The sequence below is a fragment of the Lissotriton helveticus genome, chromosome 5_1 (assembly GCF_964261635.1).
Source record: "Lissotriton helveticus chromosome 5_1, aLisHel1.1, whole genome shotgun sequence".
Lineage (NCBI taxonomy): Eukaryota > Metazoa > Chordata > Amphibia > Caudata > Salamandridae > Lissotriton > Lissotriton helveticus.
The window spans coordinates 1,598,853,853-1,598,998,031 of NC_136065.1; the positions used below are offsets into that span (position 1 = coordinate 1,598,853,853).

General features: G+C 45.4%; 1 protein-coding gene across 2 annotated transcripts; it reads right to left on the reverse strand.

Annotated features, from left to right (window-relative positions):
- Positions 1-38,828: 38,828 nt before the first annotated feature.
- LAMTOR5 (late endosomal/lysosomal adaptor, MAPK and MTOR activator 5) lies at positions 38,829-95,622 on the reverse strand. Of its 2 annotated transcripts, none has more exons than XM_078644797.1 (4): positions 95,490-95,622; positions 92,548-92,609; positions 90,028-90,145; positions 38,829-39,089 (listed from the first exon to the last, which is right to left on the reverse strand). In XM_078644797.1, the coding sequence occupies exons 1-4, from the start codon at positions 95,522-95,524 to the stop codon at positions 39,029-39,031; spliced, it is 276 nt and encodes a 91-aa protein (XP_078500923.1). In that variant the 5' UTR covers positions 95,525-95,622; the 3' UTR covers positions 38,829-39,028. The 2 variants fall into 2 exon arrangements, with proteins under 2 accessions (XP_078500923.1, XP_078500924.1); XM_078644798.1 differs by lacking the exon at positions 95,490-95,622 and adding an exon at positions 95,211-95,343.
- Between the last annotated feature and the right edge of the window lie 48,557 nt (positions 95,623-144,179).

Genomic DNA, 144,179 nt, shown 5'->3' on the forward strand with positions numbered 1-144,179 from the left:
TGTGCTGCGCCATTTTGGATCTTGCTGCTTGATCGCGCAAGAGTTTTTCAAACGCAATTACATCATCGCGGCTCGTGGCTTGCCATCTTGCACAGCAAGAGTTTGCCAACGCGAGTACGTCATAAGGGCCCGCGATTACGCATTGCGGGAGTAAACAATGCCGAACACGTAGATGACATTTGGCTGCACTTTTTGGTGCAAGGAGTCCATTTTGGGGCGGGGGGTGGGAGGAAGGAAGTGCCCCAGAGTCTCCAACTTCCTGTTCCTGTCCAGCAGGCTCCTCCTAGTGCTTTGTCCATGTCCTGGTCACTTTTGATTTGGATCTGGAGCTGGAAGGATTACTTTTTGTGGCTGCTGCTGGATATTTGTATTTGAGGACTTTTTGGACTTTGGAGTTTGGATCACTTTTGGACTTGAGATTTTACAGGTAAGTTGGTGTTGTTTGTTTGGGGCATTGCAGTTGCTGCAACTACCGTTTTAAAACTTTTTTCACAAGTTTAAAACAATATATATTGTGGGTAGCCACAATATTCAGTATTCCCAGGGTTAGTCATGGGTGCATGATACAACTGTTTCTGTGATTTGTTTTTTAACTTAATTCTCATTTATGTCATGGAATTTTAGCTCACTGTTATATGTTGATTTTTTTAAAAATTTTGGGATGCCTGTAAAGCCTCACTAGCCTGTAGGCCCAGGGGTAGTGAGTGGTGCATGGACCAAGTCTTTCTGTGGGGTGTCTTGAATTTAAACATCATTGAGGGCATGGATGGCATTGGATTGTGGTGATTTATTTGTGTTTTTCGACTTTATGAGGTGATGTTGGGGCCTGGCCATGTGGGTGGGGGCCATTTTGAGGCCTGGTACAGGCAGGGCCTGGCCATGTGGTGGGGGTCAAGGGGCCATTTTGAAGCCAGGCAGTGTGCTCAGGCCTGCACTAATTTGCCTTGCTTTCTTCCATTAGGCCCAAGGGTAGTGAGTGGTGCATGGACCAAGTCTTTTTGTGGGGTGTTTTGAATTTAAACATCATTGAGGGTATGGATGGCATTGGATTGTGGTGATTGTTGTGTGTTGTTCGACTTTTTGGGGTGTTGTTGGGGCCTGGCCATGTGGGTGGGGGCCAAGGGGCCATTTTGAAGCCAGGCAGTGTGCTCAGCCCTGCACCCAGTTTGCCTTGCTTTCAACCATTATGCCAAGGGGTAGTCAGTGGTGCATGGACCTAGTCTTTCTGTGGGGTGTCTTAAATTTAAACATCATTGAGGGCATGGATGGCATTGGATTGTGGTGATTTTCGTGTGTTTTTCGACTTTTTGGGGTGGTGTTGGAGCCTGGCCATGTGGGTGGGGGCCATTTTGAGGCCTGGTACAGGCAGGGCCTGGCCATGTGGTGGGGGTCAAGGGGCCATTTTGAAGCCAGGCAGTGTGCTCAGCCCTGCACCCAGTTTGCCTTGCTTTCAACCATTATGCCCAGGGGTAGTCAGTGGTGCATGGACCTAGTCTTTCTGTTGGGTGTCTTGAATTTAAACATCATTGAGGGCATGGATGGCATTGGATTGTGGTGATTTGTGTGTGTTTTTCGACTTTTTGGGGTGTTGTTGGGGCCTGGCCATGTGGGTGGGGGCCATTTTGAGGCCTGGTCCAGGCAGGGCCTGACCATGTAGCTGGGGGTCAAGGGGCCGTTTTGAAGCCAGGCAGTGTGCTCAGGCCTGCACCGAGTTTGCCTTGCTTTCTTCCATTAGGCCCAGGGATAGTGAGTGGTGCATGGACCAAGTCTTTCTGTGGGGTGTCTTGAATTTAAACATCATTGAGGCCATGGATGGCATTGGATTGTGGTGATTTTTGTGTGTTTTTCGACTTTTTGGGGTGGTGTTGGAGCCTGGCCATGTGGGTGGGGGCCATTTTGAGGCCTGGTACAGGCAGGGCCTGGCCATGTGGTGGGGGTCAAGGGGCCATTTTGAAGCCAGGCAGTGTGCTCAGGCCTGCACCCAGTTTGCCTTGCTTTCTTCCATTAGGCCCAGGGATAGTGAGTGGTGCATGGACCAAGTCTTTCTGTGGGGTGTCTTGAATTTAAACATCATTGAGGGCATGGATGGCATTGGATTGTGGTGATTTTTGTGTGTTTTTCGACTTTTTGGGGTGGTTTTGGGGCCTGGCCATGTGGGTGGGGGCCATTTTAAGGCCTGGTCCAGGCAGGGCCTGGCCATGTGGTGGGGGTCAAGGGGCCATTTTGAAGCCAGGCAGTGTGCTCAGCCCTGCACCCAGTTTGCCTTGCTTTCAACCATTATGCCCAGGGGTAGTCAGTGGTGCATGGACCTAGTCTTTCTGTGGGGTGTCTTGAATTTAAACATCATTGAGGGCATGGATGGCATTGGATTGTGGTGATTTTAGTGTGTTTTTCGACTTTTTGGGGTGTTGTTGGGGCCTGGCCATGTGGGTGGGGGCCATTTTGAGTCCTGGTCCAGGCAGGGCCTGGCCATGCGGTGGGGGTCAAGGGGCCATTATGAAGCCAGGCAGTGTGCTCAGCCCTGCACCCAGTATGCCTTGCTTTTAACCATTATGCCCAGGGGTAGTCAGTGGTGCATGGGCCTAGTCTTTCTGTGGGGTGTCTTGAATTTAAACATCATTGAGGGCATGGATGGCATTGGATTGTGGTGATTTTTGTGTGTTTTTCGACTTTTTGGGGTGGTGTTGGGACCTGGCCATGTGGTGGGGGCCATTTTGAGGCCTGGTACAGGCAGGGCCTGGCCATGTGGTGGGAGTCAAGGGGTCATTTTGAAGCCAGGCAGTGTGCTCAGGCCTGCACCCAGTTTGTCTTGCTTTCTTCCATTAGGCCCAGCGGTAGTGAGTGGTGCATGGACCAAGTCTTTCTGTGGGGTGTCTTGAATTTAAGCATCATTGAGGGCATGGATGGCATTGGATTGTGGTGATTTTTGTTTGTTTTTCGACTTTTTGGGGTGTTTAACTGATGTTCCTCTGGCTTCCATTGCTTTTAGGTGCACAAGAGAACCACCAGTGCCAGGAAGAAGTCCTGCTGTGGTGTGTGCAGCACAACGTCACATGACGTCACGTGTGGCCACAGACAAGACAACTCTGCAACTCGTGCAACTGCGGCCTGCTGTTCTGACATCTGAAGAAGATGGCCCCAAAGAAAGGTGGCCGTAGCGCCTCAGCGAAAAAAGTTGCCAGTGCCACTGCCAGTAAGAAGGAGCAGAAGAAGCAAGTGGCACCAGCTACCAAGGAGACTGGTGTGCCACCGACACCTTTTTTGGGAAAAAAGAACTACGCCTGCAGCAGCAGCGATGTCCGCCGGGGACCAAGCTGGAAGCAGCACCTCCGCTTCATTGGGCTCAGTACCACCACGCCAAGTTAGGTCCAAGACCATGAGTGCTGCTGCGGCAGCCACATTGGTTGTTCAATCACCATCGACCAGTGAGGTTGGCTCATCACAAGAAAGTACCATCCAATCAACTCAGCTGATGAGTGTTCAACAACCACAACCGCAACGACAACCACAGGTGCAACTAGTACAAGCGCAAGTTCAAGGAGAGGCGCAAGGAGAGGCGCAAGGAGAGGCACATGGAGAGGCACATGGAGAGGCGCATGGAGAGGTGCATGGAGAGGTGTAACTAGAGGTTCATGGAGCGGCACAACTGCCTACAACGCTTGTTCCTCTACGAGTAGGGGCACATCAGGAAATTGATATTCAAGTGGAGGTATCATCCGAGGAAGCCACTTCTCCTGAGGATTATCCATTGTCTTCCAGATCCCCAGCAAGAAAAAGGTCAAGGAGGGCTACTACTACTACAAGTTCTTCTTCAAGCCCCCTTCATTCTGATTACCTTGATCCTGATTGGAACCCACAAATGCAGTCTGAGAGTGAGGCACGCCATGAGCCGACAAAGGTAGCTGAGCCTAAAAGGAAGGTTCCGGCAAAGCTTCGACTTATGTGTGATGACGATGAACAAGAAGTGGTGCTTTCTGCTGCTGATGAGCAGTATGACGACAGCCCAGTCATCACAGACGTCACTCCAGCCCCAGCGGGCATGCAGCAGACAGACATTTTGACCCTATCCCGAATGGCTGCTGAGTGGGATGTGGGCGGCGTGCACTGGTACCACCACCAACGCAGTTAACTACAACACCAACACGACCTACAGCTTCCATATTTTTTAGTCAGAAGGGCCGGCAGGGACCTCCATCCAGCTCGACCTCAATTACCTCAAGTAGTGGTGCTGTAAGTGAACAACAGAAACGAATTCAGCCACACCCATCCTCCACTTTATCTGGCATTGAAAGTCAAAGTAGCACCTCCACCACTGTAGTGTAGTTCCTATCTTCCCAATAGGCTCTGCGCATTGGAATAGTACCTACAGCAGTAAAGGCCTAGGCCAGACGTTAACTAGGTCTACTACTGTCGATACTAGACTTAATTTTTGGGTTTGCCAGCTAAGCTCAGAGTTCGCTAGAAACTTTCTCGAATGTTCAGGAAAGAATTACCTCCCCTGATTAGACAAGAAGGGATTTAGTTTCTGACAACCATAGAACATGACAACTTTGCTCTCCCCTAATCAAGAGTCAATCTCGAGAGTCGTGTGAGCATAAGGCAATTATTTTACTCAGTCAGTACGTGCATTCTTAGTCTCATCAGAATGTAGAGAAAAGGAAGAGACGGGCGTGTTCAATAAAAAGGTGTTATTTATTGATCAGTCTCTTTTCTCATACATGAGAAATGGATCGATATTATTGCAATACTTATAGTTAAGTAAAGTGCATACATTAAAAGCAATAGTATAAAATAATACTGTAAAAACATTGATATGGTTTCTGAGCCATATGATGTTTAAAATGATTAAAATATATTTACATACACATATACATTTGACTAAACGTACTCAACTGGTGTTTCTAAATACGCCTACCCCATGTACCTGACCTAAGTCTAATGCGTGGGCGGGAATAGAAAGTTACAGTTTAAGTTAAGTTTGTTTTTGCCAAGTGAATAACTAAAGAATTCTCTGTGAGGGGTTATTCAGTTCTGTACCTGGAATTTAGGATGAATGAGGAATGGTATCTCTTTCTCTGCTCTCGATATTCCAGGCTGCCTGCGAGGGCTGCCCGAAAGCGCCGGTGCTGGGTCTCTCGGCTTGAGATAGCAGCGCGTCTCTCAGCGCGTCAGGAAGGCGGGGCTGCTGCCAGCGGGGTCTGCTTCTGCTCTCGGCTTCGGCAAGTGTGGCTGCTCCGTCTTGTCACCACGCGTGTGTTTGCATAGGGCAAGGTCGGCAATATTTATACCTTAAAGGTGCCGAGATTGACGTAAGGATGGACATAGGTACGTCAATAAAGATGTCATACGACTTGCTCGTTAGCACATTCTTTTGCAAAAGTTCTCTGTGAAATCAAAACAATGGCCGCACGGATTATCCAGGTTGTCATAGGTTTGATTTGTTATGAGAACGTCGTATGCCTTATCAGGGGCTGGAGGAATGTCGCTTGTCTAATTAGATCTCAAGCGTTATGACCTAATCAGATAACACGTTCCTGTGCCGTAGTGTGACTGCGTCAGATAACGGTATCTGCATCATGGGGGCTGTTCTTGCCTCATGGGCTGACTGTTAGTTAACTAGCTAGTTAGTTTAACCAGAATAGGGTCAGGAATAGGGGGATCGATTCAGAACCTATAGAAATACACGACACCCACTCCACGCTAACTATGGTCATATTTACTAATCTATGCATAGTATAACATAGTACAACATACTATAGAGTATAGTGTATACCTTACCACCCCAAAATACATAAATGCATTTTGAAATTTTCAAATATACTGAAAAATTGCAGTCATATATATTGTATGCACTTAAGCTATGAATTAAATGCAAAAGTAAACACGCATTTTTATGCATTATTGCTTATTGGTATATGAGAAATACACATGAAATGGCTCTTAATATGGCTATACAGAAAGGAAGTCCGAGACCATTTCATCACATAATAAAATATTTGTGAACATACCAGCGGGCAGCTAAAGTCTATAAAGTATCTAAAAATAGAAATTTTAGTTCTCTAGGAATAGTTCCTTACTTTAAGCAGAAGATCAGTGTCCCGGAAAAAAAATATATAGAAAAATATTTTAAGGGCTCGCTGAAAAAATTGCTGTCCGTGAGCTGGAGTGAAATTGTTCATGCGACTTTATTTTTAAAGTTGAAGGCCGAATTCAGGGAACGCCGTGTGCGAGTTTACTCAAAAGTCTCTATTTCTGTTCTGGAGAGAACATCATATCATTCAGGCTTTCGAAAAAACTGTCAACAGCTTCATGGGAAAGTTCCACTAAGTCGGAAATAGGTGTAACCATGCATTCGTGCGCATGATTGTCTGCATTGACATTCTGATTCGCATTGCTGACAGAAGGTCGTACCTGTTCGATGCTGCTTTCATCTTGAACTTCACTACTCTTCAATCGCAGTGGTGAAGATTCCAGGAATGCCGTCATCAGGATTGGCAGCCTTTGAGGGCAGCACAAAGCGTGAACCTTGGTAGGAACCAACAGTGTATCTGCATCCACTGGCGCATCCGATTGTAGCGTCAGACAGGTGTCTAACACGCATTCTTCTCCGCATAGCAGACACCTTAGTACAGGTAAAACACACCTTTGCCACATTGGTCGAAATGATAGAAACCAAGTCATGTTTAGGTCTCTAAGCCGGGAGAGTCCCAGGATTTTTGATATCCGGTCCCGGTATCCAATGGCTAGGATCGTATCTTCCATTGTCGCGAGAGTTCGATCTGTGACATGGGTTGCCATAACGAAAAATAAGGACTAAGAATAGGATTCCTGCAATTAGTCCCAGAATCAGGGGAAGTCCGCCAAAAATTGAATGGACGAAATCTGGAAAAATACCCAGTATGGCTTTGAATGGTGTTAATGCCATCGAAAATACTGTCTTAAATACCCCTGAGATCCCATTGGTATCAGAAATATTTAAGATTTCGCTCAGGATTTCCGCGAAATGTACGGGGGAATTAGTTGATAATAATGTATGTATCTCTGCAGGCGTCCTTGCGACTTGTAGATCATACGTTTCTTTTGATGACGTGAGCCTTGTAGGCGTCTGAAGAAGCACTGTTTTCATTCTGCTTAAAGTATCTATTCGAATAGAAGTAATTTTCAAATTGGGCCATGCCCTTGCCTCCCTGTCTGGAAAGGAGCTGGGGAAAAAAGAACGTCCACAGCACTTGACCTTCGCCGTTGTAGTGACTAGATAAGGAGTCCCGGGCATAAGACTACAACATCTGCGGTCTACAATAAGAATGTAACTCCCATTATAGAGTCTTTGAAAGAATGGTTCTATTTCAGTTGCAGGTGCGCCTTGCTGGTGACATGAAAGGTTGTATGAATTCCCTTCACAGGCTCCGTGCAAACTAATTCCGTTACACAGAAGCGTGCCGCTTAGTGACATAGCACAATTGTTGCCACTAAGAAACACTTTCTGTCCTTTATTACTGACACATGCATGTGAATAGGGCAGGTTCCAAGTTGTTTTAAGGTACCCCTTTCCCAATTTCTCGTACATGCCAGCCTGTATATATTTTTGGCAGTATTGAAACCTGAAGGTTGCGATTGGAATATTTATGATTCCGTGGATTATCCATTCACTGACAGGTCGTTCTGACATTGTCATTGGTAATCTTTCTAGTTTTTCAATGCTCAAGATTGTATAATCAGCACCCTTTTGCGCCATACCGATTTGTCTATCAGTAAGGTTAAAGATTTGGAATAGTGACGTTGTGTTGATTAAACGCCAAGGCACATAGCCTGAACGCAGATTTTGTAACGTCCAGCCAAGCTGTACAATAGAACACAATTGTGACTGACCATGTTGTAATAACAGTAAGTCTTGCGATAATATATCGATTGCTGAAGACACAATGCTGTCCAATGAAAAAATTCTGGAGGACAGAGTCATTAACCCATTGTCCACTACAGATAGTGATTTTTCCAAATTAATACGGTCAATTTCCCGTATTCTTTCTGCTGTTTCAATTTGAGTAACCTTCCAGGCCTCATTGTATGCTGCATATACAGAGGCTGCTATGAAACGCTTTTGACGCTGTTTGCGTGGTCCCAGTATGAAATCACGCAAGTCAGCACCATCAGTAAGTAAAGTTAGGTGTTGCTTAATTTCAGGCAGTGTGGAAGTCTGTAGCCATTGAAGGCATAATTTGCCCACACTGTAGGTTGTAATTATCCCTGGGTGATGTCTTTGGGGATATCTTGGGTCTGGCCTGGTCATTTTGAAACCCTGTGTTTTATTCAGGAATCTATCTTCACAGTAATTTGTATCTGTGGGCCAGATCAACCATTGTTTCCAATCAGGATGTGTTCTGTTTTGGTTTAATATATGGTTTACGTCTATCTCTTCATCTGTATTAGAGCTATTGCTAAACATTGTTGGCTTTGGAATAGACGGATTATTTAAATCTTTGATTTTGGCTAAGCCAAGACAGGTGGTTTGTTGAACAGTGTCATTTAAAAATATCATTTGTTCTGGGATCATGCAGGCTCTAAACAAAGCTTCTAAACCCTGTACTTGCCATTCTTTTGTACCCCAAACACTTTTCAAATCAACATTTTTGTCCCAATAATCAAATCCAAAAGTATTCATTTTTTCAAAGAATGAATCTGAATATATCAATTTTGTGTTGGTTATCATGGTTTTCATCCCTGTCTTGTTTGACAATTTAAAATAAAATGTTTCAGCATTACTTATGTTAAAACCTGAAAAATATGAATATTTGTCATACACGGTTCTAGAGCTTCCTTTTGGAGGTGTAGCACAATGTTCCCATTGATTATAACTTAAAACATTTCTAGGTTGTGCAGATTTATGTAAAAAATGGTTACCATAATGGTTATAGCAATACATACTATCATAATTTGTAGAACCTTGCAAATAATCATGTTTTGTAAATTTAGCAGACATTACTAAGTCAGACATCATGTTGTTAATACTTTCGAAGTCCCAATCATCAGCAAATGAGTTTGGTTTTGCAAAGTCACTCAAGGAGATCTTGATTTGGTGTGGATATTTCAGGATCTCGACCGGACCATAAATTTCATAGTCAGTGTTGTCCCAGGCTACCCCACCAGGTATCGGATTGGCTGTGAAGTTGGCTGAAGAAAGTTCTGGAGAGAGTTCTCTTTTCTCGACGTGTGAAGATGTGTGTGGTTTGAGGACCAAGTTGATGTTCTGACTTGCTGTGTCCATTTTAGCATATTTTCCCTCAATGAAGCGTCCCAAAGTAAATACCATGATGAGCCAAAGTATGAGGATAAATGCACCAAAACCCACCCAAAATTCAATCCATGGAGAAACCAGATATGTTTCTTTCAGTTGTTTCAAAAGTTCCTTAGCTTTGTCTTTAAAGGATTTTGATGATGGCTGTGTCTTTGATTCACTGAAGCCGTCAGAGGAATCATCGAAGTTGATGAAGTAACCGGATGCAGTTCTGTCAATTGTTCCAATTGGTTCAGGATTTTTGTTTTTTGCATTTTCACTTGGTACTTCAGTATAGATTGGTGTGTCTCTGCTAAATGTCTTTATTTGGGTTTTAAGAGGTCTGAGTTCTATTGCATTGTTGCATAGTCCTTCTTGTTCTTCTGTAGGCGTTTCGAATGTGATGAGCCTCTTTGTTAGGACCTCTGTACTGGTAGCAAACCTTGGTGTTCTGCTACTTATTGGGAGTCCACTTGGCCTACTGTTTGTTATCGGCCACATGTTGTGGTTTTACCAGGTCGATGGATACAACTCGGTTCTCCTTTTTTCCAGCAAGTGGCGGTAGTACAACTGATCTTGTCCCGTTGACAGACAAGACAGGAACTGCTTTTCAGTAAGAAGGCCCAAATTCCTTCTTTACCGCGATCTTCTCCCTGACTAGATCCCCGACTTTTGGAATCCAGACAGGTCTTGCTGGGACAGGTGGTGATTCTTCAGTGGTTGTTGGCTGTTGTTTCAACTGTATGTTGCTCAGGTCTTTTCTTGTTTTGTTTAAGTCCTGTAAAATAGCCAAACGGTCTTTGACATCAAAGGTTTTTTCTATTACCACTGAAGTCTGACTATCAAGGTCAGAGATCAACATCCTAGTTCCGAATAATAATTCGTACGGACTGAATCCCTTCAGAGAATTTCTTGGCAAGTTATTTAGACTACGTTGGACACTTATTAGATGTTTGACCCACCCAGCTCCCGAACCTAATATCCTTTCTATTATAGATTGCTTTCTGCCTTGGTTTTTTCTTTACACCATCCCGTACCCTCAGGAAGGAAGTGAGAAGATTCCCGCTGGGCTGTGCTCATTTGGCCATGTTTCCCCCCAGGCTGGTTTGCCTGAGTGAAAACAATGGTCAAACGTAACATGCTCTTAGCGTATATGCCAATTAGACTCGCAAATCTTGTATAATAGTCCGGACGTCAGCCGAGTGCTGGTGATCTACATTATAAGTGGAAACTAGCCTGTATATGTTAATCGCAAGCCATTCTTTTTGCTGGTAATATTATCTGCCTTGATACGACGAGGTATTAAACTGCTTCTCTCCCCACTGCGATCTCTGTTGCAGTTTGGGCAGTTTTTTACAAACATGGTGTAGTGCAGGCTCATGCCTGGCCACCAGTACCGTGATTGTAATTCTTCCAGAGAATCTTTTAATTTAAGGTGTCTGAGACCCTCGCCCATGTGTGCGTCTGCGATTAACAAGTTTCTCCTGTCCATGTTTGGAATCACTCTATCCCCCACTCCAGGGATTCGAGCAAAAGGGACGGAGTTTGCATCGATTATGTATGTATAATTGAGTGGATAGTTGATCGGTAGTGCTGAGCAGTCGCCGTTTGATGACGTTTTCACCGCCAGCAATGTTTCACCGTCAATGTATTTTAATGTACGCTTTTTTCGATCTACGGGAGCCGGTTTAGTGGCTGCCGCTGCGGCTGCTTCAGCCAATGAATTCCCCACAACGCGAACGCCATCACGTTGATGACTCAGTGAGTGAGTCACGTGAGTCTTTGGTAGTTCTTTTTTCAAAAGAGCTACTTGTTCCCAGAGCAGTTTCTGCTTTATTGGTGCATCTGTGTCATCTTTGTAACCGTTCTGAATCCATGTCTGCAAATCCTTGTTATATGCTTTGACGCAGTAATATGAATCTGACACTATAAGTGTCGGGAATTCGCGATCCGCATTATCCAGCGCCATTTTTAATGCTATTATTTCAGTTTGTAGTTCTGAATTAGTTTCTACTGAGTGTGATTTTGTTAATAGAGGTCTTAGTTTACCTCCGCGCCACACTTCTTTTGTAATCTCACATGTGGGATTGTATGCATGTTCTCCCCAAACGGAGGGTTGAGCATGTCCGTCTGTATAGGTTACACAGGCGTAATGTCGTAGAGGCAGAATGTCGGTTGGCAGAGGATACGTCTTTTCATATTTTAGATTTTTTAATTCTTATAGTTCTTAGAAAATTGTCAACCAGGCTATACTTGATAATTCCTATCCTACGTACAAGACTGTCAGATGGGCAATTCTGGATTTTTTAAAGTTGAATTTGTAACCCTCTGCAGCGAACCCAAGTATTATGGTGTTCACCCTTTTCAAGTGAGTCTCCAAGTCATCATCTGTTAAGTAAATGTCATCGACATAAGATAATGCTTCATCATCATATAGTTGTAGTAATTCTGTTACTCTCGCTGAGAATACCCCCGGGCTGTTCTTGTACCCCTGGGCTAACCGACAGAATTGTTTTTGAGTGCCATTTACTGAGAATGCAGTTAAATATCTGCTCTCTGGTGCTATGTTTTGACAAAAGAATCCATTGGAGATGTCCAGGGTTGTTTTGTATTTTTTGCGCACTATGTTATTCATTAGTGCAGCACTGTGTGAGTTTTGCACTGCAAAGGTTTTGCAACATGTGTTAAGGTGTCGGTAATCCAAAACTAGACGATATGAATTGTCTGGTTTGGAGACCGGAAACAAAGGATTGTTCATTTGTGAGGTGCAAGTTTCAATCACCCCCTGGTATTCTAGCTGATCTAGTATTTCATTTACTTGTTTTTTAGCTTCTTGCTTAATTGGGTACTGCCTTTGTGCAGTAGGTTGTGATTTTAACTGGATTTTGTGAGGAGGAGAATCCTCATCCCATCCTACGTGATTTTTATATAAAGCAGGTGCTAAGGCCACTGCCCACTTTCTAGCAAGTGTATATTTTTTATGAATCGGGATTTGATTCGAGAAGGCAGGCATAATTACTTCTTCGCCATGAGGGCACTCCCTGACAAACTCTGGTGGCCAGTCTTTTTCAGCTAGAAGGATGTCATAGCCTTTGGATAGATTATCCCAAAATAGTCCCCTTATTTTCCTAGTCTTATCTCCCTCTATACGTAATGTTATCTCGTATATCTTGTGGGGCTTGCTAACTCTGGTGTCTGCAGTTTCCACTTGAAGATATTCATTCGTGTCCACTGTCTCCAGATGATTCATAAGGACTTTGCGAGCTATGCTCACCTCTGCTGCGCTGTCTAGCATTGTCTGAGCCCACTCTCCGTTTTTCAGTTGTGTCCTCAGTATTCTCGGCATTGTTAACTACCTTGATACTGGCTACCTTCTTTTTTGGAAATTGTAATTTCTTTTTTAGCTGAGCAGGTTCCTTGTCTTTGGACTTGGCGTGCTCTTCTGATCGTCCTCTTCTTTCCGATTTCTGCGAGGAAGTCTGAAAAGATTGAGAGGGACGTGTATCAATGTCTTGATATCTATCAGGTTTTTTAATATTATCCCTATTTCTAAGGTTATATCTATTCCCAGAGGGGTCACTCTGTGGTGACCTCTGTCTTTGGTTTGGAGATTTCTCTCTTCGCCTGGGAGACCTTCCTCTGGACTGGAAATTCTTTTCTTTAGGATTGGATTGTTTGTTTCCATCCCAGTTCTTTTTTGGTGAATTATTATTATTAAAAAATATTTTTTCTGGACTTGTAGTCAGTTGCGGTTTTACTGGTATTCCACCTAGACTATCTCTGCCTAGTTCTTCATAGGATTTTTCTATGATTCTGGCAATTTCAGCTGGTTGGTCTGCTATATCTGTCTCTTTTAACCTCTGGCGGATCGCCACGTTTGCTGCTTCACCTTTTATGTTGGCTAGTAATATAGCCGAGACCTGCTTGAAGTCTTTCAGTAATTTCATACCAAGAGTTAAAGCAGGTTCTGGACCGTATTCATCTTGAATTTGTTTTAGCACATCTGGTATTACCGAAATGGATGGAACACAGTGCGTTTTTGTGTAGATGGAAGCAAAGACTGTACCCCAAGTGTCACAGTCCTCAATGTGTGGTGCGATTCCCATTGGGAGACATATAGTCAGAATCCTGTGTTTTTCTAATGGGGTGGTGTCAGGAAACACCGCCTCTATTTGGGTGATTTTCTGTGCCAACCAGAATGGTATTTGTTCCCGTTTAGCTGGAACTTTACCTAGGCAGGATTGGATGTTCTGTGGTGTAATTTTGTTTGTGTTCCCCTGGTGAGGGGTCAGCTGTGGAAGTTTAATCGCTGGCTGAATTGTTGAAGTCCGCATTACATACTGAACTAATTGTCTATGAATTTTTAGTAGTTGTTTTAGCTGTATTAACAGCTCTGCTGCAGGCATTCTTTCGATGTCTGGATGTGGTGTGTATCCGGCTAAGACCGGCCACGTTGCTCCTGGTCTTCCTAAAGGACCGAGCCTTGTAATGTGATTATTATGTTTTAGGGCGCCATCAAATAAGAGCAAATGCTCTTGGAATTTGAGTGGTACTTCCACCTCCTCGAAAGGAGTGTACGTTTCAGGAGGTTCCTCTACTTTGTAATAGTGGAAGTACTTTGTTACAGCATTTGCTGCCGGAAAATGTATCCATGAATAGTATACCTCTGTCTGCCGATATTCGTGTGCCTCAATTACGAATATGACTGTGCCACCTCTAGGTGTCAGTCCATTTTCTATAAGTTTTAGAGTTATAGATCTCCTTTTGATGACCGGAATGAGTATTATATCCGCGTCTGCTGCTTGCATGGTAGCATCAGCATCTGCGAGTTCAGTTGCTAATCTAACTGCCTCTCTTTCATCATCACTCTCTGCCATTTTACAGACAGGATGGTATTATGTTTGTTTGCAGATCAGGTTTCTTTATGGAACAAAGATTAGATGCACAATATTTTGGAACTGTTTATCCTTCAACGTTGACTAGACCAAGAACCATACATAGGAGTTCCCTCCTGCGAGGTTTTGGAGGATATAACCTTTCACCCACTCCAGACGTCTTTGGAGTATTTGGGAAAAGGGGTCTGAGTGAGAAAGCACGACTGAGTTACTCTAAATGTCTTACGCTAGTTTTATCGCCCTTTCCAAACGCGTTGGGCGCCATGTAGTGTAGTTCCTATCTTCCCAATAGGCTCTGCGCATTGGAATAGTACCTACAGCAGTAAAGGCCTAGGCCAGACGTTAACTAGGTCTACTACTGTCGATACTAGACTTAATTTTTGGGTTTGCCAGCTAAGCTCAGAGTTCGCTAGAAACTTTCTCGAATGTTCAGGAAAGAATTACCTCCCCTGATTAGACAAGAAGGGATTTAGTTTCTGACAACCATAGAACATGACAACTTTGCTCTCCCCTAATCAAGAGTCAATCTCGAGAGTCGTGTGAGCATAAGGCAATTATTTTACTCAGTCAGTACGTGCATTCTTAGTCTCATCAGAATGTAGAGAAAAGGAAGAGACGGGCGTGTTCAATAAAAAGGTGTTATTTATTGATCAGTCTCTTTTCTCATACATGAGAAATGGATCGATATTATTGCAATACTTATAGTTAAGTAAAGTGCATACATTAAAAGCAATAGTATAAAATAATACTGTAAAAACATTGATATGGTTTCTGAGCCATATGATGTTTAAAATGATTAAAATATATTTACATACACATATACATTTGACTAAACGTACTCAACTGGTGTTTCTAAATACGCCTACCCCGTGTACCTGACCTAAGTCTAATGCGTGGGCGGGAATAGAAAGTTACAGTTTAAGTTAAGTTTGTTTTTGCCAAGTGAATAACTAAAGAATTCTCTGTGAGGGGTTATTCAGTTCTGTACCTGGAATTTAGGATGAATGAGGAATGGTATCTCTTTCTCTGCTCTCGATATTCCAGGCTGCCTGCGAGGGCTGCCCGAAAGCGCCGGTGCTGGGTCTCTCGGCTTGAGATAGCAGCGCGTCTCTCAGCGCGTCAGGAAGGCGGGGCTGCTGCCAGCGGGGTCTGCTTCTGCTCTCGGCTTCGGCAAGTGTGGCTGCTCCGTCTTGTCACCACGCGTGTGTTTGCATAGGGCAAGGTCGGCAATATTTATACCTTAAAGGTGCCGAGATTGACGTAAGGATGGACATAGGTACGTCAATAAAGATGTCATACGACTTGCTCGTTAGCACATTCTTTTGCAAAAGTTCTCTGTGAAATCAAAACAATGGCCGCACGGATTATCCAGGTTGTCATAGGTTTGATTTGTTATGAGAACGTCGTATGCCTTATCAGGGGCTGGAGGAATGTCGCTTGTCTAATTAGATCTCAAGCGTTATGACCTAATCAGATAACACGTTCCTGTGCCGTAGTGTGACTGCGTCAGATAACGGTATCTGCATCATGGGGGCTGTTCTTGCCTCATGGGCTGACTGTTAGTTAACTAGCTAGTTAGTTTAACCAGAATAGGGTCAGGAATAGGGGGATCGATTCAGAACCTATAGAAATACACGACACCACCAGCAGACATTTCCAGTCCCCAGTTTGGGACTTGTTTACTGTTAGCCAAAGGGCAGAAAACATGGTCGTTTGTTCGATTTGTAAAGTATTAGTTAGTCAGGGTAAGCTTGGTACCAACTATGGTACCGGAGGCTAGAGAGGTCATCTCCAAAGGAAGATCCGGGAAAACCAAAGTAGAACTGATCCAAATGTATCCATTCACATTGCATCTGATGCTGACGAGGGGCTGATTGTGCAGGGGGGAAGTCAAGAACCGACCGACATTTTTTCTGGTACACCCAGTACCCCTGGCAGCAGCATTGCAGTGGTAGCGCCCACACCCTCTACCCCTGCCACATGTATGAGTCACACTAAGAGTTTGGGAGAGACACCAATGCGAAAAACTACATCAATGAGCCTAACTGGTTTGAAGTCTGCATCATCATCATCATCACGTAAAACGGCCCAGCCCACCATTAGCAGCATGTTTTGGTCGGATGCGCCATTTGAACGCAACCACCCAATAACCACCCATAACGCAAAGCTGGCTAAAATGCTAGCGCTGGACCTTCTCCCTTTCTCTTTCGTGGAAGGGGTTGGTTTTCTTGAATTTGTGGCAACAGTCTGCCCTAAATGGAAGGTTCCTAGCCGGTCCTATTTTGCCACGGTTGCTGTTCCAGCACTACATCAAGACGTGCTGGAGGTGATTGGCGCAGCTATTCTGAAGAGTGCTGTTCACACTATCCACATGACAACAGACATGTGGACCAGTTGCCAAGCCCTTGATTACATGTGCATCACTGCACACTGGGTCTCTTTTGCAGGGGTCAAAGAGCAGTTAAAACAAGCAGGTATTGACACGGACACAGTTTTTCAAGCTACTCGCAAACATGCAACAGTAGGCATGTTTGCCATGGTGAAATCTCACACTGCACCTAACCTTTTGGAGGAGTTTAACAGGAAGGTCAATGAATTGCTGCATCCAAGAAATCGCATAGTTGGTTATGTTTCCACGGATAATGGCAGTAATATAGTTAGGGCCATGTCTGATGGTGAATATTTCAGAGTGCCGTGTTTGGCGCACAGTATTAACATCGTGGTGAAAGAATTCTTGAAAAAAGAAGACAGTCATCAAATTACTGACCATCTGCCAAAGAATCTGCACACATTTCAGCCATTCTTTTAAGGCCCGGAAGCAGCTGAGGAGCATTCAACATGTACGTAAACTGCCAGTCAAAGGACTAATCCAGGAGGTGGCAACACGTTGGAACTCAACCTTTTACATGCTTGAGTGTCTGTCCCAGCAGTGGGAGGTAATAAATGAGTATGTCTATAAACTGGGTTCTACTCGGAAAGACATGAGGCTAGGGTTGGAGGAATGGAAGCTAATTGCAAGCCTGACAGACATGCTTTGTCCTTTTGAGATCTTCACACGTGCAGTCAGCAGGGAGGACTGTTCTTTGGGCAAAGCTATCCCATTGTTGGTCATGCTAGAGCACTAACTGAAGGACGTGTCTTCAACGTTCAGAGATGATGCTGAAAAGCGAGAAGCATATGATTTGGCAGAGAAGTTATTAAGGCGCCTACTTCACAATGAAAGGCTTAAAAACATACATACACAACAACATTACATTTGTGCCACTATTCTGGATCCACAGTACAAAAAGGCAGTGGCCAGCAAAGCATTCATTCCTTTTGATGAAGCAGATGTTTCAAAGTACAATCATTGGCTAGCTGTGTCAGCCACTCGGTTAGAAAAAGAGCGGCAGAAAGTTCAAGAAGGCAGCACAAGTACAACTGAATCAGCAGGCCATCCGGCGTCAAGTTCCACTTCTGAATCCGTGGCCGAAGGGAGTCACTTTCCCTCAGAGCCGTTAATGACACCAGCAACCATGTCATCATCCTCACTTGCACCAGGCCCCAAAAATATTTTTGTCGGAAGCGGATTGGCCAACTCAGCAAGGGGTTGCTCGGTCCACTGCTGCAAAGGCCACAGATGGTACGGAAAGTGGAGCAAACCTGGAGAACCTTGAGTCGATGGTGCAGGCCTATCTGGATGACCCAACAGAGGTCTGTCTTAATGAGAACCCATTGCTGTATTGGTATAGGAAAAGGCCTGTATGGCGACTGATTACCAACCTAGCTCTAAATTATTTGTCTTGCCCACTCGCAAGCGTGTCTTCTGAACGTGTTTTCAGTACTGCTGGTGCCATTGTAACTTCAAAAAGGACCCGCCTCTTGCCCAAAAATGTGGAGAGGTTAACAATAATCAAGATGAATCAGCACTTCATACCACCCAATTACAAAATACGTGAATGCACGCAGGAAGAAGAGGACACCGACTTAGGTGACGCCGACGGAAGTTCTTCTCTGTTACCTGACCTAATCCAGTCTCAATTCACAGACTTTGAGGACGAGCTCTACTTCCCTGACACCGAGGCCTGAAAATTACTTCCTTTTTTTTCGTCCTTATTCACTTTTGTTCGTGTGTCTTTCTTTGTTTTGCAACTTTTACCACAACAAAACTCTAGTCACCTAATCACAAGTCCATCATCAGCACTGTCTTCATCTTATTTTCCTTATTGATTTGAAGGTGCCGCAGTCTGCATTCCTGAGGTTCACAAGTTCCCAACTCAATCATGCTCCTCTATCCTCCTCCTCCAATCTCCCCCTATCCATTTCCCTCAAGGCAGATGGCCGGATTATGGAGAATAAAGAAACTTTGTCTTCGTAGACGAGTCCCCTCAAGTGGGACTGAAATTACTGACTGACTACATGCTTGCTGATTGTTGACAGACTTACTTCTGAAATTGACGGGAGAGGTTGCCCTGTGGGCCCTTACTTTCCGAAGATGCAGCAGACAAAAAGTAGAACAGGTAATGAATAATGAGAAGATGGCATGCAGTGGACAGCAATGGCTGTCTGTCTCTGTTGAAACCAATTGCTGTTTGTTTTTTGTGAACAGCGCAACTTGCCATGTTTTGAATATACCAGTATTGCAGGTTTTTGGGGGCTCTTTGGGAGTGTTCTAGATTTGCAGTGCTGGGTCGGGGGTCTTGGAGCACTGCTGGGAAGGTCTAATTTTGATTGCAAGTGGTTTGAAGAAAATCCATGGTGGAACAGGGGGGTTATGTCCTAGCTGCAGAGCACGTTTGGACAGAATTGAAGGAAGGCCGAAATTTTTCTAAGTATGAGTTTTTGCATTTTTGCTTTTTGCCTGTTTGGGGGGTTCTGCTTTTTTGCGGGTGGGTTGGCGGGTCTGGGGGCATTGCTGGGAAGGTCTAATATCGGGCGCAAGTGGTTTGGAAAAAATCCATGGTGAAAATGTTTTTCAGTTTTTGCTCACTTGCCTGTTTTTGGGGGGCTGTTTGGGGGGGGTTCTAGGTTTTTGGGGGTGGGTTTTGGGGTCTGGGAGCACTGCTGACACAGTCTAATTTTGATTGCATTTGCTTTTAAGGAAATACATGGTGGAAAAGGGGAGTTATGGCCTAGCTGCAGAGCGCGTTTGGACAGAATTGAAGGAAGGCCGAAAATGTTCTAAGTGTGAGATTATGCATTTTTGCTTTTTGCCTGTTTGGGGGGGGTTCTGCTTTTTTGCCGGTGGGTTGGCGGCTCTTGGGGCATTGCTGCGAAGGTCGAATATCGGAATCAAGTGGTTTGGACAAAATCCATGGTGAAAAAGCTTTTCACTTTTCAGACTTTTCGCTCACTTTCGTGCTTTCGGGGGCTGTTTGGGGGGGTTCCTGGTGTTTGGGGAGGGGGTTGGGGGGTCTTTGAGCAATGCTGGGCATGCCTAATTTTGGTTGCAAGTGGTTTGAAGAAAATCCATGGTTGGAAAGGGGCATCAGGGCATAGCTGCAGAGCGCGCATGGAGTGATTTGGGAACTAGGCCTAAATTTTGCTAAGTATGAGTTTTTGCATTTTTGCTTTTTGCCTGTTTGGGGGGGTTCTGCTTTTTTGCAGGTGGGTTGGCGGGTCTTGGGGCATTGCTGGGAAGGTCTAATATCGGAATCAAGTGTTTGGACAAAATCCATGGTGAAAAAGTTTTTCCGTTTTCGCTCACTTGCCTGTTTTTGGGGGGCTGTTTTGGGGGGGTTCTAGGTTTTTGGGGGTGGGTTTTGGGGTCTGGGAGCACTGCTGGCACAGTCTAATTTTGATTGCATTTGTTTTTAAGGAAATCCATGGTGGAAAAGGGGAGTTATGGCCTAGCTGCAGAGCACGTTAGAACATTTTCGGCCTTCCTTCAATTCTGTCCAAAGTGTGAGATTATGCATTTTTGCTTTTTTGCCTGTTTGGGGGTGTTCTGCTTTTTTGCGGGTGGGTTGGCGGCTCTTGGGGCATTGCTGGGAAGGTCTAATATCGGAATCAAGTGGTTTGCACAAAATCCATGGTCAAAACGTTTTTCACTTTTCAGACTTTCCGCTCACTTTTGTGTTTTCGGGGGGCTATTTGGGGGGGTTACTGGTGTTTGGGGGGTGGGGGGTCTTTGAGCAATGCTGGGCATGCCTAACTTTGGTTGCAAGTGGTTTGAAGAAAATCCATGGTTGGAAAGGGGAGTTAGGGCCTAGCTGCAGAACGGGCATGGAGTGATTTGGGAACTAGGCCTAAATTTTGCTAAGTATGAGATTTTGCATTTTTCCTTTTTGCCTGTTGGGGGGGGTTCTGCTTTTTTGCGGGTGGGTTGGCGGCTCTTGGGGCATTGCTGGGAAGGTCTAATATCGGAATCAAGTGGTTTGGACAAAATCCATGGTGAAAAAGGTTTTCACTTTTCAGACTTTTCGCTCACTTTTGTGTTTTCGGGGGGCTGTTCCTGGTGTTCGGGGGAGGTTGGGGAGTCTTGGAGCAATGCTGGGCATGCCTAATTTTGGTTGCAAGTGGTTTGAAGAAAATCCATGGTTGGAAAGGGGAGTTAGGGCCTAGCTGCAGAGCGCGCATGGAGTGATTTGGGATCTAGGCCTAAATTTTGCTATGAGTTTTTGAATTTTGCTTTTTGCCTGTTTGGGGGGGTTCTGCTTTTTTGCGGGTGGGTTGGCGGCTCTTGGGGTATTGCTGGGAAGGTCTAATATCGGAATCAAGTGGTTTGGACAAAATCCATGGTGAAAAAGTTTTTCACTTTTTAGACTTTTCGCTCACTTTCGTGTTTTTGGGGAGCTGTTTAGGGGGTTCCTGGTGTTAGGGGGGCCTTGGGGGGTCTTTGAGCAATGCTGGGCATGCCTAATTTTGGTTGCAAGTGGTTTGAAGAAAATCAATGGTTGGAAAGGGGAGTTAATGCCTAGCTGCAGAGCGCGCATGGAGTGATTTGGGAACTAGGCCTAAATTTTGCTAAGTATTAGTTTTTGCATTTTTGCTTTTTGCCTGTTTGGGGTGTTCTGCTTTTTTGTAGGTGGGTTGGCGGGTCTTGGGGCATTGCTGGGAAGGTCTAATATCAGAATCAAGTGGTTTGGACAAAATCCATGGTGAAAAAGTTTTTCCGCTTTTGCTTACTTGCCTGTTTTTGGGGGGCTGTTTGGGGGAGTTCTAGGTTTTTGGGGGTGGGTTTTGGGGTCTGGGAGCACTGCTGGCAAAGTCTAATTTTGATTGCATTTGTTTTTAAGGAAATCCATGGTGGAAAAGGGGAGTTATTGCCTAGCTGCAATCCGCGTTTGAACTGAATCTAGGGAAGGCCGAAAATATTTTAAGTGTGAGATTTTGCATTTTTGCTTTTTGCCTGTTTGGGGGGGGTTCTACTTTTTTGCGGGTGGGTTGGCAGGTCTGGGGGCATTGCTGGGAAGGTCTAATATCGGGCGCAAGTGGTTTGGACAAAATCCATGGTGAAAAAGGGGGGTTAGGGCCTAGGGTTAGAGTTAGGGTAGGGTTAGGGTTAGGGTTCTGAAATCACTGTTTACACTTTACACATAGCTTGAGGGGAAAGATCCGCAAATTTTGCCCACAATTATTTATCCTTGAAAAGGAGACTCAAAATGCAGCTTGTATGTTTCGTAATACTGTCGACTCTGAAACTGAAAGTGTTATTTTTGCACTACACAGCGTACCTTATATTTCTTTCTCCGTGGTGTTTTAATATCACTTCCTGTTTTTCCATCAACAATTACAGGCCGGCTTTTACCCTGTGCAATGACAAAAAGGATGACCTCAGGCTTAGCGACCCGCAATTCAGCATCCGCCAGGCAGGCAGTGGACAAGGTGTCTTCTGGTCCCCAACATTGATCGGCGGAGCGTCAGATGGAATGGAGGAGTACTGCGAAAGAGGAATGGCTGGATGCATGCAACTTTCCAAATTCAACAGGACAACTACAACAACATACAGTTACAGTTTCCATCTTCATTTCGACTTATCTTTTAAGTAATGTTATTGCTGTGAACTTCTGTGAGTGTGACACTGTGCATTTGTTTGCTCTCTGCTTCAATTCATCCCTCCAGCCATTGTATACTTTTGTCTTTGCTATTTTTTAAACTAATTTAATGTACTAAGTGGTTCTTCTCTCTGAGGGCAGCTAGGCAAGTGAAATTGCATAATTACTGCAGCTCTGTACTGTCACATTGTTGTTTCTTCATAGTACATTGTAGAAAGTACTACTTACTTTACAGAAACCTATCCATTTAGCAAACAACTTCATGCATGCAGTAGTGCATGCACTTCCTTTATGTCCCTTAAATGATTTATGAATAGCTTCGTATTCAAAGATTTGTTTATCTTCATTTGTTGTTTGTCCATGCTGTGTTTTTTTTTTCCTCTCTCCACAAAACTTTACCCACAAACCCCATTCCATCCAAGTTTCAAACCCTAACCCTCTTCCCCCGGGCTGTGTGGTTTTCATTGAGGTGTGAGTAAATTACAACAATAATTCCACTCACTTGCTGGGGAGGATAAGGTGTAAGCAACCTCCTCAACTCAAGTTTAAGGCAGCTAGATGAATCCTAGGATATTGTAATTCTGGGTAAAAAAACAACAATGAGTATTTTAAAATAAATTCTGAATTTCATGCCCACCATCGATTGGATCTATCGTCAACATCATCCTCCGACATGTCAAGAAGACTTGTTGTGTTACGCTGCTGTGTCACTGTTCTTGTTGTAGCCATAATCATCCATGCAATTCTTTTTTCCCCATACTTATCTTCAGCATTGCTTAGGCTACTGTTCCTTCTAATACTCCTCTCAGGCCACTCAATGTCTCATGTTTTACTTTGTTTTTCATATGCTGCTAGTGTGGTACCACTCCTACTAACACCACAACAACGGAATTTCGGTCCGGGATGGTGTAATCGCCATTTGCCATGTAGCCAGCGCGGTGCCAAGCTCTATTCTCAAACACGAATCACAGGTAAGATAAGCATTTTGGGGAGGTAGAAAGATGGGCTAGGATGCGGAGGAGAGACTGATAGTAGTACAAGTAAAGTACTAGTAGGCCAATTGAATTCACTAACTGTTAGTGGCACTTTTGAAATTTTTTGGACGTTTTAGATAATTCATGCTGGTAAGTTTGAGGAAAACCAAACGTGCCGTAACTCCCGCCCACCACCCCACAAAATAATATCAAAGCGTACACTATGTTGAAGTATGTAAAATGAATAATGATGTATTTCCCCTAACAAAAATAAACTAGTCCCAACTCTCCCTAACCCAAACAATTGTCCATTTCAAGTAGTCCAAAAATAAATAATCACCAACTCCCGATTCCTACCCCCCCCAACAGTCTTTACAAAAGGGGCAAGGGACACAGTCACTTCCGGCGGTGTTTGGGCAGGCGGTCCTTGCAGAGGTCCTGGAGCTTTTTTTCTAGGTCGTCCACCTTGCGCTCCAGGAAGTCCACTCGTAAGGTTAGGCGGCGCATGCGTGCCTTCCAGGCTCTGAGGGGGCCAGCTGCTGATGGTCTTGCAGCTGAGCGGCGGCGGGGGGCTGTCCGAGCACGGCGCTGGGATGGAGGCTGCTGGCTGGTGGACACGGTGGCAGTGCTGGAGGAGGTTGTTGATGTTCCCTCCTCGTTTTCCCGAGCCCACAGCCGGCAATATTCAACCCGAATGGCCTTCATCTTCCGGGCCCTGGCCCGGACAGCCATCTCCCCTCTGGTGAGCTTTTTTGGAGCATCTATATGAAGAAAGAAAGAAAAATAATGTAACCAATACTCTTTAACAATAACGCAAAATAATTCAACAGAAAGTTGTCTTACAGTAACACTAGCAATTTGCAAGCACAGTATAACATTTTGGCATGTATCTTTCCACCGTCTTTGTAGGCCTGTAACAGTGGGAGTTTCAGAAATTCTACTACCAGGCAGCATTATGGACTCAATACATAGTCAGAGAGTACACCAGTATTCATCTTTTTTTCTCTACTTTTGCAAAATAAATTGCTTGTACGTGAACTTGTGGTAGCCGGCATAATGCCAGCTCAGTCAGCTTGCACAAAAAGACAAAGAAAAAGAGACACAAGCCATGATGACGCAGACTTGCATGCATTACTTTAAGCAGTATATGCAGGTGGGGATAGGGAAGCTCTTACTTTTGTATAGGGGTGGCACTGGCCATACTCGGTTACATCAAGGGCTACTGCTCAATGTAATTTATATTTCGCACTGCCCCCCCCGGGCCTTCAGTACTACAAAAGGAAAATGAAGATTATTCATTTCTGATCATGTCTCCAGCTAATCACATGATCTCTTTGCTTATGTGATGCATGACTTTAGGTGCTTTATTCGGATAGATTGAGTGAACAACAGCGATAGTCCACCCATGATTAACACAGCAGAAAGAAAATTATGAACATAGGGAGTGAGTGTGGTAACCATAATTGCCGGAGAAAGGGACTTGACTTGATATAATTGTCAACTATACAATACATACACAATATATGCTGTGCTTGCAAAGTAAACTACTGTACTGTTACTTTAGGCAAGGGAGAGTTTCAGAACAATCACAACTTGTAGTATTTGGATTTCCTCTGCTTTGCTACTCTGGCACGGACATGCTGTTCGAACAAAGTAACACTCTTCATGCACTGAGCGTTTGCTCTACATACAGCTCTGCTATGTATGAGGAAGAAAATACCATCCAGGCTTCCAAAGTAAACGTCTATCATTCTTCTTAATGTCTCAACTGTAACAGCTTTACTTTTTCTCAACAACCAAATAACACCCTTTTCATTTTATTTGTTAAACCACCGTCTTGACTTGCATTTGAGTTTCACCCAAATGATATATTGCAATGCACACCACACATGAATTTTCTGATTGACCCACACAGGCAGTCATTTTTTCTTTCTCCTCCAACCATCCTTGCTTCAAGCAGCCATGCATCTGATTCCTTCCTATCAGCCACCTCTGCCTGCATTCAAAAACACATATCATTCTTTAGTCATAAATGTTACGACTTGCTCGTCCTTCCATTGACCCTAAGTTCTTTCCCTTTTCGTTCATCACATCCCTCAAGTTCATCAGATATGATTGGCTTCACGATAAAAGTTTCCCAGCTGATTTGAAGTCAAATAGAGGGGGCCATTGCTTACTCGAGAACTACCGCCGCTAATGCTATTGCTAAGTCAGGGGTGACTGTCTTCTCCGTGATTGGCTAAAAAAAAATTTAGTTCTAAATCAGTAACTGTTCTTAACAGTACAGTGTACTTATAGTAGTGTACTTTCTACTGTACAGTACATCATACACTCCTTTGCGAGCCTACTCTAAAATGTCAATAAGTAAGGAGTATAATAATAACTTACCACCGTCCGCCGCAGCTGAGCCATCCCCCTCAGCTCCTCCTGGTGGCGCCGCTGCTTGAGTGGACCTCTCTGCGCTGCTGGCCCCGGCACAGGTGGTGGCAAGTGCTGCATCAGATGTTGTGACGCCTAGAAAAAACATGTAACATTTTTAGATGCCATACACCCCCCCCTACTTCGTCTCGTAATGGAAGAGAAAATGTTAAACAATTTTTAATTATTGCGAGTGAAAATAAGTCACGGTTTTGGGGAGGGTGTTAACTTATATGCTTAGCCATAACATGCAACTCTTTTTGGCACAACTGATGAATGCTTGCTCGTTAATGTGCAACATTTTTATAATTACAGACAGAACCAACTACTCCTCATCACCACCAGGAGGACTTGAAGTTCCAACAAGGTGAGGGCTCCCGAGTCCCGCACCGTTACTTCTGACTGAGGTATGTGGAAAGTCGAACTGCACCTATCATCAACAATGTCCTGTTCCTCTTGTCTATACTTCTGTATGTGCAGAATAGTCCCTGAAACACTAGCGGTATGGTATGTGCTACTATCAAATCAAAAAGACAACTACTAGCTTATTCTTGGTGGACATTGCCATTTTGTTGTTGGAAATTGTCAAAGCACTAACATTAAGAAGACTGGAATAGACAGCAAGGGCAACCCAGAGGACTGCACGGAGTGCCTCTAGAGCTATTGCTGGATCAGAGTTTTGTTTAACACCATTTGCCGACCAGGCAAGCTTAGCTACCTACACAGACCGACTCATAAATAATAGTAAATAGTAGTAGCACAGAGAGTGATGGTAGAGAGGCAGGATAAGAATGTAGAAACAGTCTACAAGAAGATCAAAGACTATTTTGTAAAAAATAGAGTTAGGGAAGTATAATTATATTAACCCCTTCCATGCTCATGACAAGGTCAGCTCGTCATGCAGTACACTGGAGCTGTGCTAATGACGAGCTGACCTTGTCATGAACAATGGGAATCCAGAAGGGTCAGCACCTCAGTCTCTGGTGGAGAAGTGCGGCTCACTGGTTAGAGGAGGCAGACCTGGAAGCAGAGGTAAGCCCGGGACCAGGGTTCAATTCCCGGCTCGGCGGGGTCTTGAGTCCTAAAATGTCCATGGACTCGACAAATCTTGCTCCGGTGCCTACTCGATTCACGGGTTCACACTCTGCGACTCTGGGCAATAGCTTGCTTAATCTCCACAACGGCCCCTCGCGGCGGGATGCCTGGCTATCACCTTGCGGATACCCTGCCGGGATTATCTCACAGGGGAATACCAGGACGGGTTCCCTAAGCAAGCGCTTAGAAACCGCTTGGTGATTTGCGCTATATAAATTCCTGTACATTTACATTTACCCAGCGGGAATTGCCTTAGCACCAATGTGGTTAACAACAGAACTACTTACTGGGGCCACCAGAAGAGCCTGCAGTGGACCGTTCGTCCTGCCCACTCTGTTCCGCCGGACTCTGGGGTGGTGCTGTCCTCTTTCCCATGGGAGGTGCTGATTGATTTCTTTGACCACAATCCTAAATTATCTCGGGGAAACAAATTAGCAAGAATTGCACTACATGTATTGACCTATCTGATCTGCTCAAATAGGAGGATACTAGTACAGTATTGCTGGATTCGCAGACCGTCTACTTGGAAAGTTATGTAAATCACTAACTAAACCAACAACAAAAAGGTTCTACTACGACTGCCAGCACTAGCAGCACGCGACGTGACAGACACAGTCCGTCATCATGATTGCAGAGCACTAAAAAATGTCCTACTACTACTACTAATAACAAGTCATAATATACTCAACCTGAACCTATCAATCCATCACTATCTCATCTTCTTAGTGGCAGCAGGAGTACAAAGGAAGCACTAGACTTGAGTCTCTAGTCTCTCTAGCATTACTCAGTTCTGTGAAGTACTACACTCATACATATTCAGGCCAAATGAGCACAAAGTTGTAAACAAGTAAGCATAGTAGCAACGCCACTGAGCAGGCAAGCACCTGCAATCACAGAAGCTATTCAAACGTTAATTTACCTGCAATGTAATCGAATTGGCAGCATTCTTGCTCTTCGGGAAAAAAACAAGCAATATAGCAATATAACACAGAGCAGAAGAAAACAAAGTAGTTATTAAATAGCTACTCACCAAGACCAGGGATCTCCACACCGAGCAGGTAGAGCAGGTCCTGCTTGCGGTCAAGGAGGTCCGACCACCGGTGCGTCGCTTGCTGGTAGGTGCGCCAGAACCCGACTCCCTCTGAATGGCCCGGCACACCTGTCCCCACAGCTGGCGATGCTCGCGGCGGCCATACCCTGACGCGAGCCTGCCCCCTGCTGCCACGGTCTTGGGGAGGTGGCGCTGCACATAAAAGATCTCTGCGGCCACCTCCACCGCTCTGAATATCTCCCTGGCAATCACTTCCTCCCCTCGTAACCGCCCGCAAGGGAGCCGGGTACGGGGTGCGGGACCCTTCCCCTTCTCGGCTCCCTTTGCCATGGTCCTGTACAGCAGAAAAAAAAAAAAAGGAAAGAATAGGGAAAAAGTAAAGGAAAAAAAAAAGTTTAAAAAAGTAGCTTTAAAAGTAACAAAAAGTTGAAAAAAACACAAAATATAGATCTAGAAAAAAGAGGGATGGATATAGAGTAGAAAAGATTTTAAAAAGTCCAAAGAAACAAAGGAATTCACAGATGAAAGGAGGATTAGAAAGCATGCACAGAACCATAGCAATGAATGAAAAACAAGATGGCCGCGCCCATTGAGGACCGCATGGGTAAGTTTGCGCGATATTTCCCCCTCGAGCACGCGAAAAAGCCTGCGTAAACGTAATCGTGCGCCACATACGACGCGAGCATGCAACTAGCGCCCGGAAACGGAAACACGTCACGCAAACAAGACGGCCGCGCCCATACACGACCGCATGGGTAACCTCGGCTTGCAAGCTGCCCGCGAACACGCAAAAAGCCCCGCGAACACGCAGAAAACCAAAAATCCGCAAATTCGCACAAATTCACAGATTTTGCGGTTTGCGAATTCCATTTCGCGCGAATTTGCAAATTTCGCCCATACTTAATATATTCTTGTTAATGCTCCGGGGTCCCCGCAGGTGGGCGGGACTATTCAGCGATTAGGACTTTGATGAGTATACCCCAGAAGAGAACTAGGATTACTGGTAAGTGAATTATCCTTATGGCCAACTCCGTCTATTGGTGGACCCAGCTTTGGAATATTTCCATTGGTTTCTCCTTTCTCGTCTCACCAGCACCACACATAATCACTACCGATCCCTCCCTGAAGGGTTGGGGAGCTTTCCTGCAAGACCTCCAGGTCAGTGACTGTTGCCAGCAGCAACAACAGCATCTTCACACTGATTAATGCTCCAGGGTCCCCGCAGGTGGGCGGGACTATTCAGTGATTATGACTTTGATGAGTATACCCCAGAAGAGAACTAGGATTACTGGTAAGTAAATTATCCTTATGGGCAACTCAGTCTATTGGTGGACCCAGCTTTGGAATATTTCCATTGGTTTCTCCTTTCTCGTCTCACCAGCACCACACATAATCACTACCGATCCCTCCCTGAAGGGTTGGGGAGTTTTCCTGCAAGACCTCCAGGACAGTGGCTGTTGCCAGCAGCAACAACAGCATCTTCACACTGATTTGCTGGAGCTGAGGGCAGTGCAATTGCATTGTAGGCTTTCCTGCCAAAGATAAAGAACACTGCGGTGTTTGTCAGAATGGACAACACAATGGCAATGCATTATCTCAACAGGCAAGGCGGCACCAGATCCCACCTCCTCTCTCAGGAGGCTTAATACATCTGGAAGTGGGCAATCCAGAACAGAATCTCTCTGTAGGCAGAACATCTTCTGGGCGATCAGAACACATCAACAGACACACTGAGCAGGCTCAAATCGTCCTGCCACGAATGGGAGATCGATCAAGAGACGCTCAACAGCCTTTTTCTCAAATGGAGCAGGCCAACGGTGGACCTCTTTGCGACGTTGCAGACCACGAAATGCTGGTACTGCGCAAGCTGGCGTACGCATCCGGGATTCTGGGGGAATGCATTTTTGACTGCATGTTCAGGCATCTTTTCCTATGCTTTTCCGCCGAGTCTCTCCTGCCACGACTACTTATGAAGATCAAGGCGGAACCCTGCAGGGTGATCCTAATAGCTCCGTCAACATTGGTTCACAAAACTTCTTCTTTAGGAGAGACAACCTAATCTTCTGTGTCCCATTCCATCTCTTCTGATGATGTCCCAGGGACAAGTGCTACATCCACTTACCAAATCGCTTCGATTAGCGGCATGGCTCCTGGACACCATGAATTGGAGCATCTAGAAATCTCATCTGAGTGTAAAGATATTCTTTCCACAACCAGGGCACAAAGCACCAACAGAGCATACAGAATGAAATGGAAATGATTCTGTGTATGTTGTCCAGAACATCCATCCTGTGCTGTCCTCACCCCAGGAGATCCTTCCGTACATCCTGCGGTTAGCAAAACCTGGATTAGCACACACCTCAATTAATGTCCATCTAGCAGCTATATCCCAATTTAGGAGGACATCTTTAGGACCATCAGAATGGTCAGCAAGGATCATTAAGCCATTTGAGAGTTCTATTCTGCACCTTTCCACCTGTCAAGCCTCTGTCACCTCTCTGGCATCTTAATATAGCATTGTTTCAACTCATGAAACATCCTTTTGAACCATTACAATAAGCAGACCTTAAGTTCCTCTCATGGAAAGTTGTGTTTCTTCTGGCGTTGACATCGTCCAGGAGAGTTAGTGAAATTCAGGTTCTGACAATACAGGAACCGTTTTTGCAATTTAGGGATGATCAAGTAGTCCTTTGTACTAATCCAAAGTTTATCCCCAAAGTTCCATCAGACATTCATTTGAACGAGTGTCTCATCTTCAGAAAATTCTTTCCACAACCTTGTCAACCTTAGACTGAAGCAGCTTGTCACCACCCCCACCCACAAGGCCGGAAACATTCTCGACCCCATCTTCGCAGAAGGGACTAACATCAACTTCAGCCACACTTCACAGTCCCTCTGGACAGACCACCACTGCATACACAATTCTTCAGCACCACAACGCACACAAGCCACCCAGCAACAAAGGAACTGGAGCAAGGTCACAGAAGAGGACCTCAATTCTACCCTAGTCCACGCCCCCCCACAACCACGAGCAACGCCAACTCTGCAGCCATGAAACTACACAGATGGATCAGCAGCTGTGCAGACAAGCTTGCACCCCTCCATCGCTCCGACAGACAACACCCTCTGAAGGCTGCCTGGTTCACCACCGATCTCCAAGAAGCTAGACGCTCATCCAGACGGCTCGAGAAACGATAGAGAAACAGCAAAACAACCGAAGACCAGTCCATCTACAAGCATGCCTTGACAGAATACCACCAACTCATAAGTACCACCAAGATGACCTTCATCAGGAACAAAATCCTCACCAATACCAGCAACTCAAAGGAACTCTTCAACATCATGTTGTGTAGTTCTTATAAAACCCACACAGGATCTGTGCGTTAGGACAACATACACTGTAGGGCTGGTGTCAGACTGATTCTAAACACCCCCATCGGGTATGCTGGCCTTCTGTATCAGCTAGCTCACAGTGCCACAAGAATAATTACCAAGGAGAGAATAGCTCTTGGCATCCATCCAACATGACAACCCTGATCCCTCATGACCATGGAAACAGTGTACTACTTTTCACTCAGTCACTCGTGCTCGCTTAGTCTTATAGAGATACATGGAATAAACAGGCTGGATGTTTTTCAATAAGCATTTATTGAACAGTTATTGTAGTGTAAAATAGATGAGCTGCAACACCTATTAAACAGTAACAGATATAAATGATTAGAAGCACTATGAAAGTAAAAGGATGATAGAGTTCTACCATCTTGCAAGAATCATGAATACATACGAGTACATAAAATACATGATAATATCAAGTACGTACTCCTACGATGCCTCCCTAACAAGATGTACCTACATGTACCTAGCATGTGTTAAGCCAAGAATCTCTCTCGGATAAATTCAACCCCATTACCTGGATTGAGAGACTGTGGAACCCTGTTTTGGTCTCAACTTGAACACTCCGCAAGGGATGTTAGACCTCTGCATGCAGTAACCTCAGCATCTTTGGTCAGTCTGTCGGCCGGGAAGTCCTGGTCTCCTCTGCCTGTCTTACCAAGATATGATGTTTATATATCGAAAGGTCTCCCCGTGGATTCTACCTTGCTATGTCACTCCGTCGGACTTAGGATGACGTCGGGAATGAACTTCGTACATAGATATTATACAGGAGATGCAAGTCCTGCTGTGCTTCAAAGAATCCTCATGCATAATGTATGAGTCTTTTACCAGGGACAATCCTGAGCTCTGAATGCAGTGTTGTATATAGGTAAAAGGTCAGTCTCTAAGAACTGTTAGGTATGTAGTATAGGGAAGAAAATAGGTGAAAGGTTATGATGTTACCTAAGCCTATATTAGGGTACCTATATGAAATATAATCGACAAACAGAAAATAATCAGAATTGGGCAGTGGCTCATTGACAATGTCAGTATGTAGTTTGGTAAATAGCTCAATGACTTTGAGAACGTCATGGTCTTCACGTTCTTCCCCCTCTTAATTTGGAAAAGGTAACAAGGTAGCAGAGTTTAACACAGAACAGCATTTCAGTGTGATGTTGTTAGCCACCAAAATGATCTGCTCATATTTGGTTGCCCGATTGTTGTTGAATGCTTTGTTTTTGTTTACCAAATTTCCATTGAATGGGGAACATATACAGTTAATGGGTGACCCATCATGATGCTTTCACACCGTTCAATACGGACACCTGTTACAGCAATGGATTTCAGACATTCGGGCAACCTGATGTTACAGGATCTAAGAGAGCAGAGAAATAGGCAACTGGTCTACGGGCACTTCCGTGCAACTGTAACCCTCCTGTTCATGGCAGAATAGCGAAAACGCTTTGTTGTAATCAGGGATTCCTAAGGCTGGAGCATGACACAAACCCTCACTCAGCTCCAGGAAAGCAAGCAAGCAATTGTTATCCCATGCCTCCGGATCCAAGAGATCTTTGTGTGTCAATGTCTGCAAGGGTTTGGCCATCAGAGAATAATTTGGGATCTATTGTCCACAGTTGTCCACCATTCCCAGAAACATATTGACCTCTTTTTGAGTGTGCGGCAAGTTAATTTGCATGATCGTGACACTCTTTTTGTTGACACCTTTCTTGATTCAATGTCCTAAGTACTGTACCTCATGCAGATAGTACTGACGTTAACTCAGGGACATGTTATGTCGATTGTTGGCTAAATGGTTCAGCAAAGCAATGGTATCATCTCTGCAAGCCTCTCTTGTGTTTGATGCAATCTAAAGGTCATCGATGTATTAGACCAGGACCAAGTTGTGAGGCAAGACTAGGGAATCAAGGTTCTTCTTCAAGATCGGATTAAAGATAAATAGACTTTCAGTATACCCCTGCAGGATATGACACCATGTTAAGACACGATATCACAGGTGGAAAGCTAATGAAAATAGGATCTCCTTATGTAGTGGGATTGAGAATGAGGCCTGGTAGAGGTCAATAACTGTAAACCACGTGGCTTCACATCGGATTTGGAGCACTATCACTATTGGATTCGGTACTACAGGCCAAGAAGGAACCACAATGTTATTAATCCTTCAGAGATCCTGAACAATACAGTACTTGCTGCTGGGCTTCTGGAAGCCCATAATAGGAGAATTTACATGGACTCCCTAGGATCTCTTTCAGTATGTCCTGTTTGATCATAAGAGTTGATCACAGGTGTAATAACCGTTACAGTTTCAGGGGTCAGAATATACTGCAGGGTTCTTGGAAATTTGGCATTTGTCTTAACCTGTATGCAAACTGGTTCAACGCCCTTAATGAGTCCTATTTCTTCACATGGGAAGTCCCACACCACCCTTGAGACAGTGTCCCTAAGGTCTATAGGCATATCCTCTCCACTGTTAGCATAGGAAACATCGAGACATAGAAATTCTGGTTTGCCAACTTGAAGGCGATATCTTCATCATTCGTTTGCAATTCTATTGCCTTCGGGGTACAATTATGGTACAATTCAATTTACCCAGCAAGTCGCGACCCAATAGGCATATAGGACATTATTCACACACCGCAAACTGGTGTCGATCTTCAAAGACCTGATCTTCGCAGGTATCTCTTCAATCTGGGGGTTAGACATCCTCCTATTTGCAACACCTACAACTTGGATTGATTTTCCTGAGAGGGGTGGGTTTCTCGCTGGTCTACCTCCAAGACTGCACCAAGAATACAGCGTTCCTCTCCCCTCAAGCAGCGCATAATAAGGGCAGGTCCAAACTGAAGTCGTCAACAGACTCCATTAGGGGCATATGATGGTACTTTTGATTTCCGTGTGATATCTTTGGGGTTGAGGTACTGTCATTACATAACCCTGAGGTCCCCCAATGTTCTATGATCTCTGTCTAATCTTGGTCTGTATCTGTGCCTCATCATTCTGTCCCTGGCTGACTCCCCCTCCCATTTGATCTTGATTTTCAGGAGTGAGACCAAACTCACGCTTCCTATGCCCGTCCTGATTACAAAAATGGCACATCGTGGACTTCTTCAAAGTTGCAGCATCTATGCCCATCCTAGGGTCTGTAGGGCCCCCTCTACTTCTTCCTTGTCCTGTAATGCCTCCAGTTGTCTGCGTCCGAACCTGCAAGGTTTGTTTCTTGCACACAAGGAGCTTTTCCATCAGGTACCTGTGCCTCCCCTCCCCTTTGTGCATTTCGCATCTGTACCAAAATCAGCTTTTCCTTCAGTTTCTTATGCTTGGAGTCAACCTTGTCACTACAGTATCTAGCATAACGCAGAACTTCATCCACAGTCTTATATGGCCAGCAAATCAAGTGTTGTGTAATGAGGCTGATTTCAGGGTGCAAACCAGTTATGAACTTGGATACAAATTGTCCCATGTCCTTGGGGTCAAGAGTAACTAACCCAATGTACTCTTTGAAGGCCTGCAACAGTCTTTCCCACTAATCATGAACAGTTTTTTTGGGCTCTCGAGTCATCCGATCAATTTTGACCCAACCAATATCCTGCGGGGCTCTCTTGGATTGCAACCACATGATCACCTGACCATATTTCTTCATTACCATCAGGGACAGACCATGAGTCCCTATCGAGTTCCTTTTCAGGCCACTCTTTGGATCTCTTACATGCAGACCACAAGTCACAGTGGACCACAATCTCAAACAATGTGTTCAAATCAATTACAGTACCTTTGAAATATTCACAAACCGATCAACCTGTTTGTACAATTCAGCAGGTTTCTCCCTCAACTTCGTAAATTCATTGGTAAAGGCAACAAGATCACCTCAACTCCAGGGAACATGCACATAACCCCCACTAGGCACCTCTAGTAACAGGTATGCCCCTACCCCTGCTTTCCCTCCACCTGGAGAAGGGGCTCTCTTGATACCTTGTTTGCGTTTCTCTTCTTATCCACTTCTCTTCCCATTTGTCTAACATACTCCATGCCCTCACATTCCCATCACCAATTCCCGAGTGTGTGTTCTCAAGCCGTGCCCTCTCTTTTCCTCTATCTCTTGATCACTGTAGATAAGCCTGTGATTCCCTAGCAGCATCTTTGTTCAGGTCAAATCTACATTATACTTCTGAGCAATTTTGGTCAATTTCTCTGTTTTGCCAGATTTCCATGAATTATTTCATCCAATTCAGCCCTCATCTTTACTACATCCACCAGTTTATCCTTCACTGTAGACCTTATGGTACTCTGACTCGCTTGCGTGTTCTTATTCTCCTTGGTGCTACTGCGATCTCTAAGCCATGACTCTAAATCCGATACATCAAATATGTGCCAACTGCTATATGTTCCCTGTCGCCCACCTTCTTCTCGAGGTGTGCAACTTTGTACTCTAGGAAGGGTTCACCACTCTGTCAGGTCTGACTCCGTGTTTCTCACAGGTAGGGGCCTCATAACATGAGAATTGCGTTGGTCTACCGAAGGTTCTGCCGTTGCTCCATAAGGAATACTTGAATTTACAGGAGCCAACGGCATAAAACCCAGTTCCGGATATTATTCAGTCGTCTATCTTGTACACGGAGAACAAGCAGCAATTACTTCACTTAACATACTATGGTAAGATTACACAGTTCTTTTTCCATGTAAAACTCACAATAAGTTTGTCTCTAGTGGAAGTTTGCAGCAGTTGCAAATTGTTGAGACAGGAAAATTATCATTTGCCAAGGTGTTTTATACTGTGTTTTTGCTGTATTTATTGTTACTGTGTTTTAAGCCAGTTCTGCTGTCTCTTATATAAACACGTACATGTATAATGTCTGTTTGCATATAATAATGGTTGTCTATGTCTTTTTATCTGACTGATTTGTGTATGTTTTTTTTTTTTATGTTTGCAGCCCTGAAGAAGCCCATGTTTGGGCAAAATGTGTTGGTTGCATACGTCTGTCTATCAAGAAACAGCATTAAAGGATGTATGCAGCAACTAAATTAATTGCCATGTAGGCGCTACATACGGTGAGATGACTGCTACACTACTATCCTGTCTATTTGAGCGTGGATGAAAAAGAGCGCCCCCCTGAGCCGACACACTATATATGCTATAGGAGCAGCTGTCCAGGACCCCCTGGAGTGACAGAGGTCTAGCGACCCCTACAGTTGGCGCAGCACTATATCAGGACAGGTCAGCGGCGCAGAGTTCCGTGGACGTCCAACTGTGAGCTCTGGGGACGGTTGACCTCCGCGGCGCAGCAGCCCTGGCAGAGTGACGGTTGACCCCACCTCTCACCTCACGTGTCCACAGCTCGCGAGGGACTCTCCTCACAGGTAAACAGACCTCTGCATGGCCGTGTTATTTGTAGATATGTAGTATCATCTTCACCACATTTTGGACAGGCAGAGGATCTGAAGGTGTAGATTCTCTTCAATTGTAATAGAGTGTAATAAGTGCGAAGCAAATATTGAATGTGAATCAACTAAACTTGCCATCACTAGGAATATTTTATACCATGGAGCAGATTTTCTCAATTTCTTTTTCTGAAATGTGTACTTAAAAATCCTCAGTCCACACCCCCCGCCCCCCTCGCTATGGGAATGCAACATCAGCAACCATCTGTCCTATCCCAGAGTGCAGTATATTTGAAGGACCATATGTCGACCAGGGTTCTCCTCCACTATAACTTATAATTTTTTTGATGGGCTAGGTGCAGCTTGTTTAAATGGGAGGGGGATTTTTATAGTGTTGTGTTTTTGACTTTTTAAATATTTTGATGCTTCTAAATCCTTTTCACGTTTTCTTAAGTTAAGCCTGTCTGCTCTGTGCCATAGCTACTAGAGGCTGAGCTCAGGTTTAAATTACTGAAACCTTTATTGAACCTAACAGAAATAGTGACGTAAATTGTGGTGGACTACCATCCACCCCAACTAATAATCCACTTTCTCACACAGTATATTCAATGCACAAAAACCTGGTGGTGGATGAACCAGACAAATTCAGCACAGTTGAAATCTGCTGGTGGAAACATTGTAACAGTCTGGCCCCAAAGGTGACTTGAAGAAGAGCAAGTCCTGGAAATCCTTGTTGGTGATGCCAGTCTTAGTTGTCTAATGAAACAGGATAAAAGTGAAAACGTGGTAGGCCTGCAGTTGGGAAATGACTGACCTAACTAAATGTAAGGGGAATAGCTGTATCTTCAGTGATTCAAACAAAGAAAAAAAGGAGGGACTCGTGTTCCAAATTAGCTCGTGTTGAGATGGTTGGGCTGTTAACAGACTCTAAATGGCAGATCAGAGGCTTCTGGTTGGTAAGTTTGGGAAAGTGCGGTTAAGAAAAGTAGGTCAATGAGCGACTGTGAAGCATCTTGTGGACGGGTTTTAAAACATGAACAATCCCTGCATGGTGTACAGTCATGTTGTCCTGTCCAGAGTGCCTGACAGAGTATTTGGAATACTGGTTTTTGATTTAATTTCAGCCTTGGCAATCCAGTGTGCATGTGAGGTCACAGGTTATAAAGTCCACTGATCCACTTGTTATTCAAGTTCAAAGTTATGTAGCATTAAGGAAGGGAGTGCTCCACAGAGTACTCCGAGGACTCCTGTGCAACCAGAGCTAGTGTCAAGCGGAAAGCCAGGTTTACAGACGTTAGGGGTCAGCACCCCTACCCCTTGCTGCAAGAGCTGAACACCTGCTCTGAAGTGCCTAGAAGCCAGTCTGGCTGCCTCCTGAGAGAGAAGGAACAAGTGACTGTCCAGTAGGTTCAGCACGACCCCAGTATAGTGGGTCTTCAGAAATGGAGGACTATGGAAAGCGAACTGTGTGCCCTCCAATCCAGTCCAAAATATCTAGGGTATGGCTGCACTGCACATCACTGGAAAAAAGTAGTAAGCCAGATCACTCCCAAATTGCCATTGACAAGCACGAAGAGGGCCTTGATTGTCTACCGGCTCACGCTCAGCCCAGAAGAGGAGGAGAGGCTGAGCTGAGAAAGAATAGGGCTCTCACTGAGATGCCAGCCCGAACCACAAACTCAAAGATTTGTTGGGTGACAAAAAGTGACTAAACTCATAGACGAAGTGCTATTGCAAGAGAGTTGGGGGCAATCTAGAGCCTAATCTCGCTACGTATTGCCCAAAAGAAGGAATCCACCTGAATTCGAAGGGGCCAACCAGGGGCAACAGCGGAGAGAGGCAACAGTGCACTCTAGTGCTGAGACACCATAACTGCATTGTGTGCATATGGGTGTGTAGCATTGTACGCGTTAAGTTTCTTTTCTTTTTTAAATTCAAGCCCTGGGCTGGACAATCATGTATTATCCTGATGTGTGCTTGTTAAATGCAAAGTTCAACAACACGAACATTACCACCCTTAGATTCCTGTGACTACTCACCATTGGTACCACAGAGTGTTGTGCTCTGAGTGTTGTACTGAAACAAGGCAATGGAGGGAGTGCGTGAATTAACCTCAGCCACTTGCACTCATTTGATCTGCTGATACTGCTCCTCATGGGAACAGACTGTACTGCCTGTACTTGACCCAGTTTGCTCAGCCATAGTAGGACAGACTCCAGGGCATCTGAGGCAAAAAACCTTAAACCTATGGCTGAGGTGCAGTAGTCCCTCCTTGGACTGTGCTCCCATGAATGGGACCTGATCAGTGTTCTTCACACGTGTGAACAGAAGAATGGCGTGGGCCCTTGCAAAACAAAAGATTTTAGACACAGATTAATATTCAAGTTATATACAATTTATTCCAGTTTCCAAAGGAAAGCTCATTCTGAGGAGAGACTATTGTGTCTTAAAATTATCTGGTGTTTCAAAAACCAAGAAAAAGTTAATGCTTGGACATATGAACATTGATCAAATCATTTTAATTCACCAAAACCAATGTAAACAGCTGAGAAATGGAGGACGTGAGGAAGGTGGTCGCTTCAGGATGCCACTTTGTGAACTGCCACTGTGATGCTGTCATGTCTCTGGATCATGATGTTTCTGAAAGAAAATAAAGGAAGAGGTGTCACACTTTAAAGTTTCGATAATTTTAGTATGTACTATTTTTTATTTTATTCCATTGACGTACTTACAATATTGGAAAACCATCATCAGCATCTACAATGTCCCTTAATTCGCTAGGACTGTTACATTTATAGACCAATTGGTAAACTTTATTCTGATGGTTATTCATGAGATGAAAACAAAGAGATACCCTTTAGAACTGTCCTAGTAATTATAATATATAGCATAGAGCCTTGGAAGTTTTTGATGGACTCTGTACTCAGCTGTGGAATGTAATAAAGGGTCTTCTGAAAATAGTATGACTACTTCTGTATGACAGTGAAGAAGCAGGATGATTTCTCCAGTTGAGAACACTCTCGATCCCAGAGTTTTTTGTTAGGTAGCTATGTTTTAGTGGGAAGACCAAGGGGAAAGCAACTTTACAGCTAGCTCAAAAACCCTGGCCGCTGAGATGGGAGGAGTCCTGGTGAACACATTTAAGGCTGTTGTTGTCCTGTGGGAGCTCCACTGAAGAGTTCAGGAGCAAATTTGAAGTAATTCACCTTGCCATGCTCGCTCACAGAGCTGAATGTAAGCGACCTCAGGTGAATTCACAAATGGAAGATGCTAGATTGCCATTAGAAAAAGTTCTAATATTTCACAAGAGGCCTTCTTGAAGCGAAATGTAAACCCTAAACAGAGTACCTGGGGTGTAAGCAATCTGTTTGCTTGGGATATGGATCACCCCCAAGAAGAGGTCAGTGTCCAGGAAGGAGGTTACGATCTTTTCTTTTTTTTAATATTTCTTTTTATTGAAACTTAACACAGTAAACAGTCAGCGCTAATATACAGTGTATGATTACATTTTCAGACATAGAGGAGGAGTTCATACAGTTACAGATTACGAAGCAGGGCTGCAAGTTACATTTCCGAAAAAGTTAATATGTACTGATTAATTTAGTTCCTGATCATCAAGGTCGCTGCTGCGGGGTGAACTAAAAATGTCGCCGCAGTATGTGTTCCAGGCCCCCCAAATTAACGACCACTTCTTCGGGCACCCCCTCGCTATGTAGACAGTCTTTTCCCTAAACATGCACCAGTCCATGTTTTTCTCCCACTTTGCCAGCCCAGGAAGCTGGGTGGCACCCCAGTGTTGGTCTATGTTTCTTTTCGCAATCATCAGTCCCAATGTTACCTAGATCTTGCCCATTCTTCCCACATCCGTAGGCTACCATACGTTCAGTAGACTTCATTTCGCCTCTAGGCGCAATTCTAGTTGTAATACTTCACTCATCACCGCATGAACTTGACGCCAGTAGCACTGAATGAGGTCACACTCCCATATTATGTGCTAGAATGTTCCCTCTAATCCACACTGACGCCTACACACGCTCTCCTCAGTTCTCCCCATACGAACCAGGAAGGGCCCTGTGATATACATGTGATGGAGTATTTTGAGCCGGACAAGTCGCAGTCTGGCAGATATGGCTACTTCCCTTGGGGAGAAGCGGGCCTCCTTCCACTCCTTGTCGTCCAGTTTAAGTCCGTCTCTTTCCCACTTTGCCCTAAGATCTTGTAACGGCTCGGCTACGTTATTAACCAATTTGCTATAAGTAAGGGATATGGTCTTTTCAGGTAGGTAACAGTTTAACAATCTGTTTTCGAGTGGAGTATATTCCGGGACAGAGGAGCCCGATGGTATGTGTGCCTGCAATGCGTGGCGGACCTGCAGAAATCGGAAGTACTCTGTGTGTGAGAGTTTGTATTTCTGCTGCAGTTCAGGAAATGTTATCACTGCCTCCCTAACTCATAAGTCGCCAATTTTCGAGATCCCGATAAGGTCCCACCTATCGAAACCCTTTGTCTTCCAAAGATACCCTAGAATCGCAGAGTCGCAAAGAGGTGTAGCTGCAGTTAATTTCCTCTCCTAAACTAGACTCTTAGTGGCCGTGTGCCAGACTTGTGCTGAGTGTTTCGTCGGTCCAGTCAGGGGAAAGCGTTTCGGTTTGGAGTAAAGTGCCCTGTAATAATTCCCTCCCGGGACTATCCAGCGGTCCATTGCATAACCGGGATCATCTACTCTACGGTAGGTGCAGTGATTGATCGCCGCTAGGTGGGCCGCCCAATAGTATTTTCTAAGATCAGGGAGGCTGGTACTCCCATCATACCAGTTGAGAGTGAGTTTATGTAACGCTACCCTATGCTTACCAGCCCACATAGCTCTCTCTGCAACCCTTCAATCTCTCTGAAATAGCTGGTCGGCACCGGGAAGTTCTGTAGGACGTACAAAAAGTGGGGCAGAGACATCCTTTTGAAGAGCGCCGCCCTCCCCAGGAGAGAGAGTGGGAGCGCCTCCCAAGCCACCCTGTCTCGTTTTAACCATTGCAATGGTGGGGTAAAGTTAAGACTGGTTTGGAGTTGGGGGTCAGACGTCACGTATATTCCTCAATATACAAAGCCCTCCATGGTGACTTTTATTGGGCAGTCCCTTGGAATTGTGGGACAGTCTCCATGCAGCACATATAGTAGAGATTTACTCCAATTGATTGAGTAACCAGAGAATCTCCCCAAAACTGTGAATGTGTCTAGTAATGCTATCAGTGACTTTTTGGGGGTGGCCAGGAACAACAGGATATCATCCGCTTATAAGGATATGCGGTCCTCCCATGACTGGTCCCAATTTAACCCTCGAATGACTGGATCCTTTCGGATCCATGCTGCTAGGGGCTCGAGTGCCAGAGCAAAGAGAAGAGGGGAGAGGGGACACCCCTGCCTGGTGCCACATCCCAGCTCGAATGACGCTGACCGTCTGTTATTCACTACAACCTGCGCCAGGGGCTTAGCATATAGGAGACTTATCCACTGGATGAACCCCTCCCCAAATTCAAATTTCTTTAGTACAGCAAACAGATAGGGCCACTCAATAGTATCAAATGCTATTGTGGCATCTAACGAGACTAGAATTGCCAGCTCTCTCAACATGTCCAACCTTCCCTTCACTCCATGCAATCGCTGGAGGTTCAGGGCTGTATTTCGGTGGGGCATGAAGCCAGACTGATCCGGGTGGACCAGATCCCCGATCACTTTGATCAGTCGGTTGGCTAGCGCCTTTGCGAGAATTTTGGGTTCTGCATTGAGAAGTGAGATGGGTCTGCATGATGCACATGTCAGTCTGGACTTGCCCTCTTTGTATATTATTACTATTGTGGCTACTCGCTGGTCTAGTGGCAGCTCTCCGCGCTCCCTACTTTCCATGACTATAGCCCTCATTTGTGGGGCCAGTTTTTCCAGCATTAATGTATACAGTTCAATGGGGGCCAGCCTGGAGGCTTCTAATCGCTATTGCTATTTCATCATTGGTGAATTAGCCGCTTAGGAGTGTTTGCTCCTCGGGTGACAGGCAAGGGAGGTCAATGTCCCTGAGCATGGACTGGGAGTCCTCCTCAGTTTGCTGCATGTGCGATTCGTAGATGGTACTATAATGGGCTGCGAAGGTGTTCACTATTGCTTGCAGTCCGTGAGCGTGTGACCATCTGTGTCCTGTATTTCCCGGCACTAATCTGGGAGCCATTTCTCTTTTGTCTAACCACGCAAGGAGTTGTCTACAAGGTCATAAACTCTACCCTCCGATTCCCGTGCAGTGGATGTAGCCCTATCCATTGCTATGGCCTTGTATTCGTCTTTTTTGACCAATAGGGCGTGTGTCTTTTTGGGCATAAACCCCTCCTCCAAACTTCTCTCTAGGTCAAGGACTGCACTTTTCATACTCACCAGGTTCCTATCATATGGCTTATGTAGCAGATGTTCCAGTTTAATTGTGGTGATGTTTGGTTTGTATAAGTGAGGCGGATCGTTGTGGGGAAGGGGTTCTAAGACGGAGCTCGCCTAATCAGTGGTCGCCATCGATCGCCGCTTGGCCACACCCCCTGCAATCTTTTGGCAGCATGTGTCCAAATACTATGAAAGTTGATCAAAGTCTCTAGTGTACCATGTAGGAAAGTGGATATCTGACTATGGTTACCCCCAAACTTTTTGCCTAGTGTTTAGCTGGTTTTTGACTTAGTTGGCCTGGGATCCTGCTATTCAGTGCCCCAGGCTAATTGCTCTCTCCTTAAGATGGACTCCATGTACCTTAGGTACATACCCAATTGGAACTGGTTCACCTTATTGGCCCCTGTAACAGTGTGCCCTAGGTACCCAGGGCATAGGTGCTTCCAAGGCCTACCAGGGGCTGCAGCACGTATTGTGCCACCCCTGGCCTGGCCTCCATATTTGACACAACTGGCTGATCACTCAGTTGGTGTAAGTCGGTGTAACCACCCCTTACTTAGGTGTAGTATGCCTATACCTAACCCAAAATGGACACATATGTTCCTATCAGCCACTCCTATGGAAGGCCTCATCAATCCTGGAGGCAGAGTGCTTGGAAATATGTGAGATGGTGCTCTGGCATGAGCTGAGCCTGTCTGCAGCTTTCGGAACAACGTCCTTTAGCTGTTCCATGATACTGCCATACCATATACTCTTAAGTGCATTATGAACCTCGCGGTTAAATGCCATCTTTGGTTTGGCTTTATCAAAACATGTCGAGTAAGGTGTCATACGAATTGGAATACTACCCCCCTCGCCAGTTCTGGCGACGGGGGTAGCATTCCACCCTTCTAGAGGGATACGACATGTACCTAGCCTGAACCCCGGTTAAAGTTAAACAGAGCCTCAGCATCACAAAATGGATGCTGCCACCACAGACATAAGTCTGACCTCCTGCTGCTGGGAGTCCTTCCAGCGAGGGAGGCTTGGACAAAGGGTTTCCTGCCTTGGGAGGTGCTAGCACCACCCCAGGCAGGATTTTGTGTATTGGATAGGACAGGGCTGAATAGAATCAGACATGCCTGGGGCACACAAGGTGTCCCTGTGCATAGGCCTGTTCAAACCGGTCCTGGGGCTCTCCAGCCCCAGTCCTGGCGCGAAACTGGACAAAGGAAAGGGGGTGTAACCACCCGCCTTCCTGGTCCCACCCAGAGGAGGGACCTAGCAGGTAATCCGGCCCCTAGAATTCGAATAAGAGTAGGAGCTGTGTCCCAAGACTGCAGATCATCCTGAACTCGACTTAAAATAAGAAGACTGGACTTCGACATTCTGCTGCACAGAAGACGGAAGAGAATCTCTCTTGTGGCCAAGGAGTGACCACCCTGTGAATACAGGCACCAACCAGCAACTCGACGTCTGCTTTGCCGCCGCCTCCCGCCGGAGCCCAGAGCCTGACAAGACCCAGACTCCCAGACATCTCAGAGCCCGATCCACAGTCCCTGAAAAGAAGCGACCCGTGGAGGCACCGAGAGACGTGGGACCGGACATCGTGGAAGACCCCCGAGAAGCTGACTGCGCAGCACCCGAGGCACCCTCGACGCTGTGCTTTGGGGTTTGAGAAGCCCCGACACCGAGCAGCATTTGCACCGAAGATCAGCCCCCCAGCATCTCCACAATCTGCGTGGGGCCCTTTTGCACTTTGCCACTCGACGCGCCATCCCGGTCACTAGCCACGCGGCTAGTGGCTATCTTGGCGACGAAAACTACGACTTACACCGCTGGTCTGGTTGCTCCAGACTGGCCCTTGCTCCCCTGAAAAGGAGCCCCCGCTCTGACCTTGCTGGTCCGAGTGAGAAGCTTGCATCGATTCCTGCGTGGCTTGCTTTAGCCTAGGCCCGTTTGCTCCAATCAAGTTGCCGACACCGCCATCAGCGAGAGCCTGCGTGGGACAGCTCGTTAACGACTCCTGGACGTCCTTGACCTCTTCGTGTCCACGTGGCTGCAGAGACAATCTTCACTTCATCACCTGTTTGCACCAGACATCGCCTGGTTCCATCCTGGTTCCACGGTAGTCACTGGCTAGGGACTTTGAACATTGTCCCCTCTGCTTTCAGGTCTTCACCTCTTCAGATGCACCCTTGGATCCACCGGAACTCTCCTCGATGACCCGCCTGCAGCATCTTCAGCTCCAAGCACCATCGACCTGCGTGACGAAACCCGACACTACTTCGCACCTGTGCACCCGCTTCCTGTGGGTGAGGTAACTCAGCAACGCCGGTGTTCCCACACTGGTGTACACCTCTAGTGCCTGTGTCTAAAGTTTTAGCCTTGTAGGTCCATCGGAAGGTTCCTAAAACACTAACATTGTAACTTTTACGCACCATTGACATTGCATTGGTGCATGCATGCGTGCACTTTTAGCACTGCACCCGAGTCCCGCGGGCCTTTCCCGACTTCATCACTGCTAGTCGCGAACAGCTCCAGCGATTCCCCAGGCCCTAGGCCTCTTTCCTTTTCCCATAGTGGTCCTTATACCACTATTTTAGTATATGGTTTAGGTGGCCCCTAGGACTCATCCATATTTGTGCAACTTTTGTATATTTAAACTGTGTTTTGTTTTAACGCATTTGCTTCTGTGCTCATAAAGAGTATAGGGGATATTTGTAGAAATAAATCTATATATATTTTCAATATATATCTGTGTGGTGTCCTTTCATTTGGTATTCAAGGTGATTGTGTATGGTAAAACAGCTTGCTTCACATGCCTTTACAGAGTTTAGCCTAAGACTGCTTAGTCCATGCTACCCCTAGGACAGCTTGTCTATAAGGTTGACTTTACAACCTCCACCATAAGGGTTGCTTGGCATGGTACAAGGTGATCACTAGAACTAGTGAGCATCATATACCAGGCCAACTTCTCACATTGGTGAGCAGCGGATTGGGATTTGAGCTTGCTGTTGTTTTACCATTACAATCTTTGAGAGTATCATTTGAAAGATCATACAGGTACCTGATAGGTACACTAAAACAAGACTAATATACTTAAGTTCTACTGAACTTAGTTGTTGTAGAGGATAGGGAGTAGCACACCCTGACTACACCTACTAGATGGTTTAGTAGGTAAACACCAGTGTAGGTAGATTGCAACATATCCACCCACACTAGAGCAATGTCTGGAGCAGAGGGATCCACTGGACCTATCTCGGTTGAGAGTGACCCTCCAAGGGCACCATCCAAATTTGCTATCTTTACTTTTAAAGAACTGAGGCAGCTGTGTTCCTTAAGAGGAATCAAAACGAGTCCTACCCCTACAGTAGGTCACCTCAGAGAGCTTTTAGACCAGTCTGAAGCTCTAAAGATCTCCAAACCAGGCCCCTCAGGGAATGGAGATGGAGGCTCTCCCACTGAAGATGACAACACTGACCCCCCTGCCCCTGTCATCCAGATAGATGAGGAAGACCAGGTTACTGGAGATACTCAGCCAGAGGATGAGGAAGAAGAGGAGGAGGAGGAGAAGGAGGAGGAAAGTGGGTCTGATGATGAGAGAAATAGTCCGGTGTTAGTCAGCAGGCTTAACCAGGCTAACTTAAGCTTATTTGGGACTGAAAGTGGGTCCAACCCATTCAGACCCCCAAATGGACTTAACCAGGAGCCCAGGAGGAGGAGGAATCACTCAGGTGAATCCAATACCTCCCATGCTTCTAGAGGTTCTCATGGACACTCCAGAAGGGAGCTGTCTAGCCCTCAGAGAAGGGAACATGAGGCCAAAATGAGAGAGGCTGAACTTAGGATCCAGAAGCAAGAATTAGAAGTTGCCCTGGCCAAAGAGAAACTTGCTAGAGCAAGGCAGCCTAGAGAGAGTGGATTAGGATCCACTGGTGGCAGCAATATCCAAAAGGATAAAGACAGGTCCTATGACAATAGAAACCTGAGTAAGATTGTGCCCCCTTACAAGAGTGGGGATGACATCCACAAATGGATGACTGCACTTGAGAGAGCCTGCAGAGTACAGCAGATCCCTCAGGAGCAGTGGGCAGCAATCTTGTGGCTCTCCTTTGAAGGTAGAGGCCGAGACAGACTCCTCACAGTTAGTGATGGGGATTCTAGAAACTACCTGGTCCTGAAGAGTGCTCTGATTGATGGGTTAGGCTTAACCACTGAACAGTACAGGTTAATGTTCAGAGACACCCAGAAGACACAGACTCAGGACTGGTCTGAATTTGTTGAATGTGCCACTAAGGCTCTGGAGTTTTTAAAAAGACAAAGGTCCTTAGCTTATCAGAATCAAGTTTTAGAAATGAAAATATAGGCCATAGTAGGAAACTATATTTGTCCTCTGTCCAGCCGGACAGGGTATTTATTTTAACAATATTTGAACAATTACTTAGATAGTTTCTGGCACAGTCCTGTACCACATTCAAGAAAAGACAAAACAAAATATAAGGGAAAAATTTCAGGCAAAGAGAGAGCAAAAGCTGGCCACTATAGGGTTGATTTTAAATTGACGTGTATGCCAGGAAACACAACACACAACTGAAATATAACACAATGGTTAGGCTGTGAGCGTGCTACAGAAAGTCGACGTTTCGATCCCTTAAAAGCTCTAGTTACATGGGATCATCATCAGGACAGAAATTTGAAAACATTTGCCTGCCAGTCGTTATTAAACACCCGCCTGTTTGGGAAAAGAGATAGAGAGAAAAAAAAAAAGGGGGAAAGAAAAACAAGGCCAATGGCCAAATTATAAGTGAAACTCCAACAACTCAAACTATCCAATTGCTATGCACATTTTGTTTTCTCGTAATCGACTTAATGTGGTATATTAAATATTTGTGAAAAACAAATGAGATTCTGTGACTTCGAAGGGACGGTTGCATATGTGCATGGTGATTGCGCGGTGATTCTATAGTGTCAAAACATAACGGAGAGCCAAGGGCTTATGGCAATCGATTTGAACAAGTACATTCCTCATATTGAGAATTGGTACACCCGTCGAGAATTCGAGTGCAGTCATGCCGTGAAAAAAGTGAAAATTATAGGCTCAATGTAATAAATAACGGGGGCTTGGGGAATAAAGCTTACCCCACTGTTGGGCTCCTTAGATCCTGGGCACACGAATAGCCTTAGTCAATCGTTTAGAGTCATGAGGGAAGTTGGGCAATTTTCTATAGATAATAAAAAATTATCAAATAAAAGTTATAATAGTAATGGTTGCCCCTTGATTATTGGATTATCAGCAAGAGTTACGTGGTGGGCGGTGAGACCGGGAGTCGGCGGTTACCTGATTATAGTGTAACGCTGTCTACATAGTTGCGAATGGGTTGTGACATCAGTTTGGTCACCGGGGTTTTCTAGAAAAGCCGAGAATGGACGGGAATTATTCTCTGCGTAGGGACGCTTTACGGGACTGAGTAGGGAGACAGACATCAACTAGGCTGATTACCTGATAAATATTACTTTGTCCAGACCGTGGTTGGCTGCCCGGTACAGGGTCGTGATTCAATGCTGATTCTGGGAAGAAAGAGTAAATGGGACGGGTCATGTTCAGGTCGCAAGGAGGCGGGGATTCTCATAATGCTGCATTGCGGGGGTTCTTACCTGTAAGAGTGCGGTGACTCAGTTACATTTGGGGTTCTACGGGCGGGGGAGCGGTGTCCTCTCCGTGTCTGCCGAATTTGCAGTCCGGTGAGAGGGAAACTGCACTGTGAGTATTAAGGCCGGTCTATGGACATAGAAGACGGCCAATCCGTGGTGGCCATCTTGGAAGGGGTTTGTTTGAGCAAGCCTGGGAGGCGGACATTAAGGATTAAAAATGGGAAGGGGTAGCTCCATGGCGGCCATTATAGAATGATAAAAAGCCTGTCATATAAGCCTACTGGGAAGGGAATTTGAGCTCAAGTAAATTACAGTGCGAGTGAAAATTGTGTAAACGACGAATAAGGTGACTGTACAATTATTTAGGTGCATAAGTGATTCAACGTGAATGTGCTTCAGGTGACATTACAATATAATCTCAGGGTTATATACATTTCGGAATTTGCCAAAGTAGTCTCTGTGTAAGCCATCTTCCAAGCCTGGAAGGGCAATGTTTGGGTTACAATAAAGCAGTCCAATCTTCAGTCCGATTCAAACCATTTCTTAACGTGTCGAATTGAATCATTGTCTTTAGCTCCTCTCTGTTGAGCATTTGAGCAATATCTCCACCTCGTGCTGGTAATTTAACCACTTTCAATATTGTCCATCTTATGTCATCTTCATTATGACCAGCATCATTGAAATGGTCAACCAGTGGTGCATTGGCAGTTTTACATCTTACGCGACTCCTGTGCTGGCAGATGCGTGTTTTGGCTTTTTGCGTGGTTTGGCCGACATATAGTTTTGGACAAGGGCATTCAATGGCATAAATTACATTTGACGAATTACAATTCGAGAATGACTTTCTTTCATACGTGGTGTTGTTGTGGGTGAATTGTTTACCCTCCACCGTGTATTCACAGACATTGCAACATCCGCATTTCACATGCCCTAGGAGTGGGGGTAGGCCCCAGGCTGCGACCAGTGTCCCCCCCTGTGATATTACAGGTAAGGCTGCTCTAACAAGATGGTCTTTTAGATTTTTGCTCTTGCGGAAGGCAAAGAGGGGTCTCTCGATGTTTACGGGGCCTGCATTTATTGTTGGCCAGTGTTTTAATATGGACTTCCTGATTTTTTTGGAAACAGGCGAAAAGGTGGTGACACATGCAATTCTGTCTTTCTGATCTCTGTCTTTGGGTGTCAGCAGGACTTTACGTGGGCAAAACCATGCACGTTTCAGGGCTTGCTTAACTACTCTTTTTGGATAGCCCCTGTCCTTCAATTTGTTGGAAAGAACTGCAGCTTCTGTAAAGTAATCAGACTTACAAGAACAGTTTCGCCTTATCCTAAGGAACTGTGAGTAAGGTAGGGAGTCCCTCAGTGCTCTCGGGTGGTTGCTTTTATAGTACAGTAGCGTGTTTCTCTCAGTGGGTTTCCTGAAAAGTTTAGTTAGGAGTTCACCTTCTGCGTGGTAGACGGTGAGGTCCAGAAAGGCTATAGAGGACTTGTCATGTGTAAGAGTGAATGTTAGTCCACAGCAATTATTATTAAGCCAATGTAAGAAATTGGTTAATGTTTCATTGGTCTGGTTCCAAATCAAGAAAATGTCATCTATATATCTTCTCCATATTTTAATACCAGAGAAGAAGGGATTAGATGGTGTCAGTATGGAGCCAGTTTCCAACTGGTCCATAAACAGAATGGCTAGGTTGGGGGCAAAAATAGCCCCCATAGATGTACCCTTGATCTGCTGGAAGAAAGTATTGTCAAAGACAAAGAAGTTTCTCGTCAAACATAGTTCCAGTAGTTGAAGAATAAAAATAGTTGGGACTCTATGTGGCCGTTGTCTGGTGTCTAAGATTTTTTGAATGACTAACAGTGCCGCCGTTTGTGGAATGTTTGTGTACAACGACTCTACGTCTAATGTGCACAAAGTCTCTTGGAGGGGATCAAATTCCAGATGTTCAACCAGGTTGCTGGGAAGTAAGGTTACAGACTATACAGGATTGTATAATTTAATTATGAGAGAGCAAATCTTAAGTAATTGTCAAAATCAGCTTCTACATCAGCACCTGGTGGACTCTGATCTGACCTCTCCACAAGAATTGGGTAAGAGGGCAGACAAATGGGTCAGAACCAGGATCAGGCCTAAGAACCAGGGTGGTGACCAAAAGAAAGAGACTACCAAGCCTCAAGAGAAGAGTGGGGATAAATCAAAAGAGAAGACTTCCCCAGGGCCCCAAAACTCCAAGAATGGGGGTGGGTCCCAAAACAACTCCTCCACCCAGAAGAAACCTTACTGCCATGACTGTAAACAGCCTGGCCACTGGAAAACAGACAGCTGTTGTCCAAGGAATAGCAATAAGGAAAATATACCTCCAGGTAAAGCTCCAACACCTCCTGTCACTGTTAGCAGTGGTCCCCCAGGTGGTGGGAGCACCCCCAAGAGTTTGGGTGGGTTTACCTTTGGAACACAGGTGGACTCTGGCCTAACCAGGTCCCCAACTGATCTTGTCTATGAGACTGGCATGGGGTTTGCCAATTTCACTGATTGCCCAAATACTTTGAGCAAGTATAGACAAGAACCCCTGATCAATGGTTTGAAAGTTGAGGCCTTTCGAGAGACAGGGGCTAGCATCACCATGGTGGCTGAATGTCTAGTCCCCTCAAGGCAACTTTTACCTGATGCCAAATATCAGGTGACAAACATTGATGGAATAGAAACCAAACATCCCATGGCAGTAGTCAATCTTAGCTGGGGAGGAGTCACTGGCCCAAAAAGAGTGGCAGTGTCAGCAAACTTGCCTGTAGATTGCCTACTTGGTAATGATTTGGAAATCTCAGCCTGGGCTGAGGTTGAACAACAAACCCATTCTAGAATGGTAAATCTCCATGGAAAGGTTAGTGGGGCTGTGATGGATACAGCCCCAATCCAAGATGTCCTTTCTGAAAAGGTTGGTAGGGCTGAGCAAACTTCAGCCCCATCTTTAGCTAACTTACCTTCTGAAAAGATTAGCAGGGCTGTGATGGTAACAGCCCATACCCAAACTGAGTCTCCTCCTGAAAAGGTTGGTGGGGCTGTGATGGCCACAGCCCAAACTCAAACTGATACATGTGTTGTGAAGCCTGAAAAGATGGACCACTCCACACAAACAGAGAGCATTGAGGAGGAAGAGAAATCTCCCTCCCACCAGACTTTAGGAAAGGATCAGCCTCCTCAGGGAACTGATCTTACCCCTGATGAAGGAACTGCCCCAGAGGTAGTCAGGCCTAGCCTGACAGAGCCTCTGTTGTCAGTGGACCCTTCCCAGGTGGGACCCAGTCTGGAGCAGGTATCCTGCCCCTCTCTACCTTGCCTTAGTCAGCCCAGGGCTGCAGAGGACAAGAAGGACAGTGAGCCCCAAAGGGCCCCTGTCAAATAAAGCACCCACATCAACAGATTAGGGGCACCGAAGCTAGCAGCCCTAGCCAGGTGAAAACTTTAAAAACTCCTGAGGGATCCCCCTTAAAATTAGTTAGGGACCTCCCACAGATGGATTCTGCTGGGCACAGCCAAACCTGGGACCCAAAGGGCCCAAACCTGAACTGTCCCTCCAGTAAGCCAACAGAAGGGACCCAGCCTCCAGCTTTAGGTAGCCAGATGTTGACCCTGAGAGCACAGTGCAACTCAGTCAAGGAAAGAAAGGCCTACATGGTGGAGAGTGATTGGAGGAAGCTGAGTCCTACAGATGAATCTCACTTCAGTACTCCACCTCAACACCAGCCTTTAACTTTGCCAAAACACACCACAGGTAGAGATTCCCTATGGTGGAGACCCTCAGATACCCTTAGGGTGAGGGATTGCTTAGTGGACCATGAGACAGGGGGTAACCAAGCCAGAGCTGGTACTTCCTTATATGGCCACTTAGGCAATGTAGGCTTACCTGGTCAAGGATAGCCTTATCTCCTTTCGTTTGGGGGGGTTGTGTAGGAAGGTGGATATCTGACTATGGTTACCCCCAAACCTTTTGCCTAGTGTTTAGCTGGTTTTTGACTTTAGTTGGCCTGGGATCCTGCTATTCAGGGCCCCAGGCTAATTGCTCTCTCCTTAAAATGGACTCCAGGTACCTTAGGTACATACCCAATTGGAACTGGTTCACCTTATTGGCCCCTGTAACAGTCGGCCCTAGGTACCCAGGGCATAGGTGCTTCCAAGGCCTATAGCACGTATTGTGCCACCCCTGGCCTCCATATTTGACACAACTGGCTGATCACTCAGCTGGGGTAAGTCGGTGTAACCACCCCTTACTTAGGTGTAGTATGCCTATACCTAACCCAAAATGGACACATATGTTCCTATCAGCCACTCCTATGGAAGGCCTCATCAATCCTGGAGGCAGAGTGCTTGGAAATATGTGAGATGGTGCTCTGGCATGAGCTAAGCCTGTCTGCAGCTTTCGGAACCACGTTCTTTAGCTGTTCCATGATACTGCCATACCATATACTCTTAAGTGCATTATGAACCTCGCGGTTAAATGCTATCTTTGGTTTGGCTTTATCAAAACATGTCGAGTAAGGTGTCATACGAATTGGAATACTACCCCCTCGCCAGTTCTGGCGATGGGGGTAGCATTCCACCCTTCTAGAGGGATACGACATGTACCTAGCCTGAACCCCGGTTAACGTTAAACAGAGCCTCAGCATCACAAAATGGATGCTGCCACCACAGACATAAGTCTGACCTCCTGCTGCTGGGAGTCCTTCCAGCGAGGGAGGCTTGGACAAAGGGTTTCCTGCCTTGGGAGGTGCTAGCACCACCCCAGACAGGATTTTGTGTATTGGATAGGACAGGGCTGAATAGAATCAGACATGCCTGGGGCACACAAGGTGTCCCTGTGCATAGGCCAGTTCAAACCGGTCCTGGGGCTCTCCAGCCCCAGTCCTGGCACGAAACTGGACAAAGGAAAGGGGGTGTAACCACCCCCCTTCCTGGTCCCACCCAGAGGAGGGACCTAGCAGGTAATCCGGCCCCTAGAATTCGAATAAGAGTAGGAGCTGTGTCCCAAGACTGCAGATCATCCTGAACTCGACTTAAAATAAGAAGACTGGACTTCGACATTCTGCAAGACTGGACTTCGACATTCTGCTGCACAGAAGACGGAAGAGAATCTCCCTTGTGGCCAAGTAGTGACCACCCTGTGAATACAGGCACCAACCAGCAACTCGACGTCTGCTTTGCCGCCGCCTCCCGCCGGAGCCCAGAGCCTGACAAGACCCAGACTCCCAGACATCTCAGAGCCCGATCCACAGTCCCTGAAAAGAAGAGACCCGTGGAGGCACCGAGAGACGTGGGACCGGACATCTTGGAAGACCCCCGAGCAGCTGACTGCGCAGTACCCGAGGCACCCTCGATGCTGTGCTTGGGGGTTTGAGAAGCCCCAACACGGAGCAGCATTTGCACCGAAGATCAGCCCCCAGCATCTCCACGATCTGCGTGGGGCCCTTTTGCACTTTGCCACTCGACGCACCATCCCGGTCACTTGCCACACGGCTAGTGGCCATCTTGGCGACGAAAACTACGACTTACACCGCTGGTCTGGTTGCTCCAGACTGGCCCTTGCTCCCCTGAAAAGGAGCACCCGCTCTGACCTTGCTGGTCCGAGTGAGAAGCTTGCATCGATTCCTGCGTGGCTTGCTTTAGCCAAGGCCTGTTTGCTCCAATCAAGTTGCCGACACCGCCATCAGCGAGAGCCTGCGTGGGACAGCTCGTGATCGACTCCTGGACGTCCTTGACCTCTTCGTGTCCACGTGGCTGCAGAGACAATCTTCACTTCATCACCTGTTTGCACCCGACATCGCCTGGTTCCATCCTGGTTCCACGGTAGTCACTGGCTAGTGACTTTGAACATTGTCCCCTCTGCTTTCAGGTCTTCACCTCTTCAGACCCACCTTTGGATCCACCGGAACTCTCCTCGACGACCCGCCTGCAGCATCTTCAGCTCCAAGGACCATCGACCTGTGTGACGAAACCTGACACTACTTCGCACCTGTGCACCCGCTTCCTGTGGGTGAGGTAACTCAGCAACGCCGGTGTTCAAGTTTTAGCCTTGTAGGTCCATCGGAAGGTTCCTAAAACACTAACATTGTAACTTTTACGCACCATTGACATTGCATTGGTGCATACGTGCACTTTAAGCACTGCACCCGAGTCCCGCGGGCCTTTCCCGACTTCATCACTGCTAGTCCCGAACAGCTCCAGCGATTCCCCAGGCCCTAGGCCTCTTTCCTTTTCCCATAGTGGTCCTTATACCACTATTTTAGTATATGGTTTAGGTGGCCCCTAGGGCTCATCCATATTCGTGCAACTTTTGTATATTTAAACTGTGTTTTGTTTTAACACATTTGCTTCTGTGCTCATAAAGAGAATATATAGGGGATATTTGTAGAAATAAATCTATATATATTTTCAATATATATCTGTGTGGTGTCCTTTCATTTGGTATTCAAGGTGATTGTGTATGGTAAAACAGCTTGCTTCACATGACTTTACAGAGTTTAGCCTAAGACTGCTTAGTCCATGCTACCCCTAGGACAGCTTGTCTATAAGGTTGACTTTACAACCTCCACCATAAGGGTTGCTTGGCATGGTACAAGGTGATCACTAGAACTAGTGAGCATCATATGCCAGGCCAACTTCTCTCATACCACCACTCTCCATTTCAGTAGAGGAGCTTTGCTCTCAGACAGTGAGAGGGAACCTCTAGAAAGCCATTATCTTTTCTTCCCCCTTTATACAATATTACCAGAGATTAATTTGCATTAGCAATTTCTGAAACGACATCAATGCTATCACTTACAGAAAGCAGATGCCAATCCTCAAAGGCGGAGGACACTATACAAATATAAAAGCAAGTACACAAAGGAGCACCAAATGCACAGCACGTTAAAAGATTGAGGAAGGAGTCTGTACTGGTTTGCTCAAACATTGCTTTCATAAGTGCTGGTTAGCACATTTGCGGTTAGTGACAATAGGCAGTGAAGCATTTCACGTTCAAAGTCAAACATTTTATCTGTACTCATGTACTTTGGTCTATTACTTTATTCTGGCTGGATCTATTGACTCCCAACTCAATGCACATGACACACAAGTCTATACTGTTACATAGTGCCCGTCCTGCTCCACGCAGAAGCGGTCGCTCCCTTCTCCTCCCCCTCCTGGTGGTATTGTATGATCTACTGTTACTCTCTAAAAACAATCTGTTAAGCGTTCGAGAACGGTGTGCTTATTAGTGCCACTGATTCAATTTAGAAATTATTTCTGGGAAGCGCTCGTGACCTGTGCGCTTTCTGTAGCACAGCATTTGATTTTGAAAGGCATTTTGTGCAGCGCTCGTGTCCTGTTTGTAGGTCTAGGCAACTGCTATAGTTAATTGATAGCTACCAGAGCAGCGCTTTATAACGCTACTTGCCTCACTCTTACTTTCGCTAGCGCTTTCATTGTGGTGCACCTCGAGGTGTGTAGCGCTTTGTGATAGTTATTTAAGCAGCACTCTACAAGTGCAGCCGTGTTAATATATCTGCCCCATAGCGCTTCCTCATAGATTGAGCTCTCGTTGTCGGAGCACTTGTTTACCTTGTAGCCATTTTGTTGTGACCCCTTGGCCCATCCCAGACCCTCCCTGCACCTAGATCCCGCCTCCCAGCTGACCCTCCCACGCTCCGCCCCCCTCCTCTCTCCATTTCAAGCAGATGTACCAACGCGCAGCGTCCACGCGCTACGGCCGCGCCGAAGATGCGCCAAAGGTAAGCCCGTCTACGCCCGTCCGCGCCTGGCCCGCGCCCAGCGCCAGACCCCCTGGTCCCCGCACCACCCTCCCCCCCCGCATTACATACAACGCCTCCACCCTCCTAGCACTAAACCCCGGCCGACTCCCCAACTGCGCCCAAGCCGCTCCTGGACACACCCATGGACCCTTCACATGCAACTCCTGCAAGTATGACGGCACCAAGACCAACTCCTCATCCACTAACACCAAACAGAGATCTGACACCAACCACCTTAAATGCATCCTGCTCAACACCCGTTCGGTCCACAGACACGCCATAGATCTATGGAATTTACTAGACACCATTTCTCCGGACGTCGCCTTCCTAACAGAAACCTGGATGAATGCCTCTTCAGCCCCAGACATCACCATAGCCATCCCGGACGGCTACAAGATCATCCGTAAGGACCGCACCATTCAAACAGGAGGAGGCATCGCCATCGTCCATAAGAACTCCATCCGCATGTCAACCAGCACTGACGACAACCTCGCTAGCGCCGAACACCTTCACTTCCGGATCCACACCGACCCCAAGACCACACTCAGAGGCACACTCCTCTACAGACCACCGGGACCGCGTGCACAATTCAGTGAAGACTTCACTGACTTCATCACCCCACACGCCCTCCCCTCCGAGGACTACATTCTACTGGGAGACCTCAATTTTCACCTGGAAAACAGCAACGACAGCAACACCATCACCATTCTGGACAATCTCGCCAACCTCGGACTCAAACAACTAGTTAACACCCCCAACCACAACGCAGGACACACACTCGACCCTATCTTCACCTCCAGCAAACACATCTCCTTTAGTCACACTTCAGTTCTCCATTGGACGGACCACAGCTGCGTTCACTTTGTCTACAAAAAGACCACAACCCACAACCATCCTCAACCTACTCTGCAAAGAAATTGGAACAAAATCACCATCGACCAGATCTCCTCATCGCTTCTTCAAAACCCCCCTGTCCACTCATCGAACGCCAACCAAGCAGCCATTAACCTCACTCAATGGCTAACCAACAGCGCCGACAACCTAGCACCTTTGAAAAAACGTCAAATCAAACTAGGCAGCAAAAACGCCCCCTGGTTCAACGATGATCTTAAGAAATCCAAGAAACTCTGTCGCTCCCTTGAGAAAGCCTGGGAAAAAGACCCAAACACCAACACCAGAGACGCCTTCAAAAACGCCACCCGCATACACCACCAACTGATCCGAACTGCCAAGAAAGCTGCATTCAAAGACCGACTAGACAACAACGCCCACAACAGCAAGGAACTATTCAACATCCTCAAAGAGTTTACCAACCCCACTGCCAACTCCAACGACATCACTCCCTCTCAAACCCTTTGTGACTCCCTAGCTTCGTTCTTCCACGACAAAATCGCAGACATCCACAACAGCTTCGACAACCAACCCGGAGACCATCCCACTCAACCTTCTACCGTACCTTCACCCCCTTGAACATCCTTAATGACTGGAACCCAATCTCCACTGAGGACACCATCCGCCTGATGAACTCCATCCACTCAGGATCCCCCACAGACCCATGTCCACACCACATCTTCAACAAAGCAGACTCCATCATAGCACACTATCTCCAAGACGTCATCAATTGCTCCTTCAAATCCGCCACCTTCCCGGATAGCTGGAAACACGCCGAACTCAGCGCCCTCCTGAAAAAACCCACAGCTGACCCCACCGAACTCAAAAACTACCGCCCCATTTCGCTCCTACCATTTCCGGCCAAAGTCATCGAGAAAGCAGTCAACAACCAGCTCGCCGCCTTCCTCGAAGCCAACAAATCCCTCGACTCATCACAGTCCGGCTTCCGAGCCAAACACAGCACTGAGACCGCCCTCATCGCAGCAACAGACGACATTCGAACACTTCTGGACAACGGAGACACAGTCGCCCTCATCCTCCTTGACCTCTCTGCAGCCTTCGACACAGTCTGTCATAGCACCCTGATACAACGCCTCAGAAACATCGGAATTCAAGAAAAAGCATTGAATTGGATCATCTCGTTCCTCGCAGGAAGAACTCAGAGAGTCCGCCTCCCACCTTTTAAGTCAGAGGCCACCAAAGTTATCTGCGGCGTCCCGCAAGGATCATCACTCAGCCCCACCCTCTTCAACGTATACATGAGCCCCCTCGCGGCCATCGCACGCCAACACAACCTCAACATCATCTCCTACGCTGATGACACTCAGCTGATCCTTTCCCTCACCAAAGACCCAAACACCGCTAAAACCAACCTACATGAAGGAATGAAAGAAGTAGCCCAGTGGATGAAGCACAGCCGTCTTAAACTGAACTCAGACAAAACTGAAGTCCTCATCTTAGGCACCTCCCCTTCCGCCTGGGACGATTCATGGTGGCCAGCTGCCCTAGGAAAAGCACCCATTCCCACGGACCACGCACGGAACCTGGGCGTCATCCTGGACTCTTCTCTCTCGATGACCAGACAAGTCAACGCAGTTTCTTCATCCTGCTTCAACATCCTCCGCATGCTCAAAAAAACATTTCGCTGGATCCCCACCGAAACTAGAAAAACGGTCACCCACTCACTAGTTACTAGCCGCCTGGACTACGGAAACACCCTATACGCCGGTACCACCGCTAAAGTTCAGAGAAAACTCCAACGCATCCAAAACGCATCAGCCAGACTCATACTAGACATCCCGCGTAAAGACCACATTTCCGATCACCTAAAAGACCTCCACTGGCTCCCTGTCAATAAGAGGATAACGTTCCGCCTCCTCACTCATGCACACAAAGCACTCTACGAACTTGGACCAGAATGCCTCAACACGCGATTATCCTTCTACTCCCCCCCCCCCGCCAGCTACGTTCCTCCAACCAAGCCCTCGCTGCGGTTCCACGCATCAACAAATCCACCATGGGGGGAAGATCCTTCTCCTACCTAGCGGCTAAAACTTGGAACTCCCTTCCCATTCACCTCCGCCTCACTCAAAACCACCCAGCCTTCAGAAAGCAGCTTAAAACCTGGATTTTCGACAAATAATTCCCCACCCTTCCTCAAGCGCCTTGAGACCCTCTGGGTATGTAGTGCGCTATATAAATTATTTGACTTGACTTGACAATGGCTTGTATTAATACTAACTGTCCATATTCCAAACAGCAGAACTCTCTTAAGTAACCTAGGAGGACCAGCCTACCAAACCAATCAATTATTTGGGAAAAATGGAAATATATGTGAAGGGTATGTGGAAGGGTATGTGCTTACTATTTTATGTTTTGAACTTTTTTCACAGCTTCAGGCATTCTCACCTGTGGAACACCAGTGTTGTATAGCCTAATTCGTTTTTGCACAGCCTCTGAAATGCTTAGGCTCCACATGACGACCCGGGTTATGCAGCTAGCATGCAATGGAATATGTTATTATAATTAGTTTGAGTTTGCACATGCTGTACAGTCTTTTTCCACCAAGTATTATGTTTGGAATATAATAAGTTTTTCTTCAAAGAATGATTTTGATCATGCAGTAAATGACTCGCGAGCACGTCCTGAAAAGCACAATGCCATGAGACAAAGACTCATCTTAGAGTGCGTGTTTACCCCTGCTATTGGGAACATGATCTGTGTTAGGAGTGCAGAATGCAAAAATGAGGTCAATTTCTAGCTGTCTTGCATCCAGGGAGAAGGGAAAGTGAATGTACAATGCTACAATTTGAAGCAGGAGTAGTTTTAAATCACATGCTGCATATAGACTGCTAAGCAGTGAATTTCCTTATTTAAAGTGTTGTCTTACAGAAGTAGAGGATGTGGTCTGGAAGAGTATTAAAAAAAAAACATTTGATTGGTTTGCATTTCTTTTTTAGCTTGTATATCAGTATGGTGACTGAACGGAGTACTATTTAGCTGCTTTGCAAATGTCAATCAATGAGATGCGGCCCAACAAGTCCACTATAGCATTCTTTGGGGATGCTCGGTAATATGTGTTTGGCTCTAACACAAAGTTGAATACACATAATTCCAGCATTAAAAACAGCATATTCTAAATGCAGCTGGCTATACGCTACAAAACATTGGTTAGTCTGTCTACATGCATGTGTAGGCTCAACATACTTATGAGCTCTTCTTGTGCCTAGAGTGTAAATATCTTAGCAAGAGCTCGTGGTCTTGTGAAAAAGATTGGTAGCTTATTGGAGAGGTTGCTTTGAAAACAGTGAAAACTTTTGGCTATAAACATGGATTAATTTACATTGTTACCATGCCTTTGTGCAACTGAACGTAAAGTTATTCCACTGATAAAGCGTGTAACTCACTCTGTTAAGATGTAATTACAACTGAGAGCAAAGTTTCATGAAAGGAACATAAGTAGAATGTATGGGCTGAAAATATGGTCCCATGAGGGTTGTATGACGATCCGTCGATGTCAATGTCATCGCGGCACTTCAAATCGCGGGCATTACATCGCATCGGACGTCTCACCGGCCATAAAGGCATCGCAAGCAGTTGCGCCGCAAATGCGGCAATTTAATTGGATCGTGTGTCACATCGCCGATTTAACATCGCGACGTTTGAGGCCACACAGTAAAAAAAAAAATCAGCCAATGGGTGGGGGGGGGGGGAGGTATATATTGTATTTCCCACCGCGTCTGCAGGTGTTTCCCCTGTGTGACGTGCTGTAATGTCAGCAAATAGACGATCCACTTCGGCTGTATGTTTCCGGTTATTACAACACTATTTTCTAATAAAATGTGCATGCTGTCAACTATGGTTTAATCCTACTTCTTAGAATTGTTACAGCAGCTGTCACATGCTTTGTGAGCTGAACTCCTTCCCATGAGTACAAGCGAACAAACATTGCTGGCACCTTACCCAGCTTAAAACTGTAGGACAAAGAAAGGAGAGGCTTTTCCGGGTGTACCTCTACAAAACATTTGAATAAGCACTCCCTAATTCCTTTTGGTCAAAATGGTTGCACACTCGGGAGTTGAGTACTTTTTAAAACCAATGCTGTACTAAACCTCAAGTGGGCTTGCCGAATTTTACGTCATATTATCTATTTGGACGCATTTGGTGAGTGATGGTGAGCGTACTTGAGTACTTACATAGATTACATTGATGAGATCGTCATGCTCAGTTAATACTCAACTGGTCTTGCTAAATTAATGTTTAAATTCACTGTGATTTAGCTGTCGTTCTGCAATCGGATTTGTATGTGAACATCTGTGCCAGTTCTCATTGAGGCTTTTTGTCCCTACAGTCGGGAGAAAATTCACGTTCCTGCTTCAGCACTCTATAGTTGGTATCTTTAAACGCAGCTGGCTGATGTCCCGATGACAATAGAGCCACGGATGTCACCTAGGTGCGGATAACCTTGACCTGTGCATCAAACAACAGTATGAGCGAGCGAGAACAAATATTAAATCACTGCCCCTGGCCCCCTGCCAAGAGAAACACCCAGATGATATGAATATTGAATCTACTCCTAGTGTTGCATTTGCATCCACCCATTCATCCATCCATCCACCCATCCATGCATCCATCCACCCACCCATGCATCCATCCATACACCCATCCATGCACACCCATCCATGCACACCCATCCATGCACACCCATCCATCCACCCATCCATCCACCCATCCTTGCATCCATAAACCCATCCATGCACACCCATCCATCCATCCATGCATCCATCCATGCATCCACCCATGCATCCATCCATGCATCCATCCATCCATCCATCCATCCACCCATCCACCCACCCATCCATGCATCCATCCATCCATACGCCCATCCATGCACACCCATCCATGCACACCCATCCATCCATTCACCCGCCATGTATTAATCCACCTATCCATGCACCATCCATACACCCATCCATGCATCCACCCAGTAATACAGTGATAAATAGGTAATGTCGCGCTGTACTGTTAATTCCTGCATCCATTCGTAATACAGTAATAAAAATGTAATTTAGCGCTGCCCATTTAATTTCTCCGAGTTGATAGGAGGGTCGAACCCTTGTTGACCACACCTAAGTCGGCACACCTACCCGCTAGGCCACATCCTCTAAGCTATATTTGTTAGTCCGTTTTTCACAAAAGGTTCTTTTATTCTGTCCGCATTTTGGCAAAAGCTTTCCAACTTTTTCCGTAGTTGTTTTTGTCGAAAATCCATTATAAACTTCATTTCCCATTTTAAATTTCATCTTCCGTTCCCAAAGTTGTTTTTGTCGAAAATCCATTATAAACTTCATTTCTTTTCCGTTTTAATTAAAGTCCTACGAAAATCCATTTAAACAGTTCAGTACCGTTCCTTTTTTATACATTTCTTTTCCGTTTTAATTATATTTGACGAAAATCAATTAATAAAGTTCATTTCCCATTTGAAAGTACCGTTCCTTTTTTTATGCGTAGTAATGGCATTTTAACATCGCATGCGTTGTAATTGCATGCGATGTTAATGCCATCGTTCCGTTGTAGCATACGCAGTAAAATGCTGCGATGCCAACGACAATGCGATGTAAACGTCGCAGTGCAATAGCACCGCGATGTATTTCCATCGATGTCATTGGTGTTTCCCCTCATAAGATGAGTTAGTACGACATTCAAGTTCCATACTGGTACTGGGAATTACCTGTGTGGAACTATTCTTTATAAGCTCTGCTACTGAGACTTTAACAATGGACTAGAATTCCCTTGGCTGCAAGTATGCTGCTACTGATGCCAAATGAATTCTTACAGATGTGTATTGAATTAGATCTTGTACTGTCACTTGCAAAGTTCTTGCTGCAAACTAGTATCATACGTTTCCTAATAATTCAGTAACACGGTGTGTTCGGGCAACATAAGTGTCAAGAAGACTATGGGCACTATGTCCACTCATACCATCCACATATGCGGACCTTGTTCCTGTCTAGCTCACAATGCACCATCTGGGCCCCAATACTTTTAGGAGTACCTGATGGTCTGCTTCCTCAGAACAGGACAACCCTAATTCCCCCAAGGAAATTGTAAAAACAGATTTACCCTTTTGTTGTTATCTCAAGTATTCCCAAAGGGAAGCCACTAAGATGACTTGGGCCCGGTCATTCTTGATCTTCTTGAGAACTCTGGACACTGTGGTATCGGTAGAAAGGTATACTGGAATCCTGAGCTCCACTAGAGATGAAATGCGCCTCGGAATGAGAGCCGCCTTGGAAATTCCAGCACGACCAAGTGCTGACATTGCACGCTCTCTGCAGTAGATGTAACCAAGGTTCTACCCAATCTTTGAAGAGACCATACACCATCTCCGATGGAGACGCCATTTGTGATATGCCATATGCGACGGCTGAGTACATCTGCTCTGGCATTCAGAGAGCCTGCTAGATGTTGAATCACCAGGAAAATGTCCTGTCAATCCAGCCATGTTATCCAGGGCCTCTTGACACAGGGTCCATGAACCCACCCTACCTGGTTTGTTGCAAAACTACAAGGCGTGATATTGTGTGTAAGCAACTGAACCAGCCTTCCCTTGATGTTTACTAGCAAGATGCAGGAGGCAATGAGGCCCAGCAGCCTCAGAGTCAGTCTCACTGAAATCCAGGCTTAAACATTGGAATCATAGCCTGAATATCCTGCACTTACTGTCCTGGAAGATAACCTCGAAACTGCACAGTATCTGGAATAGCCAATGAAAGGGAGCAACTGAGAGGGATTCAGGTGTAACTTTGGCCTGTTGATAGAGTTTGGCCCTTGGAATCTGATGGCATAGGTGTACAAGAGGAGGAGGAGCTTCAGACGAGCGGAGCCCTGAGCAGCCAGTGAACCAGCGACCCGGTGCCCCAGCCAGTGCCCGAACAAACCACGCGCTGCCAGGGAAGACCTTGAGTGGTGGCCGGTGGGCCCAGCAGGCTGTGGTCAGCAGCAAGGGCACCAGTGGCTAAGGTTGCTGGGAGTTGGTGGTCGGCATTTGGTGGTTGGCAAACGCGACTGTCGATGGATGAAGGTAGTGGGCAAAAAGGGCGGGGTGGGAGCGTGTAGAGTTGAATGATATCCCTCCCCCGACCGCTCTCTCTCTCTCTCTCCCAGTGATCTCCGGATGCCAGTCTAGCCTCTGTCCAGCCTCCACTGCCCCACTTACGTCCCCTGCCTCCCCCATGATAACCACTAGCCACCTAACTAAGGAGCAGGGGGCGCGGAGCAGGATGCAAGGTCCCTTGAGGGAGAATTACCACTAGTAGTGGCTGGAGAGGTTTGTGCCGTTAATCCCCACACGGATAGTTGGTTAAACCCAGTGTTGTGGAAGCGGCTCAGCCAGGCCTGGGTGTGGCTTGCGACCAGATGAGCTTCCTCCCTCCCTCCCTCCATTCCCAGCAGAGCAGTTCAAGTGGCCAAACAGAGGCTGAAGAGATCAACCCAACGTTACACTGTTCCAACAGGCATTCTGGACCGAGCACAGAGTAGCTCCTAGCATGCTCCTGCCCCCCCCCCACACCCTACCCCAACACACAATTGAGTAAGTGGCATCTGGTCGCTTTCAGGAGAGAAGAGGCCTGAACAAAAGCACCCAATTTAAATCTGACTTAACCAGGAAGCAATAAGCCTGCAAGACAACCCTTGGATGATCCTTTTTCTCTGTACTAGCAGGCACATTCATTAGGTATCACAACTCCCTCACATAACGCAAACAGAATAAGATAAGGCAGAATGAGAGACCAAGCTTTAGTATCCAATAAAAGGAAGCAGGAGGCAAAGACCGGTGAAATAGCGATGAAAAGGACAGCTAAAGGAGCAATAGCCAAGAACTCCTCATTGGGCAAACGTTATCTGGTCGTAGAGAGGGACATGGATGTAGCGGGGTGTCTACAGGGTAAAGACATTGTGGAAGTTAGCCAAAATCCAGGATGGTGTAAAGGGCTGGCTATTTCACTCAAAATGACAAAAATATCAGACTTTTTCCAGTAACTAAGCATTGAAGGCGGAAGTAACAGCCAGCCTGATGAGACGGAGGTTAATTCTGCCATTAACCTTAGAACGTTTTCTTAAGTGGCATCTGATCTCACAATCAATTGGAACAGCTTGGCCATAAAATGAAGAATCCCTCTCAGATTCCTTGGTCACCCATTGCTGTGTTCTTTAAGAACCACTTTCTTGGTAGCTGGTCCTCTATGATTGAGCTGATCGGGGCAGAGTTATGTAGCGATCCCCCCAAGGGGTTGGAGACCACAGTGGGCTGGCACTGCACCCAGACAACTCCTGAACAAGTCATAAGCCTGACCTAGATACCACAAAAAGTCCCTAGCCCACCTTCTGCTCTTTCCCAGTGTTTAAGGCTAGCAAAGCCAGGGGGGTTCAACCTGCTGAAGGACAGTAGCAGCATAAGCAGCCCTTGTCATGTGAAAATACTGGAGCGTGGCTGTGCAAACGCAACCCAATCCCCCAGAGTGATGCCCAAGCCGAACGGCAGGGATGGAGGAGCACAGTGCAGGCATTTAAAGTGCGACTGAAACTAGTAAGTTTTGGGCAGCACTTTTGAATTCTATGCAAGCAACAGTAATGGCACTAAATCATCAGGAAACAAAATGGATATCCAGGTGGATCTACTCAATACCATGAAAATGTTTGTATTCGGAATCTATGATAAACTCGAAAAGCTAAACACCCTAATTACTTGGGTGCCAGCGAATCAGTTTAATGACTTCACCTTATGTTCTTGCAAGGAGGTGGTCGATAAGATGGTGCTTCTTCTGGTGATTTTGGAAAGTATACTAGGAGAAGTTAAATCCAACATTGCTTCAAGGGATGCTCACTCAAGCCCTCGCTTATGAGTTACACCAGTTAAAGCACTGCCAATATATCCCCAGGACATCAGGATCCCCTTGATAAGAGGGATAGAAGCTCCCCCACCTGTGGACCACATAGGTGATAGGGCAGGTCAAATAGAAGACCCTAGCCCATACCGGAACCCAGTGCGTGCACCTAGCCTACATCATGATGTAACCCCAGCATGAACCCATATGACAGAGGGAACGGAAGCAAGTGAGGCAGGACAGAAATAAAACCGCCCCAAGGCCTGCCTGAACCTTAATTGCAACCGCAACCTGTGCCAGCAAATAATTTAGGGTTCTACCTGCAGCAGAGCGAATTCCGCAAGATAAGGAGCGCAACAAGGGCAGTAGCCCGGTATGAAAGCTCAAGGAAGTGGCGATTCAAACCACAAACAATGTAGACCTCATTTACGCTGGAGGGTAGGTTGACATCCTGTAAGGAAGCGGCCCCCTGTAAAATTGAAGGGGTGCCCAGCAGGCCAATCAGGTCAGTAATCCCGGACCAAACATCAGGAAAGGACTACATCAAAGCAGGCCCCAGCCCCTCCAGGCTATGGGACAGGCCTTGCGGCATGTGTAGACCAAATGATCCCAAACGTTTACCTACTGAGTATAATAACCAGGGACGTCTGCTCCTATGCATCCCAGACTTCAAATCCAGGGGGTTGCAGGACGTATTAAATTGCGCAAATGTTCTAAAAGTGATATGAGCATTACCAGGCCTGGATCATGTGGTAGCAGATGACATTCTCTCCATAAAGTTTCTACCAGCTAGAGAAAGACAGATCTTGAAGCCTACGCTTGCTACATTATCCGCACCGGATCTGCCAGCCCAGATTCTATGATCAACAATAGAGGGTTCTGGCCCATCACCAGTAAGGCTAGGCCAATCTGCATAAGCTAACAGCAGCAACCATGCCAGTACTGATACAAGATCAACCAATTACTTCCTCAAATCACACGTGACACTCAATGTGACTGGAAAGAAACAAATGTATTTTTTCTTTGGTTTCCAAAGGAATTTGAGATCAGATTTAGTCAAGCAATCTTATTAGTTTGCCCAATAGTCTATTAATCGATTTTTCATAGGCCACAACAAATTACGTCACATACATAACATATATTTCATATGATGTTTGTACCTATATTTTGGACAATACTTGACATTACATAGACAACAAATGTGTACTAAATAAACAAAGATAAAGCAAGCTATGGTTCCAAAACAAAGAAATAACAAAAATGAAACGAAAAAATGAAAGGGAAAAAGACCGATATGTTGGAGAGTATTTGTTTGGAAATTCAAATACTACTTTTTCAACCCAACACAGGTCTAAACAGTGGCTAAACACTGTACTATTCAGTTAACCCTGGTGGTTTCTTCAGTGAATTGTTAAAACATTTTTTAACAAAAGTACATAAAAGGGTTAGCCTGATAATAAATGCATGTTCACTCATTTGGACCAAAATAGTGGTCAATGCGTTTCAAACCGGTTAGATTTGGGGGTCTCTAGTTGGCAGACGTAGGTCCCTTTGTCCAAATAGGGACCCTTGCGTCTAGTCAGGGTAGGGGGGTACACTCCTAAAATAACCCCTCCTCACCCCCTTGGTAGCTTGGCATGAGCAGACAGGCTTATCTCCGAGACAGTGTGTAAAGCATTTGTGAACACATACAGTAACCCAGTGACAACACTACAGATGGACACTACACAAGTTGTAGTATACAAATAAGTATTTTTATATAGATTTAACACAAGACCACAAACAACAAAAATCCACAATACTGTACTTGGGAAATGGTAGAATTAGCTTAGTTCTCTTAAGATGTAAAATGCAACACTTTGAGTCAATGTGCCTTAGGATGAGTAACGCTATACAACGAAAGTGTTGAAGGAAGGTGATGCGTTGGTTCCTTACACGCAAGAACTGTGAGGCGTCGGCTCCCTACTGATGAGTATGGGATGCGTCTGTACTTCTCGGCGTGATGAGGTGATGCGTCGGTTTCTTACTGCGCTTCTGTGACTATGCAACCAGCAGCACCGTGATAAGATGAAGATCCGGTGCAATGAAACAAATATGACGTCTTCTTGATGCGACACGATGCGTGCACGCCCGTCGGCTGTGCGGCGACTCAACGATTCTTCTGAGCCGCGACAGGCCGTGCGACACACTTCCCGGTGATGCAGCGGCATCTGGTGCGACGTCGATCCTCTTCTCCGGCGATGCTAGGTGCTTCGGCAATAGCTGCAGCTGCGACACGCTTTCCCAGCGATGAGACGACAGCAGCTGCGACACGCTTCTCCCATGATGCGGTGGCATCTGGTGCGACGTGGATCCTCTTCTCCAGCAACGCGAGGCGCTTTCAAGTTGTGGAGCGGCAGTTCAGCGACACGCTTCTTCGTGAGTTGCGCTTCCAGCTCCTTGTGACACGCAGTCCCTTAGAAAGCCCCACACAACTGCAGGCACTTCCAAAGAGCTCTTGGGGAGCTGGTGGGTGAAGTCTGTTGTCACTGAGACTTCACAAGTTGAATAAAAGTAGCACAAAGTTCCTCTCTCCTTTCTTTGGCAGTCAGGCAACCATTGCAGGCCAATCCTCCAAGCAGCACTTCAGCTTAGGGATAATCTCTCCTCAGTCTCTCTGGTTCCTCTCCTCAGCAAAGGTTTCTTCTCGTTTCCCAAAAGTGATCTAAAATTTTTGGGTCTGGGTCCCAATATTTATACTAGCAAATCCTTTGCCCTGTAAAAGCCATTTAGCCAAACTTAGTTTTTTACTGTGAAGAAGATTCCATCGTTGTCCATGCTGTGGAGATGCACTTACTTCAGATATGCTCAATTTGGCTGAGAATTGTGGATTTCCTATTTGGCGGTTCAGTTATGTTCAATGTGGTAGGGAAAACGCTGTGCTTTTTGAAGAAAGAGGAGGAAGATGCTGTGTTTTATCCAAGGCTTTGGAAAGAAGAAAAAAAATTGAAGATTTTACAAAAGCTATAATACTGCCGGCTTGTGTAAAATTGAATTGAAGAGGTATGGTGTGCCCATAACTTGTGGCATACATCAGTTTCCTTAGGCTCTAGCGTGAGGCTGAGTTTAAAATCCTTTGATTGCACTGTGGGGTAAGGCGCATTTAATGGCGTTTGCTAAAAGAGACAAGGGAAAACATGTAAAACCTCTGTTTGTGTGTAAAAGGTGTTATGCTTTGGTTATGCTCATTGGGTTTACAGGATAAGCTTTGGTTGTGCTAGACTTTTAATAACACAGTCCACTTCAGGTCGTTTACGGTGCGATTGTTGCCTAACCAATGATTCACTAATGGGGCATTAACTGTTTACTTGCGAATCCTTGATTTATGCTGTGTTATTTGTTGTCTTATCTCCTGATATGTTTTTCCTGTGTAGAGCTTAGGGCATGGGCACAATATGCCATAGACTACATTTCTCGTTTTACAATTGGAGAAAATGTCATGTTTCCATTTGGTGTTTTTAAATGAAAATAGTGATCCTTAGATCGTTTGAGGGCAACAGGTGCCACTTTTGTGGTGTCCAACAATTGGTGGTAAGCTTAGTTGTTCCCTTAGTGTGCTTATATTTGGTGCTCGTGGCAATGCTGCATGAGTAATTTGGTTGCCAATGATACTCTCCTTTTTTAGGGCAAACAGTGGTTTTGTGAACGAAGTATGTATATTTTGAATTGGGTGCCAATTCTGAGTAATCACTTTTTTCAAAGAGTTGGTGCATGGGCAAAAGGTGGTTACACATGCCAGACGTTCAATGTTAGGTTTTACTTTTTTCTGCAAGAGGACTTCTCTCTGTGTCCAAGCCCTTTTGAAAGCATGCTTCAATAGTCTTTAGGGGTAGCCTCGTAGTTTTAGTTTCTCAAGCAAAATGGTTGCATGATGTATGTATTCTGATTTTAGTGTGCAATTGCGTTTGATCTTAAGAAATTGCCCCAAAGGGAGGTTATCTCGAAGACTTCGTGGGTGGTGACTTGTGTAGTGCAAAGCTTTGTTTCTATCGGTTGTTTTTCTATAGGGCATTGTGATAAGCATTCCATCCGAGACGTATATCTCAACATCTAAAAAAGTCATCCAGTTTGAGTTATAGTTTAAACTGAATTTGATGTCCAGTGTGGGTGCATTCAACCAGATGTGATATTGTAATAGTTCGCTTTCATCACCGGTCCATATTAAAAACACATTGTCGATGTAACGTACCCAATTTGAAATATGCTGAAAAAATGGGTTGTTGTTGTAAACAAATCTATCCTCCAATTTTGCCATGAACAACACTGCTAACTCCGGCGCAAAGAGCCAGCCCATGGCAGTCCCTTTGGTTTGAAAATAGTAATCATTGCCAAATTTTTCTTAAGGGCAAAGCTGGCCAGTTTCAAAATGAAATCAGTTGGAACTCTAAGGTTTTGGTCTTTGCTCTCAAAAAGTCTCAATTGCAGACAGCCTGTCGTTGTATAATGATACCACGTCTAACGTGACCAAGATTTCATCACTGGATCTGCATTCTTGGGTTTCCATTTTATTTATAAAATCTGTGGTGTCCCGAAGGTAAGATAGCCCCTTTTGTAGGAATGGCTTTAGGAAAGAAAAAAAAAACCATCTTTTGATATGGCCTCTAATGCTGACCCATACCCAGAGACAATTGGTCGACCTGGAGGATAGGTTTCACTCTTGTGTATTTTTCGGCAGAATGTACAACAAGGGAATCCTAGGGTGTTTTTTGTTTAAGAAGTCAAATTCTTTTGGTTCGATTATTCCTTGGTCTAAACCATTTTTGAGACGTACCAATAATTCTCCCTGAATTTCAGGTGTAGGAACTTTTTCGATTTTGCTGTAACATTGTGTGTCCTGTAACAGTCTTAAAACTTATCTGGTAGTATGACGTTCCCATAATCACTTTGGAGCCTCCCTTTTCCGCTGGCTTAATTGTTATAGACGGATCAGTCTTCAATGTAGATATTGCATCTTTTTCAACTTTTGAGATATTGTGTTTGACAAAGTTTCTTTTACCCTCCATGTGGGTTATTGCAGACAAAACCATGCGTTCAAAAGTTAATATCTCCTTTGGAATTTTGTTGGTTGGAGGACAAAAAGCAGATTTCTCAATCCAGTTGGTTCCATATTCGTTGGAGAATCATTTTCTAAAAACAAGGACTTCAGTCTAATTATTCTACAAAAATCAATGACCTCCGTTTTCATTTTGACAGTTAGTTGTTTTTGTGGGAACAAATGAGAGACCCTTTCTCAAAATAGGTTCTTCCGCCTCAGAGAGGGCGATCGGATAAGTTAACAAACATTTGCAATGCAATCGGTCTCGCCTTTGGGACCTTATATGTATTTAGCTATGTAGCACATTAGCCTGGGTGCTGAAACATCTACTGTTCTTTAACATGGAGGGAAAGTAAGCACCAAACTGCGAAACATGCCAGGTATGGGAACACATGGAGAGAAATATTGCCTTTTAGAGGGAAATGGTATAGTCCAAAGTTCTGTTTTTAATGCAAAATAAGGGCCTTACGTAGTCATATCACTGAAAATACAAGATTTGAAAAAAATATTATTGTCTACGGGTGCTTGAAGAAGACAATTTCTATGGACTGGAATCTAGAGAATGCTTAAGTGATTCTGGTATAATACTGACTTGTAATGGTCGTTTCTAACAAGACAGTTAAATAGAGGCAGTTGCCAGAAATGTGTTAAAAATAAATTCCAGCAGCAGAAACCAATTCTTTTATTTTACTGACCTCTACTGGTCGTTTTCTATCAAGACTGTTAAATAGAGGCAGTTGAACAAGCAGAAAGCAATTCTGGTATTTTACTGACATCTACTGGTCGTTTTCTATCAAGACAGTTAAACAGAGGCAGTTGAACAGAAAACCAAAAGTCCCTAAGCGGAAGCAGACAAGTCGTAGGGCTGATCTCCAGATCCCACAAAGTACATACACATATAAGTATATAATCAAGTATATACAAGAGGTCTCGAATGCTTGACCTAAAAATAGGGGATGGATCTATGTCTTGTAATACTGTTGTCTGGTTGACATTTTCCCTGGCTGGTTTTGGTACCTATTTCGTTCTCATGGCCTCTGTTGGCCTCTTCCTAAAAAAGACCCAGATTGCTGTTGTTGATTATTGGTTCAGCGGGTTGACTGTTGGTTACCTTCTGAGGTATCAGTTTCACTACCAGAGGACGATGATGTATCAGAAAAGGAAGTTAACTTATTCCTCGACCTTCCTTGGAAATCAGAGAGATATCTTCTTTAATCTAGACGGGAATAAAAATAGGCTTGTAAATAAGGATATGTTGTTTTCAGTGAGAAGTTATTTTTATCTTTTTCAAATTTTGACCCTTTTTGATTTATCGTAAAACCCTTGTATTCCGCAATCTTTTTCCACTTTAACCAATAAAGTCTTTGCATCTGTAATTGTTTATTTCTTGCTCTAAAGGAGACATTTCAAATAGTTGTTGTGAGAATAGTTGTTCTGTCTCAATGGTCAAGACCATTAGATCCCTGCTGCATTTGGACCTAGATGAAACTGTAGCCTTTTTTGTAAATCGGGTCTCCTGTGAAAATTACAGGAATATTCTGTATTTGTAATCATGCTGGGATTGTGCCTGCTTTCAAAAGTTCAAGTAAAAAATGACTGATTAAATCAGTCCTAATTTGCTTCTTCTTAAGTCTTTCAGATTCATTTTGTTGCTTTAGCAGTAGCGCTAAGGGAAATGGAAGAAAATAGGGAAGGTGTACTCAAAAGTTTTTGAATGTGGTCTTCAGTGTAAGCAAAAGTGTCTTGTTCAGTCATGGTCAATTGAAAACCGTGGCGGTGCAAAAGTGTACCGCGAAAGGAAGTGATTTAGAGAAAAAAAGGTATAACCAAGAACTTATAAATTAATAATTTATAAATAAATTATAGTTTTAGTTCATAGGGTAGGTGAGGCTTGAACAATTAGTGTTGCAAGTGATAACACAAGCACTTTTTCCTCCCCCTTCCTTCTTTTTAGTTTTGTTTTGGTTCCTTGTCCTGAGAAGAAACCCCCCCCCCAAGTATTTAGTGGTTCGAAACACGTTGACCACTATTTTGGCCCAAATGAGTGAACACACATTCATTATCAGGCTAACACTTTTATGTACTTATGTTAAAAAAACGTTTTACAATTCACTAAAGAAACCACCTGAGTTAACTGAATAGTATACTGTTTGTCCACTGTACAGACCAGCGTTTTGTTGAAAAAGTAATACTTGAATTTCACAAAAAATACTCTCCAGCCTATCTGGTCTTTTTCCCTTTCCTTGTTTCATTTTTGTTATTTTTGTTTTGCAAGAATTAATTTTGGAACCTTAGCTTGCTTTATCATTGTTTATTTAGTACAAATTTGTTCTCTATGTAACGTCAAGTATTGTCCAAAATATATGTACAAACACCATGTGTAATATATGTTATGTATGTGATGTAATTTATTGTGGTCTATGAAAAATTGTTAATAGTCTATTGTGCAAACTAATAAGATTGCTTGACTAAATCGGATCTCAAATTCCTTTGGAAACCAAAGAAAAAAATTAATTAGTTTCTTTTGAGTCACAATGAGTGTTACATGTGATTTGAGAAAGTAATTTGTTGATCTTGTCTTAGTACTGGCATGCGTGTTAACTTAGCCCAGGTTCTAGAAAGAAAGAAACTGCTGAAGTCCTGGGGCATAGAAGTGATCGTGTTCAGGGGGACAGGTACCCACACCCACTGATAGATCAGCAGCACTTCACCAAAAAGGCAGACCCTTCAACATCTGTTCTGAAAGGTGCTATGGAGGGTCATCCATCCATGGTGCAACCCTCACGTGCTGCAATGCACTCCCGTTTTACTGTTCAAATAAGCAGAAGTGAGGGACCTATCAAGCATCAAAGGACTATAACAATGCAAGATTCTCGGACTGGCTGGAGCTGATTGATGGCTGACCAATCAGTAAAGATTGAATAGTGGCTCGACCAGTTGCCTATGTACAGTGTGGCTTAACCATCTTACCTTGGAATATGGTGGTTGGGGGGGGAAGGGGGTGCAGACAAAAAGACTACCCGAGTTCACTTGATATAATAATGATACAGGAAACATGGGCCCAAGTTAGTGTTCCAATTTGCTGTGTTCTTCAAACCCTATAAGTGGATCAGAAAATTAGTCCCTTTGGAAGGGCAAAGGGTAGTTTGACAGATTACGTCCACTCCAACCTGTCTGCAAAGGTCACAAAATTAAAACTGAATGGACCTTAGCTTCTGGCCTTGTGCCTGGATAGAGGAGCTCAGCCTTCATACAAATCCCTTGTGCATGTGAATGTGTATATCAATCCTAAGCGGAAAGCCGCAACAACAGACGCGACTTACATGCTGCATTAGCCAGTACTTTGTTCTGGCTAATTACTGGAGATTTTAATTGAAACTTGTTTCACAAACCAAGTGAGGAGCATGTTGAGGCAATTAGACCCCTTCCAGACCAGAGTTTGCAGTGTTACAAGTGAGGAGATAATGTCAGGGAAAAACTAGCCAGAGTGTGTGAGTTATCTAGCCTTATCGTCCTGAACGGCCGCACGTCCTGTGATATTCTGCCAACATGGTGTGTCCCTCCTTAATCCTAATGCAAATAATGTAACCTTTTACACATCCAACCTTATCGAAGAACACTGGAGAAAATTCCACTTGGAACTGCTCAGTCAACGTATCCACTAACCTGACCAGCACATGAGGAGTTAAGCTGGGATCAAGAAAAATTCCCAAATGTTTCTGGTGTGGCCCCCTTAACAGGAACATATACTTTTCCCGAAGCACAATTCCTTTGAAATTCAAACTCTGCAACAAAGTAACCTATCAGTTCTATAGGTTTCCCCCCATAACTATAAGTCATAACATCAGGAGGATTGAGAGTAATTTTCCCTTTGAAACAAGAATCGTACTCCTCATCAGAAATCAAGGTCAACTTGGGCCCAGAGTCCATTATCATGACTACATAATCCATTGTGCTTTGTACATGTGGGTTCACATTCCATCCTTGTCGCCAACAAGGAAATCAAAGTGTCATAAGGTAGGAAACAAATGCTCCACGCAAGGTGTAATGAGAACTTCTTGTTTATTCCATGAAATAAACTCCAGCCACCGCCATCAACTGCTACACATAACTCCTCTTTCCAGTTTCCTTAACAACCGTTTCCAACTCAGAACTCTCTCCCATAGAGAAGGAGTTCGTCATGGAGGCTGGGTTATAATGAAAACATATATCCCAGTCCATATGAGACCTGCTTACAAATACATAGATTACCACAGACACTAGGTCATCCAGCAAATCTGTCTCTTACCTAGATTACACAATGGTAAACCATTCATTATACAACCGGGCGGTGGACTTCAGAAATAACTCTCCGTGGAGACGACCACCATTCACAGGAAATCTTGATTGGGTTCACCAAGTGTAAACACAAGCCTGCAACAGCCCTGTTGGGAGATGTCCACACTGAAAATCGCCTAACGTGGTGTTCCAGCACAGTAAAAGATCTGGCGAAAGTTCATTGCCCATGGGGATCCCAACCCAATATCAGCCTGGGAAACCTTTGATTACTTGACAACTAAAATACCCTGCTAAATGCATGAACAAGGGGAGCACCTTGGGCACTGTAAGGCCCCAGTCATGCCAAGACCTGTCCACTTGATGAGAGCTAACGGTTGAAGAATGGTTAGGCAATTACGGTGCTCCCCAAAGGACCAGTTACCTACTACAGTCCCTGCGAAAGGGGAGACGGTTACCAAACAAGATATACTATGGGCCGAACGGCACGCTTCAAGGTCAAATGACTAAGAACTTCTGGAAGATGATCAATGACATCGATAAAGGTCAAAGGGCCAATACAAATATAACCGAGAATGGCTGGGTGGAGCACCTGATGTCACATCTAAGAAAGTAGGAAAACCAAAGGAAATGATGGACGGAGCGTTGACAATACAATCACTCACCCCCAGTCAACTGATCTGGGTTTAATCCATCACCGTTCTTTAGCCCACTCTGCCACCCCAGTTCAGACATGGCCATATGCAAATCAGTCTGACCCTGTGCCTCATGGGAACAGTCCAGCCCGAACTGCCAAGCCATGCCTTCCCTGGACCGGAAACAAGCTTCCGAGGACCGGTTTCTGGCATTCCAGCCGTCTTCAGCCCGGCTTGCTTGAATCCAGTGGCAAAGTGAGCAAGGGACTCACGTCTGAGCATACCCTGCCACACTTACGGCAGCCAAAGCGGTACAAAAGGGGGTGGTGTGGGAAAGTGAGCAAGGGACTCACGTCTGAGCATACCCTGCCACACTTATGGCGGCCAAAGCGGTACAAAAGGGGGTGGTGATGGACGGAGCATCTGAACCAATCAAACACTCACACCCAGTCAAAAGATCTGGGTTTGATCCATCACCGTTCTGTGGCAGGGTATGCTCAGACGTGAGTGGTATGCAACGGTTACCACGCATTTTTTTACAACGCGGTACCGTTACCACGCTACTTTTACCACGCAAGTCGTTACCACGACTTGCGCTGGGGGGCGCTCCAGGATAGTAAATTGTTTAATTTACTATCCAACTCCTTCCCTAGAGTCCACGGGGACTGGAGTTGGAATAGTAAATTAAAAAATTTACTATCCAGCGCCCCTCCACGCAAGTCGTGGTAACGACTTGCGTGGTAAAAGTAGCGTTGTAACGGTACGCTTTGTAAAAGAACGCGTGGTACCGTCATACATCCGACGTGAGTCCCTTGCTCACTTTGCCACTGGATTCAAACAAGCCGGGCTGAAGACGGCTGGAATGCCAGAAACCGGTCCTCGGAAGCTTGTTTCCGGTCCAGGGAAGGCATGGCTTGGCAGTTCGGGCTGGACTGTTCCCATGAGGCACAGGGTCCGACTGATTTGCATATAGCCATGTCTGAACTGGGGTGGCAGAGTGGGCTAAAGAACGGTGATGGATCAAACCCAGATCTTTTGACTGGGTGTGAGTGTTTGATTGGTTCAGATGCTCCGTCCATCAGCACCCCCTTTTGTACCGCTTTGGTCTGAAATTAACCTGCAAAGAGGAAAGGGCGAATACTCAAAATAGCTCTAAGAAGAATAGAAAAATTTAGGTTGAACGAACTATGAACGAACTATGGAGACTAGACACACCCACCCTAGTATTCATAAGGGCGCTAAACAAAACCACTAAGCTGCAAAGCTGGCTGGAGTATAAAGCAGCAGTGCCTAAACAGACACATGGGTGGCTGGTACTTAAATCTTATGACAATCAAAAGGAGCTTCCCCTACTGGAGGCCACATATTCCCTGGAGGCCAGGCACATACTACTGTTGCTGAGATTGGGAGAGATTCCCACTCTGGACCTCATACCAAATTGGCAGGTAGAAGGCCAAAGCGGGGACATGAAATGTTTGTGTAACCAGACAAATAAGATACTTGGGAAATCTGCCCCCTATAAAGGCCACCAGCGGAGAACCCTGTGAAGGAAAGAATTTAAGGGATTAGGAGCTGCAGAACTTCAGTAACAGTCATTGAACCCACTGAACACAATGCTCTACACCCGTCTGGTATTTGTTAAGAACTTCCATGTTCAGTCAAGGCTAAGACTGTTTGCTAAGAGGGGTTCCCCCAACAGCCTATGGAAACTACCCATGTTAAGGCGGGCTGCTAGGGAGAATCAAGGCTCATCGGTTCCCTATCATACAACACTGGGTGTTGGTACCCGTACAACCAGACACTTGCACTGATGCACTTTACGTGTAAATTTGCACATATGGGCAGGGCTCAGTTAACTATGCAATGGTAAATGCTCAATTGCTAGATGTCCCTGTTACAAAATTCTTTCCATCTGGTGACATTTTTTTTTTATTGTGTGCGCCCGTTGTTTACTCCCTAGCATTTTATGCCATATTGGGTGTCAGCAGTACTATTATCAGACACTGTCGCGCTTTTTTCGTTATTTTGCGCATATGTGTAGGGCTCGGTTAACCACGCAAAATTGCCTAAGAATATGGGTCAAAACCGTGCAACGGTGTCACTTTTGATAAACTCCAAATCTCTTGCCGAGAATTACTCCACTCACGTTTTATTCTTGTTGAGCAACTATCTTACCTCAAAAATGTTCTTGCCAGAGTCTTTTACAAATCTGAAGTAAAATTCAGTTAACGAAAGAAAGACCTTACATCGTCTTCGCATGTAGGTGGAGGCACATTACTAATAGCTTCCAGTAGTTCTGTTTTTTTTGGCAAAATACTAGATTTGCTAAATTTAGGTCCTAGATATATATATATAATTTTGAACTGCAGTTATAATTTTTTAATTCTGCAGTCAATCCTCTGCTTTCCAACACATGACATTAAAATGCTTCATCCTCTACTGGAATTGTTTCCCCAACATAGCTGAAGAAATAGTAGGTGACACCACTTGTGAGTCTCTTAAGTGGCTAAGACCGTTCTTAAAGGTTTTATACTGGGAAGTCTAACTATATTTTGTTAGCTAGAGAAAGGATTTTATATGCAAGGCTGGACTATGAATTGTTGCATACTTTAATGAGACAAACAATACATTGTGTAAGCTTTTTGACCAATGGATGTTTCGCCCGGAGGGTGTGCATACTGTGAAAGAATGGTTGCCCATTGTCTGTTAGGTAACAATTTACACCAGTGTAGCTGTTTGGTAAAACTCTGAAAGACTGCCTCCACCCAATTAGCACTTCGACCTACCGCTTGTGAGTTTTGCAATTTAAAAGTTTGAGTACAGTGGCTAACTAACGCATTTTAAAACCTGTTACAGTATTTTAACTGTTATTTATTTTTAAAGTAGATTAATGTGGATATTAGGTTGTGTTAAATAATTTTAAAGTATGGCTACAGGTAGCTTTAGAAACCAGGAAGAACTATGCCGTTCATTCTTATTTAGCAGAGCTACATTTCATGTGTATGACAAGTACATGCTTATGGTAAGAGGTTGATAGTGTGAGCCAGTGGAGTGTGTGGACTGTGCTAGCATCTGTTAGAGGAAACGATTTTGGATTACCATTGAATGAATGCTGCACAAGATGGAGGTCAGAGGCACTCTGGTAGACTAGCATAGTGTATTACTAGCATTCCTGGTGATTTTTATGATACAACCACTGTTACCTCTAAGGTGTGCTCCTAGGCGGCAGCGCACACAGCAATCAATCTCCACGAAGGGGGCACACTGTAGCACACATTTTAATGGAGAGACCTTAAGGTCTAAGTGGAGAAATCGGGCAGACGAGAAATGAAAACAAACAGGGCAAATTAAACCTGAAAAGAAATCTTTTGCATCTGTGGATGCAGCGATCTCCATCGTGTTTGGCAGTGTTTGACTTTAAATGCAACAGATTGGAACGCAAAGACAAACGTTACCAAATATGACGGAGATCACCTTATTCACAGATGCAAAGTATTGCTTTTAGATACTGTCAGCGCTCAGACCCCATATTGCATTACTAGGGCTGATGGAGGAGGTGGGGGGTCCGAGGACGGAGGGTGTCTTCCTGGGGATGGCATGTTTGGTTGCCAAGTGAGATGTGGTCCGTGCCTGGAAGAAAAAACAACTGCTGACTGTTAGAGGTTGGCGTGCAAGAGTGGACTGGTGCGCTCACCACAAGAAGCCAATTCTTTAGGCCTGTGGTTAGCCACAGAAGCATGTCAGGAAATGGTGGGTCTACTATGGCATAACCATACGATGAAGTGCTGTTACCAGAGTTTGGTGCTGGAGCGGGATACTATACCGTACTTGTATGTGCATCAAACATTGTACTATGTTATGCCAATTTTTGTCCCAAAACTTTCTATAAAGATGGTTATAAAAAAAAATTTGTATATATTTTCAGCACTCGGCTTTTGTAGGGGCGTTCCCCATTAATTTATTAGCTCGCCCACCTGTACAAAACTTTGGGATTTAATGACACATCCAATGTTTAAAAAATAAATACATTTGGAAATATATATAGCGTTCAGTGAAACTGAAAGAAACCAGCAGATTTTAGCAAACCTCTATGAGCATACAATGAGGAATCAACTTCACTGCACGCTACACTGAGATTTCCATTTCCACATAGGTTTTTGGGTCGAGCCTGCAAGCGCATGTGTTTGCTTGCAACATTATTGTGTTCAGTAAATGACTTGCAGCCCACCCTTGCTTACAATTTGCTGCTACAGCTTCAGTCTTCTTTGCTGCCTCCTAACTAGCCAGAGCAGACCAAAAGTCAGTTCCGCTTGTCTCGGTGGAGCAGCGACCAAGCACAGATTAATCAATCTAAATCAGTGTCCGTCCACTCCTACTGACATGACGGAGGTACTATTTCTCCTCCCTACTCCCCCACCACGCTCAGTTCTTCCCCTCGCCGAACAGCACCGAACAATTGCTGGCCATTGTGCTCAAAACATGATGGAGAACTAATCGACTAACTGGAAGCTTAGGTGACGGTCCATTGCAGTTTCTAGTGGGTCAAAGCCAGTGAGAGGTCTCTGTTGTGCAACTTATGACCCCCACATTTCAGCTTTGTTAGTCTTTAACCTTCAAGACAATGAGATCACCAAGTAAGTATGTGTCTGTTCAGACAGCAGTTGTTTCTGTATGGAAGCAATACAAATCTTTATATGTGGACTTTTAAATAATAAGCAAACCCCAGCTTATTTAAAAGTTACTTCATTTTTTTCTTCAAAATATGAAAACAATTTTAGCACGTTTTAGCGTTGGATAAATGCAGTATTCCATAATAATCATTTTTAAAATCATAGTTTTTTTTTCTCTTGTTGCCTCCTTTTGATTTGCTTCTGTGTGAATTGAAAATAGACCGATAAGCGGCCACCATGGCATGGTGACTCATTTACCAATTTTTGAGATATAGACGGCCGTTTGTTTTTGTAAGTCTTTCTTTTATGTTTTTCAAATGCACTACTTAAACACAGTATGCGTTCAGAACTAGACTGCATTAACTCTTCTGAATGATTCTGGCGGCCATTTGGTTGCCTGACTCCGTGATACCCATCATAGCCTCTGGGTAAAAGTGTGTCTGGGGTCAAGAGGAAGAATACATACATTTGTGCTGAAGAGAAGGTTCACGTCTAATTTTCTGTCAGAATCCATGAAAAAGAAAAGTAGGCCCGCTTGGGCAGAGGGGAGTTGAAAATTCCCATACGGGTATCTGCTTCGCATCAGACATTATCTCTCAAGCCTTTTATTATCGGTGTGTTTTGCTCTGCAGTCTGCTACGTTCTTGAAAGGAATATCTGCATTTTTCATCTAAAAAAAAAAACCTTGCTATTTGGTTTATTTCACTTTTTATCCCCTGATCAGATTAACAGCTGCAGAGTGGCCACATCTCTGACATGCCTTTCAGCAAGATGAGCAGGGTCAGTGGTCCTAAAGACAGTTGTGGTTTGATGAGATCCTGTCAGCTGTGGACAGCTTGTGGTGTATCCATAGAAATGAAAGAAATAGAATGGCTAGGAGTGGGCGCTGTGAGAAAGGTTTGAAACAATAAACGTATTATTGAAATTAAGCTGTTCCTCTGCTTTTAAAAAGAGTGGCATCTTTTCTTTTAGATTTATCAACTGTCAAAGCCAAAGTTCTTTGAAGCATATGCCTTTCAAATTACAAAAAAATCTTAGACTGTACTTCAGCTTGTTACTTCTACATGTATGGTAAAGTCTGGTAAGTGAGATTTTGTTTATTTACTCTTTTGACTCTTAGTAAATGGGGAGCAAGCACTTCCAGGGGCGCTTGTTTCTTGCTGCTTTTTCACCAGGAAGTGTTTTTCTTATAGAATACAGCTAAAACCAGTTAGAGGTAAGCTCTTTCTTTAAAAAAGAAAAGAAAAAAAGAACGCAGGCTCGGTCAGAGACTGATCTTTCTTTAATGTTTAATCTGCACCGGCTGGAGATAAGAGGCCCATTTCAAACTGATGTTTGTGGGCTCCCTTATCATACCGAACACTACCCATATGAATAATCCCACTCAACAAAAAAAATTGAATTGATTTTGCTCATCGCTTTCTTTTGAACTAATGGGGTATGGTGGGGCCACATTTTACAGTCTTCCTTTCACTCCTTGTCGCCCCTCTCATTTGGTGTTTATTTTTAAATAGAGGCATTCTTTTCCTTCAATTCCTGTATCCCTACTAGCGTAGGCGATTTTCTCTTTCACTCGGGCTCTATCTATATAGTGCTGATTTTATCCATTTACCCTTTATCTCTCTGTGTTTCTCTGACTTTTCTGTCACTATCGCTCAGTGACTTTAACGTCTATCTAAGTCACTCTACCTTTATATTTTACAGTCCAATCACCCTACACTCTTTCGCCCTTTCACTATGTACCGGTTCCTGTCATATCTTTCTGACACTAACTCTGTAACACAACCTCTCATTTGGGTGAATCACAGAATGGGAGTAATGCTACAAGAGGTGTGCACCGATCTGAGAGCCTGTTTTGTAGTGGCTCACTGCTATAGGGCGGAGTTGGAAGTTCTGATTGTGGGGGTATCTGGACCCAATTATGATGACAGGCAGTTCTATCAGTCACTTAGCGCTTGTTCGCACCAATGAGGTGACCTAACACAGATTTGGGGGGGGAGGGGAGAGACTTTAATTGCATATAAGATCCTGCACAAGACCAGTCAGGTGGCCTACCAGGAAGACTCTCTGCAAAGGCAATACAAGATATAGCGGATCACATGGGATTTCTGGATATATGGAGACACCGCCAAGTGTGAACCATTACCGCGCACCTACCCGGACCACTCACTGGTAGTATTGTACGTGGAACTCCACACATGTAAGGCCACTGCTTTCACCTGGCGCTTCCACCTGTATTCACTACTGGATGCACTCTTTAAGGTTAAAATCGTGCAAGCCACAGTTGAATACTTTCCCAATAACATAGGATCGGTCGACAGTTTTGCCACAGTAGGGAGACCTTTAAGGTGTAAACTAGAGTCATCACAATCTCACAACATAAGGGGGTCCTCAGATCGCTAATCGATTGGCATACTTGGAATAGGAAATCGCAGAAATGGAGGGGAAGCGTCAGAGTTCGGGTGATGACCATATCCTCAGTGATATCAAGGCTAAGATATTGCCAATTGTGATGTCAAACACATGGGTAAATATGCAATTGCAAGGACGTATGGGAAGCGGGAACACCCAGGGGCCAGCCTGGCAGCGTGGATGCGCCCAAAGAGGGAGACAGAGGTGATCAAGGAAGTGCTGGACGAGAGCGGACAGCCGTTGCACAATGTAGACCAAATAGCAGAAAGATTCCGTAGCTACAATGCTCACACCGGATAGTACTGCCACTACTGATTATCTAGAACATATAGCAATGACATGGCTCACTGTAGAGCACAGGGAGCATCTGATGGTGCCACTGAACCCCGTGGAAGCATGCAGGCCTGGAAGGTGCTAGGTACTGATGGACTCACATGGGCCTTTAATAAGGCCTTCCAAGATTTACTCATACAGCACTTAGTCACACTATACGAGGAAATGGTACAGTAAGGAATATTGCTCCTGGCGATGCGTGAGGCCCTGATCATCACGTTCCTGAAAGCTGGCAAACAACCTAACAATTGCTCCTCGTATAGGCACTTGTCTTTATTAAATGTTGACACCAAATTATTTGCCAAAGTGCTAGCTAACAGGCTGGGCCCCGCTTTTGGTGGGAGTAGTGCGCCCTGAGCAGGACGGATTTGTGCCAGGCTGTAGTTTAACTAGTAATCTCAGAACATTGTTTGGGGCGCTGCAGCACGTAGACTCGGGGTGAGGACATGCTCTATCTTTTTAAACACGGACAAAGACATTCAACTCTGTGGAGTAGGAGTTTATGCGGATGCTCCAGCAGATTGAAGTGGGAGAGGTATTTGTACAATTAATCACAGTACTGTACACTGCACCGGTAGACCGGTCACCCGTATTCATGTTGGTAATGACATTAAGCCCACAATTTAGATTACAAGAGGTACCAGACAGGGTGCTCACTATTGCCATTGCTGTACGCAATGGTGGCAGAGCCACTGGCGTGTCTGGCGTGTGCCCTCTGAGAAAAGCATGGGCACAGGGGGTTAGGCTTCCCTGGCTACAATCTTATAATATCAGCATATGTAGATGATGTGCTGCTATATATTCACGACCCGGAGAGAACTCTCTCCTCTGTACTTAGGAAAGTTGGGAGGTTCGGGGGACTCTCAGGTCTCAGTCCATTATTTTTCCGCCTGCCCCCTCTATTACACTAACAACACTAGAGTTCCTCCTGGACAATGGACTCAGTGCATTATCTGGGTATACAGATTGATACTGACCCGGCGATAGTTCTTTTGGATAACTATGGGAAAGCGGTACATAAACTGGAAGACGATGCAAATCCTTGGATTAAGCTGCCACTGTCTCTAATAGATGTATAGCCCTCATGAAAATGGTTGTTCTCCCACATTCCTATTTCTATTCCAAACCACCCCCATACGCCCTTTGCATATGGTGTTTACTGCTTTACGCTCTTTGCTGATTAAACTGGAGTACCTGTATCGATGATTCAGTGGGTGCGCAACTGACTGTATAATTTATATTTATTTATTGAAGGAGTTTTATATAGCGCTAGCTTGACCCGAGGGTATCGGAGCGCTTCACAACAGTTTCTGAGCAAGATCCATACAATAAACAGTATTCTGATATATAAAAGTTTGGTAGTCCAAGTGTGCTGAGCAAGATTTATACAATAAACTATATTCGGACATATAAGTTTGGTAGTCCAAGTGTGCTGAGCAGCATTAAGGTAGTGCGCGAGTCCTAGGATAACCTCGTATTGTGCATGTTGTCTTGAGGTTGATACAATAAAGCAGGGTTCAACAAAATAGGTTCGGAAATCCAAGTGTGCTGAGCAGCATTGATGACGTCTGTGAGTCCTGAGATAACCTCATAGAGAGCACGTTGTCTTGGGGTTAAACCAATTAAGAGGGGGGAGGAGCAACTGGAATAGCAGGGAGGAGGAAAGTCTTAGAGCTACAATGTCAGGAAGAGATGACGAGCAGGGAAAAGTGAATTGATGGCGGCTATCCATTCGGGAGGGAGTGGTTGAGGAAAAGGATTTTAAGTTGTTTTTTGAAGGACGGGATGGTCCTGATGTCGGCTGGAATGGCGTTCCAAATTTTGGGCGCATTACCGGCAAAGGATCGTGCAGCAGTTTTTTGTTTGCGTGTTTTGAAGGGGATGAGTAGTAGGGTACTGGAGCTCCCGTGGGTCCTTGTCTGACCAGCCCTCTTGAGTTTGGCAGCCAAGTACTCAGGTTTACCTGTGTGAAGGGCTTCATGTGTGAGGCAGGCAGTTCTGTATCTGGCACGCAGTTCTATTGGAAGCCATTTTAGTTCTCTGAGTGCTGGTGAGATGTGATCGAATTTCCTGATTCCAGTGACCATTCTGGCTGCTGCATTGAGAGTGGTTTTGAGGGGTGCTATGTGCGATATTGCTGTACCAGTGAGGGTGGCATTCTCATAGTCGAGTCATGATAGCACCAGTGATTGGGTGGCTTGTTTGAGGTCATTGGTTGGGATGAATTATTTTATTTTGTTGAGTAACTTCAAGTTGATAAAGGCACTCTTTGCGGAGTTCTTGATGTGATTGGCTATGTCGAGTTTTGAGTCTAGAGTAATTCCTAATGACTTAACGGAGTGGGTCAGAGTGTGATTGCTGTTGAGAGCATCCAAAGCTTTCAGCCATTCTGAATTATGTGGGTTCTCCTCTTTGTTGAAGAGGAGTATTTTGGTTTAGTCTTGGTTGAGTTTTAGGTGGTTAAGTGACAGCCAATGTTAGATTTCTTTTAGAGTGGCGTTTAGTCTGTGGATGTCCTCGATGGAGGTGGTTTCAAGATAGATTTGGGTGTCATCTGCATAGAGGTGGAAAGGGATGTTTGCCTTTTTGAGTATGGTGGTGAGGTGCTCTATGTATATGTTGAACAGTTGGGTTGAAAGCACTGAACCTTGGGGGAACGCCCCTGTTGATCTGGTGTAGGTCGGAGGTAACGTTTTTTATTTTTATCCTTTGTGAGCGGCTGTGTAGGAAGGAGGAGAACCAGCGTAGGACCTACCCTTTCTTGAAGCGCCTCAATGAGATGTTGGTGATCAACCGTGTCAAAGGCTGCCAAAAGGTCTAGGAGAATGAGGAGGCAGCATTGGTCGGTATCGAGGCATTTGTGGATGTCGTCAGTGATGTTAAGGATCGCGGTCTCGGTGCTGTTGCCTTTTCTGAAACCCGATTGGTGGGGGTCAAGAAGGTTGATGTTGTCCATGTGCTGAGTCAGTTGTTGGAGGACACATTTTTCCAGTATTTTGGATAGGACGGGGAGATTGGAGACGGGTCTGACGTTGTTCAGTTCCTTGGAGTCAAGGCCTGTTTTTTTTTTTTAGTAGTGGTGTGACTTGGCCAACTTTGAGGCATTCAGGTATGATGCCGGTTCTCAGGCAGCTGTTAATGATCTTGCAAGAGAACGGGGCTATAAAGGGACTCAGTTTTTTGGTCAGTTTGGTGGGAATCGGGTCAAGGACGTGAGAGGCTGTTTTGGAGGTGGAGATTAGTTTGAGGATCTCGGATTCTGGGATGGGGATGAAGGACTTCCAGGTTTTAGAGGGGTGCTTGGGCGAGCTATCTACTGTCATCGGCAGCAGGTTTTTGCAGACGGGGTTGACGTTGATTTCCAATGAGAGCTCAATCGTGGTGATTTTTTCTTCGAAGAAGTTGGCAAAGTTTTCACACAAGTCTTTGGAGGCCTCTAGGGAGGATTCCAGGGGTTTGGAGGTTTGTTGTTTGATGATTCTGAATAGTTCGTTGGGCCTGTTTTTTGTGTTGTCAAGGGCGTCGCAGAAGAAGGTTGATTTTACATTGCTGATGTGTTTTTTGTATTTCCTTCGGGTTGCTTTGAGTTGTTCGAGTAGGCTTGAGATAGGGTTGCTCCTCCACAGTCTTTCTGAAGCTCTTAGTTGTCTTCTTTCTTTGTTAATGTCAGTGTTAAACCACGTTCTGGAGGGGATGCTCCTGATTTTTTTTAGTCTTAAGGGGGCTACTGCATTGTCCATGGGGGCAGTGAGGAGAGAGCCAACCCTTCTCTCTAGGTCAGTCATGTTAATCTGGGTGAAGTTTCTAGTCCATTTCGGAGGGTTTTGGGAGGGGGTTTAGCAGTATGAGTGATTAGGTATCTCAGTGAATGAATGGGTGAGTGACTGGTTGTGTGAATGTCTGTATCTGTCTGTCAGTTGGTGTCTAAGTGGCTATATGGGTCTGTGAGTGGGCGCGTGAGTGGCTGTGCAGGTGACTGATTGTCTAAGTACCTCTATGGGTGTCTGAGTGTCTGTTGGTGGTGAGGGAGTGTGTGCCTGTATGGATGAGTGAGTCAGTGACTTTGTGTGTTACCCAGTTTATGAGGGGCTGTATAGGTGCGTGTATGGCTGTGTTGGTGAGTGAGTGTGTCAGTGGTATATGGGTGAGTAACTGGGTATGTGAGGCAGTATAGGTGACTGATGTGGAATATGAGTGACTATCTGAGTGGGTGAGAGAATGTGAGTGGCTAAATGAAGGAGTGTGTGCTTCCGTCAGTGACTTTATAGGTGAGTGAATATGTGTTAGTATTTGTATGAGTAAATAAGTGGGTGTGTGTAAGTGTATGGGTGAGTAAGTGGCTGTTTAATTGACTGTATGAGTGAGTGTCTGGGTATGTGAGTACCTCTATGGGTGATTAACTCAGTGTGTGAGTGGCTGTATGGGTGAATATGTAAATGGATGTATTAGTGAATGAGTGGCTGCATCAGTCAGTGAGTGGGTGTGTAAGTACTGGTATGGGTCTGTGAATGGGTTTGTGGGAGTTGGTGTATGAAAGGTTCTATGGGGTGTGAGGGGGTGCATCAGTGATTCTGTGGATGATGTAATCAGTGATGTCACGGACCTGGTCATATCATTAGTAATGTAATATGTGAGGTCAAATGCAGTGCATTGCGGGGCGTAAGTTATAGTTAGCAGAGCTAACTAGAACTGCAAAGTTTCTCTGGCTTTGTATGAGTGAAACCTGAGGAGAACTATAACGTCTCTGTAACCTTTGGTTTTTAAATATGTATATTTAACACAGAACCTAAGGTAGAGTTGGAACCCAGAATGAAGCCTGGGCAGGGGACAAGCTGCAGTGAATTAGGAAAGAAGCATGCTAAATGTAACAAGACTCCTCTCTGGATTTTCTGGTGGAATTCCAAGATTGGTGTATTGCATTAGCTGCACCACACCCTATCCAAAATGTCACTACTAACTATTTGCCTTTAGACAATACAGTTTGAATAATAACATTTAAAAATATAATTGACCATTTAGTTCATTTGTGTAAAAAATTAAACAGTTCTTTCACCTGATCACCCAAGAGGTAGAAGGGTCGCTTGCATAATGACTCATGGTAAGTTCCATTTGCGCACACATCTCAGAATAATGTGCACTAAGACACTGCATTCCCGCTCACCAAACAAAATAATTACAGGGAACATTGGATACAGCATTAAGAAATGTGGGATTAAGGAGACGGGGCTCTTTGTGGGATTAAGGAGACGGGGCTCTTTGTAGAAGTGCAAAAGTAACTATATGGTGAGATCCTACATTTTGAACCTTCCAGGAGCACTCCTATTAGCCTAGATTGAGCGTGTGGGGAGGTGGGGAACCTTTCATATCAGGGCCTAAATCTTTTCCCCCAGTGGTGCGGCTTTTAAAATGCCTGTTCACTCTTTGTGTTCATGTTATGGATACTCTCTTCTGAGACTCCCTTCATCAGCCCCATGTTGCTGAACCTGAAGACAAAGACGGTGTCTAATCTGGGAAGAGAAGGGATACACAAATAAGGATATAGCCTCAAACCTGTTCCAGAACAGAGCATGGAGAATCAAAAATCCATGTCTGTAAAGAAGTATAAGAGGAGGGCTGAACCAGATATGAATAATCCAAGACCCCTCATTGGTCAGTGTCCTTGACACAGAGTGTCAGGGAGAGTACCGAGATCCGTGGCTGGTGTCATTAGGAGCAAATTTGCCAGAGGTGAGGGGATATCACCTGAAGAAGTCTGCAACAACCTGCTAGAGGAGAGAAGTGGGTCTATTCTGTAAGGAAGTCTGTCTTTCCCACTGAGAAAGGCTTGTAGAGGGCATTCCGGCAAAGGCATCCCTGAGGGAACACGTCTACTGAGAAACAAAGCCCAGCTACAGCGGCCTGAGAGAAATGCTGTTCAGTAGAAGCAGGCAAGACTTTACACAAACCAACTAAACCCACACCCACGAGTCGTGCAGCCCTAATCTGAATAAGCGCTCCACCACTTCAGTGTGTGCCCCACACCACCCCCCTGATTACGCCTTGAACTGCTTGCGTTTTTTACCCTGAGAGTCAAGATCTAAAGGGGTGTGCTTTGACATCAGTTTTTAGTGGCTATAAGAGGTCAGGCCCTGGGAAATCAGTGGTAAAAAGACTCAGTCCCCACAGTTGAGGAGCAATAACCCATGAGTGCCACCAATCCCCAAAAAGGTTCTGACAAACAACAGTTTAAGATGTCATTTTAGGTCCTGTAAAGTTATGAATCCAAATCAATAAATCAATTCATAAAAGTCTGGGAGCAAAAGCACATAATAAGTAGTAAGGGCCTGCATCATAAAACTAGTCAGGGAAACAAAGACTAGATTGTCAGACGAACCGTACCTAGAATGAAATATTTCAAAGTTTTACTAAATATTGGAAGGTTATGGCAGCAACCTATTTAACATGGTTCTCCCCACCCTTCGTAGAAAAAGCACTCTAAAGTACTCAGACAGCAGTAAAAAGGAACACAGGTTGCATAACAGAGTTCAGTGTAAACTTAGCAACCAGGTGGGAACACAACAAAAAACTCACCCACTATCCGACTCAAGGCAAACCACTGGTACATCAGTAGGGTCGGAGGTGAGTTGGGCCGCTTGCTGAGCAAGAACAGAGATCACACCAGCATGCTCATCCGAAAGGCTCCCTCGACCTAGGACAAAAAGCATATCAATATGGGTATGCATATACTAAATAGCTATTAAGCTGTTGTACAATGATCGAGGTTTCTCAGGGCTAAGACTAATATGTAGCTGTTATTTGCCCCCATCTGTTAAATAAATCTCTTGTTTTGAAAGAAATAATTATATTCCTCGTGTTGTGTGACATGTAGTGTTTATACCAATATAACCACAGCCCATAAACAAAATAATTGGCAAACATGTTGTGCATGCCATTTTCCAGGCACATGGTTTGACAGCAATCGCTTTCTGGTCCAGAAGATATGAACTGTCAGAAAGATGGAAGTTTTTTTTTTTGATGTTAAGATAATTCTTTAATTGTTCCAAGTACCAAGTCTGCTCCGTAGCGAGGCACTCCTTCACATTACGACCTGTGGAGCTGAACAAGAAGTTAACTACCTAGAATATGAAGGCTCTATAACCCATTTTATAAGGTTGGTAATTTTATAAAATATTTTAAATGTAACATTTATCTATAGAACGTATGACAAAGTAGCATCCAAAGTAAAACATTTTAATATGACTCGAGTCATAGAGCGCATTTAAATAAAATCATGGAATACTAGTGCCTGAATCCTACTACAACCTTCCATTATTGAAACTCACATAAATACAAAATGAGCAACGAGCCCAATCAACAGCACCTCCCCTTTGTCACAAAATAAATAATTTCCAGAAGAACGCTGTGCACCAGCTATGAGCACCAGCTGCTCAAAGGTGCGACCTAAGGCCACAATGGAGAAAAATACATTTCGTGGAGCACCCTTATTGAAACCCATACAGTCATCAGATCTGACCTCTGAGAGATTCCAGTGAAGCTGTGGGCTTCAAGATGGGTTCTAGAGTGTAACCATTACTCCAACATACAGACTCTTTTAATGTAGTACTGGTACCATATGCTGCCTTCTGAAAGTAGTTCAGAGCTTTGCATGGTCTTACACATGACCATCCCCTTCACTTGATGAGGACACACGTCTTCAACAGCTCCACCCTTATACCCAGATTGGTGCTCACAGAATCCCGCTTCTCTCACACTCATCACAATTCTGTAGTACTGGGTATTTGCATTATCTGTGTATTTCCTGCCCCACCTAGTCTTCGCTCCTTATTACTTGGCACAATCAGTCTCTGCGGCAACGATCAGGTTCAAGTCATGCACCCCTAGCTAACATCATGAGATCCCATGGGTTCATCCCTGTATCGTATGCAGACGATACCCAACTCCTCTTTCCGTTTAAAACTATGACTCCGCAAGTACGTAGCTCCTTTTCCCAAGGGATGAAAGAGGTGGCATTCTGGATGGCAGCTAACTTCCTCCAGTGTAACGTCTCCAAGACAGAGGTGATGCTCTTTGGGGAAGCCAAACGTCTGTGGACCCCTGACTGGTGGCCTCAAGATCTAGGCCCAGTCCCCGAACCCAAGGCGGTTGTGAAAGATCTGGGAGTTAAACTGGATCAGGAACTCAATCTTAAACATCATGCCAATCAAGTGGTGAGTTGCTGTTTCCATGTAATTGGGCTTCTCCGACGGGTATTCCCACTGCTTCCAGATACCACCAGGAAAACTCTAGTTCAGTCGCTCGTCTTGAGCAGACTGGACTATTGTAATGGTTTGCTGCTAGCCGCAAATGAGGGGACTATTGCCAGACTGCAAGTGGTGCAGAACACGGCTGCTCGCCTTGTCCTTAACGCCCCAGCCCGCACACCCTCTAAACCACTGTTAAGCAAACTCCATTGGCTTACAGTGAAACAGAGAGTGTTGTTTAAAACCGGGTGCATTATTCACAAGTGCATCTCGGGTAATGGTCCCAATTACTTGTCTCAAAAATTTCACCCCTACATTCCCTCAAGATCTTTGAGATCTGGAGATCGGGAACTGTTGGTTGTCCCCAGGTTCTGGAAGACAAGACAAGGGGGAAGGGCGCTATCAGTAGCAGGCCCGAAAGTCTGGAATGATCTTCCTTATGAACTTAGATCATGTAAAGAACTTTTCCCCTTTAGGAAAAAATTAAAAACTTTCCTGTTTAACTATTAGTTCCTGTTGGACATTATAAATAAATGATAGGATAGTGATCTAAGATGTTGCCAAGGGCGCGGAGATACTCCTTATGGAGTCGATTCCCAGCGCGGTATAAGTGTGCAAATAAATAAATAAATAAAATACAAAGTGCATCAGTTATGTGCAGCAGCGGGTTAGCAAAATGTCGAATAGTCTAGCCTGGAAATAACCATCTGTCACATTACTGATACTTTTTTAACTTCTTACATACATTTCATTTAATCGCTAATGTCTGGTAGGAATTGTGTGTAGTGTAGTGCCGCCTGTTAATGATTGTGAACATATTATGTGGTGTGGTAAGAGCATAGACACTTACAACCCAGATTCAGCCCTTGTGAGTCAGTACACAAGATCCCAACGATGGAGGGATTCTTCATCCTAAGGAGAAAGACAAGTTTCAGACATAAAAAAGCATCCTTTCTTCCATTTGTATCATACCTTCACAGTAATACAGTGTTTTAAAAGCAGGATAAGTCAGCAAGGTGTTGCCAAAGTCAATATACAGAATGCATGAAATAATCAAGGCTGTCTTCTACAGAGGGTTCTACGCGATATCAAATAGGCAAAAGTGAAGCTCGAACTGTCCAGGTCTTCACCTGGAACTGAAAAGTGGGAAAATCCATGTTATTGACAGCTATCCATGCACAGTCCTATGCTCCCTCCCTCAAATCATGTTCTGCTCCCGAGATGGTGCATTTAATCAGCTGCACCGGGGTAAATGAGTAAGGGGATCCATGAAAAACATGGCCTAACCCCCTCCATCCTCTCCTACCTAAAAAATATAATATAAACCACAATCAGCTGCTTCAGGCATTCTCCCTCACTCAAATAATTTGATAAATACCTCACATCCAGCCATGCTCCTTTAGCACCCTAGTCTCCGCCAAAAACACTTAGCATCCTGGCACCATCCATCTGTTTTGCCAACAATATATACATATTTGTAATGATATTTTTTGCATTTATCTTTGTGTTCATTAAAGTACATTTCGGTTTTGAACGAAAAGACATTGCTTATCCAATGATTTATTGAGTGATTAGTATATGTGCTTTGGAATGCTGAGTTATCAACCCACATCAACTTCCTGAATAAGCCTTGGACTGCTCTGGTCTACCCTCCTCAAGAATCAAGCATCGAAGGCATATGCTTGGTTTTTCAATTTGGGTTGACAACAGTATGAGAAGCCTGGGACATCAGTGGTAAACAACCTTACTTAATACAATTGATGCCCTGAGACCCAAGAATGCTTAAGCTCTCTACCCTACCAAACTCACAAAACATATCATTATAGTCACACATGTCTATTTGGTATAAGATGGCTCAATGGGTTAATACCTCAGTTCCGAGATCGTTATTTAACCTGCATGCCACTAATTATGATCATATGAAATAGTTCAGTAAGTTCGGCAACCACCTAGATGATTTACATGGAAACTACAAGCATACTTTTTGAATCCTTGCAGGATTTAAACACAATTGTTTGTTAAGTGAGATAAAATGTGATCCATTGGGTATTAATAAAATCTAAGTAATAAGTGTTGAAAGCATTCACTTGTAATGTGTCTTATATAAATGGGTTTTGGCGTACTTATACACACAGAACCACTTAACATTATCACAATGTACATATTCCTACTTTTACACAGAGCTTGCCTCAAAATTACTTTTAAACCTCAGTTTATCACTTGTACCTCAAACCACTTCAAGGAGTTCTGAGAACCCATACAAATTAAATTAGGGATTTCCAAGAAGTGAGCGATTTACCACTAGCATTGTGGAAAGATAAGCATGGTTTTTCACCAAATTTGGAACATGTCCTAGTTTTCAGAGAGGGTTGACTCAAACAGTGGGAGGCATGTTTTTATGTGTTCCAAAGCTGAACTAGTTAGCAGCCGTTGTCGAAGAGCATTTTAAATACCAGATATGAAATAAGGTTTAACCATTATATTACATTTATTTCCCAAAAGCCTTGTCTGTGTTTTAATGTCAGACATGCCAATAGACCCAATTCAGGCAGGAAACTCCCAAAATGGGAGTTATTTGGTTGCTCCAGTCTGAAATTGCTCCTCCTTCAATAGAAGTCAATTGGAGAAATGCTTTCCCCAGACTATTTTTTCAAAATCTCCCACTTTCCTCTTCTAAAATGTTGGAATGTGTACGCTGTTGATGCGCTCTGTCCTTCTGTGCCTGATGTAAAGTTGTAGCCCTCCTATTTTTGCGAAATGCCCCGCTTTTTGGTTTTAAACATCCGGTCACCCTAACTACATGGCGAAGGAACTGAATGTGTGAGAGTCCCTCCATGCGTTACATTGTTAGAACACCAAAACACACAAGGTGATGGACGGAATGTTGCACATTGGCAAAACATTCACCCCCAGTCACAGGTCTGGGTTTAATCCATCGTTATTTTGCTCACCACGCCACCCCAGTTCAGACATGGCCATATGCAAATCAGTCTTGACCCTGTGCCTCATGGGAACAGTCCAGCCCGAACGGCCAAGCAATGTCTTTCCTGGACCGGAATCAAGCATCCTAGGACCGGTTTCTGATCATCAGCCAGGATAGCTTGACTCCAGTGGTGTAGCGAGCACGGGACCCACGTCTGGGCATAGACATTGTTAGAACACAGCATTCTGAACACAGTCTAACAGATTCACTTAGGGTGGAGAAGAACAGGTTCTAGAACAGCTGCTGTAAACAGAATCCAGCTGGTCCCAGCACTACATCCCAGCTGCTTCATCTCATAACCTGCCTACCGCCAGCACCCACTCGACTGAACAAACACAACTGCTATAGCAGTACAAGTTTCCCTCTGTGTGAAGAGCTAAGCATCTTAACTCTAAGGTCACCCAAATATGATTTTTTTCCATGTATTACACACTTCATTTTCAATACGGAAAATAAATATCAACTGGTTTTGAACATACTTACTTTCCCTTATCCCGTGCCCCACCCCTTAACTCAATTTCCGTAGATACCTCTTCAGCCGCCTCCTTCCACAGCACATCTACTAGAGCTGCCTGCATGGTGCGGTCATTTCTGCTGTTCGTGCACTGCGCCCTACCCATAATCCGCTAACTTAATTGCCCTAATGCCTTCCCACTTGTTCTCAGTCTCACACGTAGTCCTGCACCTCATTTCCTTTAAGTTACCCTCTCGAGTTTCCTAAACGCTTCCATCACGCCTCACCCCCTATTTCAACCAGACGCTGCTACCATGCCCCTGCATGTTCATGCCTCCCCCTGCCCCGTCCTCACGTCTCCTCCAGATGCTGCTCCAGAGCGGATTCCATGCTCTCAACACCACTTCTCCGCCTGACCCTGTATCAGCTGACTGCACACAGTTCCTATTCAACCCACAATTCTGTGCGAAACGTCATCTGTCATCCGCAAAGGACCGAGGCCTAGCGCCATCTTTGAGTGGGAAAATGCGTCGTATTTCTTGTCGTACTTCTGTTTTTCTAAGTCTCTCCGAGTGATGGCCCTTCGGGTCTTCACAATAGAGTAACAATACACTGCTGTTGTACTATTTCTTTGTAGTCCTGAACGGTCACCGTGTCCTAACTCTCGTATTTGCTACTGAAGGTATTTTCAACATGGAAAAGGCACAAAAAAAAAAACAATTGGCACTCCAAATTGCTCGATTTTCAGCCCCCTTGCCCCAACCATTAGCCTTTCAATTTCCGTTGATCCTTCTTCAGCCTATTCCTCCTCTCTTTCCACTTCACGTCTCTACTACATGTGGCCTGCAGGGTCGCAACTCGAATCGAACTTAATTGGGTGGGGTGGGGCCTAAGAGGTCGACCAATTGAGGAGGGACTGACACCAAGAGCCACTACAGGATAACAGAGTGATACATTGTGCATGTGTAACATCTTGGTTAAACCTGGTAGGATTACATAGCTGCCAACTTTTCAGAATGCCTATGTGTGACATTTTAGGGCTAATAAGGATAATAAAATGACCGGTAAGTAAGACATTACTGACTTCCTGTTGCATAATTGATTTCAACATTGTCAAAAAATTGCTGGAACCATTAAACGAATTCAGCTCTATCTAGCTGCTGGAAATTGGACCTCATCTATAGCCTGTGTGTTTCTGATGAATTGGCACCACCCTGTGGTCGCTGTCACACACTGCAGATATGTGGAATGGCCAGTACTCTTGTTTCTTCTCGCCTATGCTGCCTAAATGTTTTCATTCAACAGCGAAATGGACGAGGTTGAACGCAGTTCCACTCGAAATCCTACACTTGCCAAATAGTTTAGCCTAAGAAAAATTGCGAGGCGAAGATTCTGAATTAGTTTTGAGACCATATGAATACATTCATTCTGGAAATGAATACAAAATTTGCTAGCATTTGCACAATTAATTTTCAATTCTATTAATGACACAGAGGTGAAGATTATGCTTCTTTACGGTCAAATTTTCAGCAGTCAATAAAAACATTCAAAAACCAAAACATACTACATTTCCCATGACACCATGTTGTGTAACCACCAATCACAGTTCTTCTGTTCATACAAGTAACATTAACCACATCTCGCAAGCCTCCTTCTTTGCAGCAAACAATCAATCAATCATAACATTTGTAAGGCGCACTGCTCACCCGTGAGGGTCTCAAGGCGTTGGGGGTTGGGGGTGCTGTTACTGCTCGAGTAGCTAGGTCTTGAGTAGCCTCCTGAAGGTAAGTAGGTCCTGGGTTTGCCGTAGGAGGATGGGGAGGGTGTTCTAGGTTTTGGCGACGAGGTGGGAGAACGATCTGACACCGGTGGTCGCTCTTCGGATGCGGGCGACGGTTGCGAGGTCGGCGGAGCGAGGTGTAGAAGGTGAGACATCTGTTGAGGTATGCCGGTCCATTGTTGTGGAGCGCTTTGTGAGCGTGGGTGTGGAGCTCGAAGGTGATCCTCACGTTGATAGGTAGCCAGTGCAGGTCTTTCAGGGGGGGTGTGATGTGGCTGCGGCGAGGGATGTCGAGGATCCCTCCCACATAGGGTGAACAGCAAAACACACAAGATGATGGACGGAATGTTGCACAATGGCAAAACATTCACCCCCAGTCACAGATCTGGGTTTAATCCATCGTTATTTTGCTCACTGGAGTCAAGCTATCCTGGCTGAAGACGGCTGATAGCCAGAAACCGGTCCTAGGATGCTTGATTCTGGTCTAGGGAAGACATGGCTTGGCAGTTCGGGCTGGACTGTTCCCATGAGGCACAGGGTCAAGACTGGTTTGCATATAGCCATGTCTGAACTGGGGTAGCTTGGTGAGTAAAATAACAATGGATTAAACCCCGATCTGTGACTGGGGGTGAATGTTTTGCCATTGTGCAACATTCCGTCCAACATCTTGTGTGTTTTGCTGTTCACCCTATGTGGGAAGGGTTTGCCCAGACGTAGGTCCCACTAAGCCACTGGAGTCAAGCTATCCTAGCTGAAGACGGCTGATAGCCAGAAACCGGTCCTAGGATGCTTGATTACGGTCCAGGGAAGACATGGCTTGGCAGTTCGGGCTGGATTGTTCCCATGAGGCACAGGGTCAAGACTGATTTGCATATGGCCATGTCTGAACTGGGGTGGCTTGGTGATCAAAATAACGATGGATTAAACCCAGATCTGTGACTGGGGGGTGAATGTTTTGCCGTTGTGCAACATTCCGTCCATCATCTTGTGTGTTTTGCTGTTCACCCTATGTGGGAAGGGTTTGCCCAGACGTGGGTCCCGTGCGGCTGATAGCCAGAAACCGGTCCTAGGATGCTTGATTCCGGTCCAGGGGGGCATGGCTTGTCAGTTCGGGCTGGACTGTTCCCATGAGGCACAGGGTCAAGACTGATTTGCATATGGCCATGTCTGAACTGGGGTGGCTTGGGGAGCAAAATAACAATGGATTAAACCCAGACCTGTGACTGGGGATGAATATTTTGACATTTTCCAACATTTTGTCCATCATCTTGTGTGTTTTGCTGTTCACCCTATGTGGGAAGGGTTTGCCCAGACGTGGGTCCCGTGCTCACTAAGCCACTGGAGTCAAGCTATCCTGGCTGAAGATGGCTGATAGCCGGAAACCGATCCTAGGATGCTTGATTCTGGTCCAGGGAAGACATGGCTTGGCAGTTCGGGCTGGACTGTTCCCATGATGCACAGGGTCAAGACTGATCTGCATATGGCCATGTCTGAACTGGGGTGGCTTGGTGAGTAAAATAACGATGGATTAAACCCAGATCTGTGACTGGGGGTGAATGTTTTGCCATTGTGCAACATTCCGTCCATCATCTTGTGTGTTTTGAGTTCAGCTTCAGACAGTTGTTCATCATCCACTCGGCGACGGCTTTCATTCCTTCGTGAAGGTTGGTTTTGGTGGTGAGGGGATCCTTGGTGAGGGAGAGGATCAGCTGGGTGTCAGCGTAGGAGATGATGTTGAGGTCGTGCAGTCGGGCGACGTGAGCGAGTGGTGCCATGTAGATGTTGAACAATGTCGGGCTGAGGGATGATCCTTGGGCCTTGGGGTATGCCTCAGATGATCTCGGCGGCTTCGGATCAAAAAGGGGGAGGTGGGCGCTCTGGGTTCTGCCGGAGAGGAAGGAGGTTGCCCAGTGCTTTGTCTTGTATCCCTGCGTTGTGGAGGCGTGTGGTAGGGTGCAGTGGCAGACAGTGTCGAAGGCGGCTGACAAGTCCAGGAGGATGAGGGCCGCGGTTTCGCCGTTGTCCAGTAGGATCCCGATGTCATCTGTGGCATCGATGAGGACAGTTTCGGTGCTCTGGTTGCTGCGGCACCTGGACTGGGACGGATACAGGATGCTGTTCTCCTCGAAGTAGCGGGTCAGTTGTCTGTTGACTGTCTTCTCGATTACCTTCGCCGGGAACGGGAGCAGGGAGATGGGTCGGAAGTTCTTGAGGTCCTTGGGATCAGCCTTGGGTTTTTGGAGTAATGCGTTGATCTTGGCGTGCTTCCAGCTTTCCGGGAAGGTCACCGTCTCGAAGGAGATGTTGATGGCCTAGCGGAAATGGGGTGCAATGGTGGTGCTGGCTTTGTTGAAGATGGTGTGGGAGCATGGGTCTGAATGAGAGCCAGAGTCGATGGTGTTCATGATTTTGATGGTGTCGTCGTTTATGTTGGTCCAGGTGAGCAGGGGGTCGGTGAGGATGGTGGCCGTGTGGTAGGAGGTCTTGGTGATTGTCGGGGCGGTCAGGGTGCTGAAGCTGTCGTGGATGTCTGCGATCTTGCGATGGAAGAAGGTGGCGAGGGCGTCGCACAGGTCTTGCGAAGGTGGGATGTCGTTGGTGTTGGAGGTGGGGTTGGAGAGCTCCTTCACGATGTTGTAGAGCTCTTTGCTGTTGTGTGCGTTGTTGTCTAGGCGGTCTTTGAAGGAGGTTCTTTTGGCAGTTCTGATGAGGTGATGGTGTCTGCGGATGGCGATTTTGTGGGCTGCGTAGCTGTCTGGTGTCTGTTCGCGGTGCCATTTCTTCTCTAGTTTTCATCAGGTTTGCTTGGAGGCCTGGAGGTCCGCGGTGAACCAACTAGTTTTCTTGTTGGTGTGTCTGTTGGAGGGTTTCTTGAGCGGGGCGAGGGTGTTGGCGCATTCGTCGATCCACTGTCTGAGGTTGCGGGTGGCGCTGTCGGGGTCGGTGGGGTCGACGGGTGGGCTTCGGGCGATGGTGGTGTTTAGCTGGTCTTCTGTGACTTTGCTCCAGCATCGGCGAGGGATCTGTTGAGTGCGGTGGTGCATGGTGGGTTACCGGAAGGTAAAGTGCATGCAGCGATGGTCGGTCCAGTGGAGTTCGGTGGTGTGGCTGAAGGAGACATGGGAGCTTGTGGGGAAGATGGGGTCAAGCGTGTGGCCGGCAGAGTGGGTTGGTGTTGCGACGAGCTGTCTGAGTCCGAGGTTGTCAATCAAGGTGATGGAGTTGGTGTCGTTGTTGTTCTCGAGGTGGAAGTTCAGGTCCCCCAGGACGATGTAGTCTTTGGAGGCGAGGGCGTACGTACTGACGAAGTCGGCAATGGTGTCGCTGAACTGTGGCCGTGGTCCGGGGGGTCTGTAAATGAGGGTTGCACTGAGGGTGGTGTTGGGATCAGTGTGGATCTGGAAGTGCAGGTGTTTGGCGGTGCTGAGGGTGTCGTTTGTGCTGGTCGAGACTCTGAGGGTGTTCCTGTGGACGATAACGATTCCTCCTCCTGTTCCGTTGGTGCGGTCCCTGTGGGTGATCTTGTAGCCATCAGGGATGGCTATGGTGAAGTTGGGTGCAGAGGGGGGGTTCATCCAGCTCTCCATCAGGAAGGCGACGTCTGGGGAGGTGGAGTTGAGTAGGTCCCAGAGTTTGATGGGAGTGTTTCCTGGCAGAGCGGGTGTTGAGTAAAATGCATCTGAGGTGGTTGCGTCCTTTCTCGGTGGGCGGTTTGGTAGCTCAGAGGCTGGTGAAGCTGCAGCTCCGGTAGGAGAAGGGTTCTTGGGTGCGCTTCGGGGTGGCTAGGAAGCAGGTGTGGGATCGTCCGGTGTTGAGTGCGTGGAGGGTGCTGGCATCGTAGCGGAGACGTGCATCGTGCCATTCGCGGGGGCCAGGTGTTCTAGCGCTGGGCACAGTCGAGGTGCGGATGGGCGCAGAAGGTCTTGCCATTGGTGCGCCTTTGGCGCGCCAACGGTGCACCCGCTGCGCACGTCTGCCATAAGAAGGGGAGGTGGGAGGGAGGAGCAGCTGGGAGGTGAGAGCGAACGAATGTGCGAACCAGGGGGCGGGGCCGCAGGGGATGCAGCGGCAGGAAAACGGGCAAAGGGTACAGAGGGCAAAAGGGGAAATAAAACAGCACAAACCAGAGAAGCATTACAATATAATGTAAGGCAATAGCAATACAATACAATGTAAGGCAACAGAGACAAACTAGAGAAACACTACAACAACAATACCTACGGTCTACCACTGGCCACCAAGGATGAGGCGCAGGTGGTAGCCTGTGGGTGGAGGAGGACCTCGAACTCTTGTCAGCAGCGGCAGCTGGGGCTCAAGGGCACGGACACACAGGTGCTGTGCGGCGTGGGGAGCGACCTGCGAGGAAGGGTCAAGGGTAAGGGGTCGCTGTAATAATACCAGCGTCGACAGCCCTCTCAGCGGCCATCCTCGATGTGAACAATAGTTCAAACGTGAACCAGGACACAAAGTATCAACCTTGACCAAGGACTTGAAAAGGATCACTCTCTTTTTTGTTCTGCACCTGAAGGAAAAAAGGGACCTGTAATGTCAGTGGAAAAAAAACTCCCAGTATATAAGGGCAGGAAACATATTATAATAGTTATGATAATGACAAATGGGCGGTATAATCTTTGCCTCCGTGTCCTTAATAGAATTGAAAATTCTTGGCTCGAATGCTAGCACATTTTTAGGTCTCGCGTGGTGTGGCAGCGCATGCACTGCTCGCCTCGCGAGACTTATTGTTAACAAGGACTTTTAGAAGAGGGCTTTAAGCCCCGCCCATCATTTCCATTGGCTGGCACCCGAATAGAAGACAAGAATTAGCAGCATCCAAAGGTGCCTGTCATGAGGCGCTTTGAACTTCAGCACACAGTAAATGCCTCAGGACTAATAAATAAAGGGATGTCCATTGAAAATTCTCTATCTGAACTAAAAGGATTTATGAGTGGGCTGCAGCACCCCTTCTTCCAGGGCAACTGTGTGCTGTCAAACAATAATACACAGCCCCCCAGTTCCATCGACTCTCATTTTCAGTGCTGGGCCCTGGTGCATCAATTTGTTAATTCCAGGCCCCCCAGCAACAGCGCATTCAGAGGTAGGCAGTTGCCTTTTTTCCAAAGAAAAACTACAAACTGGGCCTTTTTTCCCATAAACTAGCGAATTTAAGCTGACAAAAGACATTGTGTACCCGGCTGTGTATAGTGTTGTCAGCCCTAGTGCGCACTCCATCCGAGCCCTCGCATCTTTCCTTAACCCCGACCTGTCAGACTTATTCCAGTGTCTCTCCCGTAGAGCCGCTCTGTTACTGACAGGCCATCCCTGTGTTGACTCTCCCCGTTTTCACTGGCGCTGGGGTGCCACGGTGTCTAAGACTGCACCGCCTTGGAGCTGTTGACTCGAACATCATAAAAATTATTTTGACCACATTAGACTTACAAGTCAAAAACGTATTAAAGATACAGTGTAATTTAGTGTGCTAAACTATTGCTGCTGCTGTCAAGCCACTGGAAATAGCAATGGCGCTGTCAAGCGCCTAGAAACAGCAATGGCACTGTCAAGCGTCTAGAAACAGTAATGGTGCTGTCAAGCGCCTGGAAACAGCAATGGCGCTGTCAAGCGTCTAGAAACAGCAATGGCGCTGTCAAGCGTCTAGAAACAGCAATGGCGCTGTCAAGTGTCTAGAAACAGCAATGGCGCTGTCAAGCATCTAGAAACGGTAATGGCGCTGTCAAGCTAGGGGAGGGGCACCAGCGCTGCGGCTTGTGCCATCCCATAGCCCGGGGTGCTCGAGGCGCTACGCTCCTCTGCGGCGGGTGCTGGCTGTAACAGTGCTGGTGGTAATAGGCCCAAATCACCTCGCCTTTGAGCGCTCCAATTTTCATGTTGTAAATGCAGTTGCAGGTTTTCTCGTAGGATGCCTGCTAGCATGGCCCCCGTGCTGTAGAACTGCATGCCATCGGCAAAGGGAATATTTTTGCAGCTGGGAGGTGCTAGTGTTTTAGCGTGGGAGCCACGACCTATGGTGTGGGGCACATTTTGATGGTGGGTCTAGTGGGGACACATTTTCAACAGTATGAGCTTTTCCACAGGAGTAGCCAGAAAATTAAATTACCTCTCTCTCACCCAGGGCACAAGTCCTAAACACGCATTAAAAATGCAATAGGTCTTGCTTTTCATTGCTATACAATACCATTAGCAAAGCAAATGGCTTTAACTTAATCAAAGGCGCAAACTATTGCATTTTCAATGCTTGTTTATTCTATTACAGGACCGGAAGGTTCAGATTATGCCAGTTTAATGCCAGTTCTGTAGTTTTATCAAAAACTAAAGAAGTAACATCGCCCACCAGTTTATAATTAGGGGTCCTGGTGTTATGGTGTTTATTTTTTTGACATTTCCGTCTGTATTTATCCATATTTATTTTTTGCTAATTTAACCTGTATTTATCAATGTTACTTTGGGTTTTGTGGAAAAATGAAGCTGAAATTAGTATATTTCCACGTTTATTCAACCAATAAATATGCACTCATGCTTGAATGCCTGCCAGATTTCAGTGATTTTGAACACCCGCAGAAGATAAATCAATGCACCTATATGAAAATATGCACATTTCAGTATCAACCTTGTGCATATCTACTGGTGTTAAAACCTCTCTACTAAAATCCCTTTCTTTTTTAACCCCCTAACCTATCAGTTCACAGAGCTATTGGTCTGGCAGTCATGGCAGACAGTATTTAAAATTACTCAAATAGCAACCCAATTTCCGTTTTTATCCACATTTAAAAATAACTACAGACAAGAAAATAAGTGTTTTCTGTCTGTATTTATTGGTAAAAAACAGTAAAAATTTAATACAGGGAGCCTTATTTATAATAGAACTGTTTAAACATAGATTCAGAAGACCAATCAGCAGATTCCATTATATCTTGAATAGTAGAACTCAGCATGTATGATTTAGAGGCCATTGAACCTCTCACAGAAGGAGCATCAAACATTTGAGTACCAGCATCTACCATAACTGACCTCAGCCATCTAGCGATCGTGGCAGACGTCACAGGTTTGAAAGGTTTTTGCAAAGTAATCAACAGTCTCATACAACCAACAAGTCGTAAATTACGGCTACAGTCTTCGTATACCTTTAGATTTTGAACCACACATAACTTTGCATTAGCAAGAAAAACATTATAGTCAATACAATGTGAAAAAGATTTTGTTATGCCATAAATACTAAATGAAACTGCTTCCAGAGTGAATACTTTACCTGTCAAGCCGAGAAATCTCACATCCCAAGTACGGCGACAGGCAGACAAGCACAAGAGCATGGCTAATTTGGCTGACAATTGTTTTTTGGACAGCTGATGGATTCCATGGGCTAGCCTCGGAGGCGGACAGGACGCCGACCCCCATGCCAGAACATCTTTGGACTGTAGGCGAAACAGGGTCTTACAGTTGGTGGTAGGTTCACTGGCAGTTTCCACTAGGACAGCATATGAATTAGCTTGGAAAGAGTTTTTAGAGTCTGGAGCTTGCTGGCGCGTACCCGGTTGGAGACGTTCTGAGGATGAGGTGCAGTTTATTCTTCACTTGATGGATAAAGGTCTGACTCGTGTGACAATTTCAGGTAAATTGGCTGGTATTGCGTTCATGGGCAAATTGCTTTGGGGCTATTCTCCTTCTGCAGGGGAGGTTGGTAAACGTATGCTGGAGGGTTGGTCCAGGGAGCGGGGAAGGGAGCGGATGGTCCGACAACCTTTGTCATGGCAGACCTTGGCCCGAGTTTTGCAAGCATTGCCTTCTGTTTGTTTGGATGAGGCCTTAAGAGAAAGAAAATGTATTATCAGGGGTAGCTCAGCCTCCACGGACTCCACCTGTCGATCCAGGCACCAACCCATCCAGCCTAGCCAGGATGAAGAACATCGCTTCCAATTAGAAGCTGCTCAGGTTTTTTGGATGATTTCGGAAGCTGTCTCCGAAATACCTGGCAGCATCCACTTTTGCCTGAAAGCCTCCAGGCCATCAGGGACAATTGCCCTGACATTATCATCGGGTGTAATTCCCTCTGAGGGCCCTGGAGCGTTGTCTGGGACCAGGGAAGAAGTGGGCAATCGCATGCTAGCTCCAACAGCATCGGTAGCCAGGGTTGAGAATTCCACAGAGGCATGACCAGGACTATCTCTGCCAATTGAAGGATGATCTGAGCCGCCACTCTGGGGATAAGGATAAATAGGGGAAACACGTAATTCAGAATCGCCGACCAGTCCTGCGAAAATGCATCTGTGGCTTTCCCTAGAGGCATATCTGTAGCTGGTGATTCAATCTGGAGGCAAAATTGTCTATTACACATGGGCACCAGGTTGACTGGATCATTTGAAACAGAGATGGATGGAGCTGCCAATTGCTGTAATTCTTCAGATGTCTGGAGTTCCAGTCCTCCACTGTGTTGGATTGGCCCGGGATGTACTCCGCTACTCCGGAGATTTGATTGGTTAAACAGTAGTGCTAGAAATCCTTAGCAATCACCTCCAACGGGTACCTCCTGCCCTCCCAGTATGTTGATGTATCTTACTGCTGAAATGTTGTCCATCCGAAGGAGGATGCAAAAAGAGACTGACTTGGGTGAAAGTGTCCGCATCGCGAAAGACGCCGCAAAAAGTTCCAGGCAATTGATGTGAAGGGACAATCGTCAAAAGTTCCAGGCAATTTATGTGAAAAGACAATTCCTGAAGAGACCATCTGCCTCATTTTGATACCTCCCCACAACGATTCTATCACTATTTCCGGAAGGGATCCAACGATGGCCTCCTTCCCACATCTACGTTTCCCAACCACCAACGGAGTTCGTCTCTCTCTTCGTCCCTCAGAGGAACCTAGTCCGTGTAGGACAAACCTTTCTGGAGATGACAAATCTTCTGGCGTTGGAGAGCCCGATAGTGAAGGGGCCCTGGAAATATGGCTTGAATCGATGATGCCAGAAGTCCAACCAGGTGGGCAATAGACAGCAAGGATACCATCTGCTTGGAAAGGGTTGACCGAATTTCCTTTTTCACATCGCGCAGTTTGTATTTAGGGAGTTTCAGTTGTGCCACTTAGGAGTCTATCACAAACCCCAGAAATGCCATTGATTGGGAGGGGCAGAGAACTCATTTTGATCTGTTGGTGATGAAGACCAACTCCTGAAGGAGGGAGATCATCACCTGTAAATGAAGTGAGGCCAGGGACAGCGACTGAGCCATGATATGTATGTTGTCTAAGTAAATTATCAGGCGTATTCCCTGCTCCTTCAGGTGGGCCACAACTGGCTTCACCAGTTCAGTGAAGCACCATGGAGCTGAAGAAAGTCCGAAAGGAAGGACCAAATATTCTAGACACCTGTACTTCCACCTGAATTGCAGAAAATGCTGATGTGTAGGATAAATGGGAATGGTAAGGTATGCATCTTTTAAGTCCAAACGGACCGTCCAGTCCCGTTTTCCCAGTAAATCTGCAAACAGATGGATACCTTCCATCTATAAATGATTGTAAATGATTAACTGATTGAAATCCCTCAAATTCATGACAATCTGTGTCTACCTCCCCTCTTCTGCACCAGAAAGATATTGCTGCAGAAGACCAAGGGACTGTAGTCGCAGTATGCTACCGCGTTTTTCTGAGGCAAGTCTTCTGTTTCTGCGTCTATAAAGAGTTGTCTTGTTGGGAAAAATGAAGCTGATGGGGAGGATTTTCCTGATATGGAGTTGGATAGAACTCTATCTGGAAGCCCGAAATCGTCTGTAGAATCAATGCAGCCTGAGTGATGGTTCTCCATCTTGGGAGGAAATATTGGACCCGACCCCCTAAAGGTGTGTAGTAAGAAATGAGTATCCTTACCTGAAGGGAACTGAGTCTGGAATCCTGCTCTATGACCTCCTCGATTAAAGTAGCGGCAGGAGAACCTCTGCCTGGTTCCACCTCTGGTAGTATCCTGCAAGGCCCTCGTGGGGGGCATTGGTGGTAATAGCTACCTGGCAAGGGGCCCCTGCCTTGCCCAGCCCTGCCAAAAAGGCCTGCTTGGAAAACCTTCTTGATATTAGACTGGGCTTTGTCAAGGGATATAAAAGTCCCCACATATTTTGACACATCCTTGATGAATCTATCCCCAAATATCCACGGAGGCGAGTTTCGTCAGGCTGGTGTCCATCCTCATAAGCAGTGATTTGCACCTTTCCGTAGAGACGGCGCAGTTAGCGTTTCATAAGAAAAAAATGGCTTATTGTGTCCAGTATGCCAGAATATCTGGATTCAGCTGGGAACCTGTGTCCTTGGCCACTAGAGCCGTCTCTAATATTTTTGCTAAGGGCCCTGTCATATTCAATAACTTATCTTGGCAACCGCACCATGCACGGTTGATACCCTTCTTCGGGTCTTTGACAATTTTTTTCAGGAATGCCAACATGTTAGGGTCAATATCCGGGGTCTCCGCCACCCTATCAGAAATGTCGGGGCTGGGGCACTCAGCTCGCAAGCGATTGCGTGCCTCCTTATCAAAGCTTTTGAGGAGAGTTTTATGCAGATTTCAACCTCCAGGGTGGGAGCCTAATCGGAGGATTGAGGGTGTACTATGGTTTGGGGATTAAAGTCAAAATGGTTCCTGATCTGCAACACGGGAGCAGCAGGCTTGGTTCCTGGCAACTTTTTGGACTTCCCGTATTTTAGTTGGAAGGTGTGGTGTGAAGAATCAGTATCTATGTCTATATATGTATCCCTTTTGCTCTTGTGTTGCCCGATGGATGAGGCAGATGGGACCGAATAACCGTGGTCCCCTAATGGGGCATGCGGCATGGTAGACAACACCTGTGCATGAGGCCATGCGTACAACTTAGTTTTCGCTTTTTTAGGCTTGTCATCAGACCCCTGCAGAGAACCTGAGACCTCTGGGTGTTGGAGCCCATGATGCTTAAACAAAACTTTCTAATTGTGCCATAATCTGTTTTAAAGCAGCTGCCAGAGCTTGATTGAACCTATGGGGAGCAGCCGTCTCTATGGCTCTGTTAACGGACTGCTGGACAGACGCATCAAGGGCATCCACCAACTTGACTTCAAGATAGGGTTCTTGCTGCTCCTCATAGTAGCCATATTTCTCCTCCCCAAAAGTGACCCAGGCCTCCGTCCTGAGAGGTTGACAATAGATTCCACAGACAACCAAGACTATTCCAGAGGTATTATTCAGAGAGTCAGCCCTCAGTGCACTAAACACTAAAAAAAGTAAGTCAGACAATATGACCCCTCAGCAAAGCTGTAGCCTAAATATTTGCAGCCTTGATCAATAAGGCGTCCGGAGCCAACAATGTATGAGCTTGCACCCAGCTCTAAGGCCAACTTGGGTTTTAAAGCCTGAGACAGGCATAAGCACCACTGTCTGGTTTCAGTTGCAGTGAGCGGTAATCGGCAATCAAAAACTCAGATCGAGGAAGGAAAAAGGAGCCCAAACATAGCCCAACTGGGCTACATGCGGCTCCATGTAATAGGCACCGCTGGCTTGATGAGGGAAGGCTCTGCGTTGAAAATATAGATGCAGCGGACCGCCGCAACACAAACAGGTGAGAGTGCTCTTAGGGGTAAGGAGCGCTGGAGAAATGTTCTGAGGAAAAGATTGCTATCCCGCTGCGCAGACAGTGGGTGACAGGCAATAACTATTTATTCTGTAAATAAGCACCAACAACCTTAAACCACTCAGAAAAACAACAAGGCATACAGTGAATTATCACTTCTTAAAACAGGAGAAAAGATGAAGCACATAACTCGGCTGTGAGCAGCGCAGCAAGAAGCTCACAAGAAGGACTGTGATTGGTGGTTACACAACATGGTATCATGGGAAATGTCGTTTGTTGTGTGGTTTGAATATTTTCATTGGCTGCTGAAAATTTGACAGTTAAGAAAGAGAAGCATAATCTGAAGCCCCCAGTCCTATAATAGATTCCTGAAAAAAATGGCCCGGCAACAGTTTGTGGTGACAGCGCAAAAAAACACACACAGTGGCAAAGCCTAAAAAAACGAACATTAAGGGGTCGATTCCGATTCGGGAAAAAACGATCCGAATAGCCGTTTGGAGCGTTTTTCCCGTACAATTCGTACCCTGCAAAGTCCCGCGTGCTTACGTCAAAGTAAATTTCTACCAGGAGCTGGACTCCGTACGAATCGTACAGGGACCGTACGACTCGAATCCCCATACGAGTCTCTATTGGAACCCGCTGTACGCGAGATCTGTATGGCTCACGGCTGGTTTATACCACCCAGCAAGTACGATACGTGTCGGGTACACACCGTACGACCCTTTTGTTACAGGAGCTGAAAACAGCCGTAAAAGCAGAGTTCGTGCCGAAACAGGTACGGAACGGCCCCCTCCGGATATGGTGCATAACCCCCATGATCGCACCGTACCCCATGTATGCTGGGTGTATGGGGCGTACCCCAGCGATCATGGGGGGTACGCACTGTACCCCATGTACGCTGGGTGTACGGGGCATACCCCTGCGATCATGGGGGGTACACACCGTACGGTGTGTATGTGATTGTGCGCTTTTCCGTACGAATCGTCATTACCTGATGTGGACCGTACGGATCGCGTCCTGATGCCCCGGTCCGAATCGTACTCGTCGGATCGTACGGCGTGTGTACGAGTCGTACGGAGAGGGCTCCGGATACGATTCATACGGACGGTTTTTTTACCGGATCGGAATCGACCCCTAAGTATCATAATGAATAAATAAATAAAATAAGGAAAAAAGTAATTAGACCATAAGCACAACTTTGTAGAAGGATACATAATTAAGTTAAAAAAGGACAGACAGTAGACCTACTTGATTTCATTTTTACTTTCCCTATCTGACAATATTCTGCGCCTGACTGGACACTAATACTTGTACTTGTACATACTACCCTTCCAAAAAATACATAAATCATGTTGGTGTTATGCTTGTTCATAAACATCAGTGACTTGAAATCCCATATTTCAAGAGAATTATTCTCTAAGGGTGAGATATTTCCCAAAATTCTCATAAATTACATTTTACACACCAAAACAGAATTAAGTCAATAGGTAGCTTATGCAATTAGTTATATGACACTTTCTGTAGGGGAATGAATATGCCTTCCATCCCATGAAATCATGGACTAAACATCACAAAACTATCTTGAAATGTATACTGTAGGAGAGTAGGGTCTGCTTCCTATGGTCACCCCCACTTTTTGCTGTGAGTCTCTGTTTTTTCGATTTAATGTGGCTATGGGCCTGCTAATCAGACCCACAGCCCAGCTGTTCTATCTCTAAATAGATACCATGTACTTTAGGTACATACCAGATTGGTTACTGGTTCACCCTTGTGAGCCCCTGTATAGTGTACCATAGGTACCCAGGGCATAGGTGCACCCTAGGCCTACCAAGGGCTGCAGCATGTATTATGCCACCCCTGGTTTGCCTTCCAAACTGACACCACAGGTCTGTTCACACAGCCTGGGTAAGGTGGTGTAATCACTCCTTACTTAGATATTGTATGCCTATATCTACCTTTACATATATACACCTATAAGCCACTCCTATAGTAGGCCTCGACAATCCTGGAGGCAGAGTGCTTGGTTTTATGTGAGAGGGTGCCCTAGCATGGGCTGAGCCCCTTTGCAGCTTTCGGAACCATCTCCTTATAGCTGTTCTATGATACAGCCATACCATATACTCTTAAGTGCATTATAATCCTCGCGGTTAATGCTAACTTTGGTTTGGCTTTATCAAAACATGTCATGTAAGGTGTCAAACACTTTGGAATACTACCCCCCCCCCCCACCAATTCTGGCGGCGGGGGTAGCATTCCACCCTTCTAGAGGGAAAAGACATGTATGTTACTGCTTTACCCGGTTAAAGTTAAACAGAGCCTCAGCATCACAAAATGGATGCTGCTGCCACAGACACGAGTCTGACCTCCTGTTGCTGGGGGAAACTCCAGCAAGGGCGGCCTGGATAATAGGTTTCCTGTCCAGGGAGGTGCCAGCACCTCCCCAGACAGGTGTTTTGTGTATTGGGGCAGGGAGGGCTGCATTCAGTGAATGCATCTAGACACTGCCTGGGGCACACAAGGTGCTCCATGCATAGCCTGGGTCAAACCAGTTGCTGGGGCACTCCAGCCCCAGCTCTGGTGCGAAACTGGACAAATGGAAAGGGGTGTAACCACCCCCTTCTCAGGTCCACCCATAGGAGGGACCTAGTCAGGTAATCCAGCCCCCATCCTTAGTATAAGTATAGGAGCTGTGTCCCCAGGACTTTAGATTATCCTGGAATGAAACTTTGATACAGAACTCTTGGACCTTCGACATTCTATTCTGACTAGAAGACGGAAGACATCTCCCTTGTGGTCAAGGAGTGACCACCCTGTCCAAACAGGCACCAACAGCAACTTTGCCAGTCTGCAGTTTCAAGGCTGCCGCCGGAACCCGAAGACTCTGTGACTCAAGAACTGGACTTTCAGACTTCTCTGACACCGAGCCACATCCACAGCAAAGCTGAGACCCATGGCAGACACAAGAGACGTGGGACCGGACATCATGGACATCCTGCATTTTGCTACCTGCACTCCTTTCCTGAAGCCTCAGTATGTTGTGCATTGGGCTACAAGAAGCCCCAGCCCCAAGCATCATTTGACCTGAAGCCCAGGTGCCCACACGCCACAAGTGTCCCGTGGGCCCTGCCTTTACATTTGTGCTTGATGCGTCTTCCCGGCTCCTAGCCTGTTGGCTAGTGAGCCCCCTGAAGTTGCCATCTTGAATCTGACTTGCGATCCTGGTTGCTCCAGGCTCACCCCAGCTTCCCTACAAAGGAGAAGTGCCACAGATCTTGCTGGTCTACAACAGAGCCAATCTCAACATCCTGCGTGAGTTGTGGTTGCCAAGGCTTGTTTGGTCCAATCCAGTACTGCCACTCCAGTCATCTAGATCCATCATGGGACAGCTCAAATCCAGCTCCTGGTCATCGTCGATACCTCCTGGACCTCGTGGCTGAAGAGACAAACTCACCATCTTCACCTTAAAGCACCCGACATCGCCTGGTTCCTTCCTGGTTCTTTCCTGGTCAATGGCTAGTGACCCAGACTCTGTCCCCTCTGCTTTCAGGTTCTTCACTTCTCCGATCCACCCTTGGATCTACCCGGACACTTTTCCTCTGGTCGCCTGCAGCACTTCTTTGCAGCTCTCCATAGAAAACGACGACGAAACCCGACATCAAAAGGCACCTATGCACCCGGCTTCCGTGGGTGAGGTAACACGAGTACTCTGTTAGTCTCAAGGGTATTGGCCCTCATAGTATCTAAGTCTAAAAGGGTTCCGTCCTAGTCCATCCGGAAGTGTCCTTAACTTGTAACTTTGTAACTTTTACGAACTCCATAGAAAATCAATAGGAACCCGCACCTGTGTTTAGACACTGCACGCGGCTTCCGTGGGTCTCCTACTTCTTAACCTTTGGTTGCTTAGTGTAGCCCCAGCGATTCTACAGGCCCTAGGCCTGCTTTCTAACTCTCACGTGGTACTTATACCACTTTCTTAGTATATGGTTAGGGAGTCCCCTAGGGCATAACGTATACTGTGCAACTTATTGTGTATTAACTGTGTGCCTTGTATTGTATTTTTACCTCTGACTTCATAAAGAGTGCAGAGGGGTTGTGTTTAGATTAAATATATATATATTTGATATATACCTTGTGTGGTGTCCTTTAATTTGGCTTTCAAGGAATTTTATATGGTAAAACAACTTGCTTAACTCGCCTCCTGAAGTCTTAGCCTGAAGACTGCTGGTTCATGCTACCACTAGGATAGCTTTCTATAAGGTTGACTTTACAACCATCATCAATAAGGGTCGATCAGACTGGTACAACGTGCCCACTAGAACTAGTGGACATCATATGCCAGGCTAACTTCTCACATTGGTGTGCAGCGGTTGGGATAAGAGCTTGCAATTTGTTTTACCAAATAATCTTGTAATATCATTTGAAAGATCATATCAAGGTACCTGTAGGTACATATAAATCAAGTCTTAGATATACATAAGTTCTACTGAACTTAGTAGTTGTAGGTGGTAAGGGCCTAACACACCCTGACTACAACTCCTAGATAAGCATGGGCGTAATATCCATTCCGCTCACGGAATTTGCGGATTTTTGACAAATTCGTGTTCTGCAAATCGTGCGAATTTGTCAAACAATTCGCAATTCGCAAGCTTGCGGATTTTTTTGCTTGGTCGCAAGACTTTTTGCCCGCGAGCACGCAAAAACGGACGCGAACATGCAATTGCACAACGCGAGCATGCAACTAGCCCATGTACGACCGCATGGGTATCCTCGCGGTAGACGCACTGAAAAAATTCCACGAACACGCAAAAAGCCCCACGAACACGCAAAAAGCCCCGCGAACACACAAAAAAAATCGCAAATTTGCGGATTTCACGAACCGCGAATTTTGCCCATACTTACTCCTAGAGAGGTTCTAGTAGGAAACCATTTAGTGTAGGTAGGTGCACACACCACAGCTCACTAGAAAATGTCCTTCGAAGCAGGCCCTAGTGGACCTCTTCAAGAAGAAACCCAGAGGGTACCTTCTAAGTATGACACATTTACTTTCCATGAGCAGAGAAGTCTGTGTGCAGTCAGAAGACTGAGACAAGGACAGAGTCCAACCTTTAACCACCTGGTAGAGATTTTAGTGGAGTATGATGCAGAAAGGGCATCTGACCCAGATCACCCAGGTAGTACAGAGGGGGGCCATCCCTCAACAGAAGATCCCACTGGTGAGAACCAAGAGGATTCTGATGATGATGTGGATGCTAACCAGGTAGAAGTCAGGGAACTGAACCAGGTTAACCTAGGTCTACATGGGACTGGAGAAGGAAGGATCCAATCCAGACCCCCAAGTAGGCCTAATGTCTCAGCCAATGCGATTGTAATCATCAATCGTAAGCTTGCTATCGGAGCGTGTTGTCTCCTTCTATGCGCGCTCCGGTGGCAAGCTTACGATTGCTATAGCAAAAAAAACTCACTCCTGGAGTATTAAGCTATGCTCAGGTCCCTCGGCAGCTGGTATAAGTGAAGTGGGCTGCCAGAGGTCGACATAGAACAAAGTGTCCAACAGTGGTGTGGCGACAAGGTGTGTAGCCCTGACGAATCTGCCGAAACCATTGAGGCAGAGAAACATGTTGGCGATAGGTAATGGTACGCGATGGTAGCTACCAGACTTTTTAATTCAACAGCTCACGCCTAATATTTAGGAATAAAATTGCGAAGAGGTGTGCCTGTTGATTTTAATCACATCTGTTTGTCACGAGCAGAGTTATAGGTTCTGCTACCACGCTCTTCTTCACTTCTTGGTTTTTCTGTTTGGACACACTTTTTCCTTCTTTTTGTACTGAATGACGACCAGTGATGAGAAAAAGGACCCAGTCTGGTGAGTACTTGCCAGTTACCCTGAGGGTGGTGTTCCCGTGAGGTGTCATTCTGTTCTCCACACATTTTTTGCAGAAATCTGTCTGCTTTTAATTTCATGTGGTGGATGCACTGTATAGATTAAGGTTTCAGACATCTAAGGTTGTTGTTCTATGCGACTGTCAAGAGTTGTTGGCCAATATGTCTCTTTTTTAACTCTCTAAAGACATCAGACGTATTGCAGTAAATACCCCCGAAGAAATGATAGTGGGTAGGGGAGCGTAACAGAGATTATGAATATGAAGCTGACCTGTTGCAAGACATACTGACATTACTTACGCCCAAAGGACAGGGTTTATTGGTTGTTGATGTTTTCTGAGTGGAGGGCAACCCTGTTCTTTCTTTTCCCTCTGAGATCCTTTTTGTGATAGAGCACTCATGAAGTGGACAATGGGGACAGTCTGCCTGTTAATAGTAAGATTTACATGCAACCTGATCATGTCAGGGACTGTATCAGTACAGAGGTCCAAAAGATGTTGGAATTGGGAGTCATTGAACCCTCAGAGAGCCCTTGGGCCAGTTCAGTAGTCCTGGTGCCTAAACCTCACACCCAAGATGGTAAGAGAGAGATGAGGTTTTGCGTGGATTACAGAGGCCTCAATGCTGTCACTAGGACAGATGCCCATCCAATACCAAGGGCAGATGAACTCATTGACAGATTGGCATGTGCCAAGTTTTTTTAGTACATTTGACGTGACAGCTGGCTACTGGCAGATCAGACTAGCTGATGATGCAAAAGCCAAAACAGCATTTTCAACCCCAGGAGGACATTATCAGTTTGTGGTAATGCCCTTTGGTTTGAAGAATGCACCTGCCATATTCCAAAGGTTGGTGAACCAAGTCCTCTCAGGTCTGTGTGACTACTGTGCAGCTTATCTTGATGACATTGCTGGCTTTAGCTCCACTTGGGAAGATCCCCTGATCCACCTGAAGAATGTTTTGGAGGCCCTGCAAAAGGCAGGCCTAACTATCAAGGCTTCCAAGTGCCAGATAGGGCAGAGTCAGGTTGTATACCTGGGCCACCTTGTAGGTGGGGGTCAGGTTCAACCATTGGAGAGCAAGATCCAGACCATAAAGGACTGGACTGCTCTCACCACCCAGACACAGGTCAGTGCTTTCTTTGTCAAGGGGTATGGTTCCATAGTGACACCCCTTAATGACTTAACTTCCAAGAAAATGCCAAAGAAAGTTCAGTGGACAGTAAGCTGTCAAAAGGCATTTGATTACCAGAAGCAGGCTATGCGCACTGCTCCTATTCTGAAAAGTCCAGACTACTCCAAGTAATTCATTGTTCAAACAGATGCTTCTGAGTTGGGGGAAGGTGCTGTTCTTTCACAACTAAATAAAGATGGTCAAGACCAGCCAGTAGCTTTTATTAGCAGAAGGCTGACCCCTAGATAGAAACATTGGTCAGCTATTGAGAGGGAGGCCTTTGCTGTGGTTTGGGCACTGAAGAAGCTGAGGCCATACTTGTTTGGTACTCACTTCAGGATTTAGATAGACCATAAGCCCCTCTTGTGGCTAAATCAGATGAAGGGTAAAGATCCCAAACTGCTTAGGTGGTCCATTTCCCTACAGGGGATGGACTTTACAGTGGAACATAGACCTGGGACTGACCATGCCAATGCAGATGGACTCTCCAGATATTTCCACTTAGAACATGAAGACTCAACTGGGCAAGGTTAGTTTAATGTCCCTGCGTTTGGAGGGGGTTGTGTAGGAGAGTAGGGTCTGCTTCCTAGGGTCACCCCCACTTTTTGCTGTGATTCTCTTTTTTTTTTACTTTAATGTGGCTGTGGGCCTGCTAACAAGACCCCCAGCCCAGCTGTTCTCTCTCTAAATTGATACCATGTACTTTAGGTACATACCAGATTGGTTACTGGGTCACCCTTGTGAGCCCCTGTATAGTGTACCATAGGTACCCAGGGTATAGGGCACCCTAGGCCTACCAGGGGCTGCAGAATGTATTGTGCCACCCCTGGTTTGCCTTCCAAACTGACACCACAGGTCTGTTCACACAGCCTGGGTAAGGTGGTGTAATCACCCCTTACTTAGATGTAGTATACCTATATCTACCTTTACATATAGACACATATACACCTATAAGCCACTCCTATGGTAGGCCTCGACAATCCTGGAGGCAGAGTGCTTGGTTTTATGTGAGAGGGTGCCCTAGCATGAGCTGAGCCCCTCTTCAGCTTTCGAAACTATCTCCTTATAGCTGTTCTATGATATAGTCAAGTAAAAAAATGTGTTTTCCTTTTGGGAGGTTAAATGGTCACAGGTTCAAACAGTCACCTCATTCAATCCGACTGTCTCATTCACTTACACGCTATCAGCTTGTTATTCGGGAAATACTCAACACAAATGAAAAACTAATTTATATAAAAATATACACTTTTATTTTCAAATAAAAAGACATGAATCCATATACAGTTTCATTAAAAAACCTACAAAAAATACATTAAAACCACCTCGTGTGGAATTGGAGAAATATAGGACCAGACAATACACTTTGTCTATTACGTTTGTTAATTTGGACACTTTGTTGACAACATTGGGAAGATTTATTTTACTTATACCCAACTACTTGCTGACAAGTCCAAATTTAACCCTTCTGTAAAGCGTCGACGCGTTTCGGAAGCTTTAGATGATTATAGCCTCCTTCTTCAGGACAGTGTATATAGCTTTCTCCACCATTAAAGTTTCACCTAATGCACATAAAATATCACTTTTAGCGAACAGTATCTGATTCAACTTATGCATTTTATACAATCACAAACAGACATTTTTATCTGTATACCATAATCTTAGCTGTTTGCACTATTAATAGGTGTCACCAGTTCACATAGTTTAAAGAATCCCCAAAAGTGTTTTTCATATCGGTTTGAGACATTTCAACAACATCACCATCAACTTTACAAGTTAAAAAAGGTTAAAAACAGTCTTTTGTCTATGTCCTCTTTTGTGACACCAATGAAACAATCAATATCTTAAAACAATTAATAATATAACATTTTCCAAAAAGCACATATGTATTGTTGCTTTTTCCCTCTTTTTTGTTATGAGCATTTCCCCAAACAAAGCTCGACTAGTGACAAAAGTCTCACATTCCATCACTCACTTCACCTTTCCACACCATTCAAAACCATATCTGTGGTTTTACGCTTAACTCACCTATGCAAACGCATCTATTTGAGTCACCTAGATGCGTTTGCATAGGTGAGTTAAGCGTAAAACCACAGATATGGATCTGAATGGTGTGGAAAGGTGAAGTGAGTGATGGAATGTGAGACTTTTGTCACTAGTCGAGCTTTGTTTGGGGAAATGCTCATAACAAAAAAGAGGGAAAGTGAATGGGAACCCGCGCCTGTGTTTAGACACTGCACGCGGCTTCCGTGGGTCTCCTACTTCTTAACCTCAGCGATTCTACAGGACCTAGGCCTGCTTTCTAACTCTCACGTGGTACTTATACCACTTTCTTAGTATATGGTTAGTGAGCCCCCTAGGGCATAACGTATACTGTGCAACTTATTGTGTATTAACTGTGTGACTTGCATTGTATTTTTACCTCTGACTTCATAAAGAGTGCAGAGGGGTTGTGTTTAGATTAAATACATATATATATATATATATCTTGTGTGGTGTCCTTTCATTTGGTATTCAAGGGATTATATGTGGTAAAACAACTTGCTTAATTCGCCTACTGAAGTCTTAGCCTGAAGACTGTAGGTTCATGCTACCACTAGGACAAACATCATCAATAAGGGTCGATTAGCCTGGTACAAGGTGCCCACTAGAACTAGTGGACATCATATGCCAGGGTAACTTCTCACATATACCACACATGGCCTAGGATTTCACATTGTACAACAGATCTCATAAAGTTTTGACAGTTTTGTATTGGCTGTTACATAGGCCCTCTTTCAGGAAATATATAGAAAAAAACAATAGCCAAAATTCACCAGAAATGACAAATTCATGGAACTACGGCAGGGTTAAAAATGGCAACAATTGGGGCATGGCTAGGTGCGCGGTGAAGATGGCGGCTCTATTCTAAGCTCTGTAAGGCCTCTGGTGTACATGCTGGGACGCATGACCGGTTTTACCTAATAAAGACATGATCTTGTGGTGACAGATATTGTGATCATGGGGGAGTGACTGGTGAACCTCAAACTGCACCAGCTACTGCTTTTTTAGACCGACGTCTCCTCAAGAGGCTGATCTAAGATGGCGGCACCTGCTCGTTTCCTCAGTGCTCCGCATCATGCCGACCTGCAAGCGGCGGTCAACGCACACAGTAACGGGACCGACTGAGAAACCAGACATACCCAGCATGTGGGATCTTTCCAAGACATCAGATGGTGGCAGTAAGAACTCAGTGCTAATCCCCTTCCACACCCTAACATGAGTCAAACAGCATCACCCTGCATGCGCACCCAACCCAGGGCCTTAATCAGCTCCCACGACTGCATGAAATGACGCCAAATTGCCTCACATCAAGCAGGAAGTGAGGCCCTGCAATGTGGTACTGACTCCGCTTCTGGATTTCGAACCCATTTGACCTGCCTTGTTCAAGTGACGTCTCTGCTTCAGGCAATTTTGTGCTCTCTGTTATCCCGATAAAATGGAGGCAATGGCTGGATCCCTGTTTCTCTAACCTCTGATGTTGCATGTTTAGGTGTCTGAGGCCTTTGAAGTTCTGCCTAGGGGCACATTCACAAGGTGGTGACTCCTGCGATGACTATTTATGGTCAGATGGACTGCTTATGTAGTTTTCATTGCTAGGCCTCTGTTACCTCATCCTCCTGTGACAAGCTACGCGAGCGCTCTATGTTCTCTATAAAATGGTGGTGACTGCATGGGCCCAGATCCTATGACCTTCAGTGCTTCACACTCACTCCTCCAAGACCCTGCCTAGGGGCAGATTTACGAGATTACGACCACTACGAGGTACCTTGTGATAGGTGACTGTTCATCTTCCTGGCTTAGCTGAACCTACCCCTTAGCACTTTAGGGGCTCAGCGCCTTTATACACTGGCCCAACCATGCATCCCAGCTCCAGTGGCTCTGTGATGACATCACTAATGTGCACACACAAGTGAGTGAAGGAACTCAGTTCGCGCAGCGTAGGGGACTTACCTTCTGATCCTGAAATCCCCAATTTCAGTTGGGTGCGGGAAGCGTGAACTTTCCATTTTAGCACCATATAACACACACCAGCACTGCAAAGACTACACTCAACTGCGATACTGAACTAGAACCAAGTGGCCTAGATCCCCACAGGAGATATTTTCATCTGCCGACAGTCGCAGCTATTCGTGAGACTACGGAAGCATCCCTCGCCAAGCTGTGACCCAGTCCTAAGGAATCACGTTCTTCATTTGGTTGTAGGATGCCTGCTCCCTCCGAAGGTCAGGTACATCTACAGAGTTTAGTCCATGGTACCACACCTCGACAAACTGGTTTGCAGTCTTACTATCACAATATGTCAGACATCAGAGACGGAAACATGAAAGAAAGAGATGCCAAAGCAAAATTAAAGTGCTCCGAACATTCTCACTCTATTCCAGAGTCATCAGTAAAAGGAAGTCATGGATCCTCTTTTATTTTAGAGGCAATACTCATCAAACTCAATACTGTACATGACATAGCTCAGAGCACTAAAACAAGCATTGACCTACTCCCGGTTGAAGTAGCTGGGATCAGCAAAGACCTAACATTAAGAATTTCTAATGCTGAGTCAAGAATAAGTACAGTGGAAGACTATTCTAATGTTCAAGCCAAGCCCCTGCAAAACCATGAGCTCTCCATCTCCTCACTGAAGAGAGAGCACACATATCAGGAAGAACACAATCGAAGGAGCAACCTTCACATCTTTGGATTGCCTGAAGGTATTGAGAACTCAGCACTTCAGTAGCTGATTTCCTAACTACTTGGATCCCAGAAGTCCTCAAAATCTCCTTCAACAAAGACTTTCAGATTGAAAGAGCTCACAGGGTTCCAGTTTATAAACCAAAAAAACATGCCAGCTCCAAGACCTTTGATCTTTAAACCTCTATGCCATCAACAAACAAAACAAATCTTTACACATATGAGGGAGGCTCGAATGATCAAGTGGCAAGAGCACAAAATCTCCATCTCTCAGGACTATGCTAGAGAGACTGTCATTCGTCAAAAAGGCTTCCTGGCCCTATGGAAGTAGCTCATAGATATAGACATACCATTCTCATTCTCTGGCCCCTCAAAACTCTGAATTACGTTCAAAGGTCACTCAAAAATCTTCTCGGAACTGGCAGACCTATTAGCCTTCCTAGACAACAAATCAGAATCGCAACTGGACTCAGACTCTCTTCCTGGTACCTCTAAGAGCCATCACTCTGCCTGATCTTCCTGAAGCTGTTTCTGTGCCAACATTGACATTACTGATATATCCTTTGGTTGTCAGTCAGAACTCTCTTGACAGAGGTTTATTGTTTCTAACTCCAGGTAACAGCATCTGTTCTCTGTTAACATGTTTTCTACTTGTTCATATGCTTTTATATTTCACATAACATTGTGATGCCAGTCTCAAGCTCAAATGTTCTATGCTCACATTGATTTCTAAGGGATGGTTACAGTCACACATTTGGTCACACACTCAGGATAATAGGTGTAGTATTAAGTCAGACCCCAACTTCCTATTGAAAGCTCTGCATTCCCATAGGGACACACGGGACCTCTTCTGCATGGCGATTCATTGATTCCATCCTGCTATTGCAGTTGTGATCTGTTAGAGCTGACATACACTTCCAGATGCATTTCATTATATAGGTAGCCACCAACTGCCTGTTTCCCTGCCTCCCTGGAGGAGAAGAGAGGACATGTCATGGAGTGCGCAGGGGGTACTGTAGTGTTGTGACTAATGATGCTGCGCATCGCGACGTGGAGGTCATGTGACCCCGTGTTAATAAAAGTTACGGGGCGTGCTCACGTCGGCGACGGAGGCTTGAGCCCGATAGTTATACAGCACCCTGGCTCCTTTGATTATTAATGTACACGTGTGAGGCCCTAAGATTCACGGCCCACCTCGATAGTGTCGGGGCTGAGTTCCCTGCCCGTCACAAAAACTGTCGACGAGGGTGGGCGTGCCTTCGCACCGTGGAGTGGCTGCTGCGAGCTGGTCTGATCGCTCGCGGCGCTCGTGCCTCTTTGCACCTACACCGGCCCTGCAGCCTGGAGTCTGGTGGCGGCGCCTGCTGTGTGTGGCGCTGACAATTGGAGGACCCGGCCGTTTGTCCAGGTGAGGCTGCCGGCCTGTGCACCCGCTCGTAACCTGCGGCTGGGGGAAGGCCGCTGACACGTGGTCGGCCTACACGGCCGGAGGGACCCACTTGCCTGCATGTTACCGGCGCGGAGCAGTGCGCCTGGCGTATGCAGGGCAGTGCACCGGCCCGAGAGACTTGAAGCCCCGTCCCGGACTGGCGCTGTCCATAAGAGGTGTGGCGCGACACGCCCAAAGTGATTCCTATGCACGTCCTCCTCCAGCGACGAGCGCTGTGGCCGTGTGGAAGGCCTGGCCTCTAGCGCTACTGACAAAGTAGATCTGGAGGCCTGAGACACTGCGAAATAGCGCGAGGTGCCCACACACCGCTCTGCATCAGCCTGGTCAGTTGGGAGGGCCCATACAGTTCGCTGGTCACCGTGGAGCCTCGGCTTCCCCCCATTCACGCTGACGACGGCCCACACCCGAAAGGCCACCATCCACGCAGAGGCCACTGGAAGAGAGGGGACACAGCCCATTGTCTGGATGGCATAGAAAGAATCAGAGGCCCACGGTCACGTAGGAAGACCCGGTGGGTAAGGAACCTCGCCGACATCCGGGCGCGCAGTCCATAGGAAACACGTCGCACACAGGTGCCGCCACTCACTGAAAAGGCCAGACGCAAAGAAGGACGGTAGTGAGGCACACTACACGCACATCATGGTGCAGATACCCCCCATCGAGCCATTCATAGTAGAGGGATCGCCATCCTCTCTGGAGCCCAAAGGGAAGGACTGGGTGGATCGAGTGCAGATATTCTTCGAAGCTACCAAAGTGCACAAAGATCAGAAAAGAGCAATGATACTGCACTTAGGTGGCAAAGACATACACAACATCACAAAGACACTCATAGAAACAACTCCCAAGAACCACCACACACTAATCCATGCACTCAATGGGCATTTCGAGCCCATGGCTAACCAGGACTATTAGAGGTTTATCTTCAGACAAGCCAGGCAACTTCCTGAGGAATCGTTGGACACATATCATGCCCGGCTGAAGAACTTAGCCTCGACGTGCGGATTCACAGACGTCACAGAAGAAATACGTGGTCAGATAATTCAAGGGTGTCCATCCGTGAAAGTTCGTGAGCGCATCCTGGAAGAATCGGGGAAACCGGTAGCTGACATCCTCCCGCTGGGACGCACCAAAGAGCTGTCCAAAGATCGCGCAGCTCACATGGAGGCAGGGCTCCAAGCTCCTGTGAAGACGGAACCGGTCAATGCTGTGACCACAAAACCGGCAATGCGATGGAACAAAAAAGGCCCTTGCCCCACCACCACAGCAACCGTCAAGACGTGTGGGTACTGTGGTGGGCCGCCACACCAGCCAGCAGAATGCCCAGCCAAAGGGAAGAGATGCTCGGGGTGTGGATGCTTTAACCATTTTGAGAAGGTGTGCAGATCGAAGAAATACCGAAAGCCACGAAAAGTGGTCAATGCGGTGCCAGAGGGAGACAAGTCACCGAGCGACATGGATGATGACGAGGAGCGAGTTGTGCACAAGGTTCACATGATTGGCAGTGCAGCCCACAAAGTACGCCGCTTACCCAAGTGCCTCATCAAGGTGGGGGCGCAGGAAGTCACGGCAGTAGTCGACACCGGGGCCACGATCAACATCATGGCCGCTGCCCTGTACCGGACAATGTGTCCCACACCTCGCCTACAACCGTCCGCCATCACGGTGTTTGCGTATGGACAGGAGACTCCACTGAAAATTCTAGGACGCTTCAAGACATCAGTGGGCCATGGGCAGCAGATAGTCAACACCAACATATATGTCACTGAAGATGGCCAAGGTATGCTCCTGGGACGTCGTGCGGCTGAAGACTTAGGAGTCGTGTCGTTTGCCTTCAGCGTCCATCATGAATCATAACAGCACCTCCTTGAAGAATTATCTGAAGTGTTTGAAGGCATAGGACGGTTCAAAGGGAAGGAAGTCCATCTGCACATTGATCACACGGTACAACCAGTCGCGCTGCGACACCGCCGGATAGCCTTTCATCTAAGGCCCCAAGTCGAGCAGGAACTGAAGAAGCTGGAGGCCGCCGAGATTATAGAAAAGGTCACAGGTCCCACGACATGGGTGTCTTCCATCGTGGTTACGCAGAAGCCAAAGCAGCCTGGTGCCATAAGAATATGCGTGGATATGCGCCTACCCAATGCCGCAATCAAGCGCGAACGCCGCATCACCCCCACCATTGACGACCTTATCGGTGAGATGGCGGGAGCATGCTGGTTCTCTATACTCGATTTACGGTCGGGGTACCATCAACCTGTCCTCGACGAGGCATCACGAAACATAACCACATTCTCAACTCCTGTGGGACTGCGGCGTTACATGCCCGTGAGCTTTGGAGTTTCCAGCGCCGCAGAAGTAGTTCAAAATGTCATACAAGAACTGATGTGAAAAAACAGTAGAGGAGTAACCCCTCGTGGGTAGAGAGAAATAACTCTCTAATAATGAGCACAAATGCTCTGGTCAGCACATTTTGCCCCAACCTGTTGCTGGATAATACATATCTTTATAGAAGACCCCTCACTCACCAACCTGGTTGGTGACATGCTTCATCATCGGGGTCCCACCCCATAGGCCGAGTGCCTACAGGGTGTGCTGCGACACCTGATTACAGTGGAGCTGGTTTTGTTTTTTATGTGTTCAAGACTATCAAAATTGTGTTTAAAAAGGGCCAACACTACTCACTTCAAGTATTTTATTCTTGAGTGCTTGAACCCTTGGTAAAATTAAAGTGTGGCACCTTTGCCTAATTAGGAAGGCTTTGGTGTCAAAAGTAGTATTTAAAATATATAAAAATAGCAAAAGTGTGCTATGTGAATGTGAATATACAAAACTATTGTTTAAAAAGGTCTACATGTTTCAACCCATACATGGATTCAAGGGTTTTCGTCAGGACCGTGGTGATTTGAACTGGGTGGTCCGCCCACGCTAAGGAGCGTCCTGCCCTAGTTCAAGATAGAGACCATAAATAGTGGTCTCGTGAAAAAAAGTGCGTTTTTCTTTTTGAAAAAACCTGTGAAAAGACAGGGAAACAAAGAAACAGGAAGGGGTCACACACTGGGGTAGACAAATTGGATTATACCACATATAACACATACGTTCATGATCAGTGTCACAATCATAACATCCACGTGTGGAGTCATGCCAGCATATCAATATCGTGTGTAGAGCATATCTATTGCGTGGATTGCAACAGTACTACAGTGATAAGTTGCCGGGTAGTGCCTTTCAATCGAAGGGCAGGCGCCAAAATGAGGGGTGTCGAGATGGTTTTGGCGTCTGGAATATGTGAAAACCAGGGGTCGGTAAATGGGAGGGTGACCTATTAGCGTGCTGCGATGTGAACGGCTGCCAGACATTTGTGAGCAGTCGTGAAAAGAAACCGTCTCAATTGCATGGAGACGGCTAGTTATTTAGTGCTTACGCTTAGAAGCGGAACTATCGCTTCATGGGCACCAGCGTTACCAAATTGACAGGATTCCGTCTCCTGTAGGTAGAAAAACATGTATCTAGTGTCAGCTATGTAGTCACTGAGTGCTGACAATCGAATATTGCCTCAAGAAAAAATGCGGTCAATCATTACCGCATTTCGATCCATCAAGTGTACTTACTTGTCGCTTCTGTTCATCAGACCGAAAAACCTACTTGGTTCTTGCTCGGCGTGCCCCGTAGAGTGTCTCGGGTACCTGAATGCTGCCGGTAATGTGAGCACTTCCGAGTTGGGCGTGGCCGGGTCACGTGTGTTAAGCACGTGGTCTAGTGGTAGCCACTCACGATGTTTTGGTTAACATAGTGAAAGGACTACACTTGCACAATTGAGTCATTGTTTACATCGCTATGGTAACGATGTGTTTTGATCTCGGGCAAGCAGCGTTTTGTGAGCGCAGAGACAATTTAAACTGAGGCATAATTCTAGGTTTTTTTTTGCGTTTGTGAGGGCACAAACACCAATTCAGATTGGGACATAATTACAGGGTAATATTTCACATTTGATGTCATCGGCAGTGTGACCTATGGACAAAAAAAGTTCAGTGAGCTTTGTATTTGTCTTCCTGCACCTGATGGTGCTCCTGTGCTCTCCGATGCGTAGTTTTATCTTTCTACTGGTCATTCCTACATAATGTAGGTCACAAGGGCATGTCAATCTATAGATGACATCAAATGGACAATCATTGAACAAGTCCAACCAGGTACAAACTTGATCAAACGTCTATTTGAAAAGGAACAGAGGTGGGTCTACAGACTTTCCACGCATAAAACCGGTTTAAACGACAATATACCGTGGAATAATGTATTGACATAAGAGGGTTCATCAAAATCCAGACTGCGCCCACCGCACTGAATCACTATGTGCCCGTTTCTGTTCTGTTTTATTTAATTCATATTCAAAAAAGGCGGTAATCCTGCCCCCTTTCTTTGTCCTGAAGTATTCTCTGTGAAATATTACCCTGTAATTATGTCCCAATCTGAATTGGTGTTTGTGCCCTCACAAACGCAAAAAACCCCCTAGAATTATGCCTCAGTTTAAATTGTCTCTGCGCTCACAAAACGCTGCTTGCCCGAGATCAAAACACATCGTTACCATAGCGATGTAAACAATGACTCAATTGTGCAAGTGTAGTCCTTTCACTATGTTAACCAAAACATCGTGAGTGGCTACCACTAGACCACGTGCTTAACACACGTGACCCGGCCACGCCCAACTAGGAAGTGCTCACATTACCGGCAGCATTCAGGTACCCGAGACACTCTACGGGGCACGCCGAGCAAGAACCAAGTAGGTTTTTCGGTCTGATGAACAGAAGCGACAAGTAAGTACACTTGATGGATCGAAATACGGTAATGATTGACCGCATTTTTTCTTGAGGCAATATTCGATTGTCAGCACTCAGTGACTACATAGCTGACACTAGATACATGTTTTTCTACCTACAGGAGACGGAATCCTGTCAATTTGGTAACGCTGGTGCCCATGAAGCGATAGTTCCGCTTCTAAGCGTAAGCACTAAATAACTAGCCGTCTCCATGCAATTGAGACGGTTTCTTTTCACGACTGCTCACAAATGTCTGGCAGCCGTTCACATCGCAGCACGCTAATAGGTCACCCTCCCATTTACCGACCCCTGGTTTTCACATATTCCAGACGCCAAAACCATCTCGACACCCCTCATTTTGGCGCCTGCCCTTCGATTGAAAGGCACTACCCGGCAACTTATCACTGTAGTACTGTTGCAATCCACGCAATAGATATGCTCTACACACGATATTGATATGCTGGCATGACTCCACACGTGGATGTTACGATTGTGCCACTGATCATGAACGTATGTGTTATATGTGGTATAATCCAATTTGTCTACCCCAGTGTGTGACCCCTTCCTGTTTCTTTGTTTCCCTGTCTTTTCACAGGTTTTTTCAAAAAGAAAAACGCACTTTTTTTCACGAGACCACTACTTATGGTCTCTATCTTGAACTAGGGCAGGACGCTCCTTAGCGTGGGCGGACCACCCAGTTCAAATCACCACGGTCCTGACGAAAACCCTTGAATCCATGTATGGGTTGAAACATGTAGACCTTTTTAAACAATAATTTTGTATATTCACATTCACATAGCACACTTTTGCTATTTTTATATATTTTAAATACTACTTTTGACACCAAAGCCTTCCTAATTAGGCAAAGGTGCCACACTTTAATTTTACCAAGGGTTCAAGCACTCAAGAATAAAATACTTGAAGTGAGTAGTGTTGGCCCTTTTTAAACACAATTTTGATAGTCTTGAACACATAAAAAACAAAACCAGCTCCACTGTAATCAGGTGTCGCAGCACACCCTGTAGGCACTCGGCCTATGGGGTGGGACCCCGATGATGAAGCATGTCACCAACCAGGTTGGTGAGTGAGGGGTCTTCTATAAAGATATGTATTATCCAGCAACAGGTTGGGGCAAAATGTGCTGACCAGAGCATTTGTGCTCATTATTAGAGAGTTATTTTCTCTACCCACGAGGGGTTACTCCTCTACTGTTTTTTCATATTAATTGGGGGACCAGGAGTTCCCACCTCACATAGTGCCCGTCATTATTATTATCCCTCTCTCTCTCCATTGTTGTAAAGATTTAGGCAGCGCACAGCTGCGAGGGTTGTATAAAACACATAAGACACCACACAACATTGGTGAAACCCTTTGGCAACATGGCCGAAAACCAGGGTCTATCATATACCTCTGCAGAGGTTGATGAGATCATGAGTGACCTATCTGCGTTCGCAGATGCAAATATAGCACAAAGTATTTCAACAACAAAAGATTGGGAAAATCTTACAGAAATGAAGAGAAACAGAATCAGGACTATCCTGCATGGGACAATTCTAAAAGAATATTTGAGCAACAGTATGGCACCAAAAGGGCTATTGGTTTCAAATGCACCCCGCATCTTCCTTGAAGACGAAGCTTTTCGAAAAGACTGGGCAGCCATAGCATGGCACTGCACGCACGATTGGATAGTACTGATATTAAAGACAGCCTTAAGACTGTCAGAAAAAATCCAAGTAGAGATCCAGGTGACAGAAGGTCATATGAAAACTACGATTACAGGCTTTAAGAACAAGCATTGGAAATGCAATAGGTCTCGCACCATTAGAGTTAGTGCTTTTAGAATTGTTTATGTTTTTTTTTTGTAAATGTTTAGCATTTTTGTTTCCTGTAGCCAATGCTAAAGTATTACAAATAAAAAAAGCCATAAACATTTCTAAAAGCTCTAACTGAAATGGTCTGAGAACTATTGCACTGTGTGAGGGTGAGGGTGAGTGAGGGTGAGGGTGAGTGAGGGTGAGTGAGGGTGAGTGAGGGAGTGAGGGTGAGTGAGGGTGAGTGAGGGGTTGAGGGTTCATAGTCCTGGGAGGAGAATCACATTAAAGCAATTGTAAAAATTTATTTGGTCCTGACAATCTGTATTGGCGACTTTACACGTCATAACGTGATTTGAGGATGCATTTATCTTGTATTGCCATACGCATTTTCTGTGATAATGCACTGAGATTAAAAAAGTATAAAACCTAGGCGGCTACCTCCATGTGACCTCTACCAAGGTCACAAGGACGTCATCCGTTCTCCAGCACAGGGCCGCGCTTTGAAGCATTAGGGAAAGTGACCGCGAAAGGCAGCCAACTTCCAGCCACGTGAACGTCCCAAAAAAAAGACCGCAGAAATGAATTGCAGACTGTAGGTGTTCTGTAATTGGCAGGCACTGCTGCAGTTTATCAGCCGATACCGGATTCAAAGTAACTTAATAGCAAGTGTGTATCAAGTCATTCAATAAAGGCATTAATCTGTGTCATCGGGGCCACTCTGCTTTATGAAAAAGCATATTTATTGTGTTCTGAATTCTAGGCGAATTTGTAAGAATGGGGAGCCTGGTGGCAGGCTGTCACAGAATACCTCTTTGCAATGATTTCTCCGCTCGGCTCCTGCCTTGCACTTGTTGGGACAGCGTGATTGACGGGTCTAAATCGTCTCGCCTCCTGTGGCTTTACTAAAGAGTGGAAAGTTGAACACTTCTTACCTAGTAGGTTTTTGTCCAATTTAAACAGATTATTGTGCGGGAGATTGCGCTGGCAGGAGGCTGTGATTTGAGTGGGGCCTTTAGTGTATTTGTCACATCTAATGTCCTTATGAGATGCAGGCGGCGCGGTTTCCGATGATGGATCGTGCGGCTGCATTTGGGAATGACGGCCACATTTGCTGATTAGTGGATTGATTTTTCTAAAAGCCAGGTATTGTTACTTCACCTCTTCTATTGGGTTTGAGTCACGCAGGCAGACTTTGTGAGATTTACTCCTATGAATTTAGCAGTGCCGCCCAGACTTTGCTTCAAACACGTAAAAAATGGTGAAACGCAAGTACTTTGAAGTGTTATGTTCAAACTAGGGCGCTCCTTCAATTTCAGCAAAGGAACCATGCTCACTAGACAAACAAGCTCAGGTAGCACTCACACATGAGGGAGATCGTCAATGGAGAGGAAAGGGGGAAGCGAGAGGGTGAAAGATGGGACGACAGGTTTAGAGGCAGCAACTACAGCCCAGACTTTGTGAGATTTACTCCTATGAATTTAGCAGTGCCGCCCAGACTTTGCTTCAAACACGTAAAAAATGGTGAAACGCAAGTACTTTGAAGTGTTATGTTCAAACTAGGGCGCTCCTTCAATTTCAGCAAAGGAACCATGCTCACTAGACAAACAAGCTCAGGTAGCACTCACACATGAGGGAGATCGTCAATGGAGAGGAAAGGGGGAAGCGAGAGGGTGAAAGATGGGACGACAGGTTTAGAGGCAGCAACTACAGCAGAGCATCAAAGGGCTGGGCGAGAAGGGAGGGGGGAATGAGCAGGGGGCGGAGCAGGGAGAGCGGGCTTTGTAATGTAATTGACACGGCCGGCCGGTCGTGAAACTGAAAGCATGGCCGGCCGGCCGTGAAAGCCTTTGATGCGGCAGGGGAAATGCGAGACGGCGGGGAGGGGGCGGAGCGGGTAAACAAAGACGGACGTGCACGCGCTTTTAAGCTCAATGCGCATGCGCATTGAGCTTAAAAGTCACGGGCACTGCAAGGAATCGCCACGATTCCTTGCAGTGTGGATAAAGAGTGGATAAGTCCCAATACTCTCGCTTGCTCGATGCGCATGCGCATCGACAGGCGAGACCTAAAAAGCTTGATGAGTTAAACAAGGAAATGATACTATCTAAAAATGAGCGAAGGACTTGCACAGCGATTGTTCTAATTCTATTCGATAGTGAACTCTGTGGCGTGCAAACAGGTAGGGCGCTGTCTGTACCTCCCAGCGTAAGTATGAACTAATACAAAGCTCCCCCGTTAGGCAGGAGACACCCTGTTGCACAGCATCTCAAGGATGACAAAATGTCTTTTCCCTTAATCCATTAATTCTTCCTCATGATGGGGTTCCAAAGTATATTTATTGTTTCATCAAAATTTCCACAGAACCAAAATTCAGGTGTATGTCAACCAACATTATAATCCAGTATAAATCCTTCCCCAATGCATTTCGGGCCGATTTGCTAGCCCTTCCTCAGGGGACAACTCTACAAAAAAGGAAATACATCTCCATGTCACTTTGGACGTAAAGTGCAGTTTTCAAGCATAATCATCAATTACATTTCATTCATGCCATTGATTAAATTACTGTAAAACGTAACTTACCTTTGTCTCAACTTATGCGAGTGAAACGCATAGTATCTCTGTGGAAATTTTGATGAAACAATAAATATACTTTGGAACCCCATCATGAGGAAGAATTAATGGATTAAGGGAAAAGACATTTTGTCATCCTTGAGATGCTGTGCAACAGGGTGTCTCCTGCCTAACGGGGGAGCTTTGTATTAGTTAAACAAGGAAATGACAGACTACAAAGACAATTTGACCCAGCAGAAAGTACAAAAGTTCCAGAAAGATCTAAAGAAATTCTCCTATACTAAGGCATACCCATACTCTGATTCAGAGTTTACCCCTCAATCTAAAGGAGAAGACAACTCAGATGCCTCCAGTAATGCCTCAAGCAATACCTCTAATTCAAGTATAAATTCTGGTGGAAGCAACTCCAAACCAAGAGGGAGAGGACGGGGTAGAGGTCAAGGCAATTGGTCACACTACGCACCAGTGCCAATGCAAGGACCACCTGATCCATACTACCACCCACAAAATATGCCAATGTATGGCTGGCAACCACCATTTCAGCAGCCATTTTTCCAACCAAACCCCTACACACCGCCTTTTTTATACCGGGGCGGAAGGGGAAGGGGAAAAAGAAGAAATCAAAATCAGGGAGCTCATGTACACTGGGCACCGGAAGATCCGAGTGCGAACCAGAACAAGCCCAGACCACAACAAGCAGGACCGAGCAACCGGAGAACCTGATAACCAACCTCGCAACTAGACCACTGAGCACAGACGAAGAATCAGTCCTGAATAAAGGCTTAGGATTTGTACCCACAGCGAATCTGGATAAATTCAGACTTCACTGTGAACTCTCGTCTTTCTTTAGAAAACTCAGGTTAAAAGCTTTCTTCGAAAAAAGACCAATCACAGAAGAGAACCCAGACCCTAACGAAACAGGTCTGAGGAATAAAGCTACTTTCACTCCTCCGCAACACTTGATTCCTGTGGAAATTTCCACATTCGAGCAGGCTGTATTCAATGAAATCGAGAATACAAAACCAAAGAAACCATTCATGAACCTGACTAATCAGGAAAGGGTCGCCCTCGAAACTCTGCGGAATTGTGAAACCATTGTGATCAAACCTGCGGATAAAGGTGGAGGAATTGTTGTGCAAGATCGCACAGCTTATCAAAGCGAATGTCTTCGACTTCTAGCAGATGACAACAGCTATCGCAGATTACCGGTGGATCCAACAGAAGATCTGAAAAGTGAGATAACATCGCTAGTGGAATACGGGGAAACCGAGGGTTTTATATCTAAACAGGAGGCAAATTTCCTTTGCAACAGCGAAGGGAAAATCCCCTACTTCTATACCCTCCCCAAAATACATAAAAACAGGACACCACCGCCAGGTAGGCCAATTGTCTCTGGTCTGGGATCAGTCCTCGAACCGCTTTCGCAATTTTGCGACGTGTTTTTCAAAGCCATGGTGCAAAGAACTAGCACATACCTACAGGACACAAAGAGCCTTTTACAAATTCTAGATCAACTCACCGTGGATAGTGACACCATCCTGGTGAGTTTTGACATTGAGAGCTTGTACACCAGCATCCCCCAGGATGCAACACTGGAAGTACTAGAAAGAGCTCTAGAGAAAGAAACGTGGACATCAAGAACACCAAAGAATTTTGTCCTCGAGTGTGCGAGGCTAGCACTTAAAAGGAATTATTTTGAGTTTGAAGGCCAAATATTCCTACAGACGGGTGGGACATCCATGGGCAGTTCTTTTGCTCCAAGCATAGCGGGTTTGTATGTATTTGATTTTGAAGAGAAATACATTCTCAGTGATACAAACCCCTATAGCTCCAATCTCCTAATATGGCGCAGGTACATCGACGATGTGCTAACCATTTGGAAAGGTTCAGAGGAATCGCTAACCTCTTTCTTCAACTGGATAAACACCCGTGACAATCATTTGAAGTTCACATATGAAAAAAACAGTGACACTCTGGTCTTCCTAGACGTAAAAATTACAAAAAAAGATGGGAAACTGACTACTATTACCCATTACAAACCAACTGCGAAAAACAACCTCCTCCGCTTTGAAAGCTTCCACCCCAGACCCCTACGCGAAAATTTACCATACGGGCAATACCTTAGAATCCGTAGGAACTGTAGTGAACTAGAAGACTACAAGAGACAAGCCAATGATCTCTCCCAAAAACTTCAAAACCGAGGTTACCCAAACAGAATCCTCCAGAAAAGCCAGAAGCGAGCGCGTAATCAACCTCGCGCAGCTTTATTGGAACCAAAAGAAAGGGTCCCGGAAGAGATTCCCTTGACGTGTGTTACAACATATAACACAATATCCAATGATGTATCAAGGATAATAAAAAAGCACTGGAACATTCTGAACACAGGCAACCTCAGATGGAACAAACCCTTATTTTCATTCAAAAGGGCACGAAGCATAAAGGATGCAGTAGTCAATACAAGACCCCTAACGGTATACCCGAGAAAAGAAACACAAACAAACCTATGGGGTCTACCGAAGGTAACTGGCCACTACAAATGCGGAAGTTGCAGTGTTTGCCCCTTTACCACAAATACAAAAACATTACTTTTGGAACCAAATAAAGTGTGGACAATCAGAGGGCAGACCAATTGCAATAGCGAGAACGTCATCTATAGATTGACATGCCCTTGTGACCTACATTATGTAGGAATGACCAGTAGAAAGATAAAACTACGCATCGGAGAGCACAGGAGCACCATCAGGTGCAGGAAGACAAATACAAAGCTCACTGAACATTTTTTGTCCATAGGTCACACTGCCGATGACATCAAATGGACAATCATTGAACAAGTCCAACCAGGTACAAAGTTGATCAAACGTCTATTTGAAAAGGAACAGAGGTGGGTCTACAGACTTTCCACGCATAAAACCGGTTTAAACGACAATATACCGTGGAATAATGTATTGACATAAGAGGGTTCATCAAAATCCAGACTGCGCCCACCGCACTGAATCACTATGTGCCCGTTTCTGTTCTGTTTTATTTAATTCATATTCAAAAAAGGCGGTAATCCTGCCCCCTTTCTTTGTCCTGAAGTATTCTCTGTGAAATATTACCCTGTAATTATGTCCCAATCTGAATTGGTGTTTGTGCCCTCACAAACGCAAAAAAAAACCTAGAATTATGCCTCAGTTTAAATTGTCTCTGCGCTCACAAAACGCTGCTTGCCCGAGATCAAAACACATCGTTACCATAGCGATGTAAACAATGACTCAATTGTGCAAGTGTAGTCCTTTCACTATGTTAACCAAAACATCGTGAGTGGCTACCACTAGACCACGTGCTTAACACACGTGACCCGGCCACGCCCAACTAGGAAGTGCTCACATTACTGGCAGCATTCAGGTACCCGAGACACTCTACGGGGCACGCCGAGCAAGAACCAAGTAGGTTTTTCGGTCTGATGAACAGAAGCGACAAGTAAGTACACTTGATGGATCGAAATGCGGTAATGATTGACCGCATTTTTTCTTGAGGCAATATTCGATTGTCAGCACTCAGTGACTACATAGCTGACACTAGATACATGTTTTTCTACCTACAGGAGACGGAATCCTGTCAATTTGGTAACGCTGGTGCCCATGAAGCGATAGTTCCGCTTCTAAGCGTAAGCACTAAATAACTAGCCGTCTCCATGCAATTGAGACGGTTTCTTTTCACGACTGCTCACAAATGTCTGGCAGCCGTTCACATCGCAGCACGCTAATAGGTAACCCTCCCATTTACCGACCCCTGGTTTTCACATATTCCAGACGCCAAAACCATCTCGACACCCCTCATTTTGGCGCCTGCCCTTCGATTGAAAGGCACTACCCGGCAACTTATCACTGTAGTACTGTTGCAATCCACGCAATAGATATGCTCTACACACGATATTGATATGCTGGCATGACTCCACACGTGGATGTTACGATTGTGCCACTGATCGTGAACGTATGTGTTATATGTGGTATAATCCAATTTGTCTACCCCAGTGTGTGACCCCTTCCTGTTTCTTTGTTTCCCTGTCTTTTCACAGGTTTTTTCAAAAAGAAAAACGCACTTTTTTTCACGAGACCACTACTTATGGTCTCTATCTTGAACTAGGGCAGGACGCTCCTTAGCGTGGGCGGACCACCCAGTTCAAATCACCACGGTCCTGACGAAAACCCTTGAATCCATGTATGGGTTGAAACATGTAGACCTTTTTAAACAATAATTTTGTATATTCACATTCACATAGCACACTTTTGCTATTTTTATATATTTTAAATACTACTTTTGACACCAAAGCCTTCCTAATTAGGCAAAGGTGCCACACTTTAATTTTACCAAGGGTTCAAGCACTCAAGAATAAAATACTTGAAGTGAGTAGTGTTGGCCCTTTTTAAACACAATTTTGATAGTCTTGAACACATAAAAAACAAAACCAGCTCCACTGTAATCAGGTGTCGCAGCACACCCTGTAGGCACTCGGCCTATGGGGTGGGACCCCGATGATGAAGCATGTCACCAACCAGGTTGGTGAGTGAGGGGTCTTCTATAAAGATATGTATTATCCAGCAACAGGTTGGGGCAAAATGTGCTGACCAGAGCATTTGTGCTCATTATTAGAGAGTTATTTCTCTCTACCCACGAGGGGTTACTCCTCTACTGTTTTTTCATATTAATTGGGGGACCAGGAGTTCCCACCTCACATAGTGCCCGTCATTATTATTATCCCTCTCTCTCTCCATTGTTGTAAAGATTTAGGCAGCGCACAGCTGCGAGGGTTGTATAAAACACATAAGACACCACACAACATTGGTGAAACCCTTTGGCAACATGGCCGAAAACCAGGGTCTATCATATACCTCTGCAGAGGTTGATGAGATCATGAGTGACCTATCTGCGTTCGCAGATGCAAATATAGCACAAAGTATTTCAACAACAAAAGATTGGGAAAATCTTACAGAAATGAAGAGAAACAGAATCAGGACTATCCTGCATGGGACAATTCTAAAAGAATATTTGAGCAACAGTATGGCACCAAAAGGGCTATTGGTTTCAAATGCACCCCGCATCTTCCTTGAAGACGAAGCTTTTCGAAAAGACTGGGCAGCCATAGCATGGCACTGCACGCACGATTGGATAGTACTGATATTAAAGACAGCCTTAAGACTGTCAGAAAAAATCCAAGTAGAGATCCAGGTGACAGAAGGTCATATGAAAACTACGATTACAGGCTTTAAGAAAAAGCTTGATGAGTTAAACAAGGAAATGACAGACTACAAAGACAATTTGACCCAGCAGAAAGTACAAAAGTTCCAGAAAGATCTAAAGAAATTCTCCTATACTAAGGCATACCCATACTCTGATTCAGAGTTTACCCCTCAATCTAATGGAGAAGACAACTCAGATGCCTCCAGTAATGCCTCAAGCAATACCTCTAATACAAGTATAAATTCTGGTGGAAGCAACTCCAAACCAAGAGGGAGAGGACGGGGTAGAGGTCAAGGCAATTGGTCACACTATGCACCAGTGCCAATGCAAGGACCACCTGATCCATACTACCACCCACAAAATATGCCAATGTATGGCTGGCAACCACCATTTCAGCAGCCATTTTTCCAACCAAACCCCTACACACCGCCTTTTTTATACCGGGGCGGAAGGGGAAGGGGAAAAAGAAGAAATCAAAATCAGGGAGCTCATGTACACTGGGCACCGGAAGATCCGAGTGCGAACCAGAACAAGCCCAGACCACAACAAGCAGGACCGAGCAACCGGAGAACCTGATAACCAACCTCGCAACTAGACCACTGAGCACAGACGAAGAATCAGTCCTGAATAAAGGCTTAGGATTTGTACCCACAGCGAATCTGGATAAATTCAGACTTCACTGTGAACTCTCGTCTTTCTTTAGAAAACTCAGGTTAAAAGCTTTCTTCGAAAAAAGACCAATCACAGAAGAGAACCCAGACCCTAACGAAACAGGTCTGAGGAATAAAGCTACTTTCACTCCTCCGCAACACTTGATTCCTGTGGAAATTTCCACATTCGAGCAGGCTGTATTCAATGAAATCGAGAATACAAAACCAAAGAAACCATTCATGAACCTGACTAATCAGGAAAGGGTCGCCCTCGAAACTCTGCGGAATTGTGAAACCATTGTGATCAAACCTGCGGATAAATGTGAAGGAATTGTTGTGCAAGATCGCACAGCTTATCAAAGCGAATGTCTTCGACTTCTAGCAGATGACAACAGCTATCGCAGATTATTTGATATTTGATATTTATGGTTTTCTTATAAAGCGCTACTATCGCTCCGGGAGGAGCATCTTGGCGCTGTGCCCACAGCAGATCTATTTGAGTAACATGAATCGGATCAGATGGCTGCGAGAACTGAAGAGTCCGATTGAGAGTAGATCCACGTCTTCAGGGTTTTCCTGAAAAGGCTTTCTGAGGGGGCATGCCTAAGATGAGGGGGAAGGCGATTCCATGCCCTAACAGCAAGGAATGAAAAGGTCTTTCCACCTTTTGTTTTTAATTTGATACGAGGTTCAGAGATGAAATTAGCGCCTGATGACCTCAAGCAGCGCGTAGGAGTATAATGCTGAAAGCGCTTAATCAGGTAAGCTGGGCCCATGCACTTGTTAGCTTTAAAAACAGTAATTAAAAGCTTGAACAAGATTCTCTTATGGAGAGGCAGCCAATGGAGTGCGTTGAGGGCTGCAGTGGCCGAGGACCTCCGGGGAAGTTTTAGGACGAGTCTAGCGGTTACCGGTTACCGGTGGATCCAACAGAAGATCTGAAAAGTGAGATAACATCGCTAGTGGAATACGGGGAAACCGAGGGTTTTATATCTAAACAGGAGGCAAATTTCCTTTGCAACAGCGAAGGGAAAATCCCCTACTTCTATACCCTCCTCAAAATACATAAAAACAGGACACCACCGCCAGGTAGGCCAATTGTCTCTGGTCTGGGATCAGTCCTCGAACCGCTTTCGCAATTTTGCGACGTGTTTTTCAAAGCCATGGTGCAAAGAACTAGCACATACCTACAGGACACAAAGAGCCTTTTACAAATTCTAGATCAACTCACCGTGGATAGTGACACCATCCTGGTGAGTTTTGACATTGAGAGCTTGTACACCAACATCCCCCAGGATGCAACACTGGAAGTACTAGAAAGAGCTCTAGAGAAAGAAACGTGGACATCAAGAACACCAAAGAATTTTGTCCTCGAGTGTGCGAGGCTAGCACTTAAAAGGAATTATTTTGAGTTTGAAGGCCAAATATTCCTACAGACGGGTGGGACATCCATGGGCAGTTCTTTTGCTCCAAGCATAGCGGGTTTGTATGTATTTGATTTTGAAGAGAAATACATTCTCAGTGATACAAACCCCTATAGCTCCAATCTCCTAATATGGCACAGGTACATCGACGATGTGCTAACCATTTGGAAAGGTTCAGAGGAATCGCTAACCTCTTTCTTCAACTGGATAAACACCCGTGACAATCATTTGAAGTTCACATATGAAAAAAACAGTGACACTCTGGTCTTCCTAGACGTAAAAATTACAAAAAAAGATGGGAAACTGACTACTATTACCCATTACAAACCAACTGCGAAAAACAACCTCCTCCGCTTTGAAAGCTTCCACCCCAGACCCCTACGCGAAAATTTACCATACGGGCAATACCTTAGAATCCGTAGGAACTGTAGTGAACTAGAAGACTACAAGAGACAAGCCAATGATCTCTCCCAAAAACTTCAAAACCGAGGTTACCCAAACAGAATCCTCCAGAAAAGCCAGAAGCGAGCGCGTAATCAACCTCGCGCAGCTTTATTGGAACCAAAAGAAAGGGTCCCGGAAGAGATTCCCTTGACGTGTGTTACAACATATAACACAATATCCAATGATGTATCAAGGATAATAAAAAAGCACTGGAACATTCTGAACACAGGCAACCTCAGATGGAACAAACCCCTATTTTCATTCAAAAGGGCACGAAGCATAAAGGATGCAGTAGTCAATACAAGACCCCTAACGGTATACCCGAGAAAAGAAACACAAACAAACCTATGGGGTCTACCGAAGGTAACTGGCCACTACAAATGCGGAAGTTGCAGTGTTTGCCCCTTTACCACAAATACAAAAACATTACTTTTGGAACCAAATAAAGTGTGGACAATCAGAGGGCAGACCAATTGCAATAGCGAGAACATCATCTATAGATTGACATGCCCTTGTGACCTACATTATGTAGGAATGACCAGTAGAAAGATAAAACTACGCATCGGAGAGCACAGGAGCACCATCAGGTGCAGGAAGACAAATACAAAGCTCACTGAACATTTTTTGTCCATAGGTCACACTGCCGATGACATCAAATGGACAATCATTGAACAAGTCCAACCAGGTACAAACTTGATCAAACGTCTATTTGAAAAGGAACAGAGGTGGGTCTACAGACTTTCCACGCATAAAACCAGTTTAAACGACAATATACCGTGGAATAATGTATTGACATAAGAGGGTTCATCAAAATCCAGACTGCGCCCACCGCACTGAATCACTATGTGCCCGTTTCTGTTCTGTTTTATTTAATTCATATTCAAAAAAGGCGGTAATCCTGCCCCCTTTCTTTGTCCTGAAGTATTCTCTGTGAAATATTACCCTGTAATTATGTCCCAATCTGAATTGGTGTTTTTGCCCTCACAAACGCAAAAAAAACCCTAGAATTATGCCTCAGTTTAAATTGTCTCTGCGCTCACAAAACGCTGCTTGCCCGAGATCAAAACACATCGTTACCATAGCGATGTAAACAATGACTCAATTGTGCAAGTGTAGTCCTTTCACTATGTTAACCAAAACATCGTGAGTGGCTACCACTAGACCACGTGCTTAACACACGTGACCCGGCCACGCCCAACTAGGAAGTGCTCACATTACCGGCAGCATTCAGGTACCCGAGACACTCTACGGGGCACGCCGAGCAAGAACCAAGTAGGTTTTTCGGTCTGATGAACAGAAGCGACAAGTAAGTACACTTGATGGATCGAAATGCGGTAATGATTGACCGCATTTTTTCTTGAGGCAATATTCGATTGTCAGCACTCAGTGACTACATAGCTGACACTAGATACATGTTTTTCTACCTACAGGAGACGGAATCCTGTCAATTTGGTAACGCTGGTGCCCATGAAGCGATAGTTCCGCTTCTAAGCGTAAGCACTAAATAACTAGCCGTCTCCATGCAATTGAGACGGTTTCTTTTCACGACTGCTCACAAATGTCTGGCAGCCGTTCACATCGCAGCACGCTAATAGGTAACCCTCCCATTTACCGACCCCTGGTTTTCACATATTCCAGACGCCAAAACCATCTCGACACCCCTCATTTTGGCGCCTGCCCTTCGATTGAAAGGCACTACCCGGCAACTTATCACTGTAGTACTGTTGCAATCCACGCAATAGATATGCTCTACACACGATATTGATATGCTGGCATGACTCCACACGTGGATGTTACGATTGTGCCACTGATCGTGAACGTATGTGTTATATGTGGTATAATCCAATTTGTCTACCCCAGTGTGTGACCCCTTCCTGTTTCTTTGTTTCCCTGTCTTTTCACAGGTTTTTTCAAAAAGAAAAACGCACTTTTTTTCACGAGACCACTACTTATGGTCTCTATCTTGAACTAGGGCAGGACGCTCCTTAGCGTGGGCGGACCACCCAGTTCAAATCACCACGGTCCTGACGAAAACCCTTGAATCCATGTATGGGTTGAAACATGTAGACCTTTTTAAACAATAATTTTGTATATTCACATTCACATAGCACACTTTTGCTATTTTTATATATTTTAAATACTACTTTTGACACCAAAGCCTTCCTAATTAGGCAAAGGTGCCACACTTTAATTTTACCAAGGGTTCAAGCACTCAAGAATAAAATACTTGAAGTGAGTAGTGTTGGCCCTTTTTAAACACAATTTTGATAGTCTTGAACACATAAAAAACAAAACCAGCTCCACTGTAATCAGGTGTCGCAGCACACCCTGTAGGCACTCGGCCTATGGGGTGGGACCCCGATGATGAAGCATGTCACCAACCAGGTTGGTGAGTGAGGGGTCTTCTATAAAGATATGTATTATCCAGCAACAGGTTGGGGCAAAATGTGCTGACCAGAGCATTTGTGCTCATTATTAGAGAGTTATTTCTCTCTACCCACGAGGGGTTACTCCTCTACTGTTTTTTCATATTAATTGGGGGACCAGGAGTTCCCACCTCATATAGTGCCCGTCATTATTATTATCCCTCTCTCTCTCCATTGTTGTAAAGATTTAGGCAGCGCACAGCTGCGAGGGTTGTATAAAACACATAAGACACCACACAACATTGGTGAAACCCTTTGGCAACATGGCCGAAAACCAGGGTCTATCATATACCTCTGCAGAGGTTGATGAGATCATGAGTGACCTATCTGCGTTCGCAGATGCAAATATAGCACAAAGTATTTCAACAACAAAAGATTGGGAAAATCTTACAGAAATGAAGAGAAACAGAATCAGGACTATCCTGCATGGGACAATTCTAAAAGAATATTTGAGCAACAGTATGGCACCAAAAGGGCTATTGGTTTCAAATGCACCCCGCATCTTCCTTGAAGACGAAGCTTTTCGAAAAGACTGGGCAGCCATAGCATGGCACTGCACGCACGATTGGATAGTACTGATATTAAAGACAGCCTTAAGACTGTCAGAACAAATCCAAGTAGAGATCCAGGTGACAGAAGGTCATATGAAAACTACGATTACAGGCTTTAAGAAAAAGCTTGATGAGTTAAACAAGGAAATGACAGACTACAAAGACAATTTGACCCAGCAGAAAGTACAAAAGTTCCAGAAAGATCTAAAGAAATTCTCCTATACTAAGGCATACCCATACTCTGATTCAGAGTTTACCCCTCAATCTAAAGGAGAAGACAACTCAGATGCCTCCAGTAATGCCTCAAGCAATACCTCTAATACAAGTATAAATTCTGGTGGAAGCAACTCCAAACCAAGAGGGAGAGGACGGGGTAGAGGTCAAGGCAATTGGTCACACTACGCACCAGTGCCAATGCAAGGACCACCTGATCCATACTACCACCCACAAAATATGCCAATGTATGGCTGGCAACCACCATTTCAGCAGCCATTTTTCCAACCAAACCCCTACACACCGCCTTTTTTATACCGGGGCGGAAGGGGAAGGGGAAAAAGAAGAAATCAAAATCAGGGAGCTCATGTACACTGGGCACCGGAAGATCCGAGTGCGAACCAGAACAAGCCCAGACCACAACAAGCAGGACCGAGCAACCGGAGAACCTGATAACCAACCTCGCAACTAGACCACTGAGCACAGACGAAGAATCAGTCCTGAATAAAGGCTTAGGATTTGTACCCACAGCGAATCTGGATAAATTCAGACTTCACTGTGAACTCTCGTCTTTCTTTAGAAAACTCAGGTTAAAAGCTTTCTTCGAAAAAAGACCAATCACAGAAGAGAACCCAGACCCTAACGAAACAGGTCTGAGGAATAAAGCTACTTTCACTCCTCCGCAACACTTGATTCCTGTGGAAATTTCCACATTCGAGCAGGCTGTATTCAATGAAATCGAGAATACAAAACCAAAGAAACCATTCATGAACCTGACTAATCAGGAAAGGGTCGCCCTCGAAACTCTGCGGAATTGTGAAACCATTGTGATCAAACCTGCGGATAAAGGTGGAGGAATTGTTGTGCAAGATCGCACAGCTTATCAAAGCGAATGTCTTCGACTTCTAGCAGATGACAACAGCTATCGCAGATTACCGGTGGATCCAACAGAAGATCTGAAAAGTGAGATAACATCGCTAGTGGAATACTGGGAAACCGAGGGTTTTATCTCTAAACAGGAGGCAAATTTCCTTTGCAACAGCGTAGGGAAAATCCCCTACTTCTATACCCTCCCCAAAATACATAAAAACAGGACACCACCGCCAGGTAGGCCAATTGTGTCTGGTCTGGGATCAGTCCTCGAACCGCTTTCGCAATTTTGCGACGTGTTTTTCAAAGCCATGGTGCAAAGAACTAGCACATACCTACAGGACACAAAGAGCCTTTTACAAATTCTAGATCAACTCACCGTGGATAGTGACACCATCCTGGTGAGTTTTGACATTGAGAGCTTGTACACCAGCATCCCCCAGGATGCAACACTGGAAGTACTAGAAAGAGCTCTAGAGAAAGAAACGTGGACATCAAGAACACCAAAGAATTTTGTCCTCGAGTGTGCGAGGCTAGCACTTAAAAGGAATTATTTTGAGTTTGAAGGCCAAATATTCCTACAGACGGGTGGGACATCCATGGGCAGTTCTTTTGCTCCAAGCATAGCGGGTTTGTATGTATTTGATTTTGAAGAGAAATACATTCTCAGTGATACAAACCCCTATAGCTCCAATCTCCTAATATGGCACAGGTACATCGACGATGTGCTAACCATTTGGAAAGGTTCAGAGGAATCGCTAACCTCTTTCTTCAACTGGATAAACACCCGTGACAATCATTTGAAGTTCACATATGAAAAAAACAGTGACACTCTGGTCTTCCTAGACGTAAAAATTACAAAAAAAGATGGGAAACTGACTACTATTACCCATTACAAACCAACTGCGAAAAACAACCTCCTCCGCTTTGAAAGCTTCCACCCCAGACCCCTACGCGAAAATTTACCATACGGGCAATACCTTAGAATCCGTAGGAACTGTAGTGAACTAGAAGACTACAAGAGACAAGCCAATGATCTCTCCCAAAAACTTCAAAACCGAGGTTACCCAAACAGAATCCTCCAGAAAAGCCAGAAGCGAGCGCGTAATCAACCTCGCGCAGCTTTATTGGAACCAAAAGAAAGGGTCCCGGAAGAGATTCCCTTGACGTGTGTTACAACATATAACACAATATCCAATGATGTATCAAGGATAATAAAAAAGCACTGGAACATTCTGAACACAGGCAACCTCAGATGGAACAAACCCCTATTTTCATTCAAAAGGGCACGAAGCATAAAGGATGCAGTAGTCAATACAAGACCCCTAACGGTATACCCGAGAAAAGAAACACAAACAAACCTATGGGGTCTACCGAAGGTAACTGGCCACTACAAATGCGGAAGTTGCAGTGTTTGCCCCTTTACCACAAATACAAAAACATTACTTTTGG

What these genes read in the sequence shown, in the direction of transcription:
- LAMTOR5 (XM_078644797.1), bottom strand. Translation starts at nt 95,524, where the DNA reads ATGGAATCCGCTCTGGAGCAGCATCTGGAGGAGAC. An exon ending in ACAAGGGCTGAATCTGGGTT is followed by an intron (nt 90,146 to 92,547) that starts GTAAGTGTCTAT and finishes TTTTTGTCCTAG; the next exon opens with GTCGAGGGAGCCTTTCGGAT. An exon ending in TGCCTTGAGTCGGATAGTGG is followed by an intron (nt 39,090 to 90,027) that starts GTGAGTTTTTTG and finishes ATTTTCTTTCAG; the next exon opens with AAACATCATGATCCAGAGAC.